This window comes from Oncorhynchus masou, unplaced genomic scaffold (genome assembly GCF_036934945.1).
Source record: "Oncorhynchus masou masou isolate Uvic2021 unplaced genomic scaffold, UVic_Omas_1.1 unplaced_scaffold_2___fragment_4___debris, whole genome shotgun sequence".
Classification (NCBI taxonomy): domain Eukaryota; kingdom Metazoa; phylum Chordata; class Actinopteri; order Salmoniformes; family Salmonidae; genus Oncorhynchus; species Oncorhynchus masou.
The window spans coordinates 357,866-500,000 of NW_027016543.1; the positions used below are offsets into that span (position 1 = coordinate 357,866).

At 43.4% G+C, this 142,135-nt stretch overlaps 2 protein-coding genes and 2 long non-coding RNA genes across 7 annotated transcripts; 1 reads left to right on the forward strand and 3 right to left on the reverse strand.

The window, feature by feature from the left end:
• Positions 1-40,733: 40,733 nt before the first annotated feature.
• On the forward strand, positions 40,734-42,696 carry ndr1 (nodal-related 1). Its single transcript, XM_064964587.1, has 3 exons — positions 40,734-41,028; positions 41,563-42,329; positions 42,488-42,696. The coding sequence occupies exons 1-3, from the start codon at positions 40,734-40,736 to the stop codon at positions 42,638-42,640; spliced, it is 1,215 nt and encodes a 404-aa protein (XP_064820659.1). The 3' UTR covers positions 42,641-42,696.
• A 569-nt stretch (positions 42,697-43,265) lies between these two features.
• Positions 43,266-45,622, reverse strand: LOC135538686 (uncharacterized). Its single transcript, XR_010455468.1, has 3 exons — positions 44,038-45,622; positions 43,838-43,947; positions 43,266-43,740 (listed from the first exon to the last, which is right to left on the reverse strand). It is a non-coding gene; the product is annotated as an uncharacterized LOC135538686 (long non-coding RNA).
• A 1,855-nt stretch (positions 45,623-47,477) lies between these two features.
• On the reverse strand, positions 47,478-89,334 carry LOC135538694 (ankyrin-1-like). 4 transcript variants are annotated; one of them, XM_064964597.1, is made up of 43 exons: positions 89,218-89,319; positions 82,969-83,067; positions 82,399-82,497; positions 82,184-82,282; positions 81,558-81,743; positions 80,424-80,522; positions 80,196-80,294; positions 79,989-80,087; positions 79,502-79,699; positions 79,131-79,229; positions 78,855-78,953; positions 78,469-78,567; positions 78,039-78,236; positions 77,648-77,746; positions 77,267-77,365; positions 76,917-77,114; positions 76,523-76,621; positions 76,086-76,184; positions 75,756-75,854; positions 75,465-75,557; positions 75,261-75,333; positions 72,293-72,313; positions 71,378-71,501; positions 71,161-71,224; positions 70,925-71,037; positions 70,451-70,675; positions 66,175-66,329; positions 65,755-65,966; positions 64,644-64,848; positions 64,280-64,376; positions 63,778-64,006; positions 63,458-63,586; positions 62,246-62,365; positions 61,492-61,576; positions 60,488-60,556; positions 60,251-60,382; positions 59,927-60,082; positions 59,607-59,678; positions 56,103-56,730; positions 55,715-55,871; positions 55,250-55,336; positions 54,996-55,087; positions 47,478-54,586 (listed from the first exon to the last, which is right to left on the reverse strand). In XM_064964597.1, exons 2-42 carry the CDS (start codon positions 83,017-83,019, stop codon positions 55,019-55,021), a joined length of 5,433 nt encoding a protein of 1,810 aa, XP_064820669.1. In that variant the 5' UTR covers positions 83,020-83,067; positions 89,218-89,319; the 3' UTR covers positions 47,478-54,586; positions 54,996-55,018. The 4 variants fall into 4 exon arrangements, with proteins under 4 accessions (XP_064820669.1, XP_064820668.1, XP_064820666.1 ...); XM_064964596.1 differs by lacking the exon at positions 59,607-59,678 and having other exon boundaries at positions 89,218-89,334; XM_064964594.1 differs by lacking the exon at positions 59,607-59,678 and having other exon boundaries at positions 77,267-77,368; positions 89,218-89,286.
• A 14,754-nt stretch (positions 89,335-104,088) lies between these two features.
• On the reverse strand, positions 104,089-108,787 carry LOC135538695 (uncharacterized). The gene is made up of 2 exons (XR_010455470.1): positions 108,268-108,787; positions 104,089-105,020 (listed from the first exon to the last, which is right to left on the reverse strand). It is a non-coding gene; the product is annotated as an uncharacterized LOC135538695 (long non-coding RNA).
• Positions 108,788-142,135: the final 33,348 nt, after the last annotated feature.

Below are 142,135 nucleotides of genomic sequence, written 5' to 3' on the forward strand. Positions count from 1 at the left end.
AGTATGATTCTCAATCAGGGACAACGATTGACAGCTGCCTCTGATTGAGAACCATACTAGGCCGAACACAGAAATCCCAAATTATAGAAAAACGAACATAGACAACCCACCCAACTCACGCCCTGACCATACTAAAACAAAGACAGGATTTAAGAGAGGATTTAAGTGAGTGTCTTTCTTCTGGGATCAGTGTTAACAGTGCCTTATGGAGCTTTTGTTCACCTGATATAGAGTACCTCATGGTAAACTGCAGACCCTTTAATCTACCAAGATAGTTCTCATCCATAATCATCCTGGCTGTCTACATTCCACCCCAAGCCAACACCACTTTGGCCCTCAGCCAACTGTACGGGGCCATAAACAAATAAGAAACCACACACCCTGAGGTAGCATTTCTGGTGGGCGGATATTTTAACTTGGGGAGACTTAAATCCTTCCTACCTCACCTCTACCAACACTACCAATTGCTTTTTTCAGTTTTTTACTAACGACATGCCACTGACTTTGAGTAAAGCCAGAGTATCTATGTGTGCTGGATGACTCAACACTATACACATCAGCTACTACAGCAACTGACATGACTGCAACACTCAACAAAGAGCTGCAGTTAGTTTCAGAGTGGGTGGCAAGTAATAAGTTAGCCCTAAATATTTCTAAAACCTAAAGCATTGTATTTGGAACCAAACACTCACTAAACCCTAAAACTCAACTAAATCTTGTAATAAATCATGTGGAAATTGAGCAAGTTGAGATGACTAAACTGCTTAGTAACACTAGATTGTAAACTGTCATGGACAGTTTGTAAACATATGGACACAGTAGCAGCTAAGATCCTTTACAACATGTGGATCTCAAATACCAGAATTGGCCACTATTCAAATATTTGTAAAGAAACTTGCAAGAGTGAGCTGCATGTAGCCAAGTACTGTATGTCACTTTAGCTGTGCAGATACACCTTTAATGAATAATCAGCTTTGATTCTAGTATGAGGACCAACACTGGAAGGTGAGAATATAGAATAGACACTTGATAGTCAAGAGGAACACGAGAGTGCAATTTGAGACATTTAGTGGCAATCAGCAATCTTAGATGGAAATGTGTGTGTGTGTTTGTGCTGGTTAAATGTCTCCACAGGGGCAAAACTGATGACCACTTTACTTCTCAATGAACACACACAGACACAGATGCATACATAGGCAAACACACGCACGCACACACACACATGCACGTGCACACACATACGCATGCGCGCACACACACACGCACACACAGTGACTGTGGCTATGGAGTCAGCACTGGCTGGGTGTTTGACCTCTGTGATTTGTCAAGGAGTGGGTCCAGAGTCATGTCTCAGCTGCCTCTTCTCCTCTCCTCCTCTCGCTCATACATATTCATCTCATCAGTGAGAAAGGGCACCTTCTCACTTTAGTCACAGTCCACAAAATTCAGTCAGAGCAGTCTGTCTGCGTGTGTGTGTGCAGATAATAATCAGATTCGATACATCCAAGTGGAAATAAGGAATAGATTCAATTGCATATTATCCTACTTAAAATACAGCCAACTCCCTCCAGACAGCATGCATCATCTCAGCATCTCTTCATTAGTCTTTATGTTTCCACCACATCCTACAGTTTTTTATGCACATGATGTTAGAACATTCTCTCCATTCAAGAATGTGATTGTTACGCAACAATACATTTAATCCGCGCTGCATTCAAACCAAGGTTTTTATAGGCTGTTTTCAATTTGTCAATTTCAAATTATTTTCTAACAAGTTTTTTTATTTTCTAAGAACAGTTTGAATTGAGATGTGTTCCACCTCATTCATTCACATAAGTATAATTTTTAAAACTTTTGTAGACCAATTTAAAAAAAAATTGACATTTCTGACCCGGACAAAATTCCCCAAACACTTCCCAATTGTTTGTGCAGTTCAAGTCTGCAGACATTTGCTCATCTCCCGTCCTGCACACACGTGTTCACAATTTCCGTCTGTTGCCTGCATAGCAGTCATAGTTGTTTTCATTGCCAATAATAACTTTAGAAATGTGTGCGTTTCTATCAAAGTGACTTATTACGTTATAATAGTTTCTGCATGTCGTTTCTACTGTAGCAAAATATTTTAGTGTATATTCCTTATAACCGCGGACACGTTACTCATTTCATAACCTTTATGGTGTTATACTCAATGCTTAGGTAGCCAGCTACATTCTTCTATTAGCTCTGGAAAACCATTCTAATTGCGTCGGAAGTATTAGCATGTGTTGTAATTTGAAGCTACCCTGGACGTATGACTCCCAAGTGGCGCAGCTGTCTAAGGCACAGCGTCTCAGTGCTAGAGGCGTCACTACAGACACCCAGGCCTACGTTTCTATCAAAGTAAGTGCCTTATTACGTTATAATAGTTTCTGTATGTCTTGTTATACCGTTTCTAATGTAGCTCACTGTGTATGGAGCATAATATAGTTGTGTATATTCATTATAACCGCGGGCACGTGAGGTAATGTTACTCATTTCATAACCTTTATGGTGTTATATTCAATCGTGCTAATGTAGCTAGCTACATTCTTCTATTCGCTCTGTAAAACAATTCTAATTGCGTCAGAAGTATTGGCTTGTTGTATTTTGAAGCTACCCTGGCTTTATGACTCCCGAGTGGCACAGTGCTGGAGGTGTCAGTACAGACACCCTGGTTCAAATCCAGGCTGTGTTTCTATCAAAGTAAGTGCCTTATTAAGTTACCTGTTTCTGTAAGTGAACTGTATGTCCAATTACAAAAAAATCCCTTGTTCAGTAATCATCTCACCTGTTAGTTGGCGGTGAACTATGTGTTCAAAGGGCTGCATTGATCAGATGGGAAAATATAATCTTATACCACTTGGTTGTTTTCTGAGTGCATTCCACAAAGCTGTTTATCATGTCTGCCTTAACCTCAATGGGGCAGTGGATATAGTCAAGCACGCAGTCTGTTATGATTTTTCTCTCTCCCGTCAGGTGGTCCACATGGTTGCTGTATGGACAGTGGAGAGGACATGGATGTCTCGTTTGTCATGCCACTTTACTGCCAGCTGTTGACATTTCTTATTTTGTATAATGGGTCACTTAGGATGGCAGTAGCATTGTTGATGCAATGCAGTCATCGCAGCAGAACGAGCAAGCAGTCTTGGGAAAAGAGGGTGGCAAAGAAGGGAATTGCAAACACAGGATCTGTGCTCCAGTATTCTCTTAGGGAGTTATTCTTTTACTATCCCCATGAGAAGGACTGTCACCAGGAAGGTATACATTTCACTAATTGTGGTTGTTCCACCCCACTCCTGGCTCTCTTCTCCTGTAGCTCCAAGGCAACGTGATTGGTCTCTGCTATGTCTCCCACCAGCTCCTCTGTCAGAAACAACTTGAAGCACTCTGCCTCAGATGGAAATGGTGAGGGGCGTTGCTCTCCAGACTGGGACTCATCAAAGCAAACAGCAGGGCCAGGAGGGGTGAAATGGCTGTCAGCCTTCCAGCTACCACAGAACTCCTGTTCTTCATCCACTGTCGGTCTTCCTCCATCACCACCAGCATTTTCAAAGGGAACTGGGACTTTGTCAGTGGACAAGGGGGTCCTCAGATTCAGGGTTCTCAATGGCTGGGGGGCAGCTCCTTACTGTCACTGTCAGAATCTGATTCCTGACTTTCAGACTCATTGTCAGAATTTAAAAAAATATCCAGAATTTCATTTGTGAGCTGTCTCCTTTCAAAAGACATTGCTAATGCTACAGCTTATCTCACTAGCTACATACATAAACAACATCACTAAGTTGCTCAGTGTGAGTGCGGGGTTAAGTGATTGACTGCCTGCACACGCCATTTGTATCAAATCACTATCAGAACATGTTTTGCGTGGTAATCATGATAGCTCATGCATTCAGATTCTTGCATAGATTGTAATGGGCACATACGTGTGTAAAATACTTTTTTGAAGGTTGTACGGATTATGATGAGCTAAGCTAATTCCAGCTATGTGTGGAGCCAAGTTTGTTGACATACGATGCATTCTGGGTTTCACGTAATCGTCTGTCAGACCAAAGATGCTATAACAAAATGAGGTGAGTAAGGGTTCACTCATTTTTTGAAAACTTCAGGAAGTGAATGGTGGGATGTGAACTATGGTAGACGACACACCCCTTCAACATGCATACTATAAACAGACCAAACACATCTTGTCATCTATCTTTGGTTTCTGTAAGGAAAAAAAGCATGGCGGCGCGCTGGAACTAATTGTCGGATTACTTTTGATTTCTAGAAAGTGATTTACTCAATTCTTTAGATCATTGGTGAGCTCACCAGTGATGTGATTAATTATAAATAGTAATTGCTGTTAGCTAATTCATACCGTAGTTTATGTCAGCCGGGAGTTATAAAATATGACCGCTTGTGTTGCGTCAATCTTTCCTCAGTTAGTGCTAGGACAAATGTAGTCTACATTTTTCCGATTTGAATGATTATGTTATGCTATAGATACTTCTGTGAATATCTGAACATTGCATCCAAAAATAAACTGCTCACATTCTGGACATAACTTTGTAAGGACTGTGTTCGTCTAAATAGTTTCTGAAAAAAGTGTGAACAGCTCAAATGCTGATTGTTGCATCAAACGGCAGTTCTAAATAAGCGTTCTAATCACACGGGTGTGATCGTAAGCTTCAGGGACCACTGTTGAACAATCACACCCGTGTGATGGTACGTGTGAAAGGGTTAATAAAGACATCTCCCAGATTGTCGGTGAACAGGGACACCTATTTTGTCAATACTAAGACCAGCTGGCTCAATTGGGAACGGCTATGGATGAGATCCCCCAAGTTCTTCAACGAGTCGTCATTACTCAAGGGGCATCGTCTCCAAAGAGCAGACAATTCTCTGCCACAAGTCAGCTCAGCGAGCCAGTACCCCAGCAATTCATCCTGGTCAGCGATGTCCGATTGTCCCTCCTGGATAAATATGACTGGCCTCCATCAAAATTCTGTGGCTTCCTACTCCAGTGTTCCCTCTCTTTCGCCCATCAGAGTGGAGTCCCCACCACTGAGACATCCAAGATTGCCACGGTTATTTCTCTGCTGACCGTATGGGCGTTGAAGTGGGCCACAGCCGTCTGGGAGAAAGGAGCGGAGGAGCTGGGTTCCTATGAGGGGCTCATGGCTGTTTTTAGGGGGTCTTTGACTATCCACCAGTGGGTAGAGAGGGGGTTGAGCGCCTACTCCAACTATGGCAGGATGGGCTGACCGCGGCAGAGTACATGCTCACCTTTCGGACAGTGGCAGCATCCAGTGGATGGAAGTTCCAGATGGAGTTGGCGTGCCAAGACGACAACCTATCCTTGGATGCCCTCATCGCAATGGCAACCCACCTGGATAACCTGCTTTGGGAGCGTCGGTACCCCCATCGCCTCTCTCCTTTCTCTGTTGATCGCTCTGAGTCAGAGCCTGAACCCATGGAGGTAGGGGCCACACACCTCTCCGTGGCTGAGCGATGCCATCATAGACAGCTGGTGCTCTGTCCATATAGCGGACAAGAGGGGCACTAGCTTCAATGGTGTCTGGTATGTTCTAACTGGGGTTCCATGAGAGCAGAGGGACAGCCACGTGATCATCTGTCTCCTGGGTTTGGCGTGAGTATTCCATCATCATCAATTTCCGCCAAACATTTTCTTGTATAAATTTCACTGGCTGGCTGTCCTTCATGTTTTGTTTCTACAGCTCTCGTGGACTCCAGTGCCGTGGGGAATTTTATTGACCAGGCCCTCCTCCCTTAACGTCACCTCATACTCGCTCTCTTCTCCTTGTCCGGTTCAAGCGCTGGATAGTCAACCACTAGGATCCAGGACAATCACACACATAACAGCACTACTCACCCTCACCGTGGAATCCATATATAAAGAAATCCTTCCCTTCCTCATCACCCTTTCCCTATGGTTCCACGTCGGTGGAAAGCCCCGTGGTTGCACTTTAGTACAAGACCCGCGCCACATGTCTCCATCCTAATCACCCCTGGGACTGTGTCATCAACCTGCTTGCAGGCTCTGCGCCTACGTGTGGCCGCATATACCCTCTGTCGGTGGCCGAAACCAAGGCTATGGAGGAGTACATCCAGGAGGCTCTCCAGCAGGATTTCATTCGTACGTCCACCTCCCTTGCATCGGCAGGCTACTTCTTCGTGGCCAAGAAAGACGGAGGATTGCGCCCATGCATCGATTGCAGAAATCTGAATTCCATCACCACAAAGTACCGCTACCCTCTCCCGTTGGTTCCGGATGCGATTGAACAACCCTGCAGGGCCTGGTTTTTCAATAAATTGGACTTGCGTAGTGCCTACAATTTGATCCGCACCCAGGAGGGGGATGAATGGAAGACAGTATTCAGCGCGGTCTACCCGGCTACCTTGGAGGAGCACATCGCTCACATTCCAGTAGTCCTGGAACACCCGCTGAGGTCTCCTTCTTGGGTTACCTGATCGGCCCGAAAGGTATCATGATGGATGAGAGGAAGTGGATGCTGTCAGGTCATGGCCAGTACCAACCACCATAAAGGGATTAAAATGGTTTTTGGGACAACTTCTACCGCTGATTCATAAAGCACTTTAACTCGATCGACTCTCCTCTCACTTCTCTCCTGAAGGTTGGTCCGCGGAAGTTGGGATTAAATTCTGTAGCTGACAAAGCCTTCAGCCTACTGAAGAGTCGATCCTACTCTGCCCTTCGTGATGGAGGTGGATGCTTCAGAAGTAGGTGTGGGGGCTGTCCTGTCCCAACGTCAAGGTAATCCACAGAAATTGTATGCATGTGCATATTACTCAAAATCTGTTTCCTGCACACCTCCAACTCATTCATCAAGTTTGCAGATGACACGAGTAGTGGGCTTGATTACCAACAACAGCAAGACAGCCTACAGGGAGGAGGTGAAGGCACTTGGAGTGTGGTGTCAGGAAAACAACCTCTCACTCAACATCAACAAAACAAAGGAGATGATGGTGGACTTCAGGAAACAGCAGAGGGAGCACCCCCCATTCACATCGCCGGGACAGTAGTGGAGAAGGTGGAAAGTTTTAAGTTCCTCAGTGTACACATCACAGACTAACTGAAATGGTCCACCCACACAGACAGTGTGGTGAAGAAGCCACAACAGATTTGATATTGCCCAGGTAAAAAAGTGCATGACGTCACTTGATATGTCAACTCCTGTTCCCAATCCAAATCCCCCCAGAACACTCCAGCAGGGAAACTCCTTCCCCTTCCCGAGCCCGTCCATTGACTTTGTCACGGATCTCCCCTCTTCTGATGATTTTACCACCATTTTGGTGATAGTGGACAGATTCTCTAAATCATGCCGTTTCATCCCTCTCTCAGGTCTCCCTATCGCTCTTCCAGCACTATGGCCTTACGTAGGCTATCGTCTCCAACCGTGGCCACCAATTCACATCACGTGTATGGAAGGCTTTCATGGAAAAGCACCGGCCCCAGTCTAACGGGAAAGTAGAGGATGAACCAGGAGCTAGGGAGGTTCCTGAGGAGCCACTGCCAGGACTGGCAGGGGGAGTGGGCCAGATTCCTTCCTTGGGCTGAATGCAACACTCCTCCACCGGACTTAACTCCTTTCCAGTGTGTTCTGGGTTATCAGCCAGCCCTGGCTCCATGGACTCCAAGCCAGACCGAAGCTCCTGCGGTGGACTAGTGGTTCAGGCATGCAGAAGAGGTATGGAACGATACCCACATGATGGGATGACTCCAGCGCACCATCCTCCATCAGAAAGAGCAGGCGGATCGCCACCGCAGTGAGGCTCCTGTTTTCCATCCTGGTGATCACGTCTGGCTCTTCACCAGGAATCTCTCTCTCTCTAAAAGAGGAAGATTGGGATTTTCTAAGCAAAACTGACCAAGACACTCCTCCAACAACACATAAAACCTCACATAATTCTACCCAAAACCTATGATAATTTCTCTCACCCAGTGGCATATGGGCTATTCAGGTGAGAGCAGATGTCGCCCGTGATAAGCAGTGGCCACTTTGACAAAAGCAAGGGTGCAAAATATATTGCTTATCCATGTAGGGCGCACCTCTACAGGGTACTGTTAGAGAGTTGAATTTGCTGCGGTACTCCACCAACATTCCATAAAAAAATAATCTAACATAGTCTATGGTAGAATGAGAATATGGCCTTTTCTGTAGCCTACAGGCTGGAGTCCCTGCCGCTGAAAAAAACTTCCATCCTTCAATTATTTTCGTACCCTTCCCCAGATCTGTGCCTTGACAAAATCTTGGCTCGGAGCTCTACGGACAAGTCCTTCGACGTCTTGGCTTGGTTTTTGCTATGACATGCACTGTCAACTGTGGGACCTTATATAGACAGGTGAGTGCCTTTCCAAATCGTGTCCAATCAATTGAATTTACCACAGGTGGACTCCAATCAAGTTTTAGAAACATATCAAGGATGATCTTTGGAAATAGGATGCACACCTGAGCTCAACTCGAGTCTCATGGCCAAATTCTGACTCTGTGAAGCAGTGGAGCAGAGACGAGCAGCAGGCATTCATGAAACTACAATTATGGCCATACTGACAGCCTGAACAGGAAAGTCTGAGCTACATGAACTCAACTGATATCAACATGCATGTGTGTATGGGACACAGGAACTCAGTCAGTCACAACTTATTGTTGACAGTTAGTAGAGTAGTAAAATTAACAAGGTGCAATTACTGTCTTATTTCACTGTAGAGCCTCTAGCCCTGCTCAATATACCTTAACCAACCATGTTGTTCCACCTCCTACATATGCGATGACATCACCTGGTTTAAACGGCTCTAGAGACTATATCTCTCTCATCATTACTCAATGCCTAGGTTTACCTCCAATGTACTCACGTCCTACCTTAGTCTGTACACTATGCCTTGAATCTATGCTATCATGCCCAGAAACCTGCTCCTTTAACTCTGTTCCGAACGTGCTAGACTTCCAGTTCGTATAGCCTTTAGCCATACCTTTATCCTACTTCTCCTCTGTTCCTCTGGTGATGTAGAGGTTAATCCAGGTCCTGCAGAGCCTAGCTCCACTCCCCAGGTGCTCTAATTTGTTGATTTCTGTAACCGTAAAAGTCTTGGTTTCATGCATGTTGCCATTAGAAGCCTACTCCCTAAGTACACTCTGCCAACCCGGATGTCTTAGCCGTGTCTGAACCCTGGCTTAGAAAAACGACCAAAAACCTTGAAATATCCATCCCTAACTATAACATTTTCCGCCAAGATAGAACTGCCAAAGAGGGCGGTGTTGCAATCTACTGCAATGATAGCCTGCAGAGTTCTGTATTACAATCCAAGTCTGTACCCAAACAATTCAAGCTTCTACTTCTAAAAATTCACCTTTCCAGAAACAAGTCTCTCACTGTTGTCGCTTGCAAAAAATCACACTCTTCCCCCAGCTGTGCCCCCGACACCATATGTGAATTGATTGCACCCCATCTATCTTCTGAGCTAGTGCTACTAGGTGACCTAAACTGGGGCATGCTTAACATCCCGGCCATCCTACAATCTAAGCTTGACGCCCTCAATCTCATACAAATTATCAATGAACCTACCAGGTACAACCCCAAATCCGTAAACACGGGCACCCTCATAGATATCATCCTAACTAACTCACCCTCCAAATACACTTCTGCTGTTTTCAATCAAGATCTCAGCGATCACTGCCTCATTGCCTGCATCCGTGATGGGTCTGCGACCAAACAACCACCCCTCATCACCGTCAAATGCTCCCTAAAACACTTCTGTGAGCAGGCCTTTCTAATCGACCTGGCCGAGCTATCCTGGAATGACATTGACCTCATCCCGTCATCAGATAATGCCTGGTTATTCTTTAACCTCTCTACGCACCGAACTGATCGCTACATAAATAGTCATATTAAACATTCATGAAAATACAAGTGTCTCACATGTTTCGAAAGCCTAGAATCTTGCTAATCCAACTGCGTTGTCAGATTTAAAAAAGTATTTACTGCGAAAGAATAAGATGCGATTATCTGAGGATAGAGCCCCATTAAAAAAATCTATTTCAACCAGCACAGGTGTAACAAAATCACAAATTGCAATTAAATAATTTGTTTACCTTTGGTCTTTTGTTTGATAAAATCCATTTTTATAGCCTAACACGAAACATTTTATGAACCGCTTGTGTCGTGAATTCAGTCTCATTCAATTTTCGACGACACATTCAATGTAAATACACACACTAAACGTGACTTTTCCAGTCATGTTTGGTTTCATTGCAATCAACTGTTTTTTTGTAACACAACAAAACTTGATGGGTCATTTCGCGGGACGTATTGACTGAAAGAAACCGATTTGAAGACAACAAGTCATGACATCATTGTGCACTAATGATATAACCGCTGTTTCGTTGATTGACTGTATTTGAACCCAATGACAACTGATCGTCTTGAAATCTAGCTGGGTAGATAGCCAATGAGCTGAGGTAAACTGCAATATGTAATGGTTATGTGTTGGAAGACCAACCCATGTCGTAAAGAGGGTCATTCGCAATTGAAGATTCATCCTGGAAGGAGCGCATGTTACGCACAGAACGTTTTTGGTAAAGCGCATCTTCAGCTGTTTATATATCAATCAGTATGGCGACTAAGTCAGGGAAAGCTAAATCTAAGTCTAGATATACAGATGTACACACAATTTTAGAAGAAATTGATCGGGAAAGTGAGACAGAGATTGTTGGAGGACGATTCATTTAGCTAGCATAGCTTTGATTCCCAAATGGAGGAATATTTTTTCAACGGAGAGGACATAATTTTGGACTGGTAAGTTCTTCTCATGCTAATGCCGTTGTTTTGAAATTAATAATATAAAATATTATTTGTGATTTTTTAATTTTTTAGTAACAATATATACAATTTAATGAAATGTGTAAAGTACACGTTGGCTATACTTTGTGGGTGGGGGTATGTTTGTATGTATGTTTATGACCCATAGTCTATGTTTGTGTGTGTATACAGTGACTTGCGAAAGTATTCGGCCCCCTTGAACTTTGCGACCTTTTGCCACATTTCAGGCTTCAAACATAAAGATATAAAACTGTATTTTTTTGTGAAGAATCAATAAGTGGGACACAATCATGAAGTGGAACGACATTTATTGGATATTTCAAACTTTTTTAACAAATCAAAAACTGAAAAATTGGGCGTGCAAAATTATTCAGCCCCCTTAAGTTGATACTTTGTAGCGCCACCTTTTGCTGCGATTACAGCTGTAAGTCGCTTGGGGTATGTCTCTATCAGTTTTGCACATAGAGAGACTGAAATGTTTTCCCATTCCTCATTGCAAAACAGCTCGAGCTCAGTGAGGTTGGATGGAGAGCATTTGTGAACAGCAGTTTTCAGTTCTTTCCACAGATTCTCGATTGGATTCAGGTCTGGACTTTGACTTGGCCATTCTAACACCTGGATATGTTTATTTTGTAACCATTCCATTGTAGATTTTGCTTTATGTTTTGGATCATTGTCTTGTTGGAAGACAAATCTCCGTCCCAGTCTCAGGTCTTTTGCAGACTCCATCAGGTTTTCTTCCAGAATGGTCCTGTATTTGGCTCCATCCATCTTCCAATCAATTTTAACCATCTTCCCTGTCCCTGCTGAAGAAAAGCAGGCCCAAACCATGATGCTGCCACCACCATGTTTGACAGTGGAAATGGTGTGTTCAGGGTGATGAGCTGTGTTGCTTTTACGCCAAACATAACGTTTTGCATTGTTGCCAAAAAGTTCAATTTTGGTTTCATCTGACCAGAGCACCTTCTTCCACATGTTTGGTGTGTCTCCCAGGTGGCTTGTGACAAACTTTAAACAACACTTTTTATGGATATCTTCAAGAAATGGCTTTCTTCTTGCCACTCTTCCATAAAGGCCAGATTTGTGCAATATACAACTGATTGTTGTCCTATGGACAGTCTCCCACCTCAGCTGTAGATCTCTGCAGTTCATCCAGAGTGATCATGGGCCTCTTGGCTGCATCTCTGATCAGTCTTCTCCTTGTATGAGCTGAAAGTTTAGAGGGACAGCCAGGTCTTGGTAGATTTGCAGTGGTCTGATACTCCTTCCATTTCAATATTATCGCTTGCACAGTGCTCATTGGGATGTTTAAAGCTTGGGAAATCTTTTTGTATCCAAATCCGGCTTTAAATTTCTTCACAACAGTATCTCGGACCTGCCTGGTGTGTTCCTTGTTCTTCATGATGCTCTCTGCGCTTTTAACGGACCTCTGAGACTATCACAGTGCAGGTGCATTTATACGGAGACTTAATTACACACAGGTGGATTGTATTCATCATCATTAGTCATTTAGGTCAACATTGGATCATTCAGAGATCCTCACTGAACTTCTGGAGAGAGTTTTCTGCACTGAAAGTAAAGGGGCTGAATAATTTTGCACGCCCAATTTTTCAGTTTTTGATTTGTTAAAAAAGTTTGAAATATCCAATAAATGTCGTTCCACTTCATGATTGTGTCCCACTTGTTGTTGATTCTTCACAAAAAATGCAGTTTTATATCTTTATGTTTGAAGCCTGAAATGTGGCAAAAGGTCGCAAAGTTCAAGGGGGCGAATACTTTCGCAAGGCACTGTATATACACTGTACTGTATATACATATTGTGGAATAGAGGGAGCATGGCCGAGATCCATACAGGGCTCATATGTCAAACTATTCTAACTGAACATTTTCTTTCACAATGACACTGACTCTGAATGGGAGCCCCCTGTGCCAAGGTGTCCATCCCCCACTGAAGCTGGTTCATCCAGCCGGACACCGGTTGTCTCAGCGCTACTGGGGCATGGCCTGCAAAAAATGTCCCTATTCCAACTGCAATAAAGGACTACAACAAGAGCATAGGAGGTGTGGACCTGTCAGATGCGCTGATAGGCTATTACAATGTTCTCCATAAGATGATGAAATGGTACAAGACCTTCTATCATTTCATCGACATTGCTGTGGTGAATGCATTCATCCTACAAAAGGAAATGGCTAAGAGCTGTGGAAAGCCCCCCATCTCACAGCTAGCCTTCAAAGAGCTGCTCATCAAGGAGCTTGCTGGCTACAGCACCACAGCACCACATTCTGGCCCCTCTATCTCTGTCCCTTCTGCTCCTGCCACAAGTTGTGTTCGTCTGCCCAAATTTATTTCTGCAGGCATGGATGTGCCTCAGGGTCAAAAGGGCACAGCATGGAGGCGCCGCTGTGTTCTTTGCTAAATTAATTCCCCCATCACCTGCACCACATGCTTGGTGACCCTCTGCTTTACAGCAGAAAGAAACTGCTATTTCACCTGGCATCAGCAGCACAATATTGTGTAGAGGACTGAGGGTCTTCCAAATATTGAAAGTGTTATTTTGTAAATATATATATTTTTTCATGTTTTTTCTCCATTTTTTGGGGGGTGGGGGAGTGTGTTGGAATACCATTTTGGTATTTTGTATATAGTTATTCCATTCAAAATGTATAACTTCACCAATTTGGCCACTTGGGTACAATTGGGCTACTTGTGTGGGACACCTGGGTGACTTCATAATAAATGTCATGTAGCACACTCATTTTGGAAGTTATCATTCTGAAACCTTGCACAAGTACTGTTGGCCTCTTATTTTTTTCACTGAAATTGTCCCCATCATCATATCTGAATGTTTGTTTTGTCTTGTTCATTTTAAAGATGATGCTACAACAATAAAAATGAAAATACGTATGGTTTTTCCATTGTATTATCTAAACCAGATCTATTGTGTTATATTCTCCTACATTCAATTCACATTTACACAAACTTCAGAGTGTTTTCTTTCAAATGAAACCAAGAATAATATGCATATCCTTGGTTCTGGGCCTGAGCTACAGGCAGTTAGATTTGTGTATGTCTTCAGGCGGAAATTGGGGCTTCCTCATCATCTTAAATAAGCATGCCCATTCAAAAAATGCAGAACTAGGAATAGATATAGTCCTTGGTTCACTCCAGATATGTCTGCCCTTGACCAGCACAAAAACATCCTGTGGTGTTCTGCATTAGCATCGAATAGCTCCAGTGATATGCAACATTTCAGGGAAGTTAGGAACAAATATACATAGGCAGTTAGGAAAGCTAAGGCTAGCTTTTTCAAACAGAATTTTGCATTGTGTAGTACAAACTCAAAAATGTTCTGGGACACTGTAAAGTCCATGGAGAATAAGAGCACCTCCTCCCAGCTGCCCACTGCTCCGGGGCTAGATAAATCCACTATAATTGAGAATATCAATAAGCATTTCTCTACGGCTGGCCATGCTTTCCACCTGGCTACCCCTAATCCGGTCAACTGCCCGGCACACTCCACAGCAACCCGCCAAAGCCCCCACCATTTCTCCTACTCCCAAATCCAGATAGCTGATGTTCTGAAAGAGCTGCAAAATCGGGACCCCTGACAATCTGGAACCTCTCTTTCTAAAAGTATCTGCCGAAATTGTTGCCTGTTCAACCTCTCTTTCGTATCGTCTGAGATTCCCAAAGATTGGAAAGCTGCCGCGATCATCTACTCTTCAAACTGGGTAACACTCTAGACTCAAACTGCTACAGACCGATATCTATCCTACCCTGTCTTTCTAACAACTTTGAAAGCCAAGTTAACAAACAGATTACAGACCATTCCGAATCCCACCGTACCTTCTCCGCTATGCAGTCCAGTTTCAGAGCTGGCCATGGGTGCACTTCAGCCACGCTCAAGGTCCTAAACAACATCATAACCGCCATCGATAAGAGACATTACTGTGCAGACGTATTCATCGACCTGACCAAGGCTTTCGACTCTGTTAATCACCACATTCTTATTGGCAGACTCGACAGCCTTGGTTTCTCAAATAATTGCCTCGCCTGGTTTACCAAGTACTTCTCTGATAGAGTTCAGTGTGTCAAATCGGAGTGACTGTTGTCCAGACCTCTGGCAGTCTCTATGAGGGTGCCACAGGGTTCAATTCTCGGGCAGACTCTCTTCTCTGTATACATCAATGATAACGCTCTTGCTGCTGGTGATTCTCTGATCCACCTCTATGCAGACAACACCATTCTGCATACTTCTGGCCCCTCATTGGACACTGTGTTAACTAACTTCCAGACTAGCTTTAATGCCATACAACTCTCCATCCGTGGCCTCCAACTGCTCTTAAATGCAAGTGTTATGGATACAAGTATCCTGTGTGTGTGTTTCTTTTCTCTCCTTCTCCCCTCACAGGTGAAAATCATCACTCCCCAATCAGTCACCAATCATCAATCAGAAGACACACCTCCTCCTGTTTCCGACCCAATCACCGTTCCTTTCCCTTTGTTTAAAAACCCTGTCAGTTGTTTGCTGTAGAGCTCAATCTCTCTGTAAATGCCATGTCTGTAGATCTCTCTGTTTCACTCTCTTTATGTATTGAGCTATATTTTGTTTGAGCACCTCCATATCACTTTGTCCTCACCTGTGAGTATTGTTTTTGGTTATGGTGTTTGTGTTTGATTGCTGGTGGGAAAAGGGGGAACCAAGACAAGTCGCCCATGGGCATACACTACCCGTAGGTAAACTTTGTTAAATACCCTAGTTAGAACTGGGCGGACCACCCACTGTATTTTTGGTGAGTTAGCTGTTGTTGAAATAGGCTAGTCTAGCTTAGGGGTGTTTTTGAATACTTATTATTTCTTTCCTTGGGTCCAGCTCAGCCCCTTTTCCTGCTCCCCCCATTACCGTGTGTTTTCCAATAAACCCAGAGTTTGACGGTAGATTTCAGTTGTCGTAGTTATTTTGTTCTCACTTTTACTATTTCACTATTATAATTTGCATGAGTAATGTTACGGGTCTCGTTACTATCTCCCCTAGACTGTCGGGCCAAAAGGGATTCGTAACAGCAAGTAAAACTAAATACATACTATTCAATTGATCACTACCCACACCTGCCCGCCCGTCCAGCATCACTACTCTGGACGGCTCTGACTTAGAATACGTGGACAACTACAAATACCTAGGTGTCTGGTTAGACTGTAAACTCTCCTTCCAGACTCACATTAAGCATCTCCAATTCCACATTAAATCTAGAATCGTCTTCCTCTATCGCAACAAAGCATCCTTCACTCATGCTGCCAAACATAACCTTGTAAAACTGACCATCCTACCGATCCTTAACTTCGGTGATGTCATCTACAAAATAGCCTCCAACACTCTACTCAACCAATTGGATTACAGTGCCATCCGTTTTGTCACCAAAGCCCCATACACTACCCACCACTGCGACCTGTACGCTCTCGTTGGTTGGCACTCGCTTCATACTCGTCGCCAAACCCACTGGCTAAAGGTTATCTACAAGTCTCTGCTAGGTAAAGCCCCGCCTTATCTCAGCTCATGGTCACCATAGCAGCACCCACTCGTAGCACGCGCTCCAGCAGGTATAATCTCACTGGTCACCCCCAAAGCCAATTCCTCCTTTGGTCGCCTTTCCTTCCAGTTCTCTGCTATTTATTGCCTTAACTCCATTATCTTACCTCATTTGCACTCACTGTATACAGACTTTTTTTTCTTTTTTTTTCTACTGAATTATTGACTGTTTTGTTTATTCCATGTGTACCTCTGTGTTGAATTGCTATGCTTTATCTTGGCCAGGTCGCAGTTGCAAATGAGAAGTTGTTCTCAACTAGCCTACCTGGTTAAATAAAGGTGAAAAAATATATTAATATATTAATTAAATGTAACTATGTAGCCCTCAGTAAACAACATGCATACGATTATATACATAATGTGCATGAACCCAGCCATTATATATATTTCATAAAGACCGATCAGTCTTTTCCATATAAAATGGGAAAACCCCTGGCTGTGCTGGCAGGCTTGCACTCAGTAGCCTACTTAGTTTAACAGATTGTCCTTCATGTAATGCAGCATTAACGTTTGCATCCTGACTGACATTTCGTTTACTCTTAAACACCGCCACTCTCTTGTGAGAACCTGGACAAATGTAAAAAAAAAAAAAAAATCTTACAGGTTGACAAATGCTTTTAGTAACCATGGAAACGGTGAGAGGAATGGTACGGTAAATATGTCCCATAAAATACATGTAACCCAACATTCCTAGAATCTAGGCCAAGTGGGTGTAATACTGTGATGAGAGTAGGCTACAAGTAAATTATGTTCTAAGGAAACATACAGTATGTCGGAAAATCCATTAGGCCATGCAAGAGCACTTATCCGTGTGATTGGCTGATGGCTGTGGGTTTGTCAGTAGTTCTGTAGGTGGTTATGAATGTGTCAAGGACTAAAACCACACAGTCAGCCTGAAGACATTTTTATTTAGCAAGGCAAGTCAGTTAAGAACAAATTCTTATTTACAATGACGGCCTACCGGAGAACAGTGGACTAACTGCCTTGTTCAGGGGCAGAACAACAGATTTGTCCCTCGTCAGCTCAGGGATTCAATCCAGGAACCTTTCGGTTACTGTCCCAACACTCTAACCACGAGGCTACCTGCCGCCCCATAAACACATAAACACATTAATGAGCTACAGTAGCAAACCTAATCACAACAAGGTCTAATCAGTGGTATCACATAGAAAGGAGACTACAAAAAACAAGAACACTGGAGAAAAGGAGTCATGAAATAAATGAGATGCAGTCCAATGTTAGCCTGCTGACTCTCACTAAATTATGCTGCTCTGTCATTCGCTACATTCTTTAGTCTGAGACTACCATCATTGAAGTTGCTTGTGGTGACAAAGGGCACCAAGGGCATTGTACAAAACAAACTCCTCAGCAATTGGATCGTCTCTAACCAATCAGAGAATCAAAGCCAAAGACTCCTTTTCAAGGTGCTGCTTTACCCACATGTGTTCTGGCTCTGGCCCAACCCCTCGGTTTCTGGACCAATCAGACGGCCCCTAATGTGTTCACATTCAGTAAAGGGTTGGGGAGGTACTCAGATCTTGACTCATTGCGGAGAAGAAAACGAATGTCCGTGGGCGTGGCGTTTGGCTGGTGCAAGGAGTGTGGGTAGCCAGGCAAGTCCATTGTGCCCTGAGATGTAAAGAGCAACAGCTAGAAAAGCCGGCAGAGAGGCATTTGAGGTATTGAGGCATTCAGTTACTGTTCAATGTAACTTTAGAATGGGCAAAACGAGTGACCTAAGTGACTTTGAGCGTGGTATGATCATCTGTGCAAGGCACTCCGGATCCAGTATCTCAGAAACAGCTGCTCCCCTGGGCTTTTCACGCATGACAAGGTCTAGGGTTTACCGATAATGGTGCGACAAACAAAAAACATCCAGTCAGCGGCAGCCCTAGTTGGCGAAAAAAACAGCTTGTTGATGAGGGAGGTCGAAGGAGAATAGCAACAACGTTGCAGTACAACAGTGGTGTGCAGAACGGAATCTCAGAATGCACAACTTTCGATCTTTATCACGGATCGGTTATTGCAGCAGACAACGGCAGCGGGTTCCATTCCTATCAGCTAAAAAACAAGGAGTGTCTCCAATGGACACACGATCTCACCAGACAATTGAGGAGTGAAAAAACATTGCCTGGAACATGACAGAAAGTTCAGTTTACTTGAGTGATCTGTGCAGTCCCCAGACCTCAACCCAATAGAGCATGTTCGGGATCAGAGAACGGGCTGTTCACAGCATGAATGGATCGCCGTCCAATCTACAGCAACTGAGTGATGCCATTGCGTCAGCATGGACCAACATCCCTTTGGAACTTTTCCGACACTTTGTAGAATTCCCTGGAGAATTCAGGCTGTTCTGGTGGCAAAGGGAAGTTTGACCCAGTACTAGATGGGTGTACATCTCTCAGTATGGTACGTTCATATAACAACCTGTGGTATCTTTACTCATGGATCTTGGGCTGCAAGGAGAGAGAAAAATCAGTATTCATCGACAGACAGGCACACAGATTAATTAAGATGGTTAATGAACAAAAATGTTGATTATGATGATGCAACAGGGAGGTTTGACACCTTATTAACAAATGCTATATGAATGTCTCATCAGCAGGACAGAATACAGATTGTTACTGTGAGTAATAAGTAAAGAATAAAGCACTCCATAAAACAATCCCAAACATTGCTATCTAACGGAGTCATAGTACAACAAGAACATTGTTATCTAACGGAGTCACAGTACAACAAGAACATTGTTATCTAACGGAGTCACAGTACAACAAGAACATTGTTATCTAACGGAGTCACAGTACAACAAGAACATTGTTATCTAACGGAGTCACAGTACAACAAGAACATTGTTATCTAACGGAGTCACAGTACAACAAGAACATTGTTATCTAACGGAGTCACAGTACAACAAGAACATTGCTATCTAACGGAGTCACAGTACAACAAGAACATTGTTATCTAACGGAGTCACAGTACAACAAGAACATTGTTATCTAACGGAGTCACTGTCACACCCTGACCATAGTTTGCTTTGTATGTTTCTATGTTTTGTTTAGTCAGGGTGTGATATGAGTGGGCATTCTATGTTTCATGTCTAGTTTGTCTAGTTCTATGGTTGGCCTGATATGGTTCTCAATCAGAGGCAGGTGTGAGTCATTGTCTCTGATTGGAAACCATATTTAAGTAGCCTGTTTGGTGTTGGGTTTTGTGGGTGATTGTTCCTGTTCCTGTCTTGTGTTAGTTTGCACCAGTTTAGGCTGGTTTGGTTTTCACGTTACGTTTTTGTATTGATTTGTGTTCCTTTTTTTCATTAAAACATTAATCTAAATAGCCACGCCGCATTTTGGTCCAACTCTCCTTCACATAAAGAAAGCCGTCACAGTACAAGTAGAACATTGTTATCGAACGGAGTCACAGTACAACAAGAACATTGTTATCGAACGGAGTCACAGTACAACAAGAACATTGTTATCTAACGGAGTCACAGTACAACAAGAACATTGTTATCTAACGGAGTCACAGTACAACAAGAACATTGTTATCTAACGGAGTCACAGTACAACAAGAACATTGTTACCTAACGGAGTCACAGTACAACAAGAACATTGTTATCGAACGGAGTCACAGTGCAACAAGAACATTGTTATCTAACGGAGTCACAGTACAACAAGAACATTGTTATCTAACGGAGTCACAGTATAACAAGAACATTGACCCATTGTGTCAATTGATCTAGCTTTCTTTGTAAATATAGAGGGAAGAGAGCATAAAAACACTGAAAATGTATAGATTTATTTTAATCTGGGACTGAAACTGGCATATACCTTTTAATACCACAGAGACTTTCTATCGATCCAAAAGTGCAGTCCAGTGAAGGATTCAGAGGCTCATGGGTATTTTGTGTTAGCTAGAGGACATTTCTTAATGTTGGGAGGTGACAGGGTGGAACAGTTTGTTCCTTCATATTGTCTGGAAAGATTCAGCAGATGGCCTGTTTCTGAAAGACAGAGATATATCATTGTTACAGGTAATGAGATGGCATGACTGCCACTCCTAGCTCAAGTTTGGACGACTACCACAAGCTACCCCAAAACACCCCCGAAATACATTAAAACACCACAGAATACCACAAATTATCATAAATGCCCCTAATGACCACAAACTACCTGAAAATCTCCCCCCAAAATACACCATGAATAAGTTTGAGTGACTGACAGTGTGTGAGTGACTGAAAAAGACAGTGATGTCAGTGTCAAAGGCTGTCTGTGTCCTGATTTCTCTGAGATGAGTAAGCAACAGGAGAATGATGACATATCTCTTCCCCTGTGGTGTAATTCAAATTGTTGAAGCTTTAGTGAGCTTTGTTGAGTTTGAAGAGCTGCCAGACTGCAATGGCTACCATGAACAGTTATCACTGATAATTCCTCTAGGTCTGATTGCGCTGCTTCATTGTGTAACACCCACAGGCACTCACCTACTCTTACCATTACACTGCCTGATAATTAGGCTGTCATCACAACTGACAGATCCTATCACTGATCTGAGACTGACAACCATGACACCTGTATCTACACAAACACACACACGCACACAGACATACATCGCACCCACACACGCCGCGTGCACACACACACACACACACACACACACACACAGACACACAGACACACAGACACACACACACACACACACACACACACACACACACACACACACACACACACACACACACACACACACACACACAGCTATACATGCATACTCACTCTGAATAAGTAAACTTCTCAGGCACATAACCAAATTAGTAATGAAAGCACAAACATGACATTTGCATAAATCAGGCTGTGCCTTTCATACTGTCTCTAAATGATGAACCCTACAGATCCCGATAGTATACAGTCACAACGACTTTGCAAAAACTCAGCTGGCAGCTGCAGGTGTTCACCTGGAACACACACACACACACACACACACACACACACACACACACACACACACACACACACACACACACACACACACACACACACACACACACACACACACACACACACACACACACACACACACACACACACACATCCACATTTGTTGTGGTGCAGTTGACTGATGTGAAGGGGAGTCACATCCACTCTCACATGAATGGGGATTGATTTTCCTTTCCCATGACCCTTCTCCCCTCAGGTACCAGGTCTTCCTGCACCAAAGAGATACTGTGGAAAATACCTCTGTCCTTAGATTAAACAAGATATCTGATTAAACTATTAAACTAGACATCTGAACTCTTACCCCCTGGCTGTCCATCTCGCTGAGCTGGCACATGCCAGTCATCATCATCAAAAACCTAAATGTTCCTACCATAAGAAATGTTTAGACACCTGAAGCAAGTTCATTCCAGCCTCGTTCTCATTACTTTTATCTACAGATATGCTATAACAGAATGCAGGAGCAAAGCAGTTTCAGTTTGAATATAAACCCAGGTAAATGCTAATTTAAGAGATGAGAGTCCAGCAGCTCACCCACACACCGCCCAGCATGATAGCTGCAATCAGGAGAAGGAGGAAAAGGACACTGAAGAGGCTGATCATTGTGTCTGACATGGCCTTTTACTGCTCGCCAACACTGACTGAGTCTGGCTACTTGGAAGGTACTGTAATGATAGTCTTCTGAAATAATGTGTGTGTGTGTCTGTGTGTGCACAAGATAGAGAGAGGGTAGTGTGTAGACTGTTAACACAATTTCTCACAGTTTATTCATTGAGCAAATGCACACAACATCAATACACAAAAGTAACAAACCTACAATCTGTTCTCTCAGTTAAATCAATGTGTGAAACTTAATGCTCCATTCTCACCTAAGACACTCTCATCTCTGTGACAGTGAGAGACAGAGAGATTGAGAGAGACAGGGTAGCTTGCACTCATTGTTCTATTTTAGAAAGGTGCTGCAGAGCTGAGGAAATTTTCTCTTTGACTGCTGACAATGTGGATCACGGTGTACACAGGTTCTGACTTGCGTTTGGCAGCAGAGCAGATTAGAAACCTCTGGTGTCAGGAGCTGTCAATGGAGAAAATCAGAAGCACATGAGCACACTGCTAGCAGTCTTACTTAAGGGAAAGCTGAGATGCAGTTAGATATTAATTAGGTTTGTAGAGGTTTGTTTGGCATTTTATTCCTATCATTAGCGGAGTGATGAAGACTAAAAGAAATAGCTTTTGGCTTGCCTGAGCAGCATCCAAGAACAACATGTCAGGGGACATAATTTCTTGATTTTAGCCTGCTTATCATCAAAGGAAGTTATCAGTACTTATACACTTGCATAAACATGCATACATTATTCATGGGGAATTCCTTACCCAGTGGTTGGGTGGTGAACTGGTAGAAATGGGTTTGAGTCACATTCAATATGTCAGCAATCAATAAGGACCATGCAGATTGAAATACAGTGCAGACAATCACGACTCAGAAAATGAAAATACACACAAAGAGAGATATTGTAACAGGCTTAAGGCAGAGTGAATGGATACATCGTGAACTGTACAGCTGAGGCTCAACCAACCCAAGATCAGTGGTCGACAGACAACAGTATGAGGGACAATGGGTGAGGGACAATGGGAAGATTTCTTGGAGAGGAGTACTTTTTACGTTCAGCATTTCAAATTCATTCACCCCCTTTTTTCCAGGTAAATTTTCTCTTCACTTTACTCTCAAAGTTGCCCAAGTCACTTGAAATTTCTCCTCTGCTCAGGATATGGAAATGAGGGGGTGTTTGAATATTTTATAGACTCACCAGTAATCCTAAAGAGTTTTATAGGTCTGTGGAAATGATAATGCATTTCAAACAATGGCAAGATTTGAGGTCTAGGCCTACATCTCTACAGTATTTGTCTTTTTCTAAATGCAGAAGTCATTATTATCAGGCATGCTGTGAATGATATCAAAAGCCCATGAGATGACACAAAAATAATATTATATCGTTACTTTACTCTACTGGAAAAGTCTTACGATGTGCTGCCCCAGTGGCTGGTCATTTTATTGAGGGACAAATCTCTGTGGTGATCTCTCCGTCGAACACACTTGTACGCACACACACATACAGAACACACAGACACACACACAAATTGAAAATGAATGTGGATATATAGTATTTGATGATCACCACAAAGGGTAGGCTGTAGATACCTAAACAAATAACAGATAAATAAAGTTTGCTGAAGGGGACAATTTTTCAGAAGGAAGCTCCTCTATTTGGGTTGGATAGAGTGTTTGAATGAAATATACATCTCTTGGTTTTGAAAATAGGCTGGGTCCTTTCATCTTTAGAAGCTCAGAGGAGGTTAGAACTCTAGATTACTAGTATATGGGGTGCCAGGTAGCCTAGAGCATTGGGCCAGTAACCAAAAGGTTGTTGGATCAAATCCCCAAGCTGACTGTTCTGCCCCTGAACAAGGCAGTTAGTTAGCCTGCTGTTCCCCGGTAGACTGTCATTGTAAAATAAGAATTTGTTCTTAACTGGCTTGCCTAGTTATACAAAGAAATATATGCTTGCTCTGTTTACACTTCATATGGCACTCTTCAGATACAAAGCTTTTACAAACAGGTGGGAAGTGATGATTCATGTAGTAGTTTGTGTAATGTTTTATTTAAACAGGTAAGGTAACCAGGTAAGATACAATGAGGTTCAAAACCTTTTTGAGAGGGCGACCTGGCAAGAAGGCAAAACAGGGAAATAGCAGAGTGTACATAAAATATTGTAAATAAATACAAAATACACACAAAAGACAAAGTGTCACAAGTTACACATACTGAGAGGTTTCTCCAGAGGTTCCACTAATGTTCCACCTATCCCCCTCACTACACAGTCCATTCTTCCAGTATTGTACTGTACTTAAGGTAAAGCTAGTCTTATCTATGATATACTTCATGACCAAAAGTACGTGTACACCTCCTCGTCAAATATCTAATTCCAAAATCATGGGCATTATTCTGCGTTTTATTCTTTTGGCCAAATGCCTTTTGATTTGGCGCCATCCAGTGGCTATTTTGTGTAGCTGCAGCTAACATGTACTATGCCAAGGGGCCAAAGTACAGCCCGCTGAGTACTTCAATCTGGCCCGCGAGACATCATTTCATGGTATCCAACTGGTAGTTACAATCTTGACCCATTGCTGCAACTCCCGTACAGACTCGGGAGAGGCGAAGGTCGAGAGCCGCTTGTCCCCCGAAACAGCCAAGCCGCACTGCTTCTTGACACAATACCTGCTTAAACCAATGTGTCGGAGGAAACACTGTACACCAGGCGACCGCATCAGCATGCATATGCCCGGGCCCCCAACAGGAGTCGCTAGAGGGCGATGGGACAAAGAAATCTCGGACGGCCAAATCCTCTCCTAACCTGGACGATGCTGGGCCAATTGTGCACCGCCTCATGGGTCTCCCAGTCACGGCCAGCCTGGGATCGAACCCGAGTCTGTAATGACACCTCAAGCACCGTGATACTGTGCCTTAGACTGCTGCGCCACTCAGTAGGCAAACAGCAATTGATTTTAACAAACAATTGCACCCCCAAAAATGTGTCCCTCTGTTGAATTTTGAAATCCCGATCTGCCCACCCCTGTCACTATGCTGTGCTACTTCTTTGTTGGTGGTAAAACAGGAAATAGGAAATTATGCAGTTCAGCCTCATTGTTGGAAAAGAGTGATGTAGAGTGCCTTCGGAAAGTATTCAGACCCCTTGACTTTTTCCACATTTTTGTTAGGTTACAGCCTTATTCTAAAAGTGATTAAATGTTGTTGTTTTTCAATCAATTTACACACAATACCCGATAATGACAAAGCAAAAAATGGCTTTTTAGAAATGTTTGCAAATGTATTAATAAGTAATAAGTACTGTATTCAGACCCTTTACTCAGTACTTTGTTGAAGCACCTTTGGCAGTGATTGTAACCTCAAGTCTTCTTGGGTATGAAGCTACAAGCTTGGCACACCTGTATTTGGGGAGTTTCTCCCATTCTTCTCTGCAGAGCCACTCAAGCTCTGTCAGGTTGGATGGGGAGCGTTGTTGCATAGCTATTTTTACGTCTCTCCAGAGATGTTCTATCAGGTTTAAGTCCGGGTTCTGGCTGGGCCACTGAAGGACATTCAGAGACCTGTTCCGAAGGCACTTCTGCGTTGTCTTGTGCTTAGGGATGTTGTCCTGTTGGACGGTGAACCTTTGCCCACAGTCTGAGGTCCTGAGAGCTCTGGAGCAGGTTTTTATCAAGGATCTCTCTGTACTTTTCTCCTTTAATCTTTGTCTCGATCCTGACTAGTCTCCCAGTCCCTGCAGCTGAAAAACATCTCCACAGCATGATTTTGCCACCACCATGCTTCACCGTAGGGATCGTGCCAGGTTTCCTCCAGATGTGACGCTTGGCATTCAGGCCTGAGAGTTTAATCTTGGTTTCATCAGACCAGAGAATCTTGTTTCTCATGGTCTGAGAGTCTTTAGGTGCCTTTTGGCAAACTCCAAGTGGGGTGTCATGTGTTTCTTACTGGGGAGTGGCTTCCGTCTTGACACTCTACCACAATGACCTGATTAGTGGAGTGCTGCAGAGATGTTTGTCCTTCTGGAAGGTTCTCCCATCTCCACAGAGGAACTCTGGAGCTCTGTCAGAGTGACCATCGTCTTCTTGGTCATCTCTCTGACCGAGGCCCTTCTCCCCTGATTGCTCAGTTTGGCCGGACGGCCAGCTTTTTGGTACCCTTCCCCAGATCTGTGCTTTGACACGATCCTGTCTTGGTGCTCTAAGGACAATTCCTTTGACCTCATGGCTTGGTTTTTGCTCTGACATGCACTGTCAACTGTGGGACCTTATATAGACAGCCGTGTACCTTTCCAAATCATGTCCAATCAAATGAATTTACTAAACCCCTAAGCAAAACACAGCTATAGGAGACCAGACTCAAGCTCCTAACTTGATAAATATCTAGCATGTCATGACTTGGTAAACACAGGACTCATACAGTTTGATGACGAGCCTGAGAGCTTTAGGGCATGGCATTCCTTATTCAACAATGCTACCAAGGGCCTGGACCTCACCGCTAGTGAGGACCTGAATCTGCTAACAAAATGGCTGGGTAAGGAGTCATCACAACATGTAAAGAGGGTCCGCTCAGTGCACGTCAACGTGCAGCCCTGAAAAAGTCCTGGGACAGACTGAAGCAGTGTTATGGCTCATCAGTAGTCATAGAAACTGAACTCTTTAAGAAGTTGGACAGCTTCCCCAGAATCTTTAGCAAAGACTATTCCAAGCTAATAGAACCTGGATATCTCCTGATGGAAGTTCTGTCTGCAAAAGAAGATGGAGCTGCGCTAACTGACCTGGACACCGCCCGTGGTATCAGCCCCATAATGGAAAAACTGCCACACGGCCTTCAGGAAAGATGGATTTCCCATGATTCAAAGTACAAAAACGAAAACAACCAGTGCTTTCCTCCATTCTCCTTCTTTTCAAAGTTCATATGCAATGAAGCAAGAACTAGAAACGACCTGAGCCTTGCCCTTTCTAATAGTGGCGGCAGTGGACCTGCGAGAAGCGAGTACCCAGTCATGAGGAACACGAGAACACCTATACCTGTACACAAAATGGACGTTGCCACTGCTGCTGACCCCAACACAGTAACCACAGAAAATAAAGGAGATGACTCCATCCACAATAGACCACATCTGCTCAGAAAATGCAAATGATTCATCGATGAGTGCAAGGCCTTTCTCAAAGAGAAGGAAATATGCTTCAATTTCTGTGCTTCATCCTCCCACCTGGCAAAAGACTGCACCATAGCATTGAAATACAAAGAGTGTGAAAGCGAATGGCACAGCATAACAATGCATCCAGGCCCTGCCCACTGGACCAGTCTGAGAATGGCAGGGAGGGGGAAGGAAACCCAACCAATGCACCGGCAATCAGCTCCCAACGTACTGAGGCATGTGGTAAGGGTCCGTTCATGGTCAAAGATTTGCCTCGTGAGCGTATAACCCAAGGGGCAATGTGAAAGCGCTTTCAAGCTGTACTTTATACTAGACGACCAGAGCAACTGCTCATTGGAAAGATCAGACTTCTTCAATCTGTTCAGTATTCAGGGAAACCCATCTGCCTACTCACTGAGGACCTGCGCTGGCATCATGGAAACAACAGAAGGAAAGGCGGACAGCTTCCAGATCAAGGCAGTAAATGGAGGGATAAGCCTAGCCTTTCCTTCACTCATCGAATGCAATGAGATCCTCAATAACAGATCAGGAATACCAACCCCAGAGGTAGCCCTTGACCACGCTCACCTCAAGTCTGTGGCCACCCAGCCATGAGAGCCTACAGGGAGGAGGTGAGGGCTCTCGGAGTGTGATGCCAGGAAAATAACCTCTCACTCAACACCAACAAAGCTAAGGAGATGATGGTGGTCTTCAGGAAAGAGCAGAGGGAGCACCCCCCTATCTACATCGATGGGATCGCAGTAGAGAAGGTGGAAAGCTTCATGTTCCTTGGTGTACACATCACTAACAAACTGAAATGGTCCACCCATACAGACAGTGTGGTGAAGAAGGCGCAACAGCGCCTCTTCAACCTCAGGAGGCTGAAGAAATTTGGCTTAACATCTAAAACCCTCACAAACTTTTACAGATGCACAATTGAGAGCATCCTGTCAGGCTGTATCACCGCCTGGTATGGAAACTGCACCTCCCACAACCGCAAAGCTCTCCAGTGGGTGGTGCGGTCTGCCCAACGCATTACTGGGGACAAACATCCCACCCTCCTGGACACCTACAGCACCCGATGCCATAGGAAGGCCAAAAAGATCATCAAGGACAACAACCACCCGAGCCACTGCCTGTTCACCCCGCTACCATCCAGAAGGTGAGGTCAGTACAGGTGCATCAAAACTGGGACCGAGAGACTGAAAAACAGCTTCTATCTCAAGGCCGTCAGACTACTAAACGGCCATCACTAACATAGAGAGGCTCCTGCCAACATACAGACTAAAATTTCTGTCCACTTAAATAAACAGACTTAATAAAGGTATCACTAGTTACTTTAAATAATACCACTTTAATAACGTTTACATATCCTACATTACTCATTCCATATCGACATGTATGTATATACTGTATTCTACATCATCTACTGCATCATGCCTTTGCCTCACGCCATCGCTCATCCATATATTTATATGTACATATTCTTATTCAGCCCTTTACATTTGTGCATATTTGTGTGTGTAAGGTAGTTGGTGTGAATTTGTTAGATTACTTGTTAGATATTACTACATAGTCGGAACTAGAAGCACAAGCATTTCACTACACTCGCATCTGCTAACCATGCGTATTTGACTAATAAAATGTGATTTAATTTGATTCCAGAGGTTGATCAAAGTGCCTAGATCCTTCTGTTGTTTGGGAAAGAAATTGTCAGAGTGCATAAAGTGATACAGCAAATCAATGGACCACACGATGCCCCCTTTGCTCAGAGACTCGACTTCGGCTGGGTCCTAGTAGGCGAAGTATGCCTGGAAAACGCACACAAGCCAATCGTGAACAGCTTCAAAACGAATGTTTTGGAGAATGGACGGCCCTCCTTCCTCACTCCATGTCAGAGCTACATTCATCTGAAAGAAAAGAAGAGGGACTCACTACAGGATCTGAAGTAGCTCCATATCCCACGCACCTACAGTGCACTAAGAACTCCCTCTCAAAGGTGAAACACACAGAGTTATGTATGTTTTCAGATGCTTCCAACAAGGACATCGGTGCAGTTGTGTAAATCAGCCACTGATGAATACGGACAAAGTGAAGTGAGTTTTTGGGAAAAGCAAAGTTAACTCCTCAATCGGAGCCTACCCTACCCCACCTGGAACTATGTGGAGCAGTGTTGGCAGTGGAAATGGCAGAGCTCATCCTAGACAAAATAGGCCTCAAACCAAACAACGTTAACTATTATTGCGACAGTAAAGTAGTCATAGGATAGATGCATATACAATGAGACTAAACTCTTCTATGTGTATGTTCACAGCAGAGTCCAATGCATCTGTCAATCAACACTCCCGGAGCAGTGGCACTACATGCCCACAGAACACACGGCGGGACAGACTAACAAATGCAGAGGTTGGCATCAGTGCAGGTGCGCAAAGTGGAACTCAAGATTATTGCTCAGGGGACCACCAAGAAATTCCTGGGACCCGTCTCAGAGGTCATACTCCTTTTAGCCAAAGATGACTAAGAGGTTGCTAGTCTTTGAGGTATGTGTGTAACATTAATTAATAGTGGCCTCTTTCAGATGCCAGATGGGGAGTATTCTGTCTTCTATTCTTTTGGCCAAGCGCCTTTTGATTTGGCACCATCCAGTGGCCGTTTTGTTTTTGCCTCAGCTTAACATGTGCTATGCTGTGCTACTTCTTTGTTGGTGGTAAAACAGGAAATTATGCAGTTCGGCCTCATTGTTGGAAAATAGTGACGTAATACTGCTGTTTATCTTCTGCCATCCTTCTTGTTAAGCCTTCGTAAAGCATTGCATTTTTAAACCGTTTCAACTGTAAAACTGGAGGAACTTTGTGGAAAGCCTCTGTGGAAAGACTCTGGTTCAGTTCTTGAATGGAGTTTGACTGGCTGCAAATTATGGTTGCATACACCTATAACAGCTTCCAATCTTCTGGTAAGGCTTTCCAGTAGATACAGTTTGCATTGTGGCAGGTAGTGTTCTTCTAGGATCCACCAAACCCAGATTCGTCCGTCGGACTGCCAGATGGTGAAACATGACTCATCACTCCAGTGAGTGCGTTTCCACTACTCCAGAGTCTTCGATCTTCACACCACTCCAGCCGACGCTTGGCATTGTGCACGGTAATCTTAGGTTTGTGTGTTGCTTCTCTGCAATGAAATCCCATTTCATTAAGCTCCCAACAAACAGTTCTTGTACTGACATTGCTTCTAGAGGCAGTTCGGGACTAGGTAGTGAGTGTTGCAACCGAGGACAGACCATTTTTACACGCTACGCGCTTCGGCACTCAGCGGTCCCATTCTGTGAGCTTCTATGGCCTAACACTTCCAGACCTTTCCACTTCACAATAACAACACTTACAGTTGACTGTGGCAGATCTAGCATGACAGAAATTTGATGATCTGACTTGTTAGAAAGGTGGTATTCTATGACGGTGCCACGTTGAAAGTCACTGAGCTGTTCAGGAAGGTCATTCTACTGCCAATGTTTGTCTATGAAGATTGCATGGCTGTGTGTTCAATTTTATACACCTGTCAGCAATGTGTGACTGAAATAGCTGAATCCACTAATTTGAAGGGGTGTCTACATACTTTTGTATATATAGTGTATCTTTTGTGTTTCAAAAACTACACCATGCATTTGTCTACACCATAAATGCACTGAAATTGGGTACCTTGCCTAACCTCAAAACATGGTGCGAAAAGGGCAAATCAGACATAACCCAGATTGACATACACAGAAAAACTTTCAACAATACTTCTAGACATACGCATCACGGACCCCTTTTCAACTGACAGCAAACAATCTTTTTCAACCTTGGCTTGTGAAGTTCCTAGCTCGGAGGTCACAAATCTTTTTCCCTTTTTGAGCGACTGAAAAATAGATGAGTAGAAGAGGTGAGATCATCTATCTTCATCATCGTAAATGTCATAGCGCTGACATTTTTATTCATGTTCATCTGTCTCCCATGGCGATGTCTTGAAAATGCATGTATCACTGTCAGCCACCAGTTCTCTCTGTTACATGAACCTAACACAGTCTCACGGAGCTCTTCATCATAGATTCAACAGGAAAGACACCTTAACAGACATTACATCTCCCAAAACAAATAGTAGGAGATCAGCAAAATTCTCAAAGGTGTGGATAAATAGGAAATAAAGTAAATGAAGATCTTCCAAATCAAATCACTAATATTTTCTGGTCCATACAACACAGTGCAGCGCATAGCGACCCATTGGCAAACATCTCTAGTGATTCAAATCTCAATGAGAGTTATCTACAAAAGGTGCTGCTGAGAATCAGGAATCAGATAGGACTCATATTATGAGAGCTCTTACAACTAGAAAGTCAGATCAAAGAGATTCAAAGAGGGAATCCCAGGGAGTGGTGGTGCTTGTTTACCAGGGTGACTATACCGTACTGTCTGCATGGCAAACTGCCATTAAAAAGAGTCTGAAAGCACAGACACATGGGAGTGTGCTCCCATTATGTCAATTAGCCCCACACTACAAGAGAGAGAGAAAGCATTATCAAGTGGATGTTGAGCTAAACCATAATGGGTGTGTGGTTGTCCAGGGTCAGCTGGCCTGATGCAGTCATGTTAGCTGTTTTTCTGAAAGTGTGTGTGTTTAGGGATGTCCATTACTTTGACAAGCAAAGAGAGGAGGGCCCAGGGGTGTTGTAGTGGTGCTGGAGGGGTGGGCAGTTGTGGTCAGATCAAGGTTCAGTGTGAGAGATTAAAATCTACTGGAGTGAGACCTACACATACAGTTGAAGTCTGAAGGTTACATACACCTTAGCCAAATACATTTAAACTCAGTTTTTCACAAGTCCTGATATTTAATCCTAGTAAAAATTCCCTGTTAGGATCACCACTTTATTTTAAGAATATGAAATGTTTTCTTTTTTTAACTAGGCAAGTCAGTTAAGAACAAATTCTTATTTTCAATGGCGGCCTAGGAACAGTGGGTTAACTGCCTGTTCAGAGGCAGAATGACAGATTTGTACCTTGTCAGCTTGGGGGTTTGAACTTGCAACCTTCCGGTTACTAGTCCAACACTCTAACCACTAGGCTACCCTGCTGCCCCATGGTAGAATAATAGTAGAGGATTATTTATTTCAGGTTGAATTTCTTTCGTCACATTCCTGGTGGGTCAGAAGTTTATATACACTCAAATAGTATTTGGTAGCATTGCCTTTAAATGGTTTAACTTGAGTGTAACCGAGTCAGGTTTGTAGGCCTTCTTGCTCGCACACGCTTTTTCAGTTCAGCCCACAAATTTTCTATAGGATTGAGGTCAGGGCTTTGTGATGGCCACTCCAGTACCTTGACTTTGTTGTCCTGAAGCCATTTTGCCACAACTTTGGAAGTTTGCTTTGGGTCATTGTCCATTTGGAAAACCCATTTGCAACCAAGCATTAACTTCCTGACTGATGTCTTGAGATGTTCCTTCAATATATCCACATCATTTTCCTACCTCATGATGCCATCTATTTTGCAAAGTGCACCAGTCCCTCCTGCAGCTAGGCACCCCCATAACATGATTCTGCCAGCCCTGTGCTTCACGGTTGGAATGGTGTTCTTCGGCTTGCAAGCCTCCCCCTTTTTCCTCCAAGCATAACGATGGTCATTATGGCCAAACAGTTCTTATTTTGTTTCATCAGACCAGAGGACATTTCTTCAAAAATTACGATCTTTGTCCCCATGTGCAGTTGTAAACCGTAGTCTGGCTTTTTTTTATGGCGGTTTTGGAGCAACGCCTTCTTCCTTGCTGAGCGGCCTTTCAGGTTATGTCAATGTAGGACTTGTTTTACTGTGGATATAGATACTTTGTACCTGTTTCCTCCAGCATCTTCACAAGGTCCTTTGCTGTTGTTCTGGGATTGATTGCACTTTTCACACCAAAGTACGTTCATCTCTAGCAGACAGAACGTGTCTCCTTCCTGAGTGGTATGATGGCTGCGTGGTCCCAAGGTGTTTATACTTGCGTACTATTGTTTGTACAGATGAACGTGGTACCTTCAGGCGTTTGGAAATTGGATGAACCAGACTTGTGGAGGTCTACAATTTGTTTTGTGAGGTCTTGGCTGATTTCTTTTGATTTTCTCATGATGTCAAGCTAAGAGGCACTGAGTTTGAAGGTAGGCGTTAAAAACATCCACAGGTACACCTCCAATTGACTCAAATGATATCAATTAGCCTATCAGAAGCTTCTAAAGCCATGACATATTTTCTGTAATTTTCAAAGCTGTTTAAAGGCACAGTCAACTTAGTGTATGTAAACATCTGACCCACTGGAATTGTGATACAGTGAATTATAAGTGTCTGTAACAATCTGTCTGTAACAATTGTTGGTAAAATTACTTGTCATGCAGAAAGTAGATGTCCTAACCGACTTGCCCAACTATAGTTTGTTAACAAGAAATTTGTGGAGTGGTTGAAAAACTAGTTTTAATGACTCCAACCTAAGTGTATGTAAACTTCCGACTTCAACTGTACATACTGTTGGGTTCTAATTTTCAGAGTAAATTACTTACGGACACCAGAAAAGCTTGACCAAGTTTAATTCTTCCCAAAGGGTTGATACAGCTGGATTCAGACAAAATACATTTCATACAAGCACTGATATTTAACCCTTTCTCCTAGGCTGAGTCTCCTCCTACCCATCTGTACAAACAGTGTTCTTTACTGCAGGACACTAGTGATATGGGCCATAAACTTCTCTTTCTCCATTAAGGTGACCTGACCTCAACCCCCCTCCATCACTAATCCACGGCTCTCTCCCTTCATCAATTCCTGCCACATGTAATCGCTTCCCTGCACTCAACACATTCCAAGCTCAGTTGCACACACTATATACCTTCCTCCTATAACCATTAACTTCTGGTGTAGACCCTCTAAACCTCAGCACTCCATCAGTGACATGAATAGGTATATTTTCATATTCTCAGAACCCAACAATACAAACTAATGTGCACCTGACCACATTGTTGCACATACAAGTCCAAAAAGATGCTCAAACACACACACATACACACACCTTATCACATTTCATCAAATCTTACAGTCCTCAAAATCCCTCTCATAAACAACCATTCCAACAGTGTCCCCTCAGATGGCAGCCTGAGAGCCCCAGGGTGTGAGAGAGGACCCTCTCATGGTCACAGTGACAGGCAATAGCAGAGGCATCTATCTCATGCCAGTCCTTCCCAGCAGCAAATTCACCAGGAGTTGACAGGTCTTAAGGTGCCCCTGCTCCGCTTGGCTATATCACTGGAACGTGTGGCTCCAGATCAGAACATTGTTTAATGCAGGTATTAATGATCCATGTGATGACCTTGACTGATCTGATACAGACAGTGCCAGGGAGATGAGAACGTCTCTGCACCGATAGGACTGCTTTACCATAGATCCACTATGGATCAACTTCTAACCAGCAGTAGTTTGGAGAGCAGCATGATATACAAAGACATAATTCATTTTCATCTGTTTTGTATTTGAAATATATATTTAAAAAGAATACAAAGAAATTATACAGTTCCCTTACAATACCATCTGTCAAATACTTGTTTTTACCAATACTGATGGTCCCTATGAATCAGGATGTACTGAAAGAGAAAAACACCTATTTCCTGTGAAACAGTGCTTCTAACACATATCCTTTCCCTGCAATTTCCTCCTTGAGATTTACACAGTCCTGCTGTGTTTTCTCTGAACTGTCTCTGCTCTCTAGGTCCAACCCACCTGGACAATTACAATAGACCCCTCGTCTATTATTGGGAACCTTTCCTATAAATACACAGCCAATATAAATGATCACCAAGCAGGGTTGGTTGGGATAATTTATTTCAACTTACTCACTTTGAAAAAAATACAAATTAAATGAATGAGTGAAAAACAAAAGTCTGTGATGTCACAGATATGTGGACATACCATCATATTAAATTATACCATCATATCATTTAATATCTTGGGGCCTGGATATGACTAAGTTAAGCATAAACGAGATTGGCATAACATGACTCATGTCAGACTAGTTTGTTCAGAACATTGTTAGCCGTCTAGAAAGAGATACACTAAGCACACGGCTGATCGTGGTTGCTAAGCACAGGGCTGATCGTGGTTGCTAAGCACAGGGCTGATCGTGGTTGCTAAGCACACGGCTGATCGTGGTTGCTAAGCACACGGCTGATCGTGGTTGCTCTAATGGCCATGAGATTTTCATCAAAAGCCCTCCAAATAGATCAACAAGTGAGAAAAACATGTTTTGATTCCGACCAGTGTCCCCAAGAAGCTCCAAGACACTCCAAACACCACCTATCAGACTTTGGCAAGACTGCAGACACTATCAGCTATGCTACTGCTACAATCATCATATTCCTTGCATCAATATAAATGCAAATTGTACAGCCTGGGGGCTGTGGATTATGGGTGACGCCGTAAAAGGTTGTTGACTCATTAAAAGTAAAGGCAATTGGCAGGACTAACAAGACTGGAATAGTTCAGAAAACTTTCAGAAACATTTCTGGGAGTCTCGCAAAGCTTGCAGAACTCATACAGAGTTCTGCATACAGAGAAACTACATACAGAGAACTCTTCTAACTTTTCTGAGGCAAAGAAAGATACTTCCCACTGGGCACAAACTGGTTATATCAATGTTGTTTCAATGTAATTTGTCAATGTATTGTGACATTTGATAAAAGTCATCAATGTAAACTGTTGTTATGATGGTGAAATTTCAACGACAGGATTATGTCACCAGGGTAAGCAATTTTCAACATTGACGAGCCTTGTATAAAATATGTTGAATTTGTACTTTTGAAACAACGTCAGATCTTCAACAGAATATCCACTATGAGAAAAAAACAGTAGGCAGGGCAGCACCTCCGACTGGAGAGTTGAACTTTCTACAGCTACCCTTTGGTCTCCCATCCAGGTTTTTAACCAAGCCCCGTCCTGCTTAGCTTTAGATATGTGTCCGCCTAAAGTTAAGGCTGACAAACTAATGTAACAGTATTTACTCAACTTTCAAATGAGTAACACATCCCTGGCCACATTGAGGTTACTGTAACAATAAATGTCTTATGTAATCATTGAAAGTGTGCATTTTCAACATAGCTTGCAAATGTCGTAGGACTGTGGAGATCTTCACAAATGCTATAATAATCTTTGCAGAATCTCAAACGGCATTGACCACTTGTACCTAAATTATCTCAATTGCAATCCAGATCATTTGGTTGTGCTATTAGATGAACCACAGTGATAACACATTCAATTGTATAAATAAACAAAATATCTAACATTATATTCAGATTTTGACTTTGTTGTGTTTTTAAATTGTTGAAAGCGCAGTGATATCACATTTAAGTGACAACTAAACCAAAAATCAGACAGTGTCACAGGCATCTGAAGAAGAGGACCAAGGTGCAGCGTGGTGAACGTACATATTCCTTTTTTATTAGAAATGACGCCTACAAAAACCACTACAAACGTGCCGCTTAAGGGCTAAATGCCACAAACAAAGTTAACTACCCACAAAGACAGGTGGGAAAAAGGGCTGCCTAAGTATGGTTCTCAATCAGAGACAACGATAGACAGCTGTCCCTGATTGAGAACCCTACCAGGCCAAAACATAGAAATACAAATAATAGAACGAAAGAACATAGAATACCCACCCCAAATCACACCATGACCAAACCAAATAGAGACATAAAAAGGATCTCTAAGGTCAGGGGGTGACACATAGATTTTTCATTGGAATTTGTTTTTGCTTTTTAGATAGTTGAAAGCATAGTCATAACACATTGGGAATTCAACTAACTTTGACTGTATTTTTGAGTGTGTGAAAATAGGTTGTAATCTCATTCAACGTACCAACAAAATATTACCCAATTCTCCATGTTGAAATGAAGTGGTGTGCCCAGTGAGTTTGTTCTCTGGGGTTGAGGATGTACATGTAGTGAACATGTCTCAGCTCTGTCATCTCAGCTCACTACAGAATCGTGACAGTGGGGCACCTAGTGATATTAGCTCAGTTACTCAATAGAGGAACAATTAATTATAGTCATGAATATGATACACTGAGCGTACAAAACAATAGGAACACCTGCTCTTTCCACGACATAGACTGACCAGGTGAATCCAGGTTAAAGCCATGATCCCTTATTGATGTCACTTCAATCAGGGTAAATAAATGGGAGGAGACAGGTTAAAGAAGGATTTCTAAGGATTTTTGAGGCTCTTCTGATGGCAAAAGAGGGGGGTGCAACTCAATATTAGGAAGGTGTTCCTAATGTTTTGTATACTCAGTTTACATACTCTTATTTAAATAAAATCTAAAGACACACAACAAACACACACCACTCCCTCCCAACTGATTCTTAATCAAACAGCGATCTAACTGAATTGAAGTTCCTATCAAAGGGCCCAGTTTCAATTGACTGCTCCTCTCTGCTCAGTAGATAATTATCCCTATTATTCTGTTGAAGCAGGGGCCACAGGAAAGCCCTTTAATATTTTATAGCCTAGCCCACACCCACCACCACCATAACTGGTTCTGTCGATGGAAATGTAACCCGTTTTCAATAAGTGTTGGTCAGTTTACCAGCGCATATTATAGCACTGTAGCAGCTTTCATAATACCCTGGGCCCCTCACTCCTTCCAATGAACACACACATACACTCTCTATCTCCCTCTAAATTATAGAGGATTAGTAATGCTTCATGAAAATTAATCAAAATTGAAATGTATTTATAAAGCCCTGTTTACATCAGCAGATGACACAAAGTGCAATACAGAAACCCAGGCTAAAACCCCAAACAGCAAGCAATGCAGATGTAGAAGCAGGGTGGCTAGGACAAACTCCCTAGAAAGGCAGGAACCTAGGAAGAAACCTAGAGAGGAACCATGTTCTGAGGGGTGGCCAGTTGTCTTCTGGCTGTGCCGGGAGGAGATTATAACAGTACATAGCCAAGATGACCAGCAGGGTCAAATAATAATAATCACAGTGGTTGTAGGGTGCAACAGGTCAGCACCTCAGGAGTAAATGTCAGTTGGCTTTTCATAGCCAAGCATTCAGGTTTCGAGAAAGCAGAGAGTGAGAGTAGAAAACAGCAGGTCTGGGTCAAGGTAGCACGTCCGGTGAACAGGTCAGGGTTCCATAGCCGCCGGCAGAACAGTTGAAACTGGAACAGTAGCACGACCAGGTGGACTGGCGACAGCAAGGAGTCATCAGGCCAGGTAGTCCTGAGGCATGGTCCTAGGGCTCAGGTCCTCCGGGAGAGGGAGAGAGAATTAGAGGGAGCTAACTTAAATTCACACAGGACACCAGATAAGACAGGAGAATTACACCAGATATAACAGACTGACTCTAGCCCCCTGACACACTATTGCAGCATAGATACTGGAGGCTGAGACAGAAGGGGTCGGGAGACACTGTGGCCCCGTCCGATGATACCCTCGAAAGGGCCAACCAGGCAGGATATAACCCTACCCACTTTGCCAAAGCACAGCCCACACAACACTAGAGGGATATGCAGAAAACCACCAACCTACTACCCTGAGACAAGGTTGAGTGTAGCCAACCAAGAGCTCCTCCACCGCACGAGCCCGATTCCAATATGAACTGAACTGTGATTTCAGTTTATGGAGAAAAGAGTGCAAAATTACAGAACATCACACACAGGCTGCAGTAATACACACACAGGCTGTGGATGACTGCTCATTAGATTGTTGTTGACTCATAGCCACACATTGCCCCCTGCTGGATAGATCCGATAATAGATGATCAAGGTGTTGCTTACATGCATGCCTGTGTGTGAGGTGGGCCTATGGGTGAAACAATAGCCTCTCACCATACAACTCACAAAACTGATTTAACATGATTTATTGAGCTCATATTAAGTATCCTTGGCTCGGTCTATACCTGTATCACAATTAGGCCTAGAATTTGTTTTTATTGACCATGAATAATTGTTTTTTATTGTCCACTGAACAGTAGCCTAGCACATATTGCAGATTGTTGATTTGATCATTGATTAAATATAGTCCAACACAAGATAAGTTATTTGTTGATAAGTTACAAGATATTTGTAATTTTAATGATTTTTTTATCAGGACTATATGCCAAACGTTAAGGATAAAACATAATTTTTAAAGGTGACATTATATCCATGAAATGCATACATTTTGAATAAACTAAGTACAAATAAAATGTAGCCTAACCAGCTATTGAATTAATTGTTGTTTTTTTCCCAATCAGCGCTGCACAATTAGCATATACCATAGTGTTGTTGCAATTACGTTCTAATTAAAGCTTTTCTATAGGCATAATGATTTATTTATTTTTATGGTCGGCGAGTTCAAGCATCTTTTGAAGATCTTTTGAAAGCACATAAAATTGCAAGCCCGGCCAAATATCGTGCAACGTCATCATAAACCTTTTGATTACATTTCTTACACACCTTTTTTCATCAAATAGTTCGCATACTTTGTTGTGTCGTTCTTCAGATTAATCTAAGAAATAAGTAGGCTAGATAGGGTCTATGAAGATTTCTGTACAGTGCAGATCCCTATAGCCTAGTTGCCTAGCTACCCAGACTCCTTGCTCCGGCCTAACGAATGGTAAGGCTAGTAGTACCTCTTCAGAGAGAATCAATCATATAGCCAAATCACATCTAGGCCTATAAAGACAAGCGCCAAGAGATACCTAACACAATGAGACTAAATAGACCAAGCCTACTAAAATAAATAGACCAATTACATTTTGTCACTCGCATTTCATTGTAACGTGCAAGAAAAACTGAAAGCTACAGTGAAAGTGAGATTATAATGTTGATAACACTGATCAGTCTTATTGTCATGCGAGGACCATACATTTTTATCTGTGATGGGATAAAATAGGTTAGAAATACTGTGGTTATAATTAGCCTATCGTATTGTACGCCTAGTGTAGGCCATAACTCTGCGCCCTGACATTTTATTTTCGAAAAGAGAAGTTGGGTAAATTGTTGTAAATTTTCTCGATTTCCTAACTAGGTGAAAAAGAGATGACTTTCTTTTATGACGCGTCATCTAATAAAAGTGGCATGGAGTGATTAACTCGCGTGTTGTTTAGTCCCCATTAATCAAAGTGCAATGTTCAATTTCTAATCTGTTTAACTAATTGTCGCGGTTCCTTATCAAAGAGATCTCTAATTTACAAAACTCAACGCAGAAGTATTCAAATTTTCACGTTTCCCACTCAAAAGAGCCGTTGGTTTCGATACACAACCACATGGACAGTTTTAACCCTTTGAGCTATCTCTTCTCGGGTTGATCACGCCGTCACTTCAAAAGTGGCATGACAGAATATGCAAAGAAAGACACAGGGTTGTTATAATAGGTCTTACTCCAGTGGACAGCATATTTCACCTGAGGTGTTCTCAACTGGACAAGCTGGGAGAAGGAGCTCTATCCCATCTGTCTGTCTCAGCACAAGAGCTTTACTGATTTGGATTTACAGGAGAATACTACCTTGGATTAACTAATTTCGAATTATGGAAGGACTCACCCTGGCTATATTTTCTGTGCTTCTGGTGGATTTGTGCTCTGTGGTTGGAGCGGAGAATATCCCTGGGAACCGTGAGGCTTTCTTCCACAGAAGTAGTGGCGGTCACAGGGACCATGTTCATCACTCCATCAGGTTCCCACTCTACATGATGCAGCTCTACCGGATTCTGCTGGAGGGAGACACATTCAGGGCGCCGCCATCTGTCAGCGCCGCCCCGACCAAGAGTGAGGACATCTCCCGTCTTCACGATTCTGACTCTGTACTCAGTCTGGTAGCCAAAAGTGAGTATCTTTATTTTGCAACACTTTTTAAGCACCAATTCAATTGGGCACACTAATTAAACGCAATGTAATGATGTAACTATTAGTTCATTATAATAATCGATTTCACTCTCAGTTACATTTATTCAATAAAGAGTGATTTTTAGGCTACTATAGCGCGTTTTGATTACTTTGTGCCTATGTGCTTCGCAATTTTTTTTAGCATGGGAACCTTGTACAATGCGTATTGTGAAGAGCCTCTAGGCTATGGCACTTTAGCGCGTACTAGACCCAGGCTGTTAGAAGTGTGTCAGGAACGGAGCAATACACAATGCGACAGTAACAACATTCTACTTTGTTAACTGCTCATTGCATGTCAAAAGATGGCGTGTGAAAGCTGTCTGTGGGCAACAATAAAATAATTGACTCTATCTGTGATTGATTTAATGAATGGGACAGTCTGATAGTCACAGAGGTGAGAGACATGCTTGCACACTTTCATAATCTGTGTCTGCTGTCTGCTTTGCTCAAATATTTTCTATGTTATCTCTCCAGGTTGTCACCAGAGCGGTGGGAGGTGGTCTGTCACCTTTGATGCGTCCTCCATCTCTGCAAGTGACAACATCAAGCGCTCCGAGCTGCGGATCCGCCTGCCTACCTTCTCTGCCTCTGAGCATGTCACTGTGGACTTGTACCACTCCCAGAGTGGCCGCTGCTCCAGCCCGCCATGCCCAGAGAGCCTCTTCCTGGGATGCCTGAGGGCAGAGCCCAGCTCCCTGACCGCCACATCCAACTGGAGGGTGTTCAACGTCACCACCCTGCTCCGCTACTACTGGCTGCACCAGGGAGGCTCTGCACCTGGCCATGAAGAGGGAAGGGCAGAGAGAGAGAAGGGTCTGGAGAGTGTCCTGCACCCCACAGCCGACCGGGTCATGATGGTGGTCTTCTCCAAGCACCAGACAAAGAAGAGGGCCCCCACCCTCATCCGCACCGCTGAACATTCCAAGTACGTCACTCTGGACCGGGAGCGAGCTGGAGCTGGCCCTGCTGTCAGCGTAGAGGGAGGAAAGGGAGCCCGGCGCAGGAAGAGGCACCGGCTTCACCAGAGAGCAGGAGTGGCTGGGGTGGCCTCTGGCGTGGCCCAAACGGAGGAGAGGAAGGGCCCGCTGTGCAAGAAGGTAGACATGTGGGTGGACTTTGACCAGATAGGCTGGAGCGAGTGGATTCTTTACCCCAAGCGCTATAACGCCTACCGCTGTGAGGGCAGCTGCCCTACCCCAGTGGACGAGACCGTCACCCCCACCAACCATGCTTACATGCAGGTAAGACTACCAACATTACATTATCACTGCTGAAAATGTACATGTTTGAAATAGATTTAAAATAGTGCCATTGATTTGTTTCCTATTACAATATTGTATGATTTCCTGTTTGTGTGTGAGTTCACTTGTACTAACATGTCTTTTTCTTCTCTTTCCAGAGTCTACTGAAGCTTCACCGCTCAGACCGGGTCCCGTGCCCGTCCTGTGTGCCCACCCGCCTGGCCCCTCTGTCCATGTTGTATTACGAAAACAGCGAGGTGCTGATGCAGCACTTTCAGGGCATGGTGGTGGACGAGTGTGGCTGCCACTGATCAGCGTGTCTGCCAACATGAGCACCCCATAGGCACTTTCCTTCCCAGAGAACAACACTCTGTACCAGTTTCTGCTTGACCTTACAGGCCTCACAAAGACAGTTGAGGTGCAAATGTGTGTGCTCACTCTGTGAGTGTAGCCTCAAAGTTCAGGTCTATTCTAGTAGGGCAGCTGCTGCCTTCAGCCATGCTAAACTATATGGATGTGATGGACACTGAAGCAGACTCTGAACACAAGCACTGAAAAGGATCAAGTGAATCACTCGAAAGGATTTTAAACTGAGATCTCCTGACTGCATACATGTATTATGTATAAGGACTCATGATTGAGACAATAGCAGATACAAGGACAATTGTCATTGTCAATGCTGACCCCTAGAGCGCTTTAATTCCACTGTGAGACTTGGTAATCATATGGTTTTAAAAAAAGAGTACATATTCATGCGAGAAGTATTATTTCATAAAGGACTAAATATCTGTAAAATGTCACATGATCCTTTTGTTTAATAAATCCTCAATTTATTTCAGTCTGCATCTATGGTTTTCACAGGGCTTGTATTTTTTAACAATATGGGATATTTTTGAAAGTTGCATACTCTTATCTTATTTAATAGTAACACAAAAGGATAGTAAAAAGTATGTTTGTCTTTTATTAGTTCCTCTGGAGAAAAATAATTCTGCAAAATGTAGCCCTAGTTTTACAATCAACAACGTATTACACGAATACAACTTAACAAAGAACCAGACAAAGAACAAGCCTGAGAATGGTATGCTTACAAAATGCTACTGGAGAAGACTCAAACATATCATTCAAATGCTTTATCTTTAAGACAGGATAATAACTAACAATTAGTAAATAATATTAAATCAATAGAGAGATTGTATGTACATCTTTTCTCTTCCTGAGCGATTAGAATTATGACTGCACATAATAATGCAGCACTTCAAAAATGCAGTCTTCATTCATTTCAGTATGCTGTGCTGTTTCCAAAAAGACATGAGTTTAAACATGAGTCCCTCTTTCATTGTCATCCTCAAGGCTGCAGATCCAGCAGATCCATCAAATGGCTAAATGTCCATTTCAAATTGAGCATCCTCCCCTGCAAAACAAGATGGAAGCAAAAACATGATGAAAAGACTCATCACAAATGACACAAGATCTCATACATCTTTGAGCACACACACACTCACACCTACCTGTAGACTCTTACATGCGCTGTTGTCCGCTGGGGATTGATGTTGTTGGGGGGTCTGTTTGGGGCGGGCTGTGTCAGTCGTAGTGTTGTTTGAGAGGGGTTTGGTTACCCCTGGAATATCGGGAAGACAGGAAGGGGTGCATGTCAGAGGGGAGGTTTGACACTCCAGGAGGAACTTCCGGTCGTAGATAATTTGTGTACCTGAGTGGGTTTGGTGGAGGTCGATCAACAGTGAGAGAGATCACAAACAGGGTTCTGTGTTTCACGTCATGGCAGCAGTGTACCTGTGAATGTGTTACTGATAAACAAGGTGCTAATTAAGCATACATAACATTGCATTACATTTTTTGAAGAAAATGTCTGAAGGGTACATGTTGACACAGATTATAGGCCTACATTATCATTGGTCTATGCCTACTCATGAGGTGATGAAGAAGATCCGAACATAATGTTAAATTAGGCCTATTAATATAATAATGATTATTCTTATAATAACATTAGTGTATTTACTATTATTATGATTGAGTTTCACATACCTCAGATTAAATCAAATTGTATTTGTCACATGCGCCGAATACAACACCTTACCGTTAAATGCTTACTTACAAGCCCTTAACTAAAACTGCAGTTTTGTGAAAAAAGAGTTAAGAAAATATTAAATCAAGTAAAAAATATATAAAAAATTAAAAAAACAATAAAATTACAATAATGACGCTTTATGCTCCGGTACCGATTGCCGTGCGGTAGCAGAGAGAACAGTCTAGGACTTGGGTGACTAGAGTCTTTGAACATTTTTTGGGCCTTCCTCTGACACCACATAGTATATACTGTAGGTCCTGGATGGCAGGAAGCTTGGCCCCAGTGATGGACTAGGCTGTACGCACTACCCTCTGTAGCGCCTTATGGTCTGATGCCGAGCAGTTGCCATACCAGGCAGTGATGCAACCGGTCAGGATGCTCTCGATAGTGCAGCTGTAGAACTTTTTGAGGATCTGGGGACCCATGCCAAATCTGTTCAGTCCCCTGAGGGGGAAAAGGCTTTGTCGTGCCCTCTTCATGACTTTCTTGGTGTGTTTGGACCATGATAGTTTGTTGGTGGTGGACACCACGGAAATTGAAACTCTCGACCTGCTCCACTACAGCCCCGTTGATGTGAATGGGGGCGTGTTTTTTTCCTGTAGTCCACAATCGTTGTGGCAACCTCATGATGGGTATAAGGAAAATTAGAGTATCATGCAGTAGCCTAAACCTATTACATTATATTACACTGTTACATTGAACTGGGTGAATAGAAAATGAATGACAGTCATCCAATATGCTGTAAATGAAATACGGCCATGCTCATGAAGAACAGAAATTGTCCTCCCTCATCTTAAACAGCACCACTGCTTTATACTGTACACATGCCCATAGAGTTACATTTCCAAATGTACAACAATTTACATTTGATTCTCAAACACATCAAAGTGTGTAAGACAACACATCAGTTGTGTTCACATCTTTCTTTATTCATTTCTGTAAATGGTTGGAGTTGGTGTACATGGTAGATCATCTACACCAGGGATCATCAACTAGGATACAGCTGCGGACCAATTTCTTCTTGAGCGGATGGTCAAGGAGCCAGAACATATAAAAAAATTATTTGTAGACCGCAAATTGACCGCAAGAAGCCCAAACAGATATAACATTTGATTAAAACATAATAATTTCAAACCTTGCTTATATTTCTATATGGTCACAGATACAGTACCAGTCAAACGTTTGGACACAACTACTCATTCCAGGGTTTTTCTTTATTTGTACTATTATTATACAATGTAGAAAATAGTACAAATAAAGAAAAACCCTTGAATGAGTAGGTGTCCAAACGTTTGACTGGTACTGTATCTCTATTATGTGTGGGAATACTTTGGAACATATTTGCAAAATTAAAATCACTTGGAGCTGAATTGCTGGTGTTTTTACACGTTTATGTCCAACAAAAAAAATCAACGTGTTTGGGCTCAGAAAACTGTGTGTGTGGGGGGGGGGGGGGCAAATAAAATCACTTGCAGGCCACAAGTTGGGGAACCCTGATCCATACATATCTTCGTGTCAGAATGAATCTGATTGAAACAAAGGTTTGTATACATATTCATGTTTTTCCCCCTCTCTCCATGACAATAAAAAATAAAAGTAAACAAGTTGAAATACCCACAAAGCCTAAACAGTCCCCATGATGTGGGCGTTTGCCTATAGTCTAGTTAATATGCTTAAAGAACATCTATAACAACTCTATAAGGGTGCATAGCATTCTAATTCAATATATTTTGTAATATATTTTCATAAAAACATTTTCTGTGCATGTGTGCAGTTGCATTCCTTAGTAGAGAGTAATATGATATTGCGTTAATATTGTCATGTATCCATTCTAAGGAGTATAGGTGATCTCTATTCTTTGCAACAGTTAACAGTTAACCCTCCCATCAACCTCTTGAACACAGCCAGCACACACACACAGGTGGAGTCTACAGTTCTCACAGTGCAAAGTGTTGTGGACCGGCTCAGTTTGATATTGGAAATTATTTAAAAAATCAAAAACCTCTAAGCCAACACACAGTTACCCTTAATCTGAGACTCATCAAACATGCTGAACATCAATTTTAAATAAATTTCAGACTGTGGTCTCTATATGTCATCCATATCTGTTCTCAGTGTCTTGTTGTGGAAAATCTGATTGATACATTGATTAACTTATCCATTGCTGATTGAGAGTTTCACTTGTATTCATCATCAGCCTATTCAGACCCAAAGCAGCAATCATCAAGTCAATCATCTCCACTGCTGTTTAAACAGAAAAATGACCTGGAGAGTGGAGGCTCACCTGTAACCCATTACATCTCTCTCTCTCTCTCACACACACACACACACACACACACACACACACACACACACACACACACACACACACACACACACACACACACACACACACACACACACACACACACACACACACACACACACACACACACACACACACACACACAGAGGGACAGCTGGGATCCTGCTAGAACTGAAACCTGAGTTGAATAAGAGTGAACGATAAGTTATATGTGATATATGTGGCATAACAGATGAGGTTTCAATGTGCACTGATTGGCAGGTCTGTGATGTGTTACTAATCTATTCACTCAGTCATTCATGTGACAAAAAAAAGAATTGTACTATGAAGCAAAGATCAATTATATAAATAATGATAGTAAAATGCCTTGGAGCACCTTAAATGAAATTTTGGGCAAAACTGCGAACTCGACAACATCATTCATTGAATCAGATGGCTCATGCATCACAAAAGCCACTGATATCGCCAACTACTTTAATGATTTTTTCATTGGCAAGATTAGCAAACTTAAGCCTGACATGCCAAAAACTAATTCTGAACCTACACATCCATGCATAACTGAACAAGCATTGTAATTTTGAATTCCATAAAGTGAATGTGGAAGAGGTGAAAACATTATTTTTGTCTATCAACAATGACAAGCTACCTGGGTCTGACAAAATTGGATGGAGAATTACTGAGGATGATAGTGGACGACATTGCTACTCCAATTTTCCATCTCTTCAATCTAAGCAAACAAAAAAGTGAAAAAAAAGTCATTCCGCTACCCAAGAATAGCAAAGCACCCTTTAATGGCTCAAATAGCTGACCAATCAGCCTATTACCGACCTTTGTAAACTTTTGAAAAAAATAGTGTTCGACCAGATACAATGCTATTTCACAGTAACAACAGATTTTCAGCATGCATATAGAGAAGGGCATAAGGGCATTCAACATGTACGACACTTACACAAATGTCGCTATCAACAAGGCAGGTCCTACAGGCTACAGTTTTGTCGCACCTGGACTACTGTCCAGTCGTGTGGTCAGGTGCCACAAAGAGGGACATGCCACCAGAGGCAGAACAGACTATGGGAGGTGAACAGTACTACATAGTGTCAGTCCTACATGGAACTCTATTCTACAAGTAACTCGTGCATGCAGTAAAATCTGATTTAAAAAAATGAAAACTGGAACCGCAGGGACTGTGAAGAGACACACACACATAACATATGCACTATACACACATGTACACATTGATTTTGTGTTGAAGATATGTGGTAGTACAGTAGTGGCCTGAGGGCACACACTTGTTGAGAAATATGTTGTGAAATGTAATGTAATAATATTAATTGTATATAACTGCCTTCATTTTGCTGGACTCCAGGAAGAGTAGCTGCTACCTTGGCAGCAGCTAATGGGGATCCATAATAAATAGAAATACCAAATTCAGTGTATTTTTTTACTCCAGCTACAGTGGTTATGATACATATTATATTTGTCTCAGTAAATGAGTGCTACCACGAGAAATTCATTCCCAAGATGCAATAGATGAAGTTAGCATATCCTGGATAATATCTGCTACGTTAAGTGCTGGACCAAACCATTTTCTGATTCAGAGGGGTTGGGTTAAATGCGGAAGACACATTTCAATTGAATGCATTCAGTTGTACAACTGACTTGGTATCCCCCTTTCCTTTTCCTTTCCCATTTCCTAAAGTATTCCCCTTTTCCCCCATACAACCGTTATGTAGTCTGTGATACCTCTTTACGACACCAGGTGGGAGTGCCACCACACTAATACATCAACATCAATGCAACTAAGGAGACGCCGTTGTTGAATGACATTGGTGAATACATTGAAAGGATCACATTTGTGAGGGGAAAACCATTTGCATACAGTCTTGTACCTTTTGTATACATGCAATAGAGAGAAATGCTGTTAATGCTACCATAATGTGCATATACAGAACACCCACCCAACCACCATACGCATACTGTATATACAGTACCAGTCAAAGGTTTGGACACACCGACTCATTCAATGGTTTATCTTTATTTTTTTATTTCTCTTTATTGTAGAATAATAGACTATGAAATAACACTTTGGAATAAACTATGAAATAACACTTTGGAATTATGTAGTAACCAAAAAATAAAAGTAGCCACCCTTTGACTTGATGACAGCTTTGCACACCCATGGCATTCTCTGAACCAGTTTCATGAGGTAGTCACCTGGAATGCATTTCAATTAACAAGTGCACCTTGTTAAAAGTTAATTTGTGAAATGTCTTTCCTTCTTAATGCATTTGAGCCAATCCGTTGTGTTGTGACAAGATAGGGGTGGTATACAGAAGATAGCCCTATTTGGTAAAAGACCAAGTCCATATTATGGCAAGAACAGGTCAAATAAGCAAAGAGAAACGACAGTCCATTGTTACTTTAAGACATGAAGGTCAGTCAATACGGAAAATCTCAAGAACTTCAAGTGCAGTCGCAAAAACCATCAAGCGCTATGATGAATCTGGCTCTCAAGAGGACCGCCAGAGGAAAGGAAGATCCAGAGTTACCTCTGCTGCAGAGGACATGTTCATTAGAGTTACCAGCCTCAGAAATTGCAGCCCAAATAAATGCTTCACAGAATTCAAGTAACAGACACATCTCAACATCTACTGTTCAGAGGAGACTGCGTGAATCAGGCCTTTATGGTCGAAATGCTGCAAAGAAACCACTACTAAAAGGGAACGAATAAGAAGAAGATACTTGCTTGGGCCAAGAAACACGAGCAATGGACATTAGACCGATGGAAATCTGTCCTTTGGTCTGATTAGTCTAAATTTGAGATTTTTGGTTCCAACCGTCATGTTTTTGTTAGAAGCAGAGTAGGTTAATGGATGATCTCCGCGTGTGTAGTTCCCACCATGAAGCATGGAGGAGGAGGTGTGATGGTGCTTTGCTGGCGACACTGTCTGAGATTGATTTAGAATTCGAAGCACACTTAACCAGCATTCTGCAGCAATATGCCATCCCATCTGGTTACCGTTAGTGGGACTATAATTTTTTTTTTTTTACAGAACAAGGACCCAGCACACCTCCAGGCTGTGTAAGGGTTATTTGACCAAGAAGGAGAGGGATGTAGTGCTGCATCAGATTACCTGGCCTCCACAATCAGCTGAACTCAACCCAATTGAGATGGTTTGGGTTGAGTTGGACCGCAGTGTGAAGGAAAACCAGCCAACAAGTGCTCAGCATATGTGGGAACTCCTTCAAGACTGTTGGAAAAGCATTCCAGGTGAAGCAGGTTGAGAGAATGTCAAGAGTGTGCAAAGCTTTCATCAAGGCAAAGGGTGGCTACTTTGAAGAATGTAAAATCAAAAATATATTTTTATTTGTTGAACACTTTGGTTACTACATGATTCTATATGTGTTATTTTATTTCATAGTTTTGATGTCTTCACTATTATTCTACAATGTAAAAACTAGTACAAATAAAGAAAAGCCCTTGAATGAGTAGGCGTGTTCAAAATGACTGGCACACACACACACACACACACACACACACACACACACACACACACACACACACACACACACACACACACACACACACACACACACACACACACACACACACACACATATATATATATGCACACACACACACACACACACACACACACACACACACAGTATACTGTATATACAGTTGAAGTCGGAAGTTTACATACACCTTAGACAAATACAATTAAACTCAGTTTTTCACAATTCCTGACATTTAATCCTATCAAAATACCCTGTCTTAGGTCAGTTAGGATCACCACTTTATTTTAAGAATGTGAAATGTCAGAATATTAGTAGAGAGAAGGATTTATTTCAGGTTTAATTTCTTTCATCATATTCCCAGTGGGTCAGAAGTTTACATACACTCAATTAGTATTTGGTAGCATTGCCTTTACATTTTTTTACTTGGGTCAAATGTTTCGGGTAGCCTTCCACTAGCTTCCCACAATAAGTTGGGTGAATTTTGGCCCATTCCTCCTGACAGAGCTGGTGTAACTGAGTCAGGTGTGTCGGCCTCCTTGCTCACACATGCTTTTTTAGTTCTGCCCACATATTTTCTATAAGATTGCGGTCAGGGCTTTGTGATGGCCACTTCAATACCTTGACTTTGGTGTCCTTAACTTCTCTAGGGTAAGGGGCAGCATTCTGAATTTTGGATGAAAAGCATGCCCAAATTAAACTGCCTGCTACTCGGGCCCAGAAGATATGATATGCATATAGATGTGGATAGAAAACACTCTAGAGTTTCCAAAACTGTCAAAATAGTGTCTGTGAGTATAACAGAACTGATTTGGCAGGCAAAAACCTGAGAAAAATCCATTCAGGAAGTAGTTTTTTGTTTGTTGGTTTTCTAGTTTTCTATTCAATGCCATTACAGTATCCATTGACTTAGGACTTGCAGTTCCTATGCCTTCCTCTAGATGTCAACAGTCTTTAGAAATGGTTTCAGGCTTGTATTCTGAAAAATGAGGGAGTAAGAACAGTCTGAATGAGTGGACCCTGCCGTGTCACAGAGCTTTTTCATGCGCGTACCAGAGAGAGTGCCTTTCTTGTTTACCTTTTATATTGACAACGTTATTGTCCGGTTGAAATATTATCGATTATTTCGGCTAAAAACAAGCAACCAGAGGATTGAATATAAACATCGTTTGACATGTTTCTATGAACTTTACGGATTCAATTTGGATTTTTTTGTCTACCTGTTTTGACTGCATTTGAGCCTGTGAATTACTGAAGAAAACGTGCGAACAAAACTGAGGTTTTTGGATATAAAGAGACTTTATCGAACAAAAGGAACATTTATTGAGTAAATGAATGTCTTCTGAGTGCAACCATATGAAGGTCATCAAAGGTAAGGGATTAATTTTATCTCTATTTCTGACTCGTGTAACTCTTCTACTTGGCTGGTTACTGTTTGTAATGATTTGTCTGCTGGGCTATGTTCTCAAATAATTGTAAGGTATGCTTTCGCTGAAAAGCATTTTAAAAATCTGACACTGTGGTTGGATTCACAAGAAGTTAATCTTTAAACCTATGTAAAATATGTTTTATTTTCTGAATTTTTATAATGAGTATTTCTGTATTTGAATTTGGCACTCTGCAATCTCACCGGGTGTTGGCCAGGTGGGATGCACATACCCTAGAGAGGTTAAGCCATTTTGCCACAACTTTGGAAGTGTGCTTGGGGTCATTGTCCATTTGGAAGACCCATTTGCGGCCAAGCTTTAACTTCCTGACTGATGTCTTGAGATGTTGCTTCAATGTATCCACATACTTATCCTTCCTCATGAAGCCATCTATTTTGTGAAGTGCACCAGTCCCTCCTGCAGCAAAAAGCACCCCCACAACATGATGCTGCCACCCCCTTGCTTCACGGTTGGGATGGTGTTCTTAGGCTACAAGCCTCCCCCTTTTTCCTCCAAACATAACAATGGTCTGTTCTATGTTTGTTTCATCAGACCAGAGGACATTTCTCCAAAAAGTACGATCTTTGTCCCCATGTGCTGTTGCAAACCATAGTCTGTTTTGGAGCAGAAGCGTCTTCCTTGCTGAGCAGCTTTTCAGGTTATGTTGATATAGGACTCGTTTTACTGTGGATATAGATACTTTTGTACCTGTTTCCTCCAGCATATTCACAAGGTCCTTTGCTGTTGTTCTGGGATTGATTTGCACTTTTTGCGCCAAAGTACGTTCATCTCTAGCAGACAGAACGCGTCTACTTCCTGAGCGGTATGACGGCTGCGTGATTCCATGGTGTTTCTACTTGCGTACTATTGTTTGTACAAATGGACATGTTAAATTCAGATGTTTGGAAATTGCTCCCAAGGATGAACCAGACTTGTGGAGGTCGACAATTTGTTTTCTGAGGTTTTGGCTGATTTCTTTCAATTTTCCCATGATGTCAAGCAAAGAGGCATTGAGTTTGAAGGTAGGCCTTGAAATACATCTACAGGTACACCTCCAATTGACTCAAATGACGTTAATTAGCCTATCAGAAGCTTCTAAATCTTCTGGAATTTTCGAAGCTGTTTAAAGGCACAGTCAACTTAGTGTATGTACATTTCTGTCCCACTGGAATTGTGATACAGTGAATTATAAGTGAAATAATCTACAAGAAATGTGTGGAGTGGTTGAAAAACAAGTTAATGATTCCAACTTAAGTGTATGTTAACTTCATACTTCAACTGTATATATCCCTCTGTGTTCTCCTTGTCGGATATTATTGCTGTGGCAGATACCAAAGTACATCATCTGAGCCTGACCTGGCTTCTCATAATCACTAGGGCACAATAGATCAATTACTGTATGTGCATGTGTGTATTAGTGATATGTGCGAGTGTGTATAATGGTTATGTGTGTGTTTGTATGTATGCATGTATGAGGTGTGTGAAAGTTCACAGTACAAGGTACATGGGCTCAGGGGTCAGTGTTAAGTTGGGCGGTCACAGTGCTAACTGTCAGTATGTCCTTACTTGATTAGCTACGCCAGTCTCTAGAATCTAATCCAAACTTCCACATATACCTCCATCTCGTTCCCATAAATATGATTATCCACACTGTTCATTCTGCCCCTATCTTCTTCACCCCCTAAAACCGAAAGCGCAATCTAATGTGAACCATAAAAGAACAAAGCCATGAGGTGCTACAGCCAAAGCAAACAGAGAGGATGAGAGAAAAAGAGAGAGAGAGAGAGCAAAGGTTGAAGCTGATAGGCTAGGGACATAAGTTGGAGCTACAGGAGTTGATGGAGAGGAGTGTGGTGTCAACGTATCAGAGGCGAGGGTGGTATGAGGGGAAGGGCACATCATGCTACTGTAAATCAGGGATGTGTTGGGTAAGAATCGTAGAGTCCACTGGCTGCCACACAATGCTATCAATCAACTAACCATATCTGAAGAAGAAAAACTTTGTCTGAGTAAAACAGGGGGAGAAAGTGATTCCCTATCAAAGTTAGACAACATGGAACTGGGGTTGACAACACTAAAGAAACACAAGAAGCGCATTCACAAAGGAAAGACGGCACAAGCAGACAGACGCTCACGAGCAGGGGAGAACAGTGGTTTTCTCATTCCCACACTGAGCACGCCGTGACATCACAGGAGCACCGACCAACCAGGACAATTCTCAGTGCCTGAAGCGAGAGAACACGAGCAGTAAAGGTACACACACAGACACACATCCACAAAGCATAGAGAATATATCACATAGAATAACAGGGAAATAGGGTCCAAGTAAATGAAGCATTGGTAGGCTCAGCATTGGCTTCGCTGTATCGTACGAATCAGTTGTGGGGAAAAAATACTTCACTTTTTTGACTGTAGTGTTACCAGACTCAACTTGCTTACTTACACAAACCACTCCCTTTTGGGGGAAAAGGTATCCTTAAACTCACCCCTGACCCAGTCCTGGGTCGGCCGTGTACCTTGTACCCCTTCAGTTTGTAGATAATGACAGTTCAAAGGTCATGCACCATCAGTCAATCATGCGGTTACAGTTGACAGGAAGCACTTTTTAGTTGCATTTTTTTGGGGGGTGGATTTTGTCATGTTTTTCATAGAAAAAAAAATCATGCTCTACTCTAGTTTAGTATCTTTTTCTTAAAAAAAACTGTTACAAAACTACAAGTAGATCTCTGTCTCTTTTCCTCTTGCTGTGGAACTCCAGGGTCGTTCTGCAGATGATTTTGTGTTTGTATTTGTTGTTTGCAGATCTTAGTCTTTCTATCAGTCTTCATTCCCTCTTCTTCTCCTCTCAATCTTTTCCTCATTTCCCTCTGTTACCTGACTTTGTGTTTGTGGAGGATAGTTTGGCAGTGGATGTCGTGTCCTAGGGGACAGGAAAAAAAACAGAATTCAGTAAAAAGGGAATTGTTTTTAACTACTACAATCTCGTCACATTTAAAGAGATGGACAGAGGTATCCAGAAAAGATGATGAAGTAACAAGTAACTGATGAAATAAAAAATGAATAACACCTGAAGATAACAAGTGATGTATTCTCATTCAGAAGTGGTGGAATATTATGTACACATACATGCTCTAATGAGAGCTGTCCGACAAAGAATCTTTCATCTTTCACTTTGTAGCATTATTTCAAAAGAGTAGTGTGAAGGGGTTGTCATTTACATTAGCCAGTTTAACTTCAACCCTCTCTGGTTGACCTGGGTCTGATAGACACTTCTAAAAGCATCTATCCAAGCACTGGAATATATACATGAGAGCTTATGTGTTCCGTACCTTGAGGACTGGGTATGTGTGTTTCAGTGATTTACTCTCCGCAGACTGGTGCGCTTCACTGACTGAGCACCCTTCCTCACATCCACCCCCACCTACAGTACAGCAGGGAGGTGGGGGAGCAGGGTCGGAAAAAATACACAGAGGAGTTAACACTGATCTATGTGATGTGTATTTGCAAGCATGTGTGTTTCTGTATGTATGTTTGTATGTGTCTATTTGTGAGTGTGTGAGTGTGCAGAAGAAGACAAACCAACATTTCTAGCGATGACTTTTCCATGTTCGTCCACAAACTGCTCCTCAGCCAGAAACTCAACAGCACAGTCCTCTTTATCAACATTAATCTGTGTCAAAACATCAGGATATAACACATTAAATTACCAAATGACATTAGGACACAGGTTTACAAACCACGCAACACAACTTTATCCTATTAACCCTATTTCAGGTCATGATGTAGCATAACATCATAAAAATATTGATGGTTGGAATTTTGATGATTGAAACCAAATTAAAAGATTGTCCTATCTATCGCAGGCATGGAGAGGAAGTCCCTCCTCCAGGCACAGGAAGCAGCAGGTGGTCAGTCGGCGTGACAACCTGACCTGGCCCCGCCTCCACTCATGCTCCCAGGCCCCGCCTCCTGATGAAAGTAGCCCAGCCCCTTGTCAAAGGGCTGCGTGCCAAACAGTTGCCTGCACAGCATGCCCCATGTCACACACCGGCGTTAAGATAGCCTCCTGGGCTTCGCGTGACCCTGGTAACAATATCAGCGTCTCCACACTCTGCCGGGGCAGCCTGGGTGTCTGCAACCCCGCCCAGCCATGCAGGGAGTCCTTGTCGGGTAGGTATGGCTGGAATGCACTTCCTCCCAACACCCTGAGAGAGAGGGGGAGACAGGGACAGAGAGACGGAGTGGACAGAGGAGCAGAGTCAGAGTGACAGAGACAGAGGTGCGAGTAGGAAAGAGAACAAGACAGACAGACAAAATACACAAAAAAATAATGCCATAATGTATTCATGGAATTGAGTATTGAGTATGGATTCAGTACACACATAGAGAGCAGGACTGTCTGACTAGACCAGTCTGAACCCCTGACTGAGTCTCACCTGTTGTCTCCGTTGTGCTCCATGGTTCGGCTCAGTCCTGACATCTCACACAGCTGGGCATAGACCTGCTGTCCTGAAACAACAGAAAGCCCTTCCTCTGAACTCTGCCCTACTCCTCCTCCTCCAGTCACACTGCTGCCCGCCACTGATGCTGCTACCTCCACCCTCCTGCCCTCCGACCTCTGACCTCCCAGCTGGCCATTCAGGTTGACCTTTGGCACCGCACCACTGGCCCTCACCCTGTCCCTGTCTGCTGGCTCCTGCCGCACCTCTTCTACCTCCCCTTCCTCTTCCTCCTCCAGCCCCATGATGGAGCCACTGGCCCAGCTTGCCCCACTGCTGGGGCGCCCCAGGCTGAAGGGAAGGGTTAGGGTGGCCCCCTCTGAGTCATCAGCCCGGCTGCTGCCATCCAGGGATGAGTCCTCCACTGTGACCAGGGAGGGGCTGACCCCCGAGGGCCACACCTGCACGTCAGACATTTCCATCAGGATGTCTTCTTCGGTGGTGGCGATTGGGGCACACTCCAGGCTGGAGACCTCCTGCCAGTAGGGCTCAGCACCCAGTGGAGATGGCAGGCTGTACTGCAAGGAGGCCGGGGAGAGCAGCTCCTCCTGCACCAGCCCGTAACCTGGGAGGGAGGCGAGATAAAGAGAGAGGGAGACTAACACAACGCAGGCACAGGGATGGGGGTGTTAGGGGAGGGGAGAGGCGGATTAGACAGGGATGGGGGAGTAGTGGGTCTGTTTCTCTGCCCTATAGGAAACAGTGGGGCTCAGTCCTGTGTCACAATATGCTGGGTAAGAGAAAGTGACTAGATTTGTTTTCACTACTTCCAGTTCTAAGGAGACACACACACTCACTGGCACCTTCTTGGAATCAGAAGTAGTGAAAAAAAATGTCTCACGTTCCATGAAAAACAGTGATTTTGCAGACCACTGATCTAGTGATATGTCAGTGGTTCTAATGGAGGCTACATGGAAGGAAGCAGTTTTACAGTATTGGGACATGTGACAGGATTTTCACCCTGAGAGCAGCAGGTGTTATATAGGGAATACAGGCTTAGACATGGAGTCTTATTTATTGTCTGTCCATTGTCTGTGGGAAAGGGGTGAAGTGGTAGGTTTTCTTAATAAGTAAGAATGTGGAATGGCAGTTGAAACTGTCATCCAAGATATTAAGAGAGAGCAGGTGAGTGGGGTGTTTGGGGTATGTTGGGTTGGCACGATAATCAATACTACCAAATTATCACGATACGCATGTTCAATGATACCTGTGATATTGAATTTAATTGTGTCCATGTTTATTCCAATATAATTTTTATTGTTCTCAATTAGTTATTAGCAACAACATTTAGATTTAAACACATCCACCTTCCTGATAGGCTCCAATTTCTATTATCGTGATAAAAACATTTTATTGTGATACTATAATCATTGAGATTCAAATTCCATTATCGTTCCAAACCTAATCACAAGTGAGAAGGTCAGGAAGCTGCTGGGAAAATGACGTTACTTGCACTTGCACTCACCTTCACACACACATATGCATAAGTGCACACACACACAGGCACACATACGTCTGTCTGTCTGTCTGTCTGTCTGTCTGTCTGTCTGTCTGTCTGTCTGTCTGTCTGTCTGTCTGTCTGTCTGTCTGTCTGTCTGCCTGTCTGTCTGTCTGCCTGTCTGTCTGTCTGTCTGTCTGTCTGTCTGTCTGTCTGTCTGTCTGTCTGCCTGCCTGTCCTGTCTGTCTGTCTGTCTGTCTGTCTGTCTGTCTGTCTGTCTGTCTGTCTGTCTGTCTGTCTGTCTGTCTGTCTGTCTGTCTGCCTGTCTGCCTGTCTGCCTGCCTGCCTGCCTGCCTGCCTGCCTGTCATCATGGTTGTCTTTCTCTGTTCTGTCCATCTTAAAAGGTTTCAGATTCTACAGTCTGATGGTAATGAGTATGATGTAATGTGGTACTAAGGTGGAGAAGGAACTGAAGTGTTCATGGACACTGGACTAATAAATTAAGTCTGGCTTGATTTCTGTGGTGATGCCTACGGAGAATAGTTTAACTGTAAAAGTGCGTTAGTGTATGTGAGCGTGCATGTGTGTTTTTGGGATGCTATAGTGATGATGCAGTACAGAGACAGTAGAGGTGAGGATGAAGAGGGGTAGAGGTGTTCTGAACTAAATGGATGTTGAATGATGATGGTTTATCTGGATTAGTCCTTACTGTACCTCCCAATTTAAAGACAAAAGTGTAAAAATAACATTACAACACTTAGTGAAGCACAACAACTCCACATCGATTGTCAATCTACAAACACACAAATACAATGCACAGCACTGTCCACCTATGAACAACACACAGAGACACATGAAAACACACACACAGTTCACAGGTCACACATTAGCTGGCACATAACATTCTAACAATGTATCTGTAACATTACAACAACATTGTCTTAATGACAAAGCTGTCATGTCACAGCTACGTTATGTTTTAGAACATTAAGTGCTGTTCGGTCAACTTTGGGTTACAGCCTAGCATTAAACCAACACCATAGAATTCACAGAAACCCCACTGAGATTTAGGCAGTTAATACAGCATTTAAAACAAGTTTGAAAAAAAGCAGAGAAACAAGAAAAAGTAAAATACACATAAGGATATAGTCATGCAGAAAGCATGCCATGCAAATACACAGTTCTTATTGCAAAACAGCAAACCTTTATTTTGATACCCCTCCACCCCACAACACATCAACACTGACCCTCCCAGACTTATAGCAACACACCTTTCCCTGATGCGAGCCACAGAGAGAGGTACAGTGAGTTAGGCAGCATGCACATGCAGAGACACAGAGCTACATCGAGAGAGGAGGACAGCGTCCCCGCTTGACTGAACAATAAGATGACAGGAGAGAGGAGAGGCCCAGAGGTCAATATGAGGTCAGAGGTCGGAGAGGAAGAGCTTTGAGGAGGAGGAAGAGGAGGGCGGCAGATATGACATGTCACAGACACAGAGAGAACGAGGGACAGACTTAGGAGCGACAGAGGGGAGTAACAAAGGAACAAGGTATGGAGGCCCAGAGCACACAAACTGTGTGCAAACTGTGTACTAGTGCCACTTATTGTTCACCCCCCCCCACACACACACGCATATCCGACTCATCCATATACTAGACTAAAACATAAACACACAGAGGTAAAATGTATATTTTAGTCTTTCCTAATTAACTCAATGTGTAGAACTGTCATTTCAAATGATATACAGTATGTTTTCAAGTTGTGTTTATTTGAGGTTTTATCCTATGATGTCATGTGAGAACCATCATGTTCAGGCCTAAAGCATGAGGTGTCAGAACAGTGAAACTGGAATGACGGCTGTCACCAAAATGCAATAAGGAAATGCTCACATTACATGCTCACATATCACTGGGTTATGGTGGAAATCGCACCCTTCCTCAGACGTGACTCAAAATCCTTTGAGAATCACCAGAAGAAATCAACCATGCAGCCCACTTACCCCTTCTGAAAAATGGGTGCCTTATAACTCGTGGCTTGTAGACTACAGGTGGACGACCTGTGTCCGTGATCTCTTGTGGAGCAACAGAGATAAGGTTCAATCTGTGTTACCCGTACACTTGGGAAGAGTATTGGTCTTCTCATTGATCTTGTTTTCACCATTGACATTACTAGGGGCAAGTATGGTCTATTCATACTACTGATCACATTGGTGGAATGTGTGTGTGTGTGTGTGAGCGCAACTGTATGTGTATGTGTGTGTGTGTGTGTGTGTGTGTGTGTGTGTGTGTGTGTGCACATCTCTGTGCATGTGTCTCTTACCATTGATAACACTGGGGGAGAGCAGGGTGGAGTCGCTGTTGGCCAGTCTGCAGGCCCCATCCTCTGAGGCCCCGGCCTCTGCCTGTGGCTGGCTCTCCACTGAACTCACAATGTCTGAACGGTCAATGTTTTTGAGAGCCCCATACACACTCTCCACTGACAGAGCAAAAGAGGAAGTAAAGGAGAGGGCAGAAAATTGGGAAAGGAATGAAGAGAGTTGTGCTGGGGGACTGTAGTAAGACAGACAGACAGACAGACAGACAGACAGACAGACAGACAGACAGACAGACAGACAGACAGACAGACAGACGGACAGAGACTCACTCTTGGCCCTCTTGCCCTCGCGGCCGGCCCACAGGTTGAGTAGGGCTGAACTCTGGTCCAGGAGGGAGTTAGGATTCTCCACCCTGATTCTGTTAATGTCATCCACACCAAAATGCAGCTCCCGCGCCAACTCTGCGAGGAAGAATAAATAATTAGGTCAATCAAATACGTATGTAAGTTTATCTTACCACATATAGTAGACTGTATACAGTATCACCCGTGTAGAGGAGCACTGACCTGCCCAGCTCAAGCCCAGCTGTTCAGATATGAGGGAGATCTTGAGCTCTGTCCTCTCCATGGCATTCACTATAAAAAAATGACAACTTCAGAAACAGAACAGTCTCAGAGCTAAATATACTTTACAACTGTGCCTGACTCAGAACATCTACTGCAAATGAAATACTCAATCCCGACTTTACAACTGAACACTGTAAACTGTATAAACAGTATAGAACAACAACTAACATTTTTACACCATTTTCCATGTTACTCATTAATTAAAGGAGACCAAACTAACCACCAAAATACCCAAAAGATCGAACCCATTAAAATCAGTTGCTTTTAAAAAACATAATAGCAAACTTACCTTGACACATTACCCACAGAGTATAGTGTTTTTGCCCATACGATCCATGTGTTTTAGCAGACTATAGGCAGGGTAGGTTAGCGGTAGGTAGAGTATTGGAGGCATTCATTCAGACACCAGTCCATTCTGTTAGCGTAACATAACCATGAGGAACTAAGGTGCAAGTTAGCAGCGCTGTGCTTCACCATGTAACCAATGAGCACTCCTTCCTTTCTCTGCTCATCTACCATGGGCCAATCAGAGGGCTCCTCTGTCTGGCTCCACTGTGTGGAACCACCCATTCCCAGCGCTAAGATAAATGCTAAATATCCGCCATGCTAACAGGACTGGCAGTGGAGCGACCAGCCCCAGGGGCATGCAAACCATAACAGGTCATTCAGTACTAATGTTACCAGAACACGGGAAGGGTTCTAGTTTTCAATGGAGCTGTTTGTATGTAGGTATTAGCTAATCTTTGGTACATAATCAATATAGCACCATCATCACACTGCTGTGTATTACGGGGCGTAGTAGTGCAGTGCATCCAAGGCTCATGCGTGAACGAAATAGAGAGAGAAGTAGACTGGGAAGCAGGGAAGAAGGGGTGCAACATTCAGGCCCTGTCTCCTCCTGTATAGTGGGGAGAGGGCTTCTGGACAGGCATGGTATGACTTACCGAGACCGGGCTCGTTCAGCATGCTGTAGCGCTCCCTCAGGGCCAGTGGGGTCAGAGTTCGCCTGCGCTCCTCACTCCCCACAACCTGGATCACACACAAGGGACACAGTCACAAAGCACACACACATCAGTGACTAGATATGGCTTCTATCGCTGAAATACAAGCAACTTCTCCCAAAGTTGTATAATGATATGTTTGAATGTGGTTTATTGTATCTATGCTGCTTTTGTGACTATTACTTTGTACTGTACTATCTTAGTGGAAATAAAACTGATTTTGAGATAACAAAAATGCTTAAAATAGCACTGGGATGATAGCAGGACATCTAAATATTTGGTTGATCTTTGCTTTTAAAACCTTTTAAAAGTCTGTATTTCAGATCTTTATTTCAGGTCTTTTTTAAGCCTTCAAAGCTCAACTGATCATTCATCAGCTGAGGAAGGTGCAGACAGAGCTCCGTGAGAGGTATTGCAACATAATTTGTTATGACTGAGAATCAATCAATCAACAGAAACATTAAAGAACCAATCAATCAACAGCAACAATAAAGCAAAAAAACACCCCATTCAAAATGTCAATTCAATTAATGACTGTAATGATATCTGCTAATGTAGAACAGAAATAATATATTTTTGTATTGGCAAGGTTGAGAGGGGTTGTGAGTGTGTAATGTTGGTAGTGGAGTGTGGTTTAGAAGGGATAAAAGGGGTTGCATGTGAGTCGTTTAGTGGGTGTATGAGAGACTGTGTGTACCTTGACACAGGGTGGCATGGTGATGTTGAGGTTACACAGCACATGCTGGGAGTCCTCATACTTGGTAGACGTCCGTAGGAAAGAAAGGAACCCAGATGCCTCCTTATTGCTGTCTCTAACCTGATAGATACACAGAGACAGAGAAAGTGAGAGTGAGAGTGAGAGAGAGAGAGAGAGAGAGAGAGAGAGAGACAGAGCGAGAGAAGCAGGAAAACCAGAAGAGGTAGATTCGAGGAGGAGAGACAAGAGAGCATGACAGAGGTAAGAGGAGCAGATATGAAGGATAAAGAAGAGGATGGGCAAGAGGTTAGGGTGAAAAAGAATTGAAAAAAGAGAGGGGGAAGAAGAACAGAGCCAAGGAGGGAATTAGACAACCTGCAGTGTAGTGGGTCTGTCGAGCAGAAACACAGCGGGGAAGGGATGGAAGCAGTCCATAGGCAGGCGAGAGAGAGAGATTTACCTGCACATTTACCCGGGCGTCTGTCAGATCAGACAGTAACAGAGACCGTGAGAGAGAGAAAGAGAGACAGTGAGACAGACATACAGACAGGCAGGCCACAAGATTGGCAGGCAGGCAAGAAGGTGAAAGAGCTAAAGGACGGGCACACAGTTACAGCTAGGTAGAGTCGGTAGGTACACCACAGTGGAGAATACATCACAACACACTCGTCTGAGAATGACTGAGACGGAAGCGCACGTCACACTCAAAGCCACACAGAAAGACAGATTTATTGGTAGACAAACACATGGCCGCACACGCAGACACATACCACAGACACACAAATAGAGAGGAACACAGACAGCCACACAGATAGAGGGACAGGGTGTATGTGATAGAAATGTGTTGGTTGGAACTCAACACAGTTAAACAAGGAGAGATAGATAGATTTGAAACAGTTGGAGAGATGGAGTGATAGAGATGGGAAAAGGTACACAATGATTGTAATAAACGTATAAAAAGATAAAGAGATAGATGGACGGGACAGATGTACACACAGACATGTAGATTGGATCAAAAGACTGTCGACCGACCAACTGTTGATTCAACACAAAACCTGTCTGACTAACATGTTAAATGCATAAACAGACAGTTTGACAGACTGACATGTCCTGGAAGGAATAAAACAGACTGACTGACAGAAGGATATTTCAATTAAATTGACTGGATCACAATTCCTATGCGAAAACATAGAGAATGAGTAGGAGACGGACCTTGACCGAGACAGGCAGTCTGTTGTCTCTGAAGGCTTGGAAGCTGAAGCTACGTGGCTGCTGAGTGGCCTTCCTCACAGGCACCAGGTTCCCAGAGCACTCCAGGTGCAGCGGCATGCCCTCCATCACCTTAGGGGGGCGACGGAGAGTCAAGGGAGAAAAATCCTCCATTGCCTTCAATGGATTATTTACACAAATGTCTGAGTTATGTGAATTTAAATGTAGTAGAACCTACTGACACACACTAAAACCCTTTCCCCTGATCCCTGCCCCTTGCCCCTTGCTGACCTCTATATCCCTGCTCCGTGCCCCTTGCTGACCTCTATATCCCTGCTCCGTGCCACCTCGCTGAAGTTCTCATGCAGCTCCAGGGTTTTGTCCATTTTGTCATCGGTCATGCAGTAGCAGCGTAGGCGGCCCTCGCGCGCCTCGTTCATTTTTGCGAATATCACAAACTTGGCCATGTAGGGCACTGCCATCAGCTCCCGGTACAGCAGGTTGGCGAAGGTCACCGCCTCGGCCGTGCGAGGGCAGTCTGCCAGCCAGAACCTGGGCAGAGGATGAGAGGAGAGATGACGCACAGAGAAGGGTGAGGGATAGTCGTTAGAGAGAGTGTGTGTTGTGTTAAAGAGTAAAGGTAATGGAAAGTCAGGTGTTCCATATCGTCAGTGGATGGAACTATATATGGTTTGGCACAGGATGAGGTTACATCTGTCTGTATGCATTGGGTAAATAGTATAAGGGTGTTCTGCTTCATACATTTTGTATAACCTCTAAAGGAGAGTGCATGGCTGACTGTTGTGAGTGTGAATTAGGACACACCTTGCGGAGACGTTGGTGGTGAAGTTGGCGCAGTTGTTGGCGTACATCAGCTTGGTGGTGCCAGTTATATCCTCCCATTGGGCAGGTGCTGTTCCACCTGGGAGACAAAGGACTGTTTCATCTCTCTCTTTTTATACACCTCCACTTACTCATTCCCTCTCTTTCCCCTCAGAGACCTGCTATTGTCCCCATACCGCTTTCAGAAAACTGACTGGCTTGGCTCGTGATGCTTTTTTGTTGGTCAGCACTAGTTCTCTCGCCTTCACCCCTGTCCTAACACTCACTTACTGTATGTTGGCAATGAACGCTATTGGCCATGAATCAGTTGTTAAGGGTATAAAGTAAACTCCACGCCGGACCGTACCAATGACACTGCAGAGTAGGCGCAGGCTGGTGGTGTCCCCCTCCCCAGCGTCACGTGGACTCTCCCTCCAAGAAGGGGGCAGTGGGATACGTAATCCGATTGGCCGGTGGAACTTGCGTCGTCGTGGCTCTACCGTGACCACTGGACTGAAGGTCGCTTGGTTACCAAACTGTTGAGTCAGCAGCTCGTCTGGGATCGGCTGAGCCTGAAGAGGGAGAGGAAAGAAGGGAAGAGAAAGAGTGAGAGAAAAGAGAAAGGGATAAAGGAGAAAGGACAGGCATTAAAATTGGAGACAAAAATAGGAATAAATATAACAGAATTATTTTTGAACTTTCTGTCTCACATTACTCGCCCTCCAGAGCACAGTCAACAAACTATTACTAAGAAAAACTCACACATATTCAGACAACATAATACATAGTCCTACCTGAACATACTGAACATCTAACCAATGGACAAAAAGTGCACACAACCATACTCACACATAAAACCAAGTAACATGCACATTTGAATATCAATTCATCATCTTTGTCAGCATAGCAGGATTTAGCTCAGGGAACTGAAGTGTGAAGAAAGGCTGGATAAAGAAAGAAAGAAAGAGACCACATTCATACATGCAAAAATGCTGTATGACAAATGCAGTGTACAACAAATGAAGCGATATGGGACACAGATTCAGCTAGAAATAAAAACAACAAACTGTGGTCATGGAGAAATAAAACGAATCCAGCTTCAGTATTTGGAGGTAGTCAGCACTCCTGAGTCCTAGTTTCTATGTGTGTAGTCCATAGTCAGTTTGATGCATTAGTCAGCTCCATTGATGCTGTGGTGCCAACCTTGCTTGTTTGGCAGGACAGACAGCACTGATTGAGTAAGCTAAACAGAGCAGCTACCTGCCACGATGTCCCATTCAATCAAACTTGATTGAATACAGTCCTGGGACAGCTCTTTGTAAGAGCAGTGCAGAAAGCATTATTCACTCCTGCATGAAAACCTGCATTTCCATAAAGTCCTCTTTAGAAAGACAGAACCTAGAGGAGGGATGTTCGGTGTCTGAAACTGCTGAACATCTCTCTCCCCTCCTCTTTATCTTCCTCATCCTCTTCCTCACCTGCAGCCCCAGCCGAACTCTCTTGGTGACCGCTGTCTCAGGGAAGATGGCCTGGACATCAGGGACCAGGTTACTGGTCAGCTGACCTCCCTCTGGGCCAATCAGGTCGCTCTCCTGCTGGACGCGGGACACCACAGCGAAGTAGAGGGGGAAGTCAGTGGAGATGATTCGGCGGATTCTCTTCTTCTCCAACTCCTCGTGACTCTCCAGGTCTGAGGGAGGGGTGGCAGAGAGGCATATGGATTAGGTTTGTGTATAAGTATGTTTTTGTGTGTATAACATTGTTGTTCAAATTATATACTGTAGACTACTTAAATGTGTGGTACATGTGAATAGTCTGTCCTTAGATAGACAGGATAGTGCATGAAGATGCAGCTGGCTCTGCTGTAGGGGGATGACATTTATCATTGTTACACTGACCTTCATCCATGCCATTCAAAATGGTCTCCAGCACCTCGTCGCCATAGCGATTGCGATGCTCCTTCCAGACAGAGCCGTTCTCACTGCGCAGAACCACCAGCTCCCGGTCCCCTCGACCCAGAGCAGCAAAGTGCGGAATCTCCACTATCACTGGCCTATAGAGACATTACCACTCTACATTAACATCCTATTATTATATTATTCAGGGGCCTGATATTAACTTTTTTTAGTCACTTGTAGGACTGCTTTTGTACTTGTCCAAAAGCTCAAGCCACTTGGTCTGTAACACCATGTTTACATCATTGTATGATGCAAGGAACCACTTCACAAAATAAAATGCATTACTACCTTTTTTACCACAGAGAATCAGACAAAAATGTAGGCTACACTCTGCCTATTGGCTTCTTTGCATATTCAAGCCTGTCTCAAAATACAACACTGCCCCTTTAAGGCTCTCCTGGAGGATGGTTGGCCACCCTTGATAGCCTATAAAATTACAATTACAATCAAATGTGACCCATTTCAGGAAGCTAGTCATATGTCGCACGTCACTACTTCACAGGAGAGGCATTTGAACGTTTTGTTTTGTCAGAAATCCCTTCTGGAACATGTGAATGTTCATGTGCCTTAATCACAAACGTGTATGCCCTCTGTAAATACAAATAAAATTGTTAAATTATGAGCCGAGTTGTTTTAGCCACAGATTGGCTGAGAAAATGGATGGGCTGGACATGCCGAAAGAAGAGATCGGATTGGTCTGCCATGTAGCATGCTTCTGTCTATAACATGAGCTGCTTAGTATGTGTAAATAATCCTTGCTATCACGGCTTTTCTGAAAGAGAAATGTTAACCATGGATAACTGCAGTGTGCCACTGCTCTCAACAACATTGCTGCCCTGAATTTAGCAGGTGCTACTGACAGTGGGAAAAAGTTGTGATGGACTACTTTCTGCAAACGATCACATTGAACCAGAGTGACTTGACACAACTCGGGCCAAACAAGTTGTACAAACAAAACAGAGTTAAAGGGATTCCAGCCTGCCGTGAAGCGTTCATCCATGTACACGTGTAAGAGTCTAGCTACATTTTAAGATATTATACGTTTCTAATTTTGTCAGAAAGTAGTTTTCATTGCAGCTTAAAGTGTACTGTTCGCTAGCTAGCGAATATTATCTTGCTGGCTCGCTAGCTAACTTTACATGTATGATCTGTATAGTAATATTATTCGTATCTCAGAAATCCATTTGCATTGCTAATTATAGTCTAATATTATCTAGCTAGCTAACATTGAACCTAATTGGTAAGTTTCAGCTACCGGCAGATTCATATTACAGCGTTCCAAAATGTAATTACCGCACGTGCAAGCGGTTTCATGTGACAGATGAAAATATCCTTTCGAAATGAATAAAGAGGGGATGTCACACCCTGACCATAGTTTGCTTTGTATGTTTCTATGTTTTGTTTGGTCAGGGTGTGATCTGAGTGGGCATTCTATGTTGTGTGTCTAGTTTGTCTATTTCTATGTTTGGCATGATATGGTTCTCAATCAGAGGCAGGTGTTAGTCATTGTCTTTGATTGGGAACCATATTTAGGTAGCCTGTTTTGTGTTGGGTTTTGTGGGTGGTTGTTTCCTGTCTTTGTGTTTGTTGCACCAGATAGGGCTGTTTCGGTTCTTATTAAAAAACATGAACTTCAACAACGTTGCATTTTGGTCCTCCTCTCCTTCCCAGGAAGAATCCCGTTACAGAACCACCCACCACAACAGGACCAAGCGGTGTGGTGACAGGCAGTGGCAGCAGGAGCAGCGCAAGGAGGACTGGACATGAGAGGATGAGTTGGACGGTAAAGGACCCTGGGCACAGCCAGGAGAATATCGCCACCCCAAAGAAGAGCTGGAGGCGGGGAAGGCGGAGAGGCGCTGGTATGAGGAGGCAGCACGGCGGCATGGATGGAAGCCTGAGAGTCAGCCCCAAAAATGTCTTGGGATGGGGCACACAAGAAGTGTGGCGAAGCCAGGTAGGAGACCTGCGTCAACTTCCTGTGCTTACCGAGAGACCGGGCAGGCACCGTGTTATGCTGTGAAGCGCACGGTGTACCCAGTGCGGGTGCATAGCCCGGTGCGGTACATACCAGCTCCGCGTATCGGCCGGGCTAGAGTAGGCATCAAGCCAAGTTCCATGAAGCCGGCTCTACGCATCTGGTTTCCAGTGCGTCTCCTTGGGCCGGCTTACATGGCACCAGCCTTGCGCCTGCCAGAGCCTTCCTCCTCTCCAGCGCTGCCGGAGTCTCCCGCCTGTCCAGCGTTACCGGAGCCTTCCTCCTCTCCAGCGCTGCCGGAGTCTCCCGCCTGTCCGCCTCTGCCAGAGCTTCTGCCCCTCAGTCTAGAGGCACCAGAGCTCCTACGTCAAGCGCTGCCAGAGCCTTCCTCCTCTCCAGCGCTGCCGGAGTCTCCAGTCTGCCCAGCGCCGCCTGAGCTACCCGTCTGCCCAGCGCCATCAGAGTCTCCCGTCTGTCCTGAGCCGCCAGCGCCGCCAGTCTGCAAGGAGCCGCCAGGGCCGCCAGTGTGCAAGGAGCCGCCAGCGCCGCCAGTCTGCAAGGAGCCGCCAGTCTGTCAGTACCGCCAGTCTGCAAGGAGCCGCCAGTGCGGCCAGTCTGCCAGGATCCGCCAGTCTGCCAGTGCCGCCAGTCTGCAAGGAGCTGCCAGTGCCGCCAGTCTGCCAGGATCCGCCAGTCTGCCAGGATCCGCCAGTCTGCCAGGATCCGCCAGTCTGCCAGTTCCGCCAGTCTGCCAGGTGCCGCCAGTCTGCCAGGGTCAACAACCACGTTGCATTTTGGTCCTCCTCTCCTTCCCAGGAAGAATCCGGGTTGGCGCACCCCCCTTGGGTTGTGCTGTGGCGGAGATCTTTGTGGGCTATACTCTCTGTGGGCCTTGTCTCAGGATGGGAAGTTGGTGGTTGAAGATATCCCTCAAGTGGTGTGGGGGCTGTGCTTTGACAAAGTGGGTGGGGTTAAATCCTGCCTGTTTGGCCCTGTCTGGGGGTATCATCAGATGGGGCCACAGTGTCTCCCGACCCCTCCTGCCTCAGCCTCCAGTATTTATGCTGCAGTAGTTTGTGTGTCGGGGGGCTAGGGTCAGTCTGTTATATCTGGAGGATTTCTTCTGTCTTATCCGGTGTCCTGTGTGAATTTAAGTATGCTTTCTTTCTTTCCCTCTCTCGGAGGACCTGAGCACTCGGACCATGCCTCAGGACCACCTGGCCTGATGACTCCTTGTTGACTATCTGGCCATGCTGCTGCTCCAATTTCAACTGGTCTGCCTGCGGCTATGGAACCCTGACCTGTTCAGCGGACATGCTACCTGTCCCAGACGTGCTGTTTTCAACTCTCTAGAGACAGCAGGAGCGGTAGAAATACTCTGAATGATCGGCTATGAAAAGCCAACTGACATTTACTCCTGAGGTGCTGACCTGTTGCACCCTTGACAACCACTCTGATTATTATTATTTGACCCTGATGGTCATCTATAAACGTTTGAACATCTTAACCATGTTCTGTTATAATCTCCACCCGGCACAGCCAGAGGACTGTCCACACCTCATAGCCTGGTTCCTCTCTCGGTTTTTTCCTAGGTTCTGGCCTTTCTAGGGAGTTTTTCCTAGCCACCGTGCTTCTACACCTGCATTGCTTGCTGTTTGGGGTTTTAGGCTGGGTTTCTGTACAGCACTTTGTGACATTAGCTGATGTAAGAAGGGCTTTATACATACATTTGATTGATTGATTGCTCAGATTCCAGATGGGTGATGTGCAGTGCAGAACAGGCACTATCAAGCCTTTAGACGTTAATTATCCTTCATCATATTTTTCAAACATGACACTAGTCTATATATATGTAATTAAAAGTCTTATTAAAGTTTGGCTACATTTTCTGGCGCCTCATGTCAACATCGGTTTTGACATGAGGCTGTGGTCAATATGCATATCACCTACACTTTGACATGTAGGCTTTTTTATTTATGTATATGAAACATTTATTTGAAAATTGTTCCAATGTTTGCCTCTCTGATCCAATTATGAACGGAGTAATTGTTTGACATTGTGATTTTTGTGTGATTAATGTATTTGAATCTATTGTGATTAATGCTCCTAAAAAGTTTTTCCCCCCTTTAAAACAACGGTCACTATCACTCTCCACTGGACCTTGAAATGCAAGATCCCCACTGTCCCATCAAATACAGGGTGATTGACTGACATATAAACATTTGCACACACACTTACTCTAAGAACTGCATACTGGAGGGCCCCAGGGAGATGATACGGCTGGCCAGGCCCTCTCCCTCCACTAGCGGGGGAGGGGTGGTGAGTTTCTGGGGTTTGACCAGACGACAGGTGATACGGGTAGGGGCTGCACAGGTCCGAGGGGGGATGATGACACGCAGCCCGTGGTGTCTGCTGCCACGCATGGAGCCCCCCCGGGCATCCACCATGAAACTGACCAGGAATCTGAACAGCAACCAATGAGAACCACCATTATTGAGAGAATAACTATCCAACCGTGCTTCATTCAACATCATCCTGATCAAACTAAATCACAAAACAGTCATAATGACCCCGTAAAAGGGATGTAATCACACTGAATGGAAGAAATATGAAGAAAGCTGCAAATGTGTTATGCTGTAATGTGTTAGTATCGTGTGTAATAGGGTGCACAGATTTTGTAGTGCGTAAGCACTGTAGAGGGAGTAAACTGACCCTGTGTGTATAGGGCTGGCCACTGGGCTGACGTTGTCAGAGGTCTCTGTAGCAGGACTGCTGGGGATCAGAGAGTCCTCATCATAGTCCTTAGGCAGGGGGACAGGGGTGTGCTGTGGAGACAGAGGGAGGGAGCAAGAGAGAGCACCTTCTAATCATCAGCATTAGCAATTGCATTTGATGAGATTAATCTACCACCTGTTTCCAATCAAATGAATAACTCCTTTAAACATTACCCCCTCCAGCAGGACGGTCTCAGGGGATACGCATGGGATTCTGGGAATAGCAGGAGAGTATGGCCTACACACACAAAAAAAGAAAGAGTTAAAAGAAGTGAGTGGGCCAAAGAGAAATATGGTGGAAAATCCTTTCCCTCACATTTCAGGACATTTCTTCAGATGACTGGACTCTGATGCACAACGTGTTCAGACCCACCCTGGCGCTGTCACTTACGTGGTACCCAGTCCACCCTCAAAGTCTCTCAGGGTCTTCTTAGGGGACAGGAATTCATCATCCTGGTCCTTGAGGTCGTCAAGCTTCAGGTGGCGAGCACCATCCATCCCCAGCAACTCATCACCTGCAGAGCACAGACAGACAGACAGACAGACAGACAGACAGACAGACAGACAGACAGACAGACAGACAAGTCAATAGAGAGTCTACACTGTCACATTAGCCACAGTACCACTACCCACTGCCGCCCAACACCCATTCATTTCCACATATAGTAACATCATCAAGCAGTTTCAGATCGATCAAAGCAATGGAGTCAAACCGACAACAACCAGAGCCCATGGAGACCAATGGAAAAACAAGACAATTGACAACACAGAATAGAACACACACTGCATGGTCCCCAGTATGGCACCTGGTTAGTTACAGCTTTAGTTAGCATGCCTGTTAGAGATTGGATTTCTGTATGGGAGGGAATGCCTTGGTTACTGGAAAAGGTTCATATAACTACAAGCCGTTACAGAGGGGTATACACACAGTCAACGTGTTTTTGCTGTTCCTTGAGTGCTTCTCAGCTGGAGTTGTATCTGTGTAATTAGTCTGTTGATCAATTAAGCACTGCAAGACTGGACCCGTCAGTGGCAGAACAGTAAAGGAAAATGTCATGACCACATCACATGCCAATAAAACACTGACATTGTTGTTACATCGAGCATAGAGGAAGAGAGAGAGAAAAGAGAGGGGAAAGAGAGAGAGAGAAAGAGAAGAGGATAGCAGGAAGAATGTATGAGAAAGTGAGAACGTTTTAAAGAGAGATTGATAGAGAATAGAGAATGAGAAGGTTCTTGCAATGAAGGCACAATTGCACGAGCCACCAGATGACCGGACAAAACAGAGAGACGGACAGAGTCCTACCTAATGTTAGCGCTGCAATGCCTACAAAACAAATGGAAAAAGGCATTGTTTAGGCTAATCATCTAACCACTAGGCAGGTAGCCTAGTAATTAGAGCGTTGGACTAGTAACGAAAGGTTGCAAGATTGAATCCCTGCGCCGAGTAAGGTACAAATATGTTGTTCTGCCCTTGAACAAGGCAATTAACCCACTGTTCCTAGGCCATCATTGAAAATAAGAATTGGTCTTAACTGACTTGCCTAGTTAAATAAATAAAGGTTTCAGTCTCATGGCAGTGCTTGACCTTTTTCCCTAGTCTTTGGTCCTCTGTCATGACACTGAACCAGGGCTGACAATCACAAGACACACAGATGTTTCTCCACGCATCGCGCAGACAGAAACAAACATCTTTCTGGTAAGAAGAGGGGCGGGGGCGTATGCCTAATGGCTAACGAGACGTGGTGTGATCACAAAAACATACAGGAACTCAAATCCTTCTGTTCACCTGATTTAGAATTCCTCACAATCAAATGTCAACCGTATTATCTACCAAGGGAATTCTCTTCAATTATAATCACAGCCGTATATATTCCCCCCCAAGCAGACACATCGATAGCTCTGAACAAACTTTATTTGACTCTTTGCAAACTGGAATCCAAACATCCTGAGGCTGCATTCATTGTAGCTGGGGATTTTAACAAGGCTAATCTGAAAACAAGACTCCCTAAATTGTATCAGCATATCGATTGCACAACCAGGGCTGGCAAAACCTTGGATCATTCCTATTCTAACTTCCGCGACGCATATAAGGCCCTGCCCCGCCCTCCTTTCGGAAAAGCTGACCACGACTCCATTTTGTTGATCCCTGCCTACAGACAGAAACTAAATCAAGAAGCTCCCACGCTGAGGTCTGTCCAACGCTGGTTCGACCAATCTGATTCCACACTCCAAGACTGCTTCCATCACGTGGACTGGGATATGTTTCGTATTGCGTCAGACAACAACATTGACGAATGCGCTGATTCGGTGTGCGAGTTCATTAGAACGTGCGTTGAAAATGTCGTTCCCATAGCAACGATTAAAACATTCCCAAACCAGAAACCGTGGATTGATGGCAGCATTCGCGTGAAACTGAAAGCGCGAACCACTGCTTTTAATCAGGGCAAGGTGACCGGAAACATGACCAAATACAAACAGTGTAGCTACTCCCTCCACAAGGCAATCAAACAAGCTAAGCATCAGTATAGAGACAAAGTAGAATCTCAATTCAACGGCTCAGACACAAGAGGTATGTGGCAGGGTCTACAGTCAATCACGGATTACAAAAACAAAACCAGCCCCGTCACGGACCAGGATGTCTTGCTCCCAGGCAGACTAAATACTTTTTTTGCCCGCTTTGAGGACAATACAGTGCCACTGACACGGCCTGCAACGAAAACATGCGGACTCTCCTTCACTGCAGCCAAGGTGAGTAAAACATTTAAACGTGATAACCCTCGCAAGGCTGCAGGCCCAGATGGCATCCCCAGCCGCGCCCTCAGAGCATGCGCAGACCAGCTGGCTGGTGTGTTTATGGACATATTCAATCAATCCCTATCCCAGTCTGCTGTTCCCACATGCTTCAAGAGGGCCACCATTGTTCCTGTTCCCAAGAAAGCTAAGGTAACTGAGCTAAACGACTACCGCCCCGTAGCACTCACTTCCGTCATCATGAAGTACTTTGAGAGACTAGTCAAGGACCATATCACCTCCACCCTACTTGACACCCTAGACCCACTCCAATTTGCTTACCACCCAAATAGGTCCACAGACGATGCAATCTCAACCACACTGCACACTGCCCTAACCCATCTGGACAAGAGGAATACCTATGTGAGAATGCTGTTCATCGACTACAGCTCGGCATTTAACACCATAGTACCCTCCAAGCTTGTCATCAAGCTCGAGACACTGGGTCTCGACCCCGCCCTGTGCAACTGGGTACTGGACTTCCTGACGGGCCGCCCCCAGGTGGTGAGGGTAGGCAACAACATCTCCTCCCCGTTGATCCTCAACACTGGGGCCCCACAAGGGTGCGTTCTGAGCCCTCTCCTGTACTCCCTGTTCACCCACGACTGCGTGGCCACACACGCCTCCAACTCAATCATCAAGTTTGTGGATGACACAACAGTGGTCGGCTTGATCTGCACAACGCATCACCGGGGGCAAACTACCTGCCCTCCAGGACACCTACACCACCCGATGTTACAGGAAGGCCATAAAGATCATCAAGGACAACAACCACCCGAGCCACTGCCTGTTCACCCCGCTATCATCCAGAAGGCGAGGTCAGTACAGGTGCATCAAAGCTGGGACCGAGAGACTGAAAAACAGCTTCTATCTCAAGGCCATCAGACTGTTAAACAGCCACCATTAACATTGAGTGGCTGCTGCCAACACACTGACTCAACGCCAGCCACTTTAATAATGGGAATTGATGGGAAATTATGTAAAATATATCACTAGCCACTTTAAACAATGCTACCTAATATAATGTTTACATACCCTACATTATTCATCTCATATGTATACGTATATACTGTACTCTATATCATCTACTGCATCTTTATGTAATACATGTATCACTAGCCACTTTAACTATGCCACTTTGTTTACATACTCATCTCATATGTATATACTGTACTCAATACCATCTACTGTATCTTGCTGCTCTGTACCATCACTCATTCATATATCTTTATGTACATATTCTTTATCCCCTTACACTTGTGTGTATAAGACAGTAGTTTTGGAATTGTTAGTTCGATTACTTGTTGGTTATTACTGCATTGTCTGAACTAGAAGCACAAGCATTTCGCTACACTCGCATTAACATCTGCTAACCATGTGTATGTGACAAATAAATAAAATTTGATTTGATTTGAGTACTATTTCTGACAGAAAGCCTTACGAGCTAAGAATAAACGTGTCTCGGGAGTGCACCAACCTACCCTCATCCTCTGAAACGTCCAATATCTCATCCACTGTCTCAGGGAAACTCATCCGATGTTTCTCTGTGGTGATCTGGGAAAAGTCAAGAGAAGGAGAGAGAAATTAGTGCTATCATCTGACATGCTCAAATACATAATTCCAGTTAAAATGTTATTGTACTGTAGGTCACACAACCACTAGTAACCATGTGAAGTGCTGCTCACCACGGAAACAGCCTCCTCTGTGACCAACTTCAGCACATCAATGACAGAGATGTAGCCCAGACGCTTGGCGATGCCCAGAGGAGAAGTCCCATTCTAACACAGAGAACAGAGACAGACAGGAGACACACAGATCAGACACCAGAAGAAGCCTGTAGATGGAAGGAGAGTAGAGGAAAGCAATGAGGGGATAATGTGAAGAAGTGAAGAAGATAATATATAGTAAAGGAAAAGCAGATATAGAGGAGAAGGGTGGAATGGAGGGATGAGGAAAATGAAGAAGGGTGTGCTTACAGTGGTGATGTCGTTGGGCTGGGCTCCGTGTTTGAGCAGCAGGGTAACGATGTCAGTATGACCCTGCTGGGCGGCCTGATGCAGGGGAGTGTAGCCCACCTAGAGAGGGGGGTGGAGAGGGGTAGCATAGAGAGAGAGAGAGAGAGAGAGAGAGAGAGAGAGAGAGAGAGAGTTTGAGTGCTACAGTAAATGCAAGATCGCTGACATTGACAAGACGTTATTCAATATAAATTCCATGTCCAATCTAATGTAATTGGAGTGAAGGCGGAAGTGACGTGAGGCAGGGCAGAGCCACACTAAAAGGTGCCATGTGTAGCAGCAGCGTCTCACTCTGGTCTTGCTGTTCACATGAGCCTGCTGCTGCAGGAGGAACTTCACCATCTTGATGTTGCCATAGTGACAGGCCACGTGAAGCGCTGTGTAGCCCATCTGAAAGAGAGATGGAGAGCGAGAGACGGAGGGAGAGAGAGACAGAGAGAAAATAGTGAGAGTTGGCAGTGTTTCAATGGCCTCATTACTACCTCATTATAAACAGCTTGGTGGCTTTGTTGTACCAGTCCGAGCAGTAAAACATATTTGAGAGTGTGGATGCTGTATGAAAGTATTGGATATGACATGTCATCATAGTGTGTGATACATTATACTGCTTATACTGAACCCCACTCTACTAAATGTAACAAAAGGTCTACATTGCACTACATTACAAAACTGTGCTGTTTTTATACTCTATTATGAGGTGTGTGGTTGATATCATATGTATGCCTTACCCGTGAGGCTGCGTAGACTGATGCCCCCTGTTTGACCAAGGTGTCTGCTATCCCTACGTGACCTTCCTGGGCCACCAGGTGCAGAGGGGTCAGTCCATTCTGATAGACACAGGGGGAACAGGAGGCTGTTGGTCAGTTTGTTCACTAACCAGCTCTGAGTCAGTCTGAGTCACAGTGAACCGTCAAATATGTACCACAGCATGCATGCTATACAAGTAGGTAATTACAGTAACCGGTTTGACACAGTGATGAAAACATCATGCCCTGTAGCCCTCAACACGTTATCTTACCATAGGTCTATCAAACCCTGTGTAACTTAGCTAGCTATCCCTGAAAGCTTGCCTCAAAACCTGCTGAGATCAGAGATTAATTGTTCCTCTCTCTGGTCCAGTACCTTGTTCCCCAGGTTGACGTTAGCCTGTTTGGAGATGAGCAGGGCCACCATGTCCGGCCGGCCCTCCTGGGAGGCCAGGTGGAGGGGCGTGACCCCCTGGAGGGACTCAGCGTTGGCAGAGGCTCCGTACTGCAGCAGGCAGCCAGCCACCTCCACCTGGTTCTGCTTGGCTGCAATGTGCAGGGGAGTGTAGCCATTCTATAGACAGACACAGGAGTCAGCAGGGGTAATACACTGGATTATCAATGGGTGGGTCATATTATCATATTGTACAATGATCCTGAAAAGGGCGGGGGGGGATATACAGTGTAGTAATGCATGTGGTGTGTGTGTTACATTGTTCCTCTTACCCTGGCAGTGCTGTGTGCGTTGCCTCCCTTGCTAACCAGCAGCTTGGCCACCTCCAGATTGTTGTGATGGACGGCCACATGTAAAGGAGTCAGGCCATTCTGCTTGGACACACATACACACACCTACTGTCACTAGCTATTGAAATAACAGAATATCAGCCTGCCTTTGTGGGTGCATAACGTTTCTAAAATGGTGGGACACAGTGATTCCTTTTGGGCTGTGATTAAAGACGGTCAGTGCTAATAATATAAGGTTTATTTGTTACTTGGGTCACAGGAAAGGTCCATAAGTTTTAGGTGGGTCACAGCATTGAGAAGTATGCCTAACACTGATAAAAAGCACAGGATAGTCCATGCTGTGTTGCAGTGTGTTCTTCATACCTTTCCAGCCGCGTTGGGGTTGGCTCCTCTCTCCAGCAGCAGCTCAACCACATCCACCTTGCCATACTTACAGGCCACATGGAGAGGAGTGAAGCCTTTCTGCTTGGACACACAAACACAGATTGGCCATGAGCAGGAGAACTAAAAGAGGTCAGGTGTGAAGGGATTAGGATTGAGATTGAATGAGTTTGAGAGAGAAATGGGGTTAGAGAGAATGAGAGAGAGAGAAAGAGAGAGCGAGTGAGAGAGACATAGAGAGATAGGAAGAGAGAGACAGAAAGACAAAGAGAGAGAGAGAGAGAGAGAGAGAGAGAGAGAGAGAGAGAGAGAGAGAGAGAAAGAGAGATACAAAGACAGAGACAGAGAAGAAGTCAGTAAATTGAAGGAGAACCTTTGTCATCTTGGTTTGTTGGGCCGCCCCGTCCAGGAGGATGCGGCTGGTGTGGGTGTGTCCCTCGCGGGCGGCGATGTGTAAGGGGGTGTGGCCAGCGGTGGTAGCAGAGTCGGGATTGGCCTTGTGCTCTAGGAGCAGCTTGACCAGCTCCTTATGTCCCATACGGGCCGCACAGTGGAGAGGGGTCTGGTCATCCTAGAGAGACAGGGATGGAGAGAAAGAGTGAGAGTAAGGAGAAACAGAGGTTGGAATGATAACTGTATTTAGCGAGCAGTAACAGTGAGGTAGTTGTGCAGTGTATGGTGTTGTAGACTGTAGTTGAAGAACATGTGAATTCCAGCCAGGACAAAGTTTGTTGTAAAACATTATGACGTACATACAGTAGATGTGTGCAGTATGTATGGTTGCATGACAGTGTGTACAGTACCTTAGCCTTGGCATCCACCTGTGCTGTGTTCTGCAACAGGAACAGAGCCACCTCACAGTGGCCTGCCCTGGATGCCATGTGGAGGGGCGTCTCCACTTTCTGTTACACAAACCCAGGTCAGAGGTCACATAGCCTGTCACAACAACTCTGCCATTAAACACATGACTATGCTATGTAATATCAATAACACACATAAAATATCACCTTATACACACAGAGAACAGGCCTTGGCCATCAAATTATTATTAATGCATAGACCAGATACCAATCCATCTACCATAACCTTCGCTGGTATTCATTTCAACAAGTTACTACTAGTCAATCAGAGTGTGATGGAAATGTCCCCCCCGTGCCAGGAATAAAGGTTATAAACGGTGTTATCTCACCACATTGGAGGCGTTGGGTGAAGCTCCTCTATGGAGCAGGTTCTTCACAATGTTCAGGTGCCCCATGAAGGCTGCTACATGAAGAGGAGTCAGACCAGACTAATGGGAGAGAGAAACAGGGGGCATATTAAGAGTGAGGAGAGTTAAGGTTGAATAACAATTCATCACCATTACACTTACATTTACACCTCCAGATATTTTGTAATGACAGAATTGACACCCAACAATAACAAACCCCAAAAAGTCCCATTGCTCTTCAAAAGAGTGTTATCTCACCTCTGTGACGGCCTCCAGGGAGGCAGAGTGTTTCAGCAGAAGGTCCATGGAGCGCATGTGGTTCTTCTTACAGGCAATGTGGAGGGGAGTAAACCCATTCTGAACACAATAGGAACACAGACCAAAAATGTAGTAAATTCAGCATAGGGTTGCGTTTAGTATGCACAAAATGGGAGAACACATTCAGAAATGTACCTGTACTTGTCCAATAATGCTTATTCGTATCTCATAATGTTTTCTACTCTTTGTGCCTGCTGTACGCAACCCAGTTATAAAGGTTCAGTAAACCAAACCAATGGACATCTCCAGTACACCTCACACACTAAGCACCAGTATACAGAAATAGAAGGACACTTAGAAGAGCTGCTGACCAGTGCACGTGCGTTGGCCTTGGCCCCCTTGTCCAGCAGCACTTTGGCCATGCGGTGGTGACCACAGTGGGCTGCCACGTGTAGAGGGGTCAGGTGGTCCAGCGTGATGTCATCGATCTCGGCGTTGTACTGGAGGAGCTGCCTCACACAGTCCATGTGGTCTCCCTGGGCTGCCATGTGGATGGGGGACAGGCCATTCTGGAGGGGAGAGAGGGAGGATGTAAAACCGGGAAAGATATGAAAGGGAATCAAAGAGAAGAGCAGTGTAAGACCTCAGAGAAGAAAGCATCTATAAATTCATAATACTGAAATAAGTGACGCGTCAGCGTAGTTGGCAGAGGATCATTTAGCATTGGTTACTGCTAAAATTGCAAGTGAGTGTGATATCGTGCCAAAGTGGCCTTAAGGGTGTGATTTTGTGCCAAAGTGGCCATAAAGTATGGCCTTTATTTTCTCTAGAGTGGACCACGAGAGGCCTCTGGCTGACCTTGGTCTTGGCATGGATGGGAGCCCCCAGGTCCAGCAGGAGATCGATGATCCTGACATGACCGTTCCTGGCCGCACAGTGCAGAGGGGTCAGCTCATCCTAAATAGATGGAAGGAGCCAGGTAGGGTCCAAAAGTTTTCAAGTTAAATGGCAGAAAGAAGAAGAGGAGGAGGAAGAAGAGGAGGAGCAAGTGTAGGGTTACAGTACCTTGGTCATGGCGTCTATCTGGGCCCCTCTGTCCAGCAAAAGTCGAACCATGATCGCATTACCCCTCCTGGAGGCTATGTGTAGGGGGGTGATACCATTCTGAGAAAGGGGAAAGAACAATTTCTAAATCAATTTAATCAGACTCTCCTGTTAGGAAATGGGGTCTTTGAGGGACTATGTTATCAATGTCATAGTTAAGGTAGTAGCGGTGAGGGTTAATGGACTGACCTTGGGAGTAAAGTTGACATTGGCACCTCTGTTTATTAGCAGTTGGGCCACACTCAGGTTCTCATAGTGAGCCGCAATGTGGAGAGGAGTGAAGCCAGTCTACAGATAGACAAAGATAGAAAAATAAACAGGGAGACAGAGTGAGAAACAGAGAAAGAAAGAGAGAGAGAGAGATAAAAGAGATAGAGACAGAAAGAGAGAGAGAGAGAGAGAGAGAAAGAGAGACAGAAAAAGAGAAAGCGAGAGAGATAAAGAGACAGAAACATATATATAGAGAGAGACACAGAAACAGCGAGAGAGATAAAGAAACAGAAACATTTATATAGAGAGACACATAGACAGAGAGAGAGATAGAGACAGAAACATATATATAGAGAGAGACACAGAGACAGCGAGAGAGATAAAGAAACAGAAACATATATATATATATAGAGAGGGACACAGAGACAGAGAGAGAGATAAAGAGACAGAAACATATATATATAGAGAGAGACACACAGAGACAGAGAGAGAGATAAAGAGACAGAAACATATATATAGAAAGAGACACACAGAGACAGCGAGAGAGATAAAGAGACAGAAACATATATATAGAAAGAGACACACAGACAGAGAGAGAGATAAAGAGACATAAACATATATATATATATAGAGAGAGAGACACAGAGACAGAGAGAGAGATAAAGAGACAGAAACATATATATATATATAGAGAGAGACACACAGAGACAGAGACAGAGATAAAGAGACAGAAACACATATATAGAGAGACACACAGAGACAGAAAAATATATTTTTGAATCTTATTTTCATAATCCATGTGTGCTGGCAGCTTTTTTGTTTATTCATGTAATCACTTTGTTGCTATTGTTTTTCTCCAAGTCAACACAACAGTGTTATGACTGATTACTTCAGCTAACGACATCAGCATATTAAGGCTTAATGAGTCATCACAGCCACATACACGCACGCACGCACGCGCGCACGCACGCACACACACACACACACACACACACACACACACACACACACACACACACACACACACACACACACACACACACACACACACACACACACACACACACACACACACACACACACACACACACACACACACACACAGAACAGTACCTTGCTGAGGACGTCAGGGTTAGGGTCGTTCTGCAGCAGCACTGCGGCAGTGCGTGTGTCGTCGTTGCGTGCAGCGATGTGCAAGGCGGGCAGACGGACCTTGCCCTTGGTGCCGTAGTTGATGAGCAGGGCCACTACGTTCTCATGACCCTGCTGAAGAGCCACCGCCAGTGGCGTGAACCCATCCTGACAGACAGGGTGAGAGAGGGGAGGGAGAAGAAGGGATAGAGGGAGGGGTGGCCGGGGTAAAAAGGGAGGAAGGGGGAGAGGAAGGACAGACGGAGAGGTATCGAGGCAGTAAAGTAAGAGGGTAAAGAGGAGGAGGGGAGGGAGAAGGTAAGCAAGGTCAACGAGAGACAGCAAGGGAGTAGGAGGAAAAGAGGGAGAGGGGGAAAGGGAGACAAGCCATATGATAATGGAGGAAGGGGGTGAGAGACCGGTAAGTAGAGGTAGAGGAAGAGAGAGAGAAATAAAATAAAGATAGTGGCAAATTTGAGACAATGGAGATTGAGATTACTGTAATAGAAAGATGTGAGAAAGTTAATGTGGCATTGTCTATTGGACTGAATCCAATACACATCTGAGAAACAACTAAATGTCTGTTTGCTCTGTGGGCTTTCATTCACCTCTGTTGGAAGGCTCTGATTGGCTCCGTTCTCTAGCAGAAACTTTACTACATCTAAGTGGTTCTCTTGTGCAGCCATGTATAGGGGACTGAAGCCTTTCTGTAAAGAAGAGGCGCATGGTTACCAGCAACACACACAAATATACATGCACACAAACACCCCCTCCCCTTCCCAGGTAACAGTAATGTGCAGTATAATTGTCCCAGATGACTCACCTGTGACTGGGAATTGACGTTGGCTCCATAGTTGACAAGCTCAGCCACCACTCTCTCCTGGCCTGCCAACGCAGCGATATGGAGGGCAGTGTTCCCTTTCTGGAGGTGACAGACACACATACACGAACATTGTTTCATTAAGGTTGTGAATGACTGGCATTAGTGCCACATTAAACAAGGCTAGAGTGGCATGACACAGGAAAACAGGGAGCTACACACACACACACACACACATACAGGGAGCAGAGAGCAGCCTAAAGACCAAAATCTCTATTTAAAAAGCTTCATGAACGAAACACAGCTCAGAAATAACGAGTTATGACTTATTAGATAGATATGTGTTAGATTAACCTAGATATATGTTTACAGGCCAATCAAATGAGCGGAAAAAGTCATAAGCATGTGTTTAAGCTTACAATACATGTGGTGGATCCTGTCTGTAAACAGCCAGTTATATAGCTCGCTGGTGAATATCTCAATCAGAAGTCAGAAGTAGGTGCTATGCATCTGTTCTGTGGTACAGTATGTAAGTGGAGTCATGGTAAGCAGTGAGCAGTGTGTGAGTAGTACCTTAGTTGTGGTCTCCAGGACAATGCCAGCGTGTAGTAGCCCCAGGACCATCTTGACGTGTCCTTCTTTAGAGGCCAGATGCAAACCGTTGAGCCCATTCTGCAGTGACAGCAGTGGAAATCAGCAGTGACCACACAGAACCATCAGAACAAATCGTCAACCTACAGAGCGTGCTCCAATCAAATCTGTCAGCCTTTGAATCCATCTATAACATGGATTTATGAGCAGTAAATATACAGTACTAAGAATAACAAGCAGAGAAACTCAAAACCCACAGTGGTTACAGAAGCAGCACAAACATATTTCAGAAGACTAACAACCTTAAGACTGTTTCAGTTGGGTCTCAAAGGAAGCAGAGAGCATGGATTTATTTCAGGCTTGTCTGGGTGTACAGCTGCAGAATCAGACAGTCGAACAGTACAGTCTGTGCCTTTCTCTGCTCTGCCAGCCTGCAGTACCGTGACTGGCCACAGTCTGCAAAGCACACTGGTCCCTCTCCTGCCCTCAAACTGCAGTGTCACTCAATTCACACGGATAACACACTCACTGGGGAGACAAACACACATGCATGCATGCGCAAACGCACACACACGCAAACAAGTGTGTGAACCACCGATGTGTTTCTGTGAGCTGGCTGGAGTCTGCTGGATTGTAGATAGGGCAGGGGCAGGTTGGCAGGCTGACATGTAAAACCCTGAATCCTAGGATTTTCTAGAACAGCAGCAGTAGCACCAACCTTTAGTATAGCTATATGCTCTACTTCAACTCCAATCCAAATTTTAAAACATACAGTATACAAAACATAGAAAATGTGTATGTTTACATACACACATCACATACCCACATACAGTGCATTCGTAAAGTATTCAGACCCCTTGACTTTTCCCACATTTTGTTATGCTACAACGTTATTCTAAAATGGATAGTTTTTTCCCCCTCATCAATCTACACACAATACCCCATAATGACAAAGCAAAAACTGGTATTTAGACATTTTTACAAATGTATTAAAAATTTTAAAACTAAATATCACATTTACATAAGAATTCAGACCATTTACTCAGTACTTTGTCGAAGCACCTTTGGCAGCGATTACAGCTTTGAGTCTTCATGGGTATAACACTACAAGCTTGGCATACCTGTATTTGGGGAGTTCTCCCATTCTTCTCTGCAGATCCTTGGATGGGGAGTATTGCTGCACAGCTATTTTCAGGTCTCTCCAGAGATGTTATTGTAGATTGGGTTCAAGTCCGGGCTCTGGCTGAGCCACTTAAGGACATACAGAGACTTGTCCCGAAGCCACTCCAGCGTTGTCTTGGCTGTGTGCTTATGGATGTTGTCCTGTTGGAAAGTAAACCTTCGCCCCAGTCTGAGGTAGGCTTTAATCAAGGATCTCTCTGATCTCTTTTATCCGTTCATCTGTTCCTCAATCCTGACTAGTCTCCCAGTCCCTGCCGCTGAAAAAGAAAGCATCCCCACAGCATGATGCTACCACCACCATGCTTCACCGTCGGGATGGTGCCAAGTTTCTTCCAGACGTGACGCTTGGCATTCAGGCCAAAGTGTTCAATCTTGGTCTCATCAGACCAGACAAGCTTGTTTCTCATGGTCTGAGAGTCCTTTAGGTGACTTTTGGCAAATTCCAAGTGGGCCGTCAAGTGCTTTTTACTGAGGAGTGGCTTCCTTCTGGCCACTCTACCATAAAGGCCTGATTGTTGGGGTGCTGCGGAGATTGTTGTCCTTCTGGAAGGTTCTCGCATCTCCACAGAGGAAGTCTGGAGCTCGGTCAGAGTGACTATCGGGTTCTTGGTCACCTCCCTGACCAAGGCCCTTCTCCGCCAATTGCTCTAGAAAGAGTCTTGGTGGTTCCAAACTTCTTCCATTTAAGAATGATGGAGGCTATGGTGTTCTTGGGGACCTTCAATGCTGCAGAAATGTTTTGGTGCAGAACCTTAGAACTAGGAAACTGAATTTGATAAACAAATTAATTTGCTTACTACTAAGCTGTTTTTTCAACCCACAATGGCGGAAGGAGGAGAAGATATCGATTTGGTCGAGGATATAATTATAACGCCATTCTCAAGACAAACTTTTCAAGAAAAGTTAAGACATTGTAAGGAGAGGTCGCCCGACGCTACAAAGCCTGTCACAGGTGGGAAAGGGGTTCGTTCGCCACTTTCAAAGTTCCAACTACGAGCGCTATCAATGGCTCACAGGCTCCGAGAAGCACTGCAAACTGTACTGCTGGGAATGCCTATTATTTGCAAGTGATCGATTTGGTGTTTGGAGCCACACTGGCTTTGCAAACTTGAGTTGTCTAAGCAAGGCAGCAACGAGACACCAAAGTACGGCTGAGCACTTACAAGCAATGGTGCTTTTGAAAACTTTTGGGGACACCGGAGTGAATCTACAGCTCAACGAACAAGCGCGCAGGGCAACGGAGCTGCACAATGAAAAAGTGAAGAAAAATAGGGAAATATTGAAAAGACTCATTGATTGTGTCATGTTTTTGGGTAAACAGGAACTTTCATTTAGGGGACACAATGAAAGTGCTGACTCCACAAACAAAGGGAACTACGTGGAGCTTCTTTCTTTTCTTTCTGAAAGCAACACAGATTTACAATACCACCTGTCCACGAACAAAGTGTTCATTGGGACGTCAGGCAAAATACAAAATGACCTCATTTATGCTATTGCTGAAGTGATGGGAGAAGAGATCAAAATGGAGATTAAAAAAGCTCCCTTTGTTGCTGTTATGGTGGATGAGACAACAGATGTGGGAAATGCAGCACAGCTCTCACTCATCCTGCGTTATGTGATGGACACAGGAGTCAAGAAGCGATTTATCCGATTTTAAGATGTGACAAGCGGCAAGCAAGCTGATGACATTGCCGCTCTTATTTTCTGTTTCTTGGAGGAAAATGAATGTAGTCTGGATAAAGTTGTGGCACAGTGTTTTGATGGCGCGGCAGTCATGACATCTGGACTCAATGGGGTGCAGGCTAAAGTTAAGGAGAGGGCACCGATGGCCTTATTCATTCACTGTTATGCACATCGACTAAATTTAGTACTGACTCAAGGAGCCTCAAAGCTTAAAGAACGCAAGGTCTTCTTTGCCAACCTCAATGGCCTTGCAGCATTTTTCTCACGATCCCCTAAGCGCACGCAACTGCTGGATGACATCTGCAAGCGTCGTCTTCCTAAGGTTGCTAAAACGAGGTGGCAATATACATCTAGATTGGTCAATGCAGTCTTTGAAAAGAGAGTTGCCCTGAAGGAGCTGTTTAACCACTTACTGGAACATCATTATGACCATGACGGGGATACTGTGCTTATGGCTGATGGATTTAATGCACGTTTGGATGATTTTGAGTTTTGTTTTTTGCTTGGAACATTCAATGGCATTTTAGATTATTCGGATGTGCTTTTTGGAATTCTACAGAAACAGACTTTGAATGTACAATTCTGCCTGGGTGAACGAGTTTTGTGACACAATTGAGCGAGAGAGGCGCAGGTTCAGTCAAATCTACAATGACACAGTGCGCATCTCAAGTTCACCCAGCGCACGTAGAGGCCCAGCACAAGGAGACCCTTGCACATACTACCAACAACTCCACAGCAATATTCTGGACAACATTCTTTGCCAGATACGAAACAGGTTTCAAGACCACGAAAAATGAATGTTTCTCTCCCTCCTGGACCCCCAGCACTTTCAGACCTTCAGCCTTCTCCAGCTTAACAGAGAGTTACGGAACACTGGTCCACCTATCCAAGCTAAAAACAGAACTGACTGTAATGTATGCTATGACTGATTTTGAAGGAAAAAGTCCCTCTGATCTCCTTGATTTCCTTAAGCAGAAGAATCTGAATGAGGACATGGGGCAACTTTACACATTGGCATGTGTGACAGTGACCATCCCTGTGTCCACGGCTTCTGTCGAGCGGTCATTCTCGGCCTTAAAGCGAATCAAAACGTATTCCAGAAATGCTACTGGACAGACTCGGCTTTCAGCATTAGCCTCCATGTCGATAGAAAATGACTTATTGGTGGAACTAAAATGCACAGATAGACTGTACAACAGAGTCATTGAAGTCTTCTTGAGGAAAGAAAGGAGGAAGGATTTTGTGTTCAAATAATCAGTCTTTGGTGAGTAGGCATACAATTAATTTAGTTTTTTATTAAATGTGTATGTATGTTTCGCATTTTATTTCGTTAATATTAAATAGTCTATATATTAACAAAATAAAATGGCAAAGAGCCTATGTTGCAAATTATTTGTTTTCTTTCTTTTATTTTCAGTGAATAGTTATGTCTTTATCATCACGGTGAAACTGCTTTGGGTGCAACAATGCGCTGTTTTGTGAACACATTGTATTTTTTTTGGGGGGGGGGGACATAAAGCTCAAAGTTTGTGGACCAGAAATGGATAGAAGAAGAATATTAATATAACTCTGTTGCACTCGACTATGTTCTTGCCTATTAGTTGAACTGTACTGTATTGTACTCTTCCCCTGCAATTCTCGGAATAAAAATGTCAATTTCAAGGTGACGCAATGCCTGGTTATACTGCGTTTCTGTCTAAATGTATAGTGTCTAGAGGCATGGCATCATAATGATGGTAATAAGAGGTGGATTAATTTGGGTGGGACTGTGTAGGACTTCACTGAAGGCCCAGGCCCCAGAACCACGGCACGCTACTGCCAAAACACAAACACCTTCTCCTCCATGGCACGTTGCTTGGTTCTTGCGTGGTGGGATATTCTGTCACGATCGTCGTAATGAGTGGACCAAGGCCAGCGTGAGTTTAATTCCACATATTTTTAATCTCAGTGAAACAAACAAAACAATAAAGAAACAACTAAACGTGAAGTCATGACGTGCACACAGGCAACTAAACACAAACAATATCCCACAAAACACAGGTGGAGAAATGGCTACCTACATATGATCCCCAATCAGAGGCAACGATAAACAGCTGCCTCTAATTGGGAACCATATTAGCACCAACATAGAAATAGACATACTAGAACAGCCCCTAGTCACGCCCTGGCCTACTACACCATAGAGAACCAAGGGCTCTATATGGTCAGGGCGTGACAGAAACATCAAGGATGATGAATGCACCTGAGCTCAATTTTGATTCTCATAGCAAAGAGTCTGAATACTTCTGTAAATCAGGTATCTGATTTTTATCTTTAATAAATTTGTATTTTTTGCTTTCTCATTATGGGGTTTTGTGTGTAGATGGATGAGGGGAATTTAAAAAATTTTTTTTTAGAATAAGGCTGTAACATAACAGAATGTGGAAAGAGGGAAGGGGTCTGAATACTTCCCGAAAGCATACACACATGCAGCAATTAATGCACACTAAAGCACACATCCTCATTTGTATGATAGCTCTACCTCTGATTCTAGCCTTAGCCAGTAGTGGTATTATTATAGTGGCAGTATTATCTGGTGTAGAGATTGTGGACTTAGTTTTATTGTCGGCTTGGTGCCATGGTTGTTTCTGTGAATGGTGCTGAGGGGTTGCAGTAGCAGGCTGCAGGCTGTATGCTTACAGAGTGGGTGTGCATTCCCCAAGCTGCCCTAAGTGGTTATGTGTACAAACTGAATTCCCTTCCATTCACCAAAGTACTGATGAAAAATACATAACAGATTCACTTCCACTTGAGCTAGCGTTCACTCACAAATGTAACACATCTGTATGTACAAAACAGAAACTAAAACTACATGCTTAGCTATTCTTTACATGTGATGTTATTTAAACATTGTGCTTCTCTCATGATGCACAAGGTGCTATGGGACAGATTGAGGAGCGGGGAGGAGAAGAGAGAGGGTCTGGATATATGGCTAATTATATATATTTCTTAATTAAGGTTGTGAATGACTGGCATTAGTGCCACAGTAGCATGACATAGGAACACGGGGCAATGTGGTGACATGGTTATACATGCGTGCGTGCGCACACACACACACACACACACACACACACACACACACACACACACACACACACACACACACACACACACATGAACTACACGTTTATCTAGGCAAGACTTGACTGTTAATGACTGTGTTTGGCCGAAAACAAATAATGTCATCTATAAAAACCTCATCTATAATATCATCTTCATAAAGTCTGATTAAATAAGTGTTTTACGTGACAACACATTAACTCTCTTGCCTAGAGACCCTGTGTACCAGACAGTGACCTTGGGCAGCATGAGGAATCTCTGATGTACCTGATTGGATGTGTTGATGTCTATTCCATTCTTGATGTGGTCCAGAGCCTTGTCCAGGTTCCCTGAACGGGCCGCACGGAGGAAACTGGTGGCAGCATCCGCCTGGAGGGGAAGAGAACACAATCAGAGATAGACAATGACAAAGATAAAGATAAAGATAGAGAGAGAGAGAAGATGTGAGAGACAGAACATTAGTCTGGTTGTACATTCCAGGGCTAACACGGGGCAAAAGAGTTCACATTAAACCAATTCTATTTTCTGAACAAATGAAAAACATAGGCATAACAGTATAAAAGCTGCTTGGTCATCCATGGTCTACAATAGTAGGTCAGAGACATTCTTCAATATCAGTCTATTTTTCGAAACTACTCAGTATTCTGCTGTCTGAGAGTCTAAAAATGGCTGACAATCCAAAATTGGTGAGGCTGCCCCTCAAAAGGAGTTTGGCAGCTATCCATAGCATAGAACATGCTGTCTGACTTATAAAGCCGCTGTGAAAGTGATGTGTTCACCTCTGCCACCATGATCAGCCAGACAGGGAGATTCTAACATGGCTGCCTAATACTGTAGTCCAGAATACAGTCTCCACCTTGAGGACAGGTATTATATAGATTCTATACAGTGCACCTACTCACCTCCAGCCACACAGCTACAGAGGGTTTTTACATGGAACCAAAAAAGGTTATCCTATGGGAACCCTTTTTGGAACCTTATTTTCTAAGAGTGTTGAAGACATTTTCCTCTGCTCTTTCCCACCCATTTCTCTCTACCTCTATACCACTACCCTCTATCTCCTTCCTGTTTCTCCCTGCGACCCATCTCTCTAAATCCCTTTATCTACCTCCTCTTCTTTTGCTTGTGGCCTTAACTCTCACTCTCTTGTGGCCTACTACAAGATGCCTACATCCTGTATAATATCATAGATGTTGCACTACACTACAGTACCCAGACACACTCCTTCTCTCTCTCTCTCTCTCTCTCTCTCTCTCTCTCTCTCTCCCTTCTCTCTCTCTCTCTCTCTCTCTCTCTGGATGATGGATCCAGGCTGAGGTCTTCCCAGCATAAAACTAACACTATGCGGTGTGTGTATTTTCATTCAGTCTCGGGTAATGTGTTAGATAAGATGCTATTACCAAGATATAATGTGTCCTCCCTCACACACACTTAATTTGTACAATTGAAAATCTATAAATATGTATTGTGCACACATGAGTACTGGAACATATTTCTGATATGTTTCAAACAGGAAGTAGAAATATAAACTCAGCGGACAGTTTATTAGGTAAATCACCCCGCTCATGAAAATGGATCGCTCCTACAAACAGTGAGTCACGTGGCCGTGGATTACTATATAAAGCAGGCAGACAGCCATTCAGTTACTGTTCGATTTAACATTAGAATGGGCAAAACAAGTGACCGAAGCGACTTGGAGCGTGGTATGATCGTTGGTGCCAGGTGCACCTAATCCAGCATCTCTGAATCAGCCTCCCTCCTGAGCTTTTTATGCACGACAACGTCTAGGGTTTATCGAGAATGGTGCGACAAATAAACAAACATCCAGTCAGTGGCAGTCCTATGGGCGAAAAGAGAGAGAGGTCGAAGGAGAATGGCAAGAATCGTGTAAGTGAAAAGGCGGGACACAAACAGACAAATAAACAGTGCAATACAACAGTGGTGTGCAGAACAGCATCTCTGAACGCACAACTCGTTGATCCTTGTCATGGATGGGATATTGCAGAAGACGATCACACTGGGTTCCACTCCTATCAGCTAAAAACAAGAAGAAGCATCTCCAGTGGGCATGCGATCACCAACACTGGACAATTCAGGAGTGGAAAAACATTGCCTGGAACATCTCAGCAAGTTCAGTGGCCTGCGCAGTCCCCAGACCTCATCCCAATAGAGCATGTTTGGGATGAGAGAACGAACGGGCTGTTCACAGCATGAAAGTACCGCCGTCCAATGTGCAGCAACTGCGTGATGCCATCGTGTCAGCATGGACCAACATCCTCGAGTAACATTTAAGACACCTTATAGAATGGCCCAAAGAACTCAAAATGTTCTGGAGGCAATGAGCGGGTCCTAACTAGGTGTACCTAATAAACTGTCCGATGAGCGTATATTGGATTCACATCTGATATGCATGATATACCATTTTAAGGCTTTTTTCTATTATCTCATTCTGACCTACAGTAACTAAGGGGTAGCCTGAGAGTTAATATGATCTTGAAGATGGAAGTTTACATACACCGCAGCCAATTACATTTAAACTCAGTTTTTCACAGTTCCTGACATTTAATCCTAGTAAAAATTCCCTATCTTATGTCAGTTAGGATCACCAATTTTTTTTAAGAATGTGAAATGTCAGAATAATAGTAGAGATAATTAATTATTTCAGCTTTTATTTCTATCATCACATTCTCAGTGGGTCAGAAGTTTACATACACTCAATTAGTATTTGGTAGCATTGTCTTTATGTTTATCTTGGGTCAAATGTTTTGGGTAGCCTTCCACAAGCTTCCCACAATAAGTTGGGGGAATTTTGGCCCATTCCTCCTGACAGAGCTGGTGTAACTGAGTCAGGTTTGTAGGCCTCCTTGCTCGCACATGCTTTTTCAGTTCTGCCCACAAATCTTCTATGGGATTGAGGTCAGCGCTTTGTAATGGCCACTCCAATACCTTGACTTTGTTGTCCTTAAGCCATTTTGCAACAACTTTGGAAGTATGCTTGGGGTCATTGTCCATTTGAAGACCCATTTGCGACAAAGCTTTAACTTCCTGTCATGCCCGTCGTTTAAATAAGTGGACCAAGGCGCAGTGTGAGTAGAGTTCCACATATTTATTATAGTGAACTTCCAAACAACAACAAAGATTAACGAACATGCAAATATGTAGCGCACATAGGCATTAACTCTAAACAATATCCCACATCGCAGGTGGGAAAAGGAACACACTAAGCATGATCCCCAATTAGAGGCAATGATATTCAGCTGCCTCCAATTGGGAACCATACTCACACACCAACATAGAACTAAAATAACTAGAAAACCCCCTAGTAACGCTCTGACCTATTACACCATAGAGAACCCAGAGTGTTCTCTATGGTCAGGGCGTGACACTGATGTCTTGAGATGTTGCTTCAATATATCAACATAATTTTCCTCCCTCATTATGCCATCTGTTTTGTGAAGTGCACCAGTCCCTCCTGCAGCAATGCACCCCCACAACATGATGCTGCCACCCCCGTGCTTCACGGTTGGGATGATGTTCTTCGGCTTGCAAGCCTCCCCCTTTTTCCTCCGAACATAACGTTGGTCATTATGGCCAAGCAGTTCGATTTTTGAGGACATTTCTCCAAAAAGTACGATCTTTGTCCCCACGTGCAGTTGCAAACTGTAGTCTGGCTTTTTTATGACAGTTTTGGAGCAGTGGATTCTTCCTTGCTGAGCGGCCTTTCAGGTTATGTCGAAATAGGACTTGTTTTACTGTGGCTATAGATACTTTTGTACCTGTTTCCTCCAGCATCTTCACAAGGTCCTTTGCTGTTGTTCTGGGATTGATTTGCACTTTTCGCACCAAAGTACGTTCATCTTTACGAGACAGAATGTGTCTCTTTCCTGAGCCGTATGATGGCTGCATGGTCCCACGGTGTTTATACTTGCGTAATATTGTTTGTACAGATGAACGTGGTACCTTCAGGCGTTTGGAAATTGCTCCCAAGGATGAACCAGACTTGTGGAGGTCTACAATTTGATGTTCTGAGGTCTTGACTCCCTCCTGTCTCAGCCTCCAGTATTTATGCTGCAGTAGTTTATGTGTCGAGGGGCTAGGGCGAGTTTGTTATATCTAGAGTACTTCTCCTGTCCAATTCGGTGTCCTGTGTGAATCTAAGTGTGCGTTCTCTAATTCTCTCCTCCTCTCTCTCTTTCTCTCTTTCGGAGGACCTGAGCCCTAGGACCATGCCCCAGGACTACCTAACATGATGACTCCTTGCTGTCCCCAGTCCACCTGGCCGTGCTGCTGCTCCAGTTTCAACTGTTCTGCCTTATTATTATTCGACCATGCTGGTCATTTATGAACATTTGAACATCTTGGCCATGTTCTGTTATAATCTCCACCCGGCACAGCCAGAAGAGGACTGGCCACCCCACATCGCCTGGTTCCTCTCTAGGTTTCTTCCTAGGTTTTGGTCTTTCTAGGGAGTTTTTCCTAGCCACCGTGCTTCTACACCTGCATTGCATGCTGTTTGGGGTTTTAGGCTGGGTTTCTGTACAGCACTTTGACATATCAGCTGATGTACGAAGGGCTATATAAATAAATTTGATTTGATTTGATTGGCTGATTTCTTTTGATTTTCCCATGATGTCAAATAAAGAGGCACTGAGTTTGAAGGTAGGCCTTGAAATACATCCACAGGTACACCTCCAATCGACTCAAATGATGTCAGAAGCTTCTAAAGCCTTGAGATAATTTTCTGGAATTTTCCAAGCTGTTTAAAGGTACAGTCAACTTAGTGTATGTACACTTCTGACCCACTGGAATTGTGATTCAATGAATTATAAGTGAAATAATCTGTCTGTAAACAATTTTTGGAAAAATTACTTGTGTCATGCACAAAGTAGATGTGCTAACCGACTTGTCAAAACTATAGATTGTTAACAAGACATTTATGAAAGTGTATGTAAACTTCCGACTTCAATTGTATGTTTTTTTAACACCTTGTCATCTTAGACCTCACCCTCTGACGGAGGACATTTGGAAGACTTATGTCACAGAGTCAAGGTTCCCCTGAAACAAACCAGTATTATACTACATGTAGGATGTTTTCACATGCGAAGCCTCATGCTGCAGCTCTAAGTGCCCATGCAAACTTGTCGGCAAATGTTCAGCATTTTTATGCTCCAATTTTCATTCTGCGGCCTTCGGCCATTTTTTTATGGGGTTTCACAGCTGTTGATTGATACGATGGATGTTTCTGCTCCTTCTAAGTAGGCCATATGTGAGCAGAATACTGAGGATAATGTCTCCAGCCGACTGGCTCCCCCAGTCTCCATCAGTCTCTGAATGGATTGATAAGTGCATCTACGATCTTCAATGTGTGTTTCTTAACATGATTGCATGAGGCAGGAGGGGGGGATAAGGGTCAATCAATGCTAGTGTTTGCCCATAATTGTGCTTGAAAGTGTGTGTGTGTGTGTGTGTGTGTGTGTGTGTGTGTGTGTGTGTGTGTGTGTGTGTGTGTGTGTGTGTGTGTGTGTGTGTGTGTGTGTGTGTGTGTGTGTGTGTGTGTGTGTGTGTGTGTGTGTGTGTGTGTCTGTGTGTGTGTGTGTTTTCACATATTCCTAGAAATGGAAATGACTGCAGAACTGCTTTGCAATCACATTCAGTCAACTGGTGCTTGTGCTTACGCTGTGAGGCACAAATCGATTTTCCTTCTCATGTCCCTCTCTCCATCCCTCTCTCCACCTTCCCCGCCATCCCTTTCTCCATCCTCATTTCCATTCCCCTCTCCCGCTGTCTGTGATATGCGGTCAGTTTAAATCAATGCATCCCAGCCTTGTCTGTTCATTTATAATTGTCATATGCAGTCAGTGTGTCAATTTTACTCAGTAATTAGATCCTCAAGCCAAACATGGTGATTTACACTAAGCACGCCACCTTCCCATCGCTCACGTGCCCACAGCCCTCTCTGTCTTTATCTCATTTTCCCTCTTGCGCTCTCTCTCATCTTCCCTGGCATGGCAGGCTCCCCGCCTCATTCTCTCACGTCCTCCATCTCTCTTCCCTCCCTCCTTCTCCCCCTCCCTTCCCTGCTTTTCCTCAGATCACTGTGTCCCTCTTGGGTCATTTTGATGTGATGCTGTGTAATCATGGTATGCTGCAGTATGGTGTGACATATCACAAGCATTCCTACAGTGACGGCCAGTGGAAGAGAAAAGGGTTTTGAGAGATCAGAGAGAGGACATGTCCGTGTTAACGCAGATTCAATTAAAGCCTTTAATCTCATATCTGTGGAGGAATCTAATACTGTATCATATCGCTGTGTTTAGCTGCTTGCTTCTCTCCAGTGCTATCACAATGCTCTGTAGTGTACGGGTGAGGCTGTGTGTGCATGTGTAGTCTTTACCTGTGCAGTACATACATCTGTCTGCCCTACCAAGGCCATTTATTTTCCTTCTAGAAGGAGGGTGTGTGCATATACAGGGCTCTAGTGGATTTTAATGGATTACGTCCATTTGGAAGAAAAAATGTATGTGATTCAAGGTGAGTGGATGTTAAGATGTGTACACTGCAGTGAGTGGGCTCTTAAAATAAATACAAATATCCTAAATGGTCAAGTCAATGTCAGATGTTGAGAAATTCTTCACTTTTACTCAAACACACTCATACATAGGAGTGGTCGACAGGACAGCACACCCAGCAAACAAAATTGGTTCTGTGAAAGTTCCCAGAACATTCGTTAGGTCGCGGACATGTTCAAATAAGACAAACACTGTCCAGTCGTGGTGATGGTTATAGAATGTTTGCATAAAACATTCACCTGATGTTGCAAGAATGGTCCTAGAACACATTTCATCTGTTCTTTAAAGGTTCAAACATTATAATCATCAGCACAACTGGACAGTTTTGGGGTTATGAAAACATTTACTGCAAACTAACAATTATTCTAGGAACTTTTAGAGAACCAATTTTGGTTTGCTGGGAAAGCATTAATTACTTGGAGAACTTTGGGGGAACTTTGGGGGAATGTTCTGTGGTGGTTGTTACAGATGTTGTGTACAACATTTTAGTGAATGTTAGGAGAATAATCCAAGAACATTTCATTTAAAACATTTTTAGAAAAAAAATGTAGTTGTCAAAAACATTCTCTGATAAAACCCTAACTAGAACTTAGCTAAAGTATCTTAGCTAATGTTCTGGGAATGTTCCCAGTTTGCTTGGCACACCCATAAAGAGTTATAAAACAAACATACATAAAGTGTCCACGTGAAGAACGCACAAATGTGCACCAAATAAACACCACATATCCTTGCACAGTGAAAGGAATTGTCCACCAAACACACATAAAGACAAACAAGTACTACATAAAAGGAGATAAAGAGAGGAAAGCGGTGAAAATAGATATTGCAAAGAACCAACTAACCTAACTATACTGCCCAGCCACATCACAACAACAACACATAAGTTGTACAGAGAGTTCAAGAAACCACAAGAGATCACGAGAGGAAGATCCCAAAGAAGAAGCAATGACACAAACCATGACCACATAGAGCTGCCACAGAGATATATAGAGAGAAAGTGTTGAAGTATACAGCGTGTGTATCGGATGATATTTACTCTGTCATCATAGTACCATATTCCCCGGGCTCGATTGGCCGACCTCTCAGAGCTCACACTACTGTCCTGATGGACAAGCCAGCGCTGAACCACATGAGCCTAGAAGACACATCAACACAAAGACAAGGCCTGTTAATGTGACACACATACAGGTACACACATACATACAAACAGATACCGTACGCAGACTGCATGACATAGACTACATGTTAGTCTTGAAGACTCTTGATGAAGTCAAAGCCTTTTACTTTTATGTTATTTACTGACATGTAAAAACACACATAATAAGAACTACCACACTCAAACACAATTATAAAGTACACATGCACCATACCAGCTGACACAAGAATGTGTCTGAGGACACAGAGATGAAGCTTGCATGGAAATATGAATAAAACACACATTCATCTTTGTACATAACACATCTAAATCTAAACGAGAAAAGCATATATATATATTTTTATATTCAAATGATGTTGATGTAAAAGGAATACACTTCCAAATACTGTATACAGTACACACACACACACACACACACACACACACACACACACACACACACACACACACACACACACACACACACACACACACACACACACACACACACACACACACACACACACACACAATCCTACAACAAGACCACCTATTTTGTAACACAAAGAAAGAAACCAATAGACATCCATAAGCCTGGAAGACTCCCTACAAGAGACACAAAGCATGCTAATGTAATCCATGCACCTTGGCAAAAACATAACTAAATAACACAACCACACAACCAAAAAACACACCAAGCAATCATGAAGACACAGTCATACACTGTACAAGATGCATCCTAGATCAGCACTCCTACTCTGAGATACTTTGTGGATATGGGCCCAGGAGTCTCCAGGACTCCACTGGCCCTTGATGCGGCCAATTTAATGAACCAAGACTACAGCAGACAGCAGGTATTCCCAAACAGGGGTACCACAATGCCGTTGGGGGTCGCCAAATAAAAATGTGATTCACATTTTAAATTTAAAATAAGAAACTTCATATTTTCAAACCGTACATTTACATTTTCCAACGAGGCCATACATTTGGGTGAGATTTTTTTCTCACTTGAGTAGCATCGTTTCACTGCCCAAAATAAAAATTAAACCATCTACTGTTCAGCAAAATCACAACACAATGTCAAATACAGGTAGCCTAGTCAAATAATTAACAACCAATCACATGAACCGTTACTCTCTCGCGGGAAACCTCCACTCTTGCGCAGACATTTAGAAACATGACAATTTTAAAAATAAGACAATTTTAAAAATATTTTTAAGCGAGAATATAGATGACTTTCGAGTAGTGAGACATGTATAAAAGCAACAGATACCATTAATAAGAAGGGTCCAGAAGAGTCCGATATGGTGAGCTACCGAGTGGCTAGGACAGGCAAGCCCCATACTATTGTGGAGGACGTAATTCTTCCAACTGCCACGGATAAGGCTGGGACAATGCTGCGGGAAAAGGCCAAAAAACTATACAGACATCAAATAACACTGTTTCACGACGCATCAGTGACATGGCAGGAGATGTTTTGAATCCATTTCTGCTCACATACAAACCAGTGAATTCTATGCGTTACAGCTGGATGACTCAACAGATGTGGCGGGCCTGACACAGCTCCTGGTATATGTCTGTTACGTTTATGGGGGGTCAACTAAGGAAGACATCCTCTTCTGCAAACCACTGGAAACCAGGACAGCATGAGAGGATATTTTTAAAGTACTGGACAGCTTTGTGACATCAAATGGACTTTGGTGGTCAAGATGTGTTGGTATCTGTACTGATGACACAAAAGACATGACAGGGAGACATAGTGGAGTGGTAACAGGTGTGCAAACAGTTGCTACCGACGCCACTTTATTTATTTTATTTTTTTATTTTTTATTTTTTTATTTTTTCACCTTTATTTAACCAGGTAGGCCAGTTGAGAACAAGGTCTCAATTACAACTGCAACCTGGCCAAGATAAAGCAAAGCAGTGCGACAAAAACAACACCACAGAGTTACACATGGGATAAACAAACATACAGTCAATAACACAACAGAAAATCTGTATACAGTGTGTGCAAATGAAGTAAGGAGGTAAGACAATAAATAGGCCATAGTGGCAAAATATGTACTATTTAGAAATTAACACCGGAGTGATAGATGTGCAGATGAGGATGTGCAATTAGAAATACTGGTTTGCAAAAGAGCAGGAAAGAAATAAATAAATAAATATGGGGATGAGGTAGGTAGTTGGTTGGATGGGCTATTTACAGAAGGGCTGTGTACAGCTGCAGCGATCGTTAAGCTACTCTGACAGCTGATGCTTGAAGTTAGTGAGGGAGATATAAGTCTCCAACTTCAGTGATTTTTGCAATTCCTGGCAGCAGAGAACTGGAAGGAAAGGTGGCCAAAGGAGGTGTTGGCTTTGGGGATGACCAGTTAAATATACCTGCTGGAGTGCAAGCTACGGTGTTGCTATGGTGACCAGTGAGCTGAGATAAGGCAGAGTTTACCTAAGCAAATACTTATAGATGACATGGAGATAGTGGGTTTGGCATAGAATATGTGGGAAGGACCAGCCAACGAGAGCATACAGGTCGCAATTGTGGGTAGTATATGGGGCTTTGGTGACAAAACGGATGGCACTGTGATAGACTGCATCCAATTTGCTGAGTAGAGTGTTGGAGGCTAATTTGTAAATGCCAAAGGAATGCCATCCACCGAGAGGCTCTTGCTGCCAAGGGAATGCCTGACAGCTTGAAAGACGTTTTGGACACTACAGTGAAAATGGTTAACTTTGTTAAAGCAAGGCCCCTGAACTCTCGTGTATTTCCTGCATTATACAATGATATAGGCAGCGACCATGTAACGCGTTTGCAACATACAGAAGTGAGCTGGTTATCAAGGGGCAAAGGATTGACACGTTTTTTTAAATTAAGAGACAAGCTTTTCTTTACTGACCATAATTTACACTTGCCTGACCGTTTGCATGATGAGGAGTTTCTCACATGACTGGCCTATCTGGATGATGTTTTTTCTCAACTGAATGATCTGTATCGAGGATTACAGGGATTCTCCGCAACTATACTCAATGTGTGGGACAAAATTTAGGCTATGAATAAGAAGTTGGAGCTCTTTTCTGTCTGCATTAATTAACAAGGCCAATACACAGGTATTTCCATCATTGGATGATTTCTTGTGTGCAAATGAACTCATGCTTACAGACAATGTCAAATGTGATATAGCAGAGCACCTGAGTGAACTGGGTGCTCAATTACGCAGGTACCTTCCCGAAACGGACGACACAAACAACTGGATTCGTTATCCCTTTCATGCCCTGCCTCCAGTCCACTTTACCGATATCTGAACAAGAGAGCCTCATCGAAATTTTAACAAGCGGTTATGTGAAAATGTAATTGAATCAGAAGCCACTGCAAGATTTATGGCTAGGGCTGCGCTCAGAGTTTTTTGCCTTGGAAAATGGCGCTGTTAAGACACTGATGCCCTTTGCAAGCAGATTCCACAGCCCATGAGGACTGGAGTTCTGCTCCACTAAGCTACAGCCAACCGAGTGACGACAGAGCCAAACACACAGGGTGACGGCACGCTATAACACTCATTTCAACTAAAGCCCTCACTACACAAACACAGACACATTTTAGCCAAAACACACAAACACAAAAGGAAAGTGCTATATCCAAATAAAAGCTATGCCTCAATAAATCTACAGAAATGCCGCTTGGCAAAAAAAGATGACTACAATTACACACTTATTTAAACACATTGCATTCAAAGACTAAATATTCCACAATATGTGAAAATAGACATTATTAGGAAAAAGCTCCATGACATACAATCACAGCAGGGTAACTGAAGAAGAGGAGTTGGAAACTGATATGTTACAGAAACTGGATAATGATTTTGTATACTGTAAATATATTTGGTCATTGTAGCTGTTTCTAGAATGATAGAGTCATTATTTATTTTTCTAACGGTCATGTGTTTCCTTGGCCAGTCGCTGGAGCCATGCCAGTGTGGAGCACCCCCTTCTGCTATACAATCTCCTGAGTCAAAACTCTCCATTCAGCAAGTTTAACCTACTAATCCTAAAATTCTAAATGATAGGAAAAGTTCAGCAATGTGGTAGCCAAAACACATCTTTGAACACTGTCTCGGTCTGGGATGTCAAAACACATTGACAGAAGAGCGGTCAGAAGTCGTTGCTGTAGCGACAGCACCTGTCACTGGTGATTTAGATTCAGAAACATGTCCTCACTTCACTTACAAAGACTTCCTCACCAAATTCAATTAAGAGTTCCACTTTATAATTAAACTTCAGGTACTATAGAGTTAGTTCAGAAATGGTACAATTGAGATAAAGTAGATTGACTTTCAACACCTGAGACAGACCTTTTATATGTATTCCTCTCACATCTAGTCTATTGTCAGCAGCAAATCTTCAACGGGAACCTGAGAGCAGCCTGCTAGGATAAAATGGATTAGAGAAGAACACAGACAGCAGTGAACATGTCTTTGGAATTCAGTAGCACAGAGGTAACTGGTTCTCAGGTCAAGAATTTGGACAAAACTCTTAAGGCAGACGCCACTCCACCTTAATCTCCACCGACGAGGCATAGTGGAGAGGGCCATTCAATTAGGGAATCAGCCAAACCATAATGATTCTAGGATGAGGTTGGAGGTACTGTAGGTTGTTGACTGGGATTTGTTATATGATTGATGTAGTAGTACGTTGTCCCTGTTCCAACCCAGGTCCGGCACGTTTTCATCATCTGTGAAAGCTGTGAATGTTCTGCCATGTAGTAGCATTCATGTACAAATTCACACACAAATACTTCCCCTGAAGACACACACAACACATACCCATACCAAAAATAGCTGCACAGACCTTGTGCAGTGTTAACGTAACCCTCCTGGGGTTTACTCAAAGACCCTCCTCCATGAGCAAGACACAGACCGACACACACACACACACACACACACACACATTATGATGAGGGTCAGTTGTTAGCAGTAGACGGGACGATGAGGTTTTGAATGGTGGCAGTCTCATCGGTCCCTGGACAGTCAGGCTTAGCTACAGCACAGAAGCCTATGGGAGCTGAGCAGTAGAAGAAGAACACTGAGAAACACATCCTGTGAAAACAATTGTTGGATCTGGAAGGTCATTGTCTTCTGCTCAGCTATAAATATACTAGACTCTATAATTATCACCACTGTTCTTATCTGGTCTGGCTCCTCCTGTCATTCCATTCACATTTCTATTTCCTTTCATCATGAGACGTCTAATTGAAAAACATCACCTACTAGTGTCCTCTCTGCATCTCTCTCTATTCCTATGCTGGTAAATGGCATGGAGATGGGTATTTTCTGCAAATGGTATGCAGTGTACAAATAATTACCCTTGGATTTGTTACTTCTTACACTTGTGTTTTAGGAGCTAATTTCCCAGAAAACATTGCATCCCATCTGCATGACTGGCAAGATGGAGTCGTGGCCTAGAGAATGAGAAATCAATAACTAGCCCAGGAGGCACTCAAGAGTGGGAGTTTATCAAATATTGATGGAGGATATGTGTGTTGGAATGAGGCACTCAAACACAAACACACAGACATGCAGGTATATATACATTACAGTCATACACACTTACATGGACAGACACACTCACACACACACAGACTCCCATACGTTAACCTTGCAGCAGCATGCAGTAAAAGCACAGATAAGACACATATAACCAACTACTTGAAGATGAAGAGGAGCATGCCAAAAAGCCAAAAAATTCCTCCCTCCTCATGAATAAGTAATGAGACATCAAAATAAGGAGCTTCATGTCGTCTCCTCTCCCTCCTGTGCTAAAACGGAGGCCCTGAAATATTTATAGTCTCTGTCAGGCCACTGCCTCTGCGCTCCATTACAATCAAAGCATTCTCTATCTTACGTTTATCTCTCTCTCCTTCTCTCTCTGTCTTAACACAGTCACATACAAACTACGGCACATAATCCATTGTGCGTATACAACACAGATACAGACAAATAAGTCAATAGACACATACAAATGCACACACACCTGATTGTGACTCATCTTCAGTCTAAACCATCTTTCATAAGATGCATAATGGACACCAATGAAACACAGCAGGTACTGCATACCCACGTCTAGCTACCGTGCACTGTATACATCAGAACCATTGTACAGTATTCTCTCACTTCCCATAACCTCCAATTAGACTGCATCAGATTCTCCCTCTTTATTAACCATGCCATATTCACATAATTGCTTCATGGAAGAAACCTGCAGATCACATTCCATCTCTCTCTTTATCTCTGTTTCCCTCCATCTCTCTCCATCTCTCTACTCCTCTACTCTTCACTAGCACTTCTCAATCTCGTTACATTGCAGCCCACTGCGTTCCCCTTCAACATTCATTTATTTCCACCCTCATTCTCTCCCTCCAACTAAATCTCTACAACTCCCTGTCTCTATATGGCGTTGTTCCGTCTCCCCATGTCCCCCCATCCTCTTCCTTATTGTTTCTTCCTTTCCCCGATGCTCTATGACCTCACTATCTCCTTCTTTGAACCTCCCTTATCTCCCTCTATGACCCTCCCCTATCTCCCTCTATGACCCTCCCCGATCTCCCTCTATGACCCTCCCCGATCTCCCTCTTTCTCTCCCTGACCCGCCGCAGTTCCCCACTCCCTCTCTCTTCGTTTCCTTTCATTATTCATGAGTACTGCAGGAGCTCCGGACGCTGAGCATGCTGGGTAGAGATCCTCTGAGTCTCTTTATGACATCATCACTCTATGCTGACGCTAGGCTCCCTCGTCACTCTGGTGACTAGCGCAGGGCATGATCCAGCACTTCAGTACACAGCTTCTGTTCACTGTGTTCTATCCTTTATATTGGCTACATGTGCAATTCTGGCAAAGAAAAAAATATCTTAAGAATCCTCTGTTTATATGCCAAGGTAAATAAAACATATAAACAGAGGGTTTAACAACGAGGCCATCAAATATTTATATATTGTGTACAGCTTATATTTAGACTCTTGACCACTTAAATATAGACTCTGGACCACTTATAAATAGACTGTGGAATAATACAACACTAGATGTGTATGTAGTCTGTCTCTGTCAGCTCTAAAGTTAGGTTGGTTAAGCGGTGCTCCAGCAGGTGCTAGGAGGAGAGGAAGTCTGTGTGTCTGAGAGTCGTGTAGCAGCAGGTCCTATAAAGAGCACCACACGGTCAATGACTCCACCAGCTCCCACAGGCCCAATACACCATCACTGTGACAGGGAGAGGAGGAGAGAGGGAGAGGGGTGGGTGAGGAGAGGCAGAAGGAAAGGACAGAGGGGGGATGGATAAGGTAGAGGGGACGAGGACGAGGACGGAGGAGCACAGAAAGGTAGTGGCAGAAGGAGGGGAGGGAGGGAGGTGTTAGTATTTGATATTCTTCAATAACACAGACCCCAAATCAAATCAGGGGAAGAAAAATAGGTTTATTCAAAGAGGATAAATCATAGATGTTATGTTGAGAGGTAGATGGCCGTTCCTTCTCTGTCCTCAGTGATTCTCTCCTGTGATTCTATCCACAGAACATAGGGACAGGTTGTAGGTTATAACCCAGCCCTAGCATGTGGTTGACCAATTAGAATTCCTTGCAATAAAACAGGGCCAATGGCCAAATAACACGTATCCTATTTCAGGCTTGATGTCTAGACAAATTCCTCCCATGTCTCTGACCCATTGATCAATAATTCCCTTTTACAGAAAAAACACTATTTCCATTGATCGTTAGTACACTATTAATCTCTCATCCTCTGTCTCTGCATTGTGTATTTATCTTCTAAATATTCTTATACTCCCCTCTAGACCATTTTAGAAATAAATCTACTTAAAAATGTATTTTTTAGAAAACAGAAAAAATAGACAGTATAAAAAACATTAGCCGTAAGCATAAAATCACTACCATTAAAACACCTTGCATTTCTATAAAACACAAAGGGCATATTGTACTTGCTGTTACAATAAGAAATAGATTTAAAACAAAGTTATAGAAAATAACTATTAACAATCAGGTGTAATGATGATTCGCACCACATCCTGTATTAGGAGGAAACTCACACACACAAAAACGTCTACAAGAAAATCATATTCAATCGTCCTATTGGCAAGTAATCATTCACCAAGTCCTTTAAAAGTGACCAGCTCCTCCTCACTGGCATCAGTCCCACATTGATAACTATTAGAAATGATGTTCTGACAGTCTGCCGGTAGTGAGGAATTCTTCTCCCATTCCACGGGTTAAGGACTTTTCTAATGAACACTTCACCGGTGATCTTGTATCATTTCAGGTAGAGTCCTTGGTTCAAGGGATATTGCTTCAGCTTCAGACTGTAGATTCTCATAACCTGTAACGAAGGAAACAAAAAAGGGAAGGTAACATGTCCTGGTTTCAAGATAAATTAATATTTCACATTAATTTCTCTAAGTAAGCATGTCCCGATTTTCAGTAAAAAGCTGGACATTTCACCTAGATATCCCTAATATGATGACTGAGGTGTACAACATAGAGGCTTATCAGCTTCTGATCATCTTACTATGCTTCTTCACCCAAGATTGGCCCCCGTTTCCTAATCAATCAGTTCTTTATTCTCCAGTCTCCGCTTTGTCATCGACATGGACAACCTTGCAATGAGTGACATAATATCCATCGTGATTTTCCTTGGACTTTTACTGCTGACCTTGTTATGAGCAAAAGTTGATAAGGACTTTCCCATTTTGGTCCTAATGAGTCTGTTCCATATTTTTTTTACCATCACCCACTGGTACTACGTCATGTCCCCCTCGGAAGTTATTCTCCACGCCTCTTCTACTTGTCTGTCTGCTTCCCCGACTGCATTAGAGAGTTGTATGCAATAATTAAGCATTGTGTCACTCAAAGTGAACGTCTGCTTTTCTCAAATCTAACGTGCCTGGTACTGTCACATTGTCCATTGTAGTAACTTCCCATGCCCAGCCTGCCTTCCTCATACACCCCCTCCACAATGCTTGAACCATCTGTGTATAAGTTAAACTCAGGGTTTTCAAACGGATGACTCTTAATAAACCAATCACAGAGCTGATCCAAAACCAACTCACAACGGTCGTGTTCAAGTAATGTGGTATCTGGAGGAAGCATCAGTGTAGCTGGATTACATGGTGTGCCACGTTGTATGATGTTGTTAGGAGCCTCCACTACTTTATTAGCGTCCATAGCTTCTTTGCTAGCACACTGGTACCATATCCAGTTCCACACTCATTTCTCTTCGTAGTCCAAATATGATGGTTCTGAACTGTAGATTCCTGCAGTTGCCTATTTTGCCACGTCACCTTCCCTTCAGAAATGTTCAGTGTAGAGTCAAGTTGCATAATAACATCAAGGCCTAAAATAGGTTGTTCAAATGAGCTTATCCACACCCCTGCATCAATCTTCATTGGACCAATAGAAATTGATAATGGTTTGGTCTGTTTCATATCTGTCCCCCCCACTCATGTTGCTCTCATCTTCTTGCCTGTGTACTGATGACATACAGTATATGTTTTGCATAAGATATGGGCAATACAGTGACTTCATCACCCGTATCTACTAAATAATCTACTGCAAAGTTGTTAACCATCATGTTCACATATATTCCATCCGATTTCATATGTACACCAGCCGAGATGGGACGGAAGAGGGGGGTCTATTAGTTTACCTCTACAGCATCCAGCAAACTCGGCTGCTTACATTTCTGCATCAGCATTGTATCATTGGGGCTGTTGTCCTGTTTCCATTTTCCCTTAGACGGACCCTGCATCTCCTGGCCATTCCTCATAAGAACACATTTTCTTTTCCGAAATTCTTCTTGCCAGTGACTAGAAATCCCGAAATAATGACATACACCAGGTTTCTCTTCTGCTGAACGAATAATGTTGTTGGTTTCATTCGAAACCTGCACACCTCTGGTAACAGTCGGTTTATTATGTTGATTGATGTCTCTGTCCAGTCGTGACAACCTGTCAATGAAGTAGCCATAGTTTTGTCTCTCCCAGTCATTAGTTGTGGAAACATTTTTTTTTTACAAATCATCATGTATGGATTGCATCAGCTGATGGGTGAATACCCCATTTCTGGAGGACTTGAGTGTATCTTCATCTTCCATGTCAGATAACCCACTGTGTCTAACCACCTCTGCTCTAAACCTTTCTTCAATTCAACAAACGGTTATTTCGGTTTCTGAACACATTTGGTTATCTCTCCCCAATTGGTGGTTGCATGTATGTATGGTTCTCCATCCATCAGCCACATCTTGCTCTTCACCACCCACAGCTCTATAAACATTTTCTTCAAGTACACCATGTTCACGGTGGTTCAAAGCGAAGGCTAATAACTGTAACCCATCATAAGGATGTAGATGGTAGAGTTTCTTATAACGCTTCAAATTGTCCCACGTTTTCATACCCACTTCTAGGGGATGTTTCAAAGTTTTTGACCATTCATACAACTATTCTGGAGATGCTGATTTGTGTGATTACTGTCACTTGAGGTTTGTCTTTACCACCTTTTGCAGACTGTGTTCTGGTTGGCCTAAGATATCATTCTTCACCGCTGGCAGTGCTGACCAGATACTTGAAACCTGATCTGCCTTACGCAACTTAGCCTGAGGATAGATTGAGGGAACAAAGAGACCACAGGTGGGGGTCAAGTCTGTTTTTATGACTCTTGGTTGTAATTGTTGAATTTCTTCCTTCAAGGTTTTGATCTGTTCACAAAGAGCTTTCAAACTATACTCATCTCTCTGCTTTGTCCTGTCATGATTATCTAATTTCTGTCATTTGGCTCAAACAGTTAAAGACCATTGTGTCTTTGTCAAGGAATTAGACATTCTCTGTATTTTTCCTCAAGCTTTTTGTATATCAGACAGATTCCATATTCCATCTTTGTCAACAATGACAGAATATTTATTTATTATCTCTTGTCAACACTTCTCTACTTTGAAATGGTTCTTCATATCACTAGACAGTGAATTTAAAATCTGTTTCATGCTCACATCCGGAGGAGCTGTTCCGCCCTTTTCCAGAGTGGTTCTCACTTAACAATGGCATTATATTAACTTCAAAAGTTGTATAATATATGTGTGTGTGTGTGTGTGTGTGTGTGTGTGTGTGTGTGTGTGTGTGTGTGTGTGTGTGTGTGTGTGTGTGTGTGTGTGTGTGTGTGTGTGTGTGTTTATAACCCCCTTTGAGGACTCAAACCTCTTCTAGAACACAAATTGTCTCTGTAGGACCTGGCTACCCGTAAAACTTATGTTCACTTCAAAAAGCTTGTTGAAGGCTTACATTAACCGCACATGTAAAAAATTGCTACTCAACTAGCAACTCACTTCTTCTATGCAACAAGAAGGTTTCACAAAAAAAAAGAAAGGACTCTAACCTTTTAATAGAGGACTTGAACCCATATAATAGAGAACAAAGCTGTAAGAGGACTCAAACCACTAACTGAGCAAACAAAGGACTAAACTCTATAACAGAGAACAAAGGACTTGAACCTTATACATCACAGATACATATCACTCATTGCATGCACTAATTTTAACCTGATTTGGTTCTTGTAAAATGATATTGGTCTAGACTCACCCAGCAATTATGCCACCAATCAGGAGAGTTGACTCCCCAAAATGGGTTGCGCTCAGCCTTCTCTCTTTCTTCAGGAGCAACACACAGTTGATACGTTTTTTCTTGTTGTTGTTCAGACCAATTCATCCGGGTCACGGCACCAAATGTTAGAAGTTGAAGTTATTCTATAATAACACAGACCCCAAAGCAAATCAGGTGGAGGAAAATAGGTTTATTCAGAGAGGATAAATCATAGATGTTATGTTGAGAGGTAGATGGCCGTTCCTTCTCTGTCCTCAGTGATTCTCTCGTCAGTGATTCTCTCCTGTGATTCTATCCACAGAACATAGGGACAGGATGTAGTTTATAACCCAGCCCTAGCCTGTGGTTGACCAATTATAATTCCTTGCAATAAAACAGGACCAATGGCCAAATAACAAGTATCCTAATTCAGGCTCGATGCCTAGACACATTCCTCCCATGTCTCTGACCCATTGATCAATACATCCCTATTACAGAAAAAACACTATTTCCATTGATCGTTAGTACTCTATTGACCTCTCGTCCTCTGTCTTTGCGTTGTGTATTTATCTTCTAAACATTCTTATAGACGGAAGAAGCAGAGCTAGCAAGAGGGATTGGGAGGGGAGTTAAATAGACAAGATAAGGAGAGGGGGGAGCTAAACAGTTGGAAATGTGGGATAAAGGGAGAGAGAGGGGTCAAGTGAAAGTGCTGATGATAGAGAAGGAAACTAAAGGAGAGGAACATGAGAGAGAGAGAGGGGAAAGGAAAGCGATAGAGAGGGACAAAGAGAGGATATTTTGCTGTTTCAGAGGACACAAGGCAAGGGCAAGGTATATCCTTAAATACATTACTATCATGGCTTGTCTCTCTGAAACAAACTTGAGGACAACCAGGGCCAATTTTTACATCCCTTACATCAATGAAATTGGGACAAGTTATAATAAGGTTTCTTTTCCATCATTGGGAGTGGGAATAACTCCACTCACTTATTTCTGACAGTTTGAACTGGTGAGGGGGGCGGTAACAGGACTTTGCCTGACATGCCATCAATAATGAAGAGGTCATGGTAACATATGAGCCCTCCTTTCTCTCTCCTGTCCTACCGAGTCTGTTCCCTTCATACACACTGGCACACACTCACGTCTGCAGCTGTTCTGCGCCGTCTCCCCCCAGACGATTCTGTCACACTCCTCTTTTGAGAGGTGTGAGGTCATCATCTCTCCATAAACCTCTGCTCTATGTGACTGTAGATTCATCATCTGTTCATGTGCAGGTGACCTCAGTCCGGGGCCAAGGCCAGGTACTGTCTCAACCTGATCACTGTTACAACACTAAATTATTCAGCTCTGAAAAGGTTTTCCATTAGCCGTCAATTGCCGGCTGTTAGCCGCATTTTGGCTGAAAGAAAAAAAAATCCCATTGCAAAATAATGCTTTCTATTCATTGATAGAAATACCAGTCGATGTAAATACATTTGACCATCATGCTTATCGGTCTATAGGTACATTTTCATAATATAGTGGAATTAAATTGGTGTGTGTGTGTGTTTTCATTAATCATCACGCATACAGAGCCGATTTGGAGCAGGATTTCACCTGCTGCTCCTCAGCTGTTTGCTGCTGGACTAAAACATACTTTTATAAGCCCATTCATTGAGCAACAATTATTTATGAAAATTGTATGTTAAAAACAGTTTAGTGCACAATAAAGAAATAGCCATTACCTTTATTTCTCAAGTGGTAATTAAAGCGCGCCTTCATTCCCCATTCAAGTGCAGGCCTACAGGCTATCAGCGTGTCACCACCGCTTCACAATGTGAGCTGGAGGCAGTCTGCATTTTGAATATATTCAGACCCCTCAACTTTTTCCACATTTTGTTCCATTACAGCCTTATTCTAAAATGTATTTAAAAAAAAATCCTCATCAATCAACACACAATACCCCAAAATGCTCTTCAGAGGGTGGTGCAGTCTGCCCAACGCAATACCGGGGGCAAACTTCCCACCCTAATGGACACCTAAAGCCCCCGATGCCATGGGAAGGCCAAAAAGATCATCAAGGACATCAACCACCCGAGCCACTGCCTGTTCACCCCGCTATCATCCAGAAGGCGAGGTCAGTACAGGTGCATCAAAGCTGGGAACGAGAGACTGAAAAACAGCTTCTATCTCAAGGCCATCAGACTGCTAAACAGCCATCACTAGCACATCAGAGGCGGCTTATAAATGGATCAGTAGCCACTTGAATAATGTTTCCTTATCTAGCGTTAGTCATCTCATATGTATAAACTGCACTCCACACTATTCTACGGTATCTTCGTCACTTTTAAATTGTGTTTACATATTGCATCACCCATCTCATATGTATATACTTTATTCTATACTATGCCACTGTCCAATGCTGCTCTGACATACAGTATGTACAGTTGAAGTTGGAAGTTTACATACACTTAGGTTGGAGTCATAAAAACTTGTTTTTCAACCACTCCACAAATTTCTTGTTAACAAACTATAGTTTTAGCAAGTCGGTTAGGACATCTACTTTGTGCATGACACAAGTCATTTTTCCAACAATTGTTTTCAGACAGATGATTTCACTTATAATTCACTGTATCACAATTCCAGTGGGTCAGAAGTTAACATACACTAAGTTGACTGTGCATTTAAACAGTTTGGAAAATTCCAGAAAATGTGGTAATTGATCTTCCTTGAGATGTTTCTACAATGTGATTGGAGTCCACCTGTTGTAAATTCAATTGATTGGACATGATTTGGAAAGGCACACACCTGTCTACATAAGATCCACAGTTGACAGTGCATGTCATAGCAAAAACCATGCCATGAGGTTGAAGGAATTGTTCGTAGATCTCCGAGACAAGATTGTGTCGAGGCACAGATATGGGGAAGGGTACCAAAACATTTCTGCAGCATTGAAGGTCCCCAAGAACACAGTGGCCTCCATAATTCTTAAATGGAAGAAGTTTGGAACCACCAAGACTCTTTGAAACCACCAAGACTTTTGCCACCTGGCCAAACTGAGCAATCTGGGGAGAAGGACCTTGGTTAGGGGGGTGACAAGAACCCAATGGTCACTCTGGCAGAGCTCCAGACTTCCTCTGTGGAGATGGGAGAACCTTCCAGAAGGACAGCCATCTCTGCAGCACTCTACCAATCAGGTCTTTATGATAGAGTGGCCAGACGGAAGCCACTCCTCAGTAAAAGGCACATGACAGCCCCCTTGAAGTTTGTCAAAAGGTACCTAAAGGAAAACAATGAACACTATGGTTCTCAGATCCTCAAGGCACTACAGAGGGTAGTGAGTACGGCACAGTACATCAAGCTTCCTGCCATCCAGAACCTCTATACCAGGCAGGCAGTGTCAGAGGAAGGCCCTAAAAACTACCAAAGACTCCAGCTACCCTAGTCATAGACTGTTCTCTCTGCTACCGCACAGCAAGCGGTACCGGAGCGCCAAGTCTAGGTCCAAAACTCTGTTTATTAACTATGCATAGTCAATACCTCTACCTACATGTACATATTACCTCAATTACCCTGTGCCCCTGCACATTGACTCTGTACCCGTACCCGCAGTATATAACTCGTTACTGTTATTTTATTGTTGGTCTTTAATTATTATTATTTAATTGTTTTATGTAACTACTTTAACACTTATTTTTCTTAAAAATGCATTGTTAGTTAAGGAGTTGAAAGTAAACATTGAACTGTAAGGTCTACACCTGTTGTAGTCGGTGCATGCGACAAATACAATTTGATTTGATTTTGTCTTAAATATCACAATTGTATGTCAAAATGTGTACTTAATTTACGCTTTCAGTAGTGTAGCAGCACATGCTCCCATCCAGAGCAGCCTCCTTTATCAGCCGCAGTGCTTACTAGATGATTAACTACTACAACATGGTTGTTATCAAGCTACAACATGGCAGTGACCTACAACATGGTTGTTATCAAGCTACAACATGGCAGTGACCTACAACATGGTTGTTATCAAGCTACAACATGGCAGTAACCTACAACATGGCTGTTATCAAGCTACAACATGGCAGTGACCTACAACATGGTTGTTATCAAGCTACAACATGGCAGTGACCTAAAACGTGGTTGTTATCAAGCTACAACATGGCAGTGACCTAAAACATGGTTGTTATCAAACTACAACATGGTTGTTATCAAGCTACGACATGGCAGTGACCTACAACATGGCTGTTATCAAGCTACAACAACATGGCAGTGACCTACAACAAGGTTGTTGTCAAGCTACAACATGGCAGTGACCTACAACATGTTTGTTATCAAGCTACAACATGGCAGTGACCTACAACATGGCTGTTATCAAGCTACAACATGGCAGTGACCTACAACATGGTTGTTATCAAGCTACAACATGGCAGTGACCTAAAACATGGTTGTTATCAAACTACAACATGGTTGTTATCAAGCTACGACATGGTTGTTATCAAGCTACGACATGGCAGTGACCTACAACATGGCTGTTATCAAGCTACAACATGGCAGTGACCTAGGTGACCTACAACAAGGTTGGTTGTCAAGCTACAACATGGCAGTGACCTACAACATGTTTGTTATCAAGCTACAACATGGCAGTGACCTACAACATGGCTATTATCAAGCTACAACATGGCAGTGACCAACAACATGGTTGTTATCAAGCTACAACATGTTTGTTATCAAGCTACGACATGGCAGTGACCTACAACATGGTTGTTATCAAGCAACAAAATGGCAGTGACCTATAACATGGTTGTTATCAATCTACAACATGGCAGTGACCTACAACATGGTTGTTATCAATCTACGACATGGCAGTGACCTACAACATGGTTGTTATCAAGCTACGACATGGTTGTTATCAAGCTACGACATGGCAGTGACCTACAACATGGTTGTTATCAAGCTACATGGCAGTGACCTATGGTTGTTATCAAGCTACAACTATGGCAGTGACCTACAACATGGTTGTTATCAAGCTACAACATGGCATGGTTGTTATCAAGCTACAACATGGCAGTGACCTACAACAACATGGTTATCAAGCTACAACATGGCAGTGACCTAACAACATGGCAGTGACCTACAACATGGTTGTTATCAAGCTACAACATGGTTGTTATCAAGCTACATGGCAGTGACCTACAACATGGCTGTTATCAAGCTACAACATGGCAGTGACCTACAACATGTTATCAAGCTACAACATGGCAGTGACCTACAACATGGTTGTTATCAAGCTACAACATGGCAGTGACCTACAACATGGTTGTTATCAAGCTACAACATGGCAGTGACCTACAACATGGTTGTTATCAACATGGTTGTTATCAAGCTACAACATGGCAGTGACCTACAACATGGTTGTTATCACAACATGGTTGTTATCAGTGACATGGCAGTGACCTACAACATGGTTGTTACTAAGACATGGCAGTGACCTACAACATGGTTGTTATCAAGCTACAACATGGTTGTTATCAAGCTACAATATGGCAGTGACCTACAACATGGCTGTTTTCAAGCTACAACATGGCAGTGACCTACAACATGGCTGTTATCAAGCTACAACATGGCAGTGACCTACAACATGGTTGTTATCAAGCTACAACATGGCAGTGACCTACAACATGGCTGTTATCAAGCTACAACATGGCAGTGAGCTACAACATGGTTGTTATCAAGCTACAACATGGCTACAACATGGTGACCTACAACATGGTTGTTATCAAACATGCTACAAAACATGGTTGTTATCAAGCTACAACATGGCACACAACATGGCAGTGACCTACAACATGGTTGTTATCAAACATGCTACAAAATGGCATCAAGGTACAACATGGCAGTGACCTACAACATGGTTGTTATCAAGCTACAACATGGTTGTTACAACATGGTTGTTATCAAGCTACAAAATGGCAGTCAAGCTACAACATGGCAGTGACCTACAACATGGTTGTTATCAAGCTACAACATGGTTGTTATCAAGCTACAACATGGCAGTGACCTACAACATGGTTGTTATCAAGCTACAACATGGCAGTGACCTACAACATGGTTGTTATCAAGCTACAACATGGCAGTGACCTACAACATGGTTGTTATCAAGTACAACATAGTGACCTACAACATGGTTGTTATCAAGCTACAACATGGCAGTGACCTACAACATGGTTGTTATCAAGCTACAACATGGCAGTGACCTACAACATGGCTGTTATCACAACATGGCTAGACCTACAACATGGTTGTTATCAAGCTACAACATGGCAGTGACCTACAACATGGTGTTATCAAGCTACAACATGGCAGTGACCTACAACATGGTTGTTATCAAGCTACAACATGGCAGTGACCTACAACATGGTTGTTATCAAGCTACAACATGGCATGATCAAGCTACAACATGGCAGTGACCTACAACATGGTTGTTATCAAGCTACAACATGGCAGTGACCTACAACATGGTTGTTATCAAGCTACAACATGGCAGTGACCTACAACATGGTTGTTATCAAGCTACAACATGGTGACCTACAACATGGTTGTTATCAAGCTACAACATGGCAGTGACCTACAACATGGTTGTTATCAAGCTACAACATGGTTGTTATCAAGCTACAACATGGCAGTGACCTACAACATGGTTGTTATCTAGCTACAACATGGCAGTGACCTACAACATGGTTGTTATCAAGCTACAACATGGCAGTGACCTACAACATGGTTGTTATCAAGCTACAACATGGCAGTGACCTACAACATGGTTGTTATCAAGCTACAACATGGCAGTGACCTACAACATGGTTGTTATCAAGCTACAACATGGCAGTGACCTACAACATGGTTGTTATCAAGCTACAACATGGTTGTTATCAAGCTACAACATGTGACAGTGACTACAACATGGTTGTTATCATGGTGACCTACAAGTTGTTATCAAGCTACAACATGGCAGTGACCTACAACATGGTTGTTATCAAGCTACAACATGGCAGTGACCTACAACATGGTTGTTATCAAGCTACAACATGGCAGTGACCTACAACATGGTTGTTATCAAGCTACAACATGGCAGTGATCAAGCTACAACATGGCAGTGACCTACAACATGGTTGTTATCAAGCTACAACATGGCAGTGAACAACATGGCAGTGACCTACAACATGGTTGTTATCAAGCTACAACATGGCAGTGACCTACAACATGGGCAGTGACCTACAACATGGTTGTTATCAAGCTACAACATGGCAGTGACCTACAACATGGTTGTTATCAAGCTACAACATGACCTACAACATGGTTGTTATCAAGCTACAACATGGTTGTTATCAAGCTACAACATGGCAGTGACCTACAACATGGTTGTTATCAAGCTACAACATGGCAGTGACCTACAACATGGTTGTTATCAAGCTACAACATGGCAGTGACCTAAAATGGTTGTTATCATGGTTGTTATCAAGCTACAACATGGCAGTGACCTACAACATGGTTGTTATCAAGCTACAACATGGTTACAACATGTTATCAAGCTACAACATGGCAGTGACCTACAACATGGCTGTATCAAGCTACAACATGGCAGTGACCTACAACATGTTATCAAGCTACCTACAACATGACATGGCAGTGACCTACAACATGGTTGTTATGGCATGTTATCAAGCTACAACATGGCAGTGACCTACAACATGGTTGTTATCAAGCACAACATGCTGACCTAAACATGGTTGTTATCAAGTGACCTACAACATGGTAGTTATCAAGCTACAACATGGTTGTTATCAAGCTACAACATGGCAGTGACCTACAACATGGTTGTTATCAAGCTACAACATGGCAGTGACCTACAACATGGTAGGTATCAAGCTACAACATGGCAGTGACCTACAACATGGCTGTTATCAAGCTACAACATGGCAGTGACCTACAACATGGTTGTTATCAAGCTACAACATGGTGACCTACAACATGGTGACAAGCTACAAACATGGTAGGTATCAAGCTACAACATGGCAGTGACCTACAACATGGTTGTTATCAAGCTGCAACATGGCAGTGACCTACAACATGGTTGTTATCAAGCTACAACATGGCAGTGACCTAAAACATGGTTGTTATCAAGCTACAACATGGCAGTGACCTACAACATGGTTGTTATCAAGCTACAACATGGTGACCTACAACATGGTTATCAAGCTACAACATGGCAGTGACCTACAACATGGTTGTTATCAAGCTACAACATGGCAGTGACCTACAACATAAGCTACAACATGGCAGTGACCTACAACATGGTAGTTATCATGGCAGTACAACATGGTTGTTATCAAGCTACAACATGGCAGTGACCTACAACATGGTTGTTATCAAGCTACAACATGGCAGTGACCTACAACATGGTTATTATCAAGCTACAACATGACAGTGACCTACAACATGGTATCAAGCTACAACATGGCAGTGACCTACAACATGGTACAAGCTACAACATGGTTGTTATCAAGCTACAACATGGCAGTGACCTACAACATGTTATGTTGACCTACAACATCAAACATGGTTGTTATCAAGCTACAACATGGCAGTGACCTACAACATGGTTGTTATCAAGCTACAAACATGGTAGTTATCAAGCTACAACATGGTTGTTATCAAGCTACAACATGTGACCTGTTATCAAGCTACAACATGGTACCTACAACATGGTATATCAAGCTACAACATGGCATGACCTACAACATGGTTGTTATCAAGCTACAACATGGTTGTTATCAAGCTACAACATGGCAGTGACCTACAACATGTGTTATCAAGCTACAACATGGTTGTTATCAAGCTACAACATGGCTACACAACATGGTTGTTATCAAGCTGACCTACAACATGGTTGTTATCAAGGTTGTACACAACATGGCAGTGACCTACAACATGGTTGTTATCAAGCTACAACATGGCTGACCTACAACATGGTTGTTATCACAACATGGCAGTGACCTACAACATGGTTGTTATCTAGCTACAACATGGCAGTGACCTACAACATGTGACCTACAACATGGTTGTTATCAAGCTACAACATGGCAGTGACCTACAACATGGTTGTTATCAAGCTACAACATGGCAGTGACCTTCAACATGGTCATAGCGGTAAGTTGCCATAGTGTTAGAGGACAGAGGAGAAAGATAGTCAATCTCTATTACTGTATAGCAGTAAAAAGGTCAGTTGTAAGACATGAAGTTGAAGAGTCATCCTGGTCCTCTATAGTGAAAACTCAGAACAGGAAGTCAACTTGGCAGAAAAATACTTCAGGGTGATATTTGGGGACACATCTTCTACACCAAATATTGCAATATCCGATATAATTGTTTTGCGCCATTAATGACAAAATGTTTTTTTTGCTTATTTACAAAATTAGAGTCACATTCTCATTAAATAATCTTTGTGTGCCGAAAAATGTATCTAAGTTAATTCATTTAGACTTAATTTGACATATGGATACAGCTTAACTGATACAACTGCACAGTTTCGATTTGTAATGTTCAAATAGAGCATAGTCTTGAACACCACAAAATATCTTCTTGCACGTCACAATATATCGGCAATGTCAAAAATTCACAATATTCTATTTATTCATCTATCGTCCCAACCCTAGTATTGGATGACTTTGGTAAGGTCATTGTGGGAAGTAACATGTCACTGTGGCTTCTTGTAGAAAGAGGCAGAAGAGGGGCACGTGCTCCTGTCCTGGTCTGTATTGACATTGATTGACTGACTACCAAATGATCCCTGTCACATCTCTGTAACTGTAGAGTGCTCTAAAGCTGACACAGACACACACATACCCACAAAATACCCACACAAGCACACACACACATGCATCCACATACATGTATGTACACATGCACACACACACATTATTCAAAGACGGACACAACAAACCCTTCTATTCGAGCAGGCACACGTAAAGTATCATACAGTCAGCACACACTACACTACATCAACCTAGCCCTACTGCCAACAGCCACTCCCAGGACATGTGTTCTTCACTTCTAATCACACACATGCACACGCCATCCCACCACCCACATAACACATAGGCTACAACACACACCATGCTACACATACAGTGCATTCTGAAAGTATTCAGACCCCTTATTCTAAAATAGATTTTGGATCTGCAGCCTCAAGTCTTCTTGGATATGATGCTACAAGCTTGGCACACCTGTATTTGGGGAGTTTCTCCTATTCTTCTCTGCAGATCCTCTCAGCTCTTTCAGGTTGGATGGGGAGCATTGTTGCACAGCTATTTTCAGGTCTCTCCAGAGATGTTCGATCGGGTTCAAGTCCGGGCTCTGGCTGGGACACTCAAGGACATTCAGAGACTTGTACCGAAGCCACTCCTGCATTGTTTTGGCTGTGTGCTTAGGGTCGTTGTCTTGTTGGAAGGTGAACCTTTGCCAGTTTGAGGTCCTGAGAGCTCTGGAGCAGGTTTTCATCAAGGATCTCTCTGTAGTTTGCTCTGTTTATCTTTCGCTAGATCTGACTAGTCTCCCAGTCACTGTCGCTGAAAAGCATCCTCACAGCATGATGCTGCCACCACCATGCTTCACCGTAGGGATGGTGCCAGGTTTCCTCCAGACGTGAAGCTTGGCATTCAGGCTAAAGAGTTCAATCTTGGTTTCAACAGACCAGAGAATCTTGATTCTCATGGTCTGAGAGAACTTAAGGTGTGTAATAGAAAAAGTATTTACCTGATTTATTTGATATTAATGGTTAACAACAAATATTTAACTAATAGTAAGATATTTATGTTCTGCTAATGCTGTGTCTTTATGGTCTCCATGGTCTCTTCCTGCAGTTAGTCTCAGCTTATGGTCAAGGAAATGGGTTTTGCTAGTGATAGCTTGAGCTCACAATGACTTGGTGAAAAAAAACCTAATGCTGACATTCCTTAGACAAGATGTGGTGTGTGTGACCAAGATAGAGATAGCCTGGAACAGTTTAGAACAATCCCTTATTGTCCTAATCAACCTAGCATCTGGAAAACTATGCCGGGGTCAGGTTAAAATGGTACCGGGTTTAGATGACCACAGGATGAACCCAGAGCAGCTTATGATGCCCCTTGGCCTGCATGGGAGGGGAGGAACCAGCCATGACTAAGCATTCTTAGTGTCAGCTATATAAAGAACTCTGCATTTCTGTAAATGTTAGGCTGCTCTGCCCAACAGTCAAGAGTGTTGGGCTAACTAGTCTCATTATTGCAATAATTAATTGATATTAACTAGTTGGATATAGGGGGCGCTCTTTTAATTTTTGGATGAAAAACGTTCCCGTTTTAAACAAGATATTTTGTCACGAAAAGATGCTCGACTATGCATATAATTGACAGCTTTGGAAAGAAAACACTGACGTTTCCAAAACTGCAAAGATATTGTCTATGAGTGCCACAGAACTGATGTTACAGGTGAAACCCAGATAAAAATCGAATCAGGAAGTGCCGCATTTTTTGAAACCACCTCATGCCAATGACTCCTTATATGGCTGTGAAGGAGCAAGGAGTCAGCTTACATTTTTCACGTTTTTCCCAAGGTGTCTACAGCTTTGTGACGTCTTTTTAGGCATTTCCATTGGAGAATGGCTGTAAGAGACCATATAGGGCGAGTGGTCGCATGGTGTCTCCCGGAGAAAACCTTGCGTAAAATATTGAGGTAGCCATTTTTCCAATCGTTTCTTATGAGAAACCAACTGCCTCGACGGATATATTATCGAATACATATGTTAAAAACACCTTGAGGATGGATCCTAAACAACGTTTGCTGTGTTTCTGTCGATATTATGGAGCAAATTTTTTAAAAAGTTTGGCGTTATAGTTGAAATATTTTTTGGTCGATTTCTTAGCCAAGCAGGATGAACAAACGGGACGTTTTTCACCTACAAAAACAATCTTTTTGGAAAAAAGGAACATTTGCTCTCTAACTGGGGGTCTCCTGAGTGAAAGCATCCAAAGTTCTTCAAAGGTAAATTATTTAATTTGGTTGCTTTTCTTATTTTTGTGAAAATGTTGCCTGCTACCAGCAGAGCTAGCATAGCATTATGCCATGATAAACTTACACAAATGCTTGTCTAGCTTGGGCTGTAACGCATATTTTGAAAATCTAAGATGACAGTGTTGTTAACAAAAGGCTAAGCTTGTGTTTGAATATATTTATTTCATTTCATTTCATTTGCGATTTTCATTAATAGGAAAAGTTGCGTTATGGTAATGCGCTTCCGGCTATGATTACGCTCCCGGATACGGGATTGCTCGTCACTAGAGGTTAAATTAAGATAATTGTCTGAAGAAATGAAGTCTCTCTCAGTTTGGTTTTCCACGACAGGTGTCTTTTGGCAAACTCCAAGCAGGCGGTCATGTGCCTTTTATGGAGGAGTGGCTTCCGTCTGGCCAATCTACCATAAAGGCCTGATTGGTGGAGTGCTACAGAGATTGTTGTCCTTCTGGAATGTTCTCCCATCTCCACAGAGGAACTCTGGAACTCAGTCAGAGTGACCATCGGGTTCTTCTTCACCTCCCTGACCAAGGCCCTTCTCCGCCGATTGCTCAGTTTGGCCGGGCGGCCAGCTCTAGGAAGAGTCTGGTGGTTCTGAACTTTTTCCATTTAAGAATGATGGAGGCCGCTATGTTCTTTGGAACCTTCAATGCTGCATAAATGTTTTGTTACCCTTCCGCAGATCTGTGCCTCGACACAATCCTGTCTCGGAGCTCTACGGACAATTCCTTCGACCTCATGGCTTGGTTTTTGCTCTGACATGCACTGTCAACTGTGGGACCTTATATAGACAATCAATTGAATTTACCACAGGTGGACTCCAATGAAGTTGTAGGAACATCTCAAGGATGATCAAAGGGTCTGAATACCTATGTAAAAATGTGCAAACTTAAAAATGATTATGCAAAATTGTCATTATGGGGTATTGTGTGTAGATTGATGATCATTATTTTTTATTTAATCCATTTTAGAATAAGGCTGCAACGTAACAAAATGTGAAAAATTGGAAGGGGTCTGAATACTTTCTGAATGCACCATATATCACACATATATCACACACAAGCATGAATAGTTCACAATTCACAAACGAAGTACCTATCGTCCCTTCCTCCACTCCACACACACACAGTCTGACTGCTCTCCTGCACCTGACTTCGCCTCCCGTACACAGCCGTAACACAGGGTACTCATTACACGTATCTGTCTTCTACCTCTTTCCCTCTCCTTGCAACATGTCCCAGGATGAGGAATTGCTTTGTTAGTGCATTCACAAACGAGGTGGAAGGAGGGATCACAGTGAGGAGTGATGGATGGAGCACAAATAGGGGCAGAACGTGGGGAGCGAGGGAGTGTGGAAGAGACAGAGGAGAGGAAAAGGAGTGCAGGGCAAGGATTTGTCCAACCTGTTGGGTATAGAGAGAAACACAGAGTGTGATATTAAAGAGAGGAATAAGAGCCAGGGGGTGGAATGAGAAGAAAGGGAGAGAGGGAAAGAGGTAGAAGACAGATACGTGTAATGAGTACCCTGTGTTACGGCTGTGTATGGGAGGCGAAGTCAGGTGCAGGAGAGCAGAGTAGATTTAACAGGCGCACTTTTTTTCCGGTCAAGAAATAGACACAAAATGACATCAAAGAAAACACGGAACATGAACAAAAGTATAGAGTGTGAACATCTCACATAACAATAAACAATTACACACAATGACATGGAAGGGAACAGAGGACTAAATACATGCAGTGTGATTAGATAATGAAAACCAGGTGTGTATGGAAACAAGACAAAACAAATAGAAATATGAAAAATGGAGCGGCGATGACTAGAAAGCCGGTGACGTCGATCGCCGAACACCGCCCGAACAAGGAGAGGAGCCGACTTTGGTGGCAGTCGTGACACCCTGCAAAGTCAATCTTCACTCACTGAGACCAAGGCTCTGCAATCTTTGATCACATATGACAGCTAGAGACAGGAGCACTCCTGGGAACAGGCTTGGTATCAGTATTGATAAACATGGATATAAACTAAACTTATTATCTCCTGATATACCTGACTAATATTGAAAACTCAAACAGGTACATATTGAAGATGTGTATGCTCATCCCCAGAATACTTTCACGTGTCTCTTTTCAAAGGATGGAAATAAGAATATTAACAACTTTATAGATACGAACACTATAACAACATGAAAATGAAACGGATTCTACAAGAACCAATATCACTCCCTAAAAACACACCCCTATGGAACAATCCTTGGATAGCTTTTCATAATTCACCGATACCTTTGGCTCACATGGGAAACGAAAGGCATAGAAACTGTAAGTGACGTGGTAATAGGAAATACATTTTTTTCCATGACAGAATTAAAAAGACATTTGGACTGCTCACTGTAGACATTTTCAAATATATGCAACTTAAAAGTTGTATATCACCAAATTTCCACCTGAAAGGTTTTGGACATCACAGCAATGTTGAGGGAATCCTATTTGAGTCAGAAACAGATACTCATATGATAAGTAAGATATACAAAACCTTGCAGAGAGGCTATCCAGCTAACAATCTCTTAAAAAATATATACACTATTGGAACGAAGAATGAAATAAAACAGATATTGGCTCAAGATGGAGGGAATGTTGGAACATATTGAACTAAATTATAGTAAACTAAAATGTACATTTAATCCAGTATAAAGTAATGTATACAATGCATTATACATGACACAAAATTTACAAATTCTACAGCACAACGGCAGAGTCATGTCTTAAGTGTAAATCTAACAAGGACTCAATAATTCATGCCTTCTGGGAGTGCTATAAAATCCAAAGGTTATGGGCAGAGTTAAAAAGATGGCTGTCAGAAGTTGTACAATGGAAATGTATTTTTAATCTGTCTATCTGCATATTTCAAGACATGGCATGTGGAAGTGAGATATTGTTTTTGTAAATTATATTGAAGAAGCTATTACTTACATACTGGAAGTCAAAAGATACCCCAATGTAAAGAGAATGGAAGAATCAAAATGCTTAATGATTTAAATATTGAATTTAAAGTCATATGAGGTAGAGTCTTCCAAGCATTGAAAACAACATTGGGTGTGGATATGGTGGTAAGGTGGGTCTGAGCAAGTGGGATATTATTCATGTTTGTGGAAATGTATGTACGTAAATGCTAAGTTGTCTTCTGTTTTTGTCTATTGTATGTATCTTTATGTTTATTGTAATAAAAAAAAAACATTTAAAAAAGGACAATATTTCAAAAAAGGAATAGGCCTGTGGTTTGTGTGCATGTACTTGTGTGCTGTGTGCAGCTGACCCCACTACGTCTGTCTGTGTTTGTGACAGCAGGTCATCACTAATCACTCAGTGGGTGTTGTCGTACGACTCAGGGCCATGCTGAGAGAGGGGGAGAGAGAGGGGAGGTGAGGTGAGTGGAGGGGGGCATGAGGAGGTTGCAAGGTGGGGCAGAGGACAAGATCAGTACATCAAGCCACCCCCACACACAGTCTGCAACCCCTCCCAAAGGAGACTACAATAGCATGCAAACCAGTAAGTAAACTATACGTCACTTCACTTTCCTCATAGAATTATGTCATATCTACAGCCCAAATCCCTCTTGCTCTATGGGACTCCAGCAGACTTTTAATATGATTATGACCACTCCATGTGACCATCGCTAGCCGTTCTGAATCAGCATTATCCTCAGGTCCCATTCATCAGATAGGTTGTTGGCGCCAGGGTCAACGATAAGCCTTAAGGTCTAAGGGGTTAACACATTCTGCGTTGTTTTCTAAACTGATGCCTAGGGCTGGGGCTATTTTCTAGAAACGTGATATAGCAGCAGTGAGTCAGAGAGGCAGAGTGGAATACTAAATAAGGTTCTGATCTAAACTCATTAAACTAGTGTTTAAAGCAGCCAAACACCCCCAGGCCTAACCAGCTACTGAGACAATCACAGTGACACACACATAGACACCGTGAGATTACCATAATCAGGCCAACATGTTTTATAGGGATCCACTCTCTCGCTGTTGTCTGTAGCATAGCTAACACAGAATCACATCCAAGACATTGGTAATATGTGTGCATGACAAAATCATACAGCCCATTTAACAAACGAACAGTGGTGTAGCAACATTAGTGACATATATCATATGATGGTGGCATGGTGAGAACTCAGCACCTCCCCCCTCCATGACACATGCTGTTATACATTGGATACACAAGGAGTCCTAAGAACATAGCCCAGACAGACGTGTTGACATATTATGCCCCCAAAATATAGCGTTCTCATTGAGCCCACCAAAAATAATTGAATGCATCCACATTAACCAGCTACTGATCCTGATATACAGCACAGATTTAAACTGATTTATAGGATTTCCTGACGCTTTACTTAAAAAGTGTAGAAATCATGATTTTCGTTCACTCTCACACACTGCTGGCCGGTGGGCTTTAGGACAGTCAGTCAAATCAAATCAAATTTTATTTGTCACATACACATGGTTAGCAGATGTTAATGCGAGTGTAGCGAAATGCTACACTCGCACTCACATCAGTGGTTAGGTGTGCAGTATGGTGGTGTTTGTCCTTCTCTGTGTTTGTTCCTCTCACCTTGCTCCCCCTACTCAAGGGCTGCTGTGTCGAGCCAGCATTGCACTGTCACTCTGTCACCCTGTCACTGTCCCAAACCAGTTGAGTCAGACTCCATGATTCACTATTACAGTATGTGTCCATCTTCGAAAATAAAGAAATGTGTGTCCAATGTGTGAATAACATGGACATTTTGTTCGAAAGCGGGGATCTGCCAGTTGTTCGTCAAAATGAATTAACTGTAAAGAGACCTAAGGTCCTTCTGGGGTTAAGCGACCGTGATGTTTACATAGAGAGATAGAGGATCTGGAGGCACTTAGCTGGTCTGTGATGCTGTCCTATGAGCTGTGTGGGCTGTGTGGTGACTGTTGGTCCTCTGTGGTCTGGAACAGGGTGGCTAACACAGGTCTCATCAGTAAACAGCCAATTGAGGGAGATAAGAGCTGAGAGAGGGCTGGGGCTGGGGCAGCTGGGAAAGGGGGACTGATTGGGACAGGGAGTGTGGGCCCACTGTTAGTCACACTCCATGACAGAGTCTGCCACACACATGAACAATGATTAATACACACAGAACAGAGACAAGGAGAGAGAGAGCGAGAGCGAGAGAGAGATTTAAATCATCTGTATTGGGTCTGGGAAACCACAACACAATAAAAACTCATACAAAACCATAGTTACACATCAATTAAAAACACAACACCAAATCCTCCTCCACAGTAACTAAACACAACAGACTCTGAATACTCCATATACTCATAAACAGATCAATATTGTTAACAAGTTTGTAATAGGCTGCTGTCCCCGAATAGCCTGTACTTTAGCCCAAATATCAACAGTTGAGAAGAGAAAACCTCTCCCAAAGCTGAGAACGAAGAAGTGATCAGATCAATCATCCCGACCAATCTGGGACACTGTAAAAACAGATGTTCCAGAGTTTCAGACTCAGCACAGAATGGACACCCTTCCCCAACAGTAGGATCCAGTTGTAGCAGATGCATATTGGTGGCTATGGCTCCATGTATTATCCTCCATTGGAGGTCAGCTGTCCTCTTTTCAATAGGCAGTTTGTGAAAAAGAGGCTCTTCAAAAAGCCACATCCCTTGTGGCGTGCCGGCCTTACGGGACTTGACAAGAACTCTCCAAGCCTGCATAACAGACTCATAAAATGGAGTCAGGCCAGGCAAATCACCCCCTCCAGCTTTAAGAGGAAAAGGTGCTTGTCTAAGCCCAAACAACCTCTCCTCTCCTCATCAAGGTGTAGGCTGTGTCGACCCAGCTAGAACCGTCACTGTACAACAGTCTCTGGGCTGCTTGAAGCCGGAAAGCCATGATTCTAGAGGAAATGTCCACCAGGCCTTGCCCACCCTCGTGCAGTGGCAGGTACAGGGCTGCAGCTTTAATCCAGTGTTGTCCAGACCAGAAGAAATTGACAAGGGTCCTCTGAAGCTCTTGTATCAGACCTTCTTTAAGAAAAAACACAACTACTTTATTCATCCGTGATGTATAAGCAACATTCTCATATCCTACCTTCTCTCCTACGGCAACCAGAAACTCCTCCACAGTGACAGTAGCTTCAGTAACACACCTAAAGCCGTTCTGAAGTGACAGCACGGCTTTAGATGGGTCGCGTGTGGGTCACCATCCTCGCCAAAACCAGGGTAATTTCGACACGAAAAACAATATACTTATTTCTACCACAACAACTAAATAAAAATAATGATAACCTTAATCATCCAGAGGAAGAGAAAAAAAGATAGCAACAAGAAAAGGAAACGTAAAAGAAAAACCAAGATATCTAACTCTACACAACACTCGCACTCAGTCACACAATTCCCAGCATGCACCGAACACTCCCAGCATGCAGAGAGAGCGAGAGAGAGGGGGGGGGTAGGAAGAGAGGAGGGGAGAGAGAGGGAAATAGAGAGGAGAAGGGAGATGGTGAGGAGCTGAGAAGGTTAAAATCCCAGTCACAGAAAAGAGGAGACGTTGACTTTGGTGAGAAGGAGGGCACATCAATGCTCACAACTTGTGACATACAACTCCTCCGTCTTCAACGGCTACCTCTGGAGATCCTTTCAATCTCCACTTAGTTAGGTAAATCTGCTTGTGTTTTGTTTGCACCTTACTTGTAGAATAATCTCCCAAACTCTCTTAAACTGTATGATTTGGTGCCTCTAGGATTGAGACGGCTGATTGATGACCTTTTGACGGAAGAATGTCGTGGAAAATGTCAAGATTATGTTATAGTGCTTGTAAAATTATATTATAATCTTTGTATTCCATTAGAATGATTGTTTTATTCGACAGAATAGAGTATTCTGTTAACTATTGTGTGTGTGTTCCACTGAGGATGGGCCTCTATGAGATAGCACTGACAGAGGAGATTTACGATGTCTCTGGGTAATAAAGCCTAAAGAGCATTCCAGATAGTAAAGGTAATGTTTTTGTGCTATACCCTACCAGGGTGAGACGGGTTCCAGTTTGGAGTAGGAGGGGGCCAGACACTGGTCTTTACAATGAGAGCTGTTGACACAGCACTAACTATCTGCTATGTTTTATAGATATCTTTCATACAAATCTTAACCATTGTGAACTGTTCCTAAGATCTGTGGTTCGTCATGTAAGTTGAGAGGGGTGTATCTTGGCTATAAAAGATCTTTGTACTTTTCTGTATTCACTTTTCAATGGTTCATTGGAGATAGCGCATCATTGAAAGTCAAAAAGGACAATTGCAAAGCTCTTAATAAAAAAATATGTAGTTTAAGTGTAACTCTGACTGGTGTGTAGTTTGTAACTCTCCTCATTTGGTAAAGCAGAAATATGCCATGACAAGAATGTGTTTGTTTTCTATGATTGTTTGTCGTATCTGTTTTGCTTTTCATATTGTATTTATGTGTATATTTGTTTAAATTATAGGGCTCATCTGTAAAATATACCTTGGTCTCAGCATGACTCCCTGTCAAAATAAAGGTTCAATCAAATAAACACCCTGGTACCTTCCCCACTCCTTCTCACTGTCTATTTCCTGACCCAACCTCTCCTACACCTCACACTACCAAGTTTAGATTTGTATTTCACCACCCCTCAATTCAACCCCCTCTAGCCGTCTGACTCCTTCATTTTCAATCTCCTCAGAGATCCAGACACTTCTGTAGACGCGAGTCATAAAAGGGTCCATCTTATTCCTTATCAACCTTACCAGACAAAACCCATTGGTCTCCTTCGCTCTGCCTCTCCCACTTTCTCTCTCCTTCTCCAGACGCTGTATCTCTCTCAGATTACAGATATGCATGGGAGATCCTGAGCAATGGGGATACACTCACAGTGCAGGTTGGGAAGGTTGCTTGACTCCCTGGCTTTGAGTCCCTTTGGTTCAAATCAAATGTACATCATTCAAAAGACGCTGTTCCTGAATATGCTGAATGAGCAGGAAATTGGGTAGACATTAAGCTCGGTTCAAAGGATCACGGTCGATAATCATTATTAACTCCATCAGCAGAAGCAGGGAAGAGGCAGCGAACTTAGCCTTTCCACTGGGGAACATCCCCATGTCAGTTAATTAGGCAGAATGTGGACACCACAGAGGAATTTGATATGGTGCAGAGCACGTGCACATCTTAACCAGTTGATAACAACACATTGCCTCATTCTCAGTCAGACACACACACAATTCCAGTAGCCTACAAACAAACACAAACACACACACACACACACACAGTGACCCCTGGCAAACAAATGAACATAATATGTAAATTGGTATTAATGTCAACGTCCATGGTCAGACTGCCTTCCTAAACTTGCATTGGGAATCATTCAGAAAGATTTGTTGAATGCCAAACCAAGCAAATGGAGTAGACCTAGCTTCCTGCCAGAGGATTCCCAACTTCATTTACATAATGGTTCCACCAAGCGTGGCAGTTATTCTATTTTCATCATCTCACTTCCCGTTGGCTGGCAAGGGAGAGTGTTCATCAGCATTCACCACAGGTATCTAAACAGGGAGGATTGCCAGAGGTACACGGCTGGGGCGACAAACCACCTATCAGTCTGTCCATAGTGTCACTTCTTTAGCTCTCCCTTCCCCTCTTTCTCTCCTTGTGCCTGTAAGTGTTTCCAGTCTGTGTGTGCTATTGCACCTGTAGCAAATAAACAGAGAGTAATCAAAAGAGAGCAACCAACTGTGCCACCTCCCAGATATAATAGTCTCTCTCTTCTCTAAGTGTAAAGGACATTTTCCTCTGCTCTTTGCTTCTCTTTCTCAGCCATCTCTCTCTACCTCTATACCACTCCCCTCTATCTCCTTCTCTGCAACCCATCTCTCTGCATCCCTTTATCTACCTTCTCTCTCCTTTTCCTTGTGCTCTTCCCCCCCCCTTAGTGGGAATGGGTGTAAGCTGCTCCTTTCTTCCACTCCCTCTCCTCGCTCTCTCTCTCTCTTCCTCAGTAATGTACTCCATGCTACACCATTAGAGGCTAGCCAGAGAGCAGGGCTAGGGTCAGGGGGATGAGAGAGGGATAGGGGAGGGGGGATGAGAGAGGGATAGGGGAGGGGGGAATGAGAGAGGGATAGGGGAGGGGGATGAGAGAGGGATAGGGTCAGGGGGATGAGAGAGGGATAGGGGAGGGGGATGAGAGAGGGATAGGGGAGGGGGGAATGAGAGAGGGATAGGGTCAGGGGGATGAGAGAGGGATAGGGTCAGGGGGATGAGAGAGGGATAGGGGAGGGGGAATGAGAGAGGGATAGGGTCAGGGGGATGAGAGAGGGATAGGGTCAGGGGGATGAGAGAGGGATAGGGGAGGGGGAATGAGAGAGGGATAGGGGAGGGGGGAATGAGAGAGGGATAGGGGAGGGGGGATGAGAGAGGGATAGGGGAGGGGGGATGAGAGAGGGATAGGGTCAGGGGGATGAGAGAGGGATAGGGTCAGGGGGATGAGAGAGGGATAGGGGAGGGGGGATAAGAGAGGGATAGGGGAGGGGGGAATGAGGCAAAGGGGCTGGAGAAGGGAAGAGGTTGAGGGTGAAGGAGTGAGGGATGCGGAGCTGGTTGGCAGAGGAGGGTAAGGGAAGAGAGGGACACTAGAGGGTTGGAAAAATGAGGAGAGGGAATGAAAGGAGCGAGTGACAGATGGGAGACGAGGACAGACAGAGCTGTTTGTGTGTGTGCGTGTGTGTAAAACTCCCTGGGCCTTGTTCTGTCAGGGAGCCAGCTGATGGATTTACCCCTCCCTGATCAAACACATCAATCAATAACACAGCATCAACACTACAGAGGAGCACAGCGACACAGACATGATTACTTAAAGTGCACTGCACACATACCATCTACTACCACTACAAGGGCATAACTGTACACAGCTCTCTGCCCCAGCCTAGCCAACTATCCCTCAACTATTATCTCCATTTTAAAATTGCTAGTGTATCAACCTTATACAAAATCTTCCTATATACCTTTGCTACAGTATATTTTTCCTCTCAACAATATTTCCTCTGCCCTTCCTAGATCATCCATCTCCTCTCAACAATCTTCCACGAGGTATCTGCCCTTTCTAGGGATACCAATTAAATTTCCCTTTGTTTTCATCCCAAGGACAATTGTTCTTAACTGTCTCAGTGGCCTCCACTTGTCCCCAGCAGCACATACTGTACATAGAGTCCAGTATGAGTTGTACATGGAGTGTCACTGATGGGATGTAAGGTGTTGCCAAGGCCACATGATCCACACAGACCTTGAGGAGCTCTGATTCCATTACATAACCTGGCTCGCTGTCTCGGTCTGATAATGAGAGAGGTCTAATGGCCAGCCCCTGCAGCCAATCTGGGGGAATGGTAATCGAGATCAGATGAAAACAGCCCCAATCTGTGAGGAGCCGATTTCTCTTGTAGTAGCAGCATGTTAGTTATAATTAAGGTAAATTAAAAGACTATGGAATCCAGTTGCAGCTGATGTGTGTTTTTGGGCTTACTCTCAGGACTCAATCTCTGTATGGTTGGTGTGCAGCGTCAATATGTCACACTGTAATCACCATGGCAAAAATCTGTCACTTCAGATGCCTGCCTCTTGACCCAAGGTCAAAATAAACTTTGCAGATGTGATTTACTGCCATTACCCATCTCCTGCACGAGAAGGGCTCTGATTGGCTAGTTCCTCTAGAGAGGCGATGTACTGATTAACGGGCAGGCTGATAGATGAGCTGTTTGATTGGCGAGACAATATATCTATCTGAATGGCATTGGCAGACTGGCTCCCTCATTCCAAACAGGGAAAACACACAAGAGGTAGGTATCAGGTCCCAACAGCCTTAAATAGTCACTGTTGTTCTCCTCTCCATCCCGTTCTTCCGTCCCAGAGCTCTCACTCCATTCAGTCCCTTTCAGACCAGTGGGCTGGAGAGAGATGGCCAGAGAGGGGTCAACTCTCCACCAAAAACAGGCTTGCCCATAGTCCCTAAAATACTACAGTGAGGTGGAAGTGATTGGGGAGAGGATAACTCAGGAACAAACAGATGCTGTGCAGGACGCCATACCCCTTCCCCGGCCTAACCCCCCTCAGTCTCTGCCTTCGGTTGGCAGAGAGTCTCTGCCTTCGGGTGTCTGTTGGCAGCAGGACAGGGTTTGGGCTGATGTATAAAATTAGCTCAGACAAAGATTCAGAGGTTACACGTTTCTAATGAAGCTATTGATTTTTGATGAGCCAAAACAGAGAGCTTTTGTCTTTAGGAGCTGTCAGTGGATCTCTTTTCGTGACTTCACTGCATCACATTACCCAGCACTGAGACAAGCCAGAGACAAAACCTCGAACCAAAGCAGGATTGGGCCAAGACACATCAAGGAACCGTTCCACACAATACATGCAGAAACACCATGTCATGTCACCATCAGCTAGCAAAGTAGACACACACCCTGTAGACATATGATGAGACACACACACACACACACACACACACACACACACACACACACACACACACACACACACACACACACACACACACACACACACACACACACACACACACACACACACACACACACACACACACACACTGCAGTGAGAACCCTGGGGTTGAGACAGCTGTGAGTCCAGCTGCAGATAAAAACATGTGGAAGAGGTCTCTAGGCTGGGCATCCACCCTTCTCACCTCTCATCTGCCGTCCACACCACTACCCTTTTCCCCTCTTCATTCCTCCCTCTCCACAGAAACTTGCATTAATCAGTAGATTTGGTATTATTAAGTACGCCACATACAGTATGAGACACTACAGAACAGATATAGCACAGTCAAGTCAACCTACTTTTCATACTGAGTCACAGTGCCATAATCAGAAGTAGGCTATAGCTTACGTTTTCCAGCTAATGTCTCAAAAGTACTAATCATATAGGGCCCCCTCTCCATTACTTTATTACTTATCCAGTCGGTTAAGCGCTTAACATGGTGGTGACAGTCCTTCCCAGAGGCCTCTCTAAGAGCTTCTAATAATGGATCTCCACCCAAAACTATCGGATGTGCTGGGAAAATATCTAATACTGGTACTTGACTTTACAGTGGCCAAAACCAATAACCAATAAAGGTGAAGGCATTTTTTAACACTGAATTAAACAACCCAGTTAATTGTTTCATTTGACATTAAGTCGTTTATTAACATGTTCACAGATCTGTATGTGCGTGCTTTTAGCCAATTGATTTTCCGCTCGTTGTCAAGTCGTATATAATGTTTGGCATGACAACAAACAACAGGGGATTTGGCTAAATTGCTATTTTGGGTAATAAAGGCAAGCATGGCAGATGGGATGGCCATCTTGTGATGAGGTAATAGCCCTGCTGAAACCTGGCTAAACCCTACACTGAGGACAACCTCCACCTCTAACCTCTTACTGTAATATTTCATACAATCCTATAAACTGCAATTTCATCAATTTCTGTCTTTCTGTGACTGCTGCCTCTACTTGGCACCTTTTACACTGCAGGTACCTGTCATAAAGACAGCAGACTGTATGTTCCTGTTTCAGAATGTTCTTCCAGCATGGCGGTGGGTGGGATGAGGGGTGCTTACACATCAGCCCGACCTTGCTTCATCCTGCCTACTCCTCTGAGATGTACACACACACACACACACACACACACACACACACACACACAGGTCCCTTGGAATCTGGGACACTTCTGTTTGCGCCCCACACACACGTAAACATGCTCACGCCCATATATTGCTGTTCTTTTCATATATCAGCTTAGCAGGAAGACTGAATATAGGGCAGAATTCTTACACACAATAAACACCATGGTCCGGCCGACTGGGCTAGGGTAGACCTTTACACTCATTGAAAACGGCAGATTTGGACACTGAGAAGTGCCTAAATTAGAAGGCAATGGCTGCACAGTAAGATGCTATACATGAGGGCAGAGCTCAGGGTCTCCGCCTCACAGATATGGATGGGTTTTGACTGAGATCCATTCTGAGAACCGCGCGCGACAAGATCCCAGAAATGTTCCATACGCAGATAAAATGTATTTCTCACAATTTTTTGGCACAATTGCTATTTTATTTACATTTTTTATTAAATTTCGTGGTATCCAATTGGTTGTTACAGTCTTGTCCCATGGCTGCAACTCCCGTACGGACTCAGAAGAGGCGAAGGTCGAGAGCCGTGCGTCCTCCGAAACACAAACCAGCCAAGCCGCACTGCTTCTTGACACAATGCCCGCTTAATCCAGTAGCATCAATGTGTCGGAGGAAACATTGTACACCTGGTGACCGTGTCAGCGTGCACTGCGCCCAACCCGCCACAGGAGTCGCTAGTGCGCGATCGGACAAGAACATCTCTGCCGGCCAAACCCTCCCCTAACCCGGATAGGGTCCCCAAATATGGGAACTTTACATTTAAGAGGATTTATCCACTTCAAATAAGTGTAGCTGAATGGGAGGAGACAGGTTAAAGAAGGATTTTAAAGCAATTGAGACATAAATTGGTCTGTTCTGAGGGCAAAAGGGAGTGCAACTTAATATTAGGAAGGTGTTCCTAATGTTTTGTACACTCAGTGTACGATCACTATGTTTGATGTACAGTTACAATAAGACATGGCATTATAACCTGGGTTGTCCTGAACAGAATGTGCCCATGTTTATTGTATTGTGAAGAAAATTTGCCGCAGACCATACATTTGAATGCACTCATGACATTATATACGCACCAAAATAACGCACCAACAACGCACCAAAATAACGATCTGCTACTCTGAATTACCTAATGAAAGCCTAACACTGTAAGATCCTATTTTATAATTTAGCTAGTCATGTTGGCAATAGAACAAGCTTTCAAATGATGCCCACCTGACCCAGATTGTGATTTATAATGGAACGTTTTTGGATTGCATAAACAACAGCAGTAATTGTGTAAAGGCGGGGATGCAGGGCTGTGTTCCAACAACTATAAGAGTGCTTGCTCTAGTTCCTCAATGGCACAGCTAGGAGAGATAAAAAAAACACCTTATATTTGAAGACTCTTCTTTGAGTCAAAAGTGCATTTAAATTAATCAGAAACTGTGGAGGTGTGTGGCCACTTGGAAAAAACAGTTAGACCTCTTAAATCCTTTTAATTATTTTTCTTATGTTACACCTACCCCAAATATTCCAAGAATTTTCTCATCATGTTACTGAATGTATCCAGAGTATTTTCAGATTTCGTTATCAACAAATGCAGGGAAAAGCACAGTAAATGTAAAATGCACATGAAATCAACAGTGTAGTGTTTGGATTCAGTCTTGTCAGGTAAACTATTGTCTCCTCACCTTTAGTCTAATAATTTCTCTATAATCTCCAAACTGTTCCCATTTAATTGTTGTTTAGGGTATGTTGTGGTGAACTGTCATTACAATTGCTTCCTGGGAACCTGGGCCACTTTTGGAGTGGACAAGTGCTCTCAAATCGTTTGCTGATGTCAAATACAGATGACAATTATATTCCTAATAAAGCCAATTTAGCTAGCTAACATACACCTGGAGAATACAAGTTATATTCACTATGGCTAGCTAGCGTTAGGAACGTTTTCAATGAGAGCTAAATAACCAGCTAACTAGCAAACAATGAAAACAGTTTAATTTCCTAATTCAAAAAACACTTCAACAGAAATTAGACCGATGTTAATTTACCTTTATTTAAACAGGCAAGTCAGTTAAGAACAAATTCTTATTTTCAATGACGGCCTGAGAACAGTGGGTTAACTGCCTGTTCAAGAGCAGAACGACAGATTTGTACCTTGTCAGCTGGGGGGTTTGAACTCGCAACCTTCTGGTTACTAGTCCAACGCTCTAACCACTAGGCTACCCTTTAAAGCATTCTAGTACAGTTAAATAGTTGAAACACACACACACACACACACTGACCAAAAGGTTGTTTTGTTGGCATTTACGTATGTCCCCATTACCAGTAAAACATAATCAAAATCTATTTCTTTCACTTACTTGCTGTGATGTTTCGTTGTTCATTTGTTCAATCTCAACCAGGATTTCATCATACATGTCAAGCAGTGAAGTTTCAGCTCTGTCTGTCCGTGGCCTCTCTTCCTCGGTGCGCACTATCACTGTATCCGTTTCCATCTTGTCCAGCTGTGTCTGTAACATTTAACGTAAACCCTTTTTCTTGTCTGGATTGAATTAGTGATCCTTGTACCTAGCATCGAGCATGGTGGCGACACAGTAATGCGGGTCAGATAGAATGCCACCAAATCGCTTGTTCACAGCCTCTTGTAGAGTACTTTTGCAAGTTTTAACCCCACGGTCTGTGTCGGGCAGTTTTGTTGAGCAGGCGTTTCAATGCCATGACAGAGGGTATCATGTCTGCTGCAGACTCAGTTGATGAGCTTATTTCTTGAGTCAGTTGCTCGAATGGAGCTAGCTAGTGTGTTCATGTTTCCAAGTTTCAAACAGGTTCTCAAATTTCATTGAAATGGCAGCAGTGGTATGAGAACCAGCACATTCTTGAGCAATACAGCTTTCCTCAGTACGAAATTCTCGTCGACCCACTGTGCTGTCAGACTCAGCATGCTCATGGGGCTGACATCGCTGGTCCAAATGTCAGTCGTGAAGCTAATGGCAGTGATGCCTATAGTACGTAGCTCATGGATGTGCGTTTCAACAAAACTGTGTAACTCCGATAGGGCAACATCTAAAAAATAGGGCCTACTTGGTAGTATGTACCAGGGATCGAGGTGCTCGACCAGCCGGCGAAAGTGAACATCATCCATGACAGAGAGCGGTTGATTGTCAAGGGCAATGAATCCCATTATCTTGGCATTAATGGATTCCGCCTTTGAGTTGTCTCGCTGAAATGTTCTTACTCTTTCAAATGACTGCTCAACTTGAACTTGTTTAGTTGTTGGACGTTGGTGCTTAGTATTTTTCTTCTTTTGTTCTGAGTAGCGCTGTATTTTCCATGGCGTCATTAAGTCATCTACCTACGTTATATAGGTATGCACGTCATCTACCTACGTTATATAGGTATGCACGTCATCTACCTACGTTATATAGGTATGCACGTCATCTACCTATGTTATATAGGTATGCAAGTCATCTACCTACGTTATGTAGGTATGCACGTCATCTACCTACGTTATATAGGTATGCACGTCATCTACCTACGTTATATACATATACTATATACATATACTATATACTTACATCCAAGATGGCATAGCAGTTCAGACGTCTTTTGTCCTCGTCTTGTCGTGTCCCGTATATATATATTTACACATTTTTTTCATACATTTTTTTATTTATTATTATTATTATTTATTTTTTCTTCCATAAACTCATCTTCAAAACACTCTCCTGCAACCCGCCTCATCAATTTATATTTATAAAAAAGTATTATTTACCTCAAATCTGTAATCCTCCAAGAAGCTAGCCAGAAACTAGCCAGAAGCTAGCCAGGAGCTAGCCAGGAGCTAGCCAGAAGCTAATCCAGAAGCTAATCAGAAGCTAGGTCAGAAGCTAGTTAGCTTCTTAACTGGCAAATCGTTAGTATTCAGCTAACCACGGTTTGTGGTCATCAGCTATCCTTTAGCTCGATAATCTATCGCCAGTTTTGTACGGCGCAGCGCGGCTCAGAACGGAACATACCGGACCAATTTGTCTCTCCATGTCCCTGGATTTCTACCGCTAACTCTGGACATTCATACCTGGATCTGACGGCTTTCGTCGATTCCGGAGCAAACATCAATTATTCCAGAGCTAGCCAGCTGAAGAGTTCCATCAATCACTCCTGGGCTGCAGTCACCTATCCGGACCCGTTTTACTGCCTACGCGGAGCCCCACCGGGCCTTCACAACTGGACTGCCGACGTTATCTACCTGAAGGAGTTATCCGGCTGGCTCCTCCGTCGCAACGTTACCTGAACGCCCATCTGCGGTCTGCTAACCGTTAGCTGTCTTATCGGCTGCTATCTGAATAGACAATCGGACAATTTATTTATTTATTTGTATTATTATTATTTATTTTTTTCTTCTTGGGCCTCTAACTATATCTATTGTTTTTATTTTTGTTGTTGTTGTGTGATTTGGATTAATCCTCTCTACCACACGAAACGCCACTAATCTACTGACGGAACGCAAGAGGTGGCTAATAACAGACATCCATCCTATGCTAGCTTGCTACCGATGGCCTGGCTAGCTGTCTAAATCGCCGTGACCCCCAACCAACCTCTCCACTCATCGGACCCTGTTGATCACTCGACTAAGCATGCCTCTCCTTAATGTCAATATGCCTTGTCCATTGCTGTTCTGGTTAGTGTTTATTGACTTATTTCACTGTAGAGCCTCTAGTCCTGCTCACCATACCTTATCCAACCTATTAGTTCCACCACCCACACATGCAATGACATCTCCTGGTTTCAATGATGTTTCTAGAGACAATATCTCTCTCTTCATCACTCAATACCTAGGTTTACCTCCACTGTATTCACATCCTACCATACCTTTGTCTGTACATTATACCTTGATGCTATTTTATCGCCCCCAGAAACCTCCTTTTTACTCTCTGTTCCAGACGTTCTAGACGACCAATTCTTATTGCTTTTAGCCGCACCCTTATTCTACTCCTCCTCTGTTCCTCTGGCGATGTAGAGGTGAATCCAGGCCCTGCAGTGCCTAGCTCCACTCCTATTCCCCAGGCGCTCTCTTTTGACGACTTCTGTAACCGTAATAGCCTTGGTTTCATGCATGTTAACATTAGAAGCCTCCTCCCTAAGTTTGTTCTATTCACTGCTTTAGCACACTCTGCCAACCCGGATGTTCTAGCTGTGTCTGAATCCTGGCTTAGGAAGACTACCAAAAATTCTGAAATTTTAATTCCAAACTACAACATTTTCAGACAAGATAGAACTGCCAAAGGGGGCGGTGTTGCAATCTAGCTGTGCTCTGGACACCATATGTGAACTGATTGCCCCCCATCTATCTTCAGAGCTTGTGTTGCTAGGCGACCTAAACTGGAACATGCTTAACACCCCAGCCATCCTACAATCTAAACTTGATGCCCTCAATCTCACACAAATTATCAATGAACCTACCAGGTACCTCCCCAAACCCTTAAACACGGGCACCCTCATAGATATCATCCTAACCAACTTGCCCTCTAAATAAACCTCTGCTGTCTTCAACCAAGATCTCAGCGATCACTGCCTCATTGCCTGCATCCGTAATGGGTCAGCGGTCAAACGACCTCCACTCATCACTGTAAAACACTTCAGCGAGCAGGCCTTTCTAATCGACCTGGCCGGGGTATCCTGGAAGGATATTGATCTCATCCCGTCAGTAGAGGATGCCTGGATATTTTTTTTAAATGCCTTCCTAACCATCTTAAATAAACATGCCCCATTCAAGAAATGTAGAACCAGGAACAGATATAGCCCTTGGTTCTCCCCAGACCTGACTGCCCTTAACCAACACAAAAACATTGAACAGCCCCCGTGATATGCAGCTGTTCAGGGAAGCTAGAAACCATTATACACAGGCAGTTAGAAAAGCCAAGGCTAGCTTTTTCAAGCAGAAATTTGCTTCCTGCAACACTAACTCAAAAAAGTTCTGGGACACTGTAAAGTCCATGGAGAATAAGAACACCTCCTCCCAGCTGCCCACTGCACTGAAGATAGGAAACACTGTCACCACTGATAAATCCACCATAATTGAGAATTTCAATAAGCATTTTTCTACGGCTGGCCATTCTTTCCACCTGGCTACTCCTACCCCGGTCAACAGCACTGCACCCCCCACAGCAACTCGCCCAAGCCTTCCCCATTTCTCCTTCTCCCAAATCTGTTCAGCTGATGTTCTGAAAGAGCTGCAAAATCTGGACCCATACAAATCAGCCGGGCTAGACAATCTGGACCCTTTATTTCTAAAATGATCTGCCGAAATTGTTGCTACCCCTATTACTAGCCTGTTCAACCTCTCTTTCGTGTCGTCTGAGATTCCCAAAGATTGGAAAGCAGCTGCGGTCATCCCCCACTTCAAAGGGGGGGACACTCTTGAACCAAACTGCTACAGACCTATATCTATCCTACCATGCCTTTCTAAGGTCTTCGAAAGCCAAGTCAACAAACAGATTACCGACCATTTCGAATCTCACCATACCTTCTCTGCTATGCAATCTGGTTTCAGAGCTGGTCATGGGTGCACCTCAGCCACGCTCAAGGTCCTAAACGATATCTTAACCGCCATCGATAAGAAACATTACTGTGCAGCCGTGTTCATTGATCTGGCCAAGGCTTTCGACTCTGTCAATCACCACATCCTCATTGGCAGACTCGACAGCCTTGGTTTCTCAAATGATTGCCTCGCCTGGTTCACCAACTACTTCTCTGATAGAGTTCAGTGTGTCAAATCGGAGGGTCTGCTGTCCGGACCTCTGGCAGTCTCTATGGGGGTGCCACAGGGTTCAATTCTTGGACCGACTCTCTTCTCTGTATACATCAATGAGGTCGCTCTTGCTGCTGGTGAGTCTCTGATCCACCTCTACGCAGACAACACCATTCTGTATACTTCTGGCCCTTCTTTGGACACTGTGGTAACAACCCTCCAGGCAAGCTTCAATGCCATACAACTCTCCTTCCGTGGCCTCCAATTGCTCTAAAATACAAGTAACACTAAATGCATGCTCTTCAACTGATCGCTACCCGCGCCTGCCCAACATCACTACTCTGGACGGCTCTGACTTAGAATACGTGGACAACTACAAATACTTAGGTGTCTGGTTAGACTGTAAACTTTCCTTCCAGACCCATATCAAACATCTCCAATCCAAAGTTAAATCTAGAATTGGCTTCCTATTTCGCAACAAAGCATCCTTCACTCATGCTGCCAAACATACCCTTGTAAAACTGACCATCCTACCAATCCTCGACTTTGGCGATGTCATTTACAAAATAGCCTCCAATACCCTACTCAACAAATTGGATGCAGTCTATCACAGTGCAATCCGTTTTGTCACCAAAGCCCCATATGCTACCCACCATTGCGACCTGTATGCTCTCGTTGGCTGGCCCTCGCTTCATACTCGTCGCCAAACCCACTGGCTCCATGTCATCTACAAGACCCTGCTAGGTAAAGTCCCCCCTTATCTCAGCTCACTGGTCACCATAGCATCTCCCACCTGTAGCACACGCTCCAGCAGGTATATCTCTCTAGTCACCCCCAAAACCAATTATTTCTTTGGCCGCCTCTCTGCTGCCAATGACCGGAACGAACTACAAAAATCTCTGAAACTGGAAACACTTATCTCCCTCACTAGCTTTAAGCACCAACTGTCAGAGCAGCTCACAGATTACTGCACCTGTACATAGCCCACCTATATTTTAGCCCAAACAACTACCTCTTTCCCTACTGTATTTAATTAATTTATTTATTTTGCTCCTCTGCACCCCATTATTTTTATTTCTACTTTGCACATTCTTCCATTGAAAATCTACCATTCCAGTGTTTTACTTGCTATTTTGTATTTACTTTGCCACCATGGCCTTTTTTTGCCGGTACCTCCCTTATCTCACCTAATTTGCTCACATCGTATATAGACTTGTTCATACTGTATTATTGACTGTATGTTTGTTTTACTCCATGTGTAACTCTGTGTCGTTGTATGTGTCGAACTGCTTTGCTTTATCCTGGCCAGGTCGCAATTGTAAATGAGAACTTGTTCTCAACTTGCCTACCTGGTTAAAAAAAGGTGAAATAAAAAATAAAAAATATAGGTATGCACGTCAGCTTCGACATCGGTTTTGCACATCGGCGTTAAACTAGCAGTCGGGCCGATGCTGATGTTGGCATTTTTTAGCTAATATCGTCCGATTCCGATATGATTACTGATATAACGTGCATCCCTAATTTAAACTATTTATTTTTGAAAACTCTCAGTTTTTGCCATAGCCCTTATTGGCTTCTAAGGGTTTGAAAGGTGAGCAAGCCTGTCCGAGGTGTCAGACTTGATGACAGTTGCAATCCATCGGAGCGCTGTGATTGGTTGAGGCAGGGCTTAGCGAAGGGTCAATTGGCACACACAGATATAGCACAGTCATTATGCAAGCAGTACGTAGCAGTTTCAGCAAGGCTTCTAAAAATGTTAATGCAAAATGTTAACTGCTTGGAATTCCACTTACAGAAGGTCTAAGACAGTGCACATCCCTGGTCATTGAAACATTTATTTGGTCATTTTTAGTCATCTCTGTGCCTCCACCTATGAAGGAAGAGATCATCCTCAAGGCCAAAGCAATTCTAGAAAGAGTGAATGCCTCTGAGGTCACACTGTAATGGTTTTATCATTACAGGACTGCATCCAGGAGGTTATATAAAAGAGGAATGAAGCCATATCATCTCACACACACACACGCGCGATTGCACATACAAACGGACACGCGCTCACACACACAACGCATTAGCAGGTCTTGAGTCTAGTATTGTATTAAGTCTACACCCTGTAGAAATAGGAAAATGTACTACAGCCCAATGCATTGCAATGAAAACACACAAAACATTCTACAGCATCCCTATATTTGATAATACTTTCTCCACTTGTCTCAGCCAACCTAAAACACCAACTGATCTGTAAATTGTGATGATTGAGAAGATGCATTCGGAAACTATTCAGACCCCTTAACTTTTTCCACATTTTGTTACATTACAGCCTTATTTTAAAATGTATTAAGTATTTTTTC

Coding starts and splice junctions, on each gene's coding strand:
- LOC135538694 (XM_064964597.1), bottom strand. CDS start 83,019: ATGGTCCTGGGGCTACTACACGCTGGCATTGTCCTGGAGACCACAACT. Junction 75,334..75,464: donor CAGAGGAGGCTGTTTCCGTG/GTGAGCAGCACT, acceptor GACTTTTCCCAG/ATCACCACAGAGAAACATCG. Junction 71,038..71,160: donor AGACCGTCCTGCTGGAGGGG/GTAATGTTTAAA, acceptor CTGTCTCCACAG/CACACCCCTGTCCCCCTGCC.
- ndr1 (XM_064964587.1), top strand. CDS start 40,734: ATGGAAGGACTCACCCTGGCTATATTTTCTGTGCTTCTGGTGGATTTG. Junction 41,029..41,562: donor ACTCAGTCTGGTAGCCAAAA/GTGAGTATCTTT, acceptor TTATCTCTCCAG/GTTGTCACCAGAGCGGTGGG. Junction 42,330..42,487: donor CCAACCATGCTTACATGCAG/GTAAGACTACCA, acceptor TTCTCTTTCCAG/AGTCTACTGAAGCTTCACCG.